Genomic DNA, 144179 nt, shown 5'->3' with positions numbered 1-144179 from the left:
TTTTTAGCAACAGCTGGCTCTCGAAAGTCTCGTCATACATTTTGCGTTATTTCTTACTCAATATGTCGACTGCTACGCTGAACACCATTTAAACTGAGGCACTGGATGGGAGTGCCATAGTGTTCCTCACGAATGCTTCATTTTCTGCATTTAGCTTTTTCAGTGAAGCAATGGAAGTACTATTTACCTCGACCGTAGAGCAAAGCTTCGTCGTTGCAGCCGTTGCCTGCTATTCGAGAGATTTAGTAGATCGTTCCGATGTCTCCGATACCAGCGATAACGGTACCCGATAACAATATGATGAATGCGCAAAGACGGCGGCAAAGTATCGGATATCGTTATCGGAGTGATCGGACCGATCTACAAAAATTCTTAATTGTCTAAACCGCGAAGGTGTGGAAGTCATCATGCATATCGCCAAAAGTCAATGCATATATTGCCAGACAATAGCAAAACATAGTTGTAACAGTAAGGCGATAATTAAATAATAAATAAGGTTTGGCTCGATAATCTTCTCCCTTTGGTTCTGAACAGGTCGAGGCTCGGGTGAGACGTTGGTGAGTAAAAAAATGTTTCCAGTATATAAATACAAGTAATAAAACAAAAAGAAGGACACTCATAACAACAATTAATTAGAACGTCGCTTAAAATAATGATATGTAAATGCACGTTTGCCATGTGTACCTTTATTGGTGCTATTCAAAAACGCACGGAGCACGAACCGACTGCACTTTTACTACGGTCTTCTCCAGATAGACGTCCACTGATGCCACGGGCAGCGAAGGGTAGAGTACTAAGTAAGCCGCGCTATGACCCCACTCACGAGTTTCCCTCTCGCCTCAAACCTAGAATATCAAGTCTACGTCAGCCACCATTATGTTTTATTTGTAAAAATATCTGCTTGAGATAAGATACGTCCTGCTGGGGCAAAAAAGGAAGAAGAAAGGAAGACTATTACCATTTTCCAAGTGCTCGCAAAAAGCTGACTCACAAAAAGGGTGACTGAGATGCAGATAACCCGGCTGGAATTCACAAGCAAAGTGGGCCAACCCTAGAAGTTGGACTACAAAAAAGTAGGTAGCTCTTAGAACAGGGTCAAATAATGTGAGAGATGCAGAAAAAAATACATCCTCTTTTATAAGAGAATATGATAAGTGTTCAGCAACGAACGAGGGTGCTTGTGGCAATAACACCTTCACATATTATCACATCTCTTTTAGTGGATTTTAGGGTAGACGAAGCGTTCTCTCGTGTTGGGACATTATGAAAATGGTCGTGGTCACTATAACCTTACCGCACTTACCGCCTAGAGCTTCTCCAAGAGGCGCACAATCACTTGGTCTCCTCGTCTCCCCGTCTTCGATCACAAAGAAAAAAAACAAAGCGACTAAAAAAGCGGAGATAGCTTGCCCCCCCCCCCCCCCTCTTTGTTTTGTTTTTGTAGAAATGTTTATTTTGATTTTTTTGAAATTGTTGTTGGGGTCAAAAAAATAGATTCAGGGGCTTGGTGTTGCAAAAAAAGGCTTTCCGGAACCGAAGAGTGCCAAGCCTCCCTTTGCGCTGGTCAATTCGCGTGACAGTGTCATTGCGCTCGACTTTACCAAAATTAAAAAAAAAATATATATATATATGTATATATATATCTTTAGAACCGGGGGGGTTCTGAAAAAAAAATGTAACCGATTACAAGGAATCCGTTACGTGAAAAATGTAAGTGAATTACCTTAAAGTTACTCCAAAAATATGTAATTATTCCGTTACTAAATTACTGATAAATACAAGGGATTACAAGAAATTTCGTTACTTGTAACGGATTACGTACAACTCTGGTTAGATCATGACTTTGGGGAGCCATTGGGCATCAAACTCACAGAAGCAACGGCCACACCACGTTAACCAACAATATTCCTTTGTTCTTGACAACTACATTCGAATACTAGCTGAATTCAAAGTATTGCCCTGTGATTGAATTCTACTTCTAATATGTTTTAGTATAATTCTCGTCTCGCAGAAAATAAAAATAAAAGAAGAGCGGTTTTTTTGTTTTTGTTTTTTTTCAGGACAATTGGAACAGATTATGTCAAATGGTCTTCGGGGAGATTACAATTTTCATGTTGTTTTTTAGAACAAGGGTTTTTAAATGGGAGTTTATGGACTCTCAATTTCTTCTTAGGGTCTCTGAAGCCTTGCACAATAGGTCAAGCCGACCACTAAAATGTTTTTTTTAATTATTATTGATACTGGCTGCCCCCAAAGCTGAATTGATGAAACCATATGCAGTGAGTGAGTGGACTTTATTATTTTCTACTCCAGGGCTGCAAATAGGGTTCACATTAATTTATTTTCCTTTATTCACCCTTTTGTCACTGCAATCGTTCAAACCCCCACCCCTCATCCCGTGGATGGTGTCACCCATCACTTCCGTCGATTCAGAAAGGATCCCTTAAACATGAGTGGTTACAAACACCTGCTTTAGAATTTGGTTTTCTTTTCTCATCTACATTTGAAGCACACAATATTTTATATCAATAAAGAACATGGAGATTTAAGGCGGCGTAAAGTTCACAATGAACTATACCAAATAGTCTAGGACGTTTCAGCGCGGGACGTTCTGGGAACTAGTGTTTGAGTGCACGCGTTCGCTTTGGTAATGTGGATATCGGTAAATGCTCAGTTGTTTCAGTGACTTGTAAAATGTGAACTTGCTTCGTGGATTCGTCTGCAAACCGAAAATCCGCAATATAAAAATTTGATAGGTTACTTCTCGCTTAGGCAATGTTGCTTCTAGCATCAGAAAATGTAATAATTTAAAAATAACATGATGTAAAGTGTGCCAATTCATTACTCTCGTCTTAAAACCAAAGCGTGTTTAAAAACTTTTTTACAAGCGCTATATCTCTCAAATATGCACATCTAGACCTCCGCGAAGTGGAACGTGCTGCTAAGTTGCGTAAAAATAAAGGAAAAAGACAATCCAGAAGAAATAGTTTGTCCGCTGTTGCCTTTATGTCACTCTCTTTTTATCCCTGAACAAAATTATTTTTGGCGTTTAATTAAATGAACAAATTTATTTCTATTTTGTGAATTTTTTTTTTAATTTGCGAAGTAAATGGTTTATATACAAACGCTTCCTTGGGAAGTTGAAATATTCGAAAATTTTGGTGTTTAATTTTCTATCAATTAACAAACCGACGCTGGCGAAATGTGGCCAACACAAGAAATAGAGCAACCTCGTTGCCTGCTTCAAGAAAATATAGCAAGTTTTATTTTATTTTTTTTAATACGGATACTTTTTTAACATAACGACCCGAACAGGGAGGTTTTATGATGCTAAATCATGGAGTATGAATATTTGAAGTTTTGGCTTCATCTACAACATTGTCGAACAGGTACACGAAAAAAGGGGGAAAGTGACAAAAATCATGTGCATGGGCAAGAGCCAAATATTTGCACAATACATTTCCGAACACACCTCGCCACCGGTCACTCTAAGCTTGTAATATTCAAACTCGTGAAATACATTTTTGATAGAAACATGGAGAGGCCGTAAGCACTTACACATTCGCGCGCCTTGCAAAATCGAAATTCCAGACGTACATACCTGAAATTGGGCACGCGAGCGTGGTATGCGAAGAAGGGTGTTTACGCTTTTGAAGAGCTCAAATCAGAGATGGCAGAATAAAACTAATAGTAAAAAACAGCGGCAGTGCATTTCCTACGCCCTATACCGTATGTTCGTCGTCTGCCCACTGGTTGATGAGCTTTTGCCCTACTGGGAATTGCTGATATGTTTCGTTAAAAGCATTAATTATCGCGATTACCTTGCTCATCGCCGGTCTCTTCTATTGGTTTTTATCCTTTATGTGTTCAGCAAGACATCCGGGATCGAGCTCGTATACCAGTGTGGAGACGACTAAAAGGCTGTTTTAGGACAAAGAAAATACTCGGCCCCCTATTTTTTCTTTATTTCTGATATTCTACTTTCTCGGAATAAGGATCTAACAAATTGTACAAAGCGTCCGACGAGAGTTCGTTAGGGTGCCCAAGTTCATCCATGTAAATTCGGAATTTGAATTAGACAGGGCGTGCCAAATCTGTTAGTCTTTATGGCGCTTCGTATACATGCTTGCAACGCAAAAAAAAAAATATATATAGATATATATATATATGCCGTCACTGATCACTTAGCTTAAAGGGGCAAGGAACCGAGAGAGGAACTGTTCCGTATAAGGCTAGAGCGATGATTCTACCCACTATTACTGAGTTTCAGGAGCTATAGAGTAAAGCGCCATATACGTTGGGTCTATCTTGCTGCTACCCGCTTGGATATTGATCCAAAGCATTGGTTCAAGAACACGTAGTCATTTATTGACTATCATCGTCATCCGCCAGGATCCCCATTACTATGTGCATACTTCTGCGCTAACTATTTATCAGTAGCGGAACGCAGCTCATGTGGTCTATTAGATTTGGTCGTTTCACGGTGGAAATGGCCAAGGATTATTTAACAGGCAGGCAATGTGGCCAAGCGATTGGTCCCACGAGTGTACCCGAAGAGTTAAACTATCTTGGTTACGGCAACCTGAGAACGAGCCAAATTTATCCCAAGAAATATTAAAACACTGAAGAAAACACAGGAACGTCACGTACTTACACGACTCTCTAAGGCTCCAGACTGCGCGGGTGCCTGGGCCCCCCAAAAATCTCGGGACCTCGTTCAAACAAAAAATGGCCGGGACGACAAGAAACAACGTTCATTATACAAGGGATATAAGATGAAAACCAGGGCACGCCCTACCCCCTTTCGATGCGCACTGCAACTCGTGGCATTGTAGATTGTAGATCTTTCTAAGCGACATTCAGACTGCCTTGATTACAGAATTTCCCCTACTGCTCGACTGAAATCGCGATGCTTATGGCCCCGTTTGCATTGCGAGCAGCGAAGAATCCACCAGAAGTGGTGATCGTCTGCCGGTGTTCCCGCCTTGCCGCCAGCCTCTCTCCTCAATCCGCGACACGCAGTTGCGCTCCCCATTGATCCTAATTTGCGCTGGAGGCGTCCACTATTAAATTTCAAACGCTTTTCACGCTTTGAGTTTCTCCCTCTCCCAACCCTAAGCTCTCGAGAAACACTTCGCGATGACATCGCCCCCTAGAAGTATGCCCTCACGTGATGTATCTTTTATTTCAAGGATAAACACGTGGCGTGCAAAGTTCCTCCTACAGATGTATTTCTAAATACACTGTATTACAGCATCCTCTATATGGAAGGCCGCAGGACGCACGACGGTTTCACTCGCGTGAGCCGCCATTTCCGCATGCTAACATATACAGTGTTTCATATGAAACCGCGGTGCAAGAGGCTGTGGTTCCATAGCGCCAAGCACGGAGTCTTAAAAATATTGTGGTTCAGTTCGCATATTTTAAAGCACGAATGGCTTCCTATGGGTACACTTTAATCCCACACATTTTTTTTGTCCGTTCGTCGATGCGTGGATTTTGCCGCAAAATGGCAGCGGAGAAATTGGCATCATGAGACGTCAAGGTATTCCGTGCTATGACAAGTCGACTCCGAGACCCTATGTTTCGTGACCACCGTGGAGTGACGTCAAATCAACTCGCCTTAAGTTCCCCGCTAACTTGAGCGGGAATATGTAGAGGACGTTTCCCTCTAAGATCATCGGAAAAAGTGACGTCACCCGACCAGACGCTGTGTGACGGTATGGTATCACGTGAGTACGACTAGACGCCGAGACATCTCGTAACGTTGGCTCCGCCTCATAAAGTCAAGTCACGAGATATCGGTCGTCAGTCCGGGTGAGATCATGGTTAGGGTAGCTTATATATTTCCTTTATATCTTTTGTAACACTTGTCCTCCTACTCCAACGGTTCCGCGTCGTCGACTCTTGCAGGTCTTTTATTTCCTTGAAAAGCAGGTATGGTACTAGTCCTCCCGTGACCTTGACGGCTCCTTCCGTCATGAAGCTGCTCTTCGAGGTGCACGTGTACGCAATTTTGTCGAATATTTCCTCTGGTCGCGCCATGAGACACGTCCCTTTCTGCCACCAGTCTTGGGGGATAGGAGGTGTAAAGGGTGGTGTCAGTAGGACCCGGCAGAATTGCATTGACGCGGATATCCTTGCTGGCTATCTCGAGAGCCATAGCCATGGTGAGGAAGATGATATGACGTTTGGACGCCGAGTAAGGTGGAAGCAAGGCGAAACCAAGTTTTGCGAGGCGGCTCGCGATGTTGATGATGACACCGTTCGTGACTTTGTTGGTCAACATTAAGTCCAGCGATGCTCGATCTGTCAGAAACGTAACCTTCGAGAGAAAACAAAATTCATTGCGGGTTAGTGTTTAAAGTTTATGATGGCGTCCTAAAAGAGCGTATAGTGGGTTATTAGCAGTGTTTTGCCAAATAATTAACAAGACTATCTAACTCTAGTTAAGTATTTGCCACAATTTAATATACACTGACAAATCACTACCGAGGCCACGATGGTGGTGAGATCCCAAAATGTTTTAACTAGTTTGAGGCAACTAGCATGAATACAACACAAGCTCAAAGGGCCGTCTCCACTCGAGTCTCAACGGGTTGGGAGCAGATTACTAGGAATGAAGAAACGATTTTTTTTTCAATATTTTTTATCTCTTCAGAACATTTGTGTCAGGGCCAATGGTTCGGAGCAGGTTGCTCTGCTCACATTGATTGCGTGTGGTGCCTGATCAGTTAAAAACACAATGGCACACTCCCTCCATGCTCCGTTTCACGTTACGCCCGGCCGTAGCTGACGTTAGGATAAAATGGAATCACTCACGCATCATCGAAATCTATCGCCTTGGCCCACGTCGTCTTTTTGCGTTTGCTATCAACGGCTAAAACCAATCACGCGCGGTGAATCCGTCGTGTTTCTGTGTGTGTGCTTTATTGATCTAGTTGGTTATTTCAAACTCTGGATTTACTCTATCGGGCTTTAGGGTTGACTGCAGTCGGACTTATTGAGAAACGGTGTACGGCAGTGACATAATGGAGAGTTTTCGGGAACCGTTTTTGCACATGCGATACGGTACGATGGGCCCTCCGGTAGTAACTACGCATGCGCTACCAAAAAAGAGTGGCCGATGCGCAGTTCCTACCAGAGGGCCCATCGTACCCTCTCGAGTGTATCAGACGACCTTGTCGTGTCTTTTTTTACGTTTTTTTTTTACTATGTCCATCACCAACTAGCCCAGTAATCCACTGTCGCAGAGTTGACTGAGACGCAGACGGATCGGGTTCCATTCGGCAAGTGAAGTGACTTTATTCAGGCCGCCGATAATATAGGCTAGCAACGGAGGAGCAAAAGAGTGAGGGGGAGCCACTTGCGACCTCTACATCCACTATCTTACATATAACGGTGAATTTTCACCTACTATATAACAAACAGAAGAAAACATGACCACTTATGTATGGCACAGGGTGATAAGATGTCTAACCTACTAAGTACCCCTTACTGTTATGTTGAAAAAAAATGGGACTTCTCAATGGATAGTGAGAGATTCCGTGAATTAAGTCGAGTATTTTTATATGACTCAGAGTTATTTAATGTTAGACAATTAGCATCAAAGCATTGTTTCATTTGTCTCTAAACGCCTTCTTAGACATAACAAATTCATTATACGTTACAGGACCAAATTTCCGCCATTTTTTGGTTCCGCGCTCTTGTAACGGAAGAGTGACACGCGAGTGTAGCGTCAGCATTAGGCTGAAACTCGTGCCCTCTCTGATTTAACACGAGTCCTTTTCAGAATATGGCGCAAATTTGCGCCCAATTTTCAGCCTGGGCTGGCCTCCTGAAAGCAATTTTAGGAATACCTAGCACTATGGCTTTGTGTAGGCCCATTTGTACAGCGGTGTTTGACTACGTTATGTTAGTTGCGATCCTAATCCACATATGAAGATTTTTTTTAGCTGTCGTTTAAACGGGCGTAATGAGAATAGTGTTGTGCCAAATACTCAACAAAAGTATTTAAGAAAATATATTAAATACACATCTGAAAATGATTTTAGAGTAGTATTCAAGTTACTTTTACAAGGAACTCTCTTAATTAGAGTACACATACTTTGAGAAAGTAATTGAATCACATTTGAAGATAATTGACAAGTTTTACAATCTGGTAATATAAGTATAAAAAGTCATAAAGGGGCGCTCTATTTTTTATTAATTTTCAGAAAATTACATTTTGCTCCGATCTTTATGGCATTCAAGTAGCGCCTTAGCTGCTGCAATTGAACGTTATTCTGAAATAATTCGGGATATGCAAAATAATGTGTGCCGAAATAGTTTAGGCCGTGATGGTAGGCTCGTCTCATGACGCTCCTGCAATAAGCTCGTAATATAGTATGGCACGATTCGGGAAACCTAACCTAACATGTAGTCCGGGATTGCATATCCATAAGAACCGAACTAGAAGTTGATCGGGCAGCCATACTTGTTGATGAGTATGCGAGTGAAGGACACACGTGCACGCTCAGGCGAACAAAGGACTCGAGCACAGCAGTCTTTGTCGCTGATTAACTAAGTCCGAATGCTTCGTCCCCCCAGTGAAAACCGAGAAGTACCAGATAGACCCACTAAATATGCTAAGGTTCAGAGTAAGGACACTTCAGTTATCTTGGTGCTTAAAATCACGGCTGCAAGTTATCTGAAGCTCTATCTGATATCTCAGGAAACGCTTTTCCGTCCTCCCGAAACGTTAAAACAGTTCGCGACAAAGCAGAACATTATCACCTGAGCTTCCTAACACCTCATCTAAAGCTGAGGAATCCGCGTCCTTGAATTGTGACGATCGAAAGTTGCGTCTGCTCTGCACTAAGCACCAAGATGGCGGCGCCCACCAACAGATCGGGGAACGGAGTGCCAATACTCTACGCGTTTCCACTTTACTGACTCTAGGACCACCTATACCTTCGAGCTGCCAAAAAAAATATAAGAAGGTCAAGAGGCAAACACAGGAAACACAGGAAAGCGTCCACAAAACTGCTCCTAAACCTCTTTCCACTGCCCTCTCTGCAACAGTTCTAACCATTGTTGACGCATTAAGGTTAAGATGATCGAAATGCCAGAATCAGAATCCTAGTTCATAAATGACCCCACTTGGCGGACAACTGGTTCCGAGGATTTGGAGGATGAAACAATGCGCGCATTCAGAAGGAAATGAAAGAAACGCCTTTAAACGAGCTTTGCGGAGAAAAAGTTAAACCACGTCAGGGATACAAAGCTTTGAGAAGGCCTAATCTAGGTCACTGCAGCTCAATAAAGCCGACAGCATCTAGCTTCTTTGTCTGAGGAAGTGCCTATGAACGGATGAAAACATGTTCGCCCATTTCCATACTGGACCCTGAAGCGGCGATTTCCAAAAATGGTTAATTTTCATCGTAGCGACTGTTGACACTTCGATCTTCTGCTGGCGGAACCAGTCTAGCTTTAGACAAAAGGTGGGGTGTGAGTGTGTAATCGCTTTAGTTTTACGCTGGAGCCTGACAATCCCTAGTTCCGTAGGTTGTTCCGGCGAACATTTTTTTTTTTGAGTTTGCCAAATGTATTCGAGATACTGAGTACACAGACAGTGAAAAAATTAATTAAGATAGTCTATAAAAATCTCTAGACAAAACGTATTCGCATGATACAAAAATCGTACCAAAATTATTTGAAATATAATACCTCGATTTGAGTATTTAAGATAGGCACAAGTCTGGATCACAATCACCCGCTTGGTTCTTGTTCAAACGTGGTGGATAGAGCACGCCCATATGCTGCAGCGTTAATTAATAAATAAATCGCAATTACGCAATTCAATACAAACACGCCTCCCCGGCTTTCTTGATAGTGAATAAGTCTATAGCGTTACTTTGGCCCCATTGGCCTTAATCTGGACTTCGGCAATTCTGGTGTGCTCGGCCATACTTTCGTTGTAGGTTCTCAGAACAGCGCTGCATGATTTCGGTGCACGCGCTCCGTTCCGTTTATAGACAATTGAAAATGGCAGAAAGCTTTCATGATAACCGATATCTGTCTTCAGCGAGAGGACACTTGATTCTGGCATCTTTCGTTTAGCTGGCATGGATGTTCCGAGTCTACGAAACTAAAAAACCGGCTTGGGGGTACAACTTGCCCACCGCAGACTTGTATATATATTAAGGAATGCGAACGTTTTTTATTATGATCATTATTCTGTCATGTGTGCCATTCATCACTGCATGCTAAATTGTCATGATTAAGTAGTGGTCCCACTTCTTCTAAGATCAAAAGTGTAATATATCTTTGTCAGTGCGTATGCTGGCCTTTCTTGTGAGTAAGGGCATGTGTTGCGTCTTTCACACTTCTTTCGGGGATGGCTTATTTCTGCTTTATTAGCACCATGTCTTTCTCTTGGTGGTTTCAATATTATATTTTACTATTCCTGCATTGGCTACCTATGTAGGATGGCAGAGCGTGAATACTTCGTTCAAAGGTTGACCTGCAAAATATTTTTCAAGAAGGGTGAAAATCCTCCACGCCAACCTTTTCATTTACCCTACTCCCACTCTTAATTTGACGGTGGGGGGACTCCTCTTGTTGCTGCGTCTTGTGGCTTATCCGTCCCCAAGATTCAGCAACAAAATCAGTTTCTCCGCCGTCAAGCTAGCTGTCGGAGAGCGGGAACGGGAAGGGTAGCGCGAAGAATTTTCCCCTTGGTTGAAAAATGTTTTGCAGCTCATCCTTTAAGTCCCAGTCGTCTTTTCGAAGAAGGATTTTACCAGAGGCTCTTTATTGACTCCATGAACAATTTATTATTAAAATCATAGAATTGGGAAGATACGAAAAAACTGTGGCATGCTAGAAAGCAATCATCGTGTCCAAGGTCACGTCGTCTTCTCCAAGTAGCTTTTAACCTACACGTTTCTCTTTGACTCCGTGCCCTATTTCTTCTCGAACCATATAATCGGTCAGATGAACAAAAATTGCACGACTGCTTCTTTAGATTTATATTTCCATAAACTAATTCGAACGAGTCTCCTATTTGCATGCGACAACTGCATTTGTTGCGTTCGCAGGTTTTATTGCACCATAAATCGCAACATCCTTCGAAGTTCGCCCCAAGGACGCTATTTCTGGTTCTTTCTTCGTCCAGCAGCCATAGTCAATGAAGACTAATGGGATCAGCACCGGCGTAACACAGAATATTTCATCCTTCTATTTGTTGCTTCGTGCCCAGAGCTGGCCTCCTCGGCAGTACCAATATAGCCCTCAGGAAAACGCATCAACTTGCGCTAGTTGTGGGTGACGATTTCTGAGAGCACAAAATGATTCGGTGGGCCAATGGAGCATTTTCTTATCACTTTAATGCGAGGCACGTCAACCACACTTAGCTAATACTGGCATCGTACTACTTTTTATGTACATCGTCTTCTTCAAGGGGTAGTGAAACTTTTTTTTTTAGATGTTGAGCTATATACAAATTTAAAAAAACTTACTCTCTATTATAAACCCATGTTCATTCGTTTGGTCGTCTCTACTCGTTTAATAGTCTAATAAATATAATTTCGGTTTTCCAGGGAGCTTCTCTTTGAGAAAGAAATGATAGTGTAATAAAAGTCATGCTTGGTGTACCAAAGGTATACTTTTTGTATAGGGCAGCCTACTGAGAGTATCTGCACAAAAGTGTACTTGTAGACAGTACTAAAAGTACTCTTAAATACAAATCTCATACACATACTTGGGCATACTTGAGCTGTATTGAGGATATACTGTAAATGTACATGAGAAAATGAGGATATACTTAAAGAATATATTTGATTATAATATAAATTAATTTAAGTGCTCTAAAATCGCAATTCAATGCCATCTAAAGTGTAAGTAATGTGTTCCAGTAAACTAAAGTAATTTACCTAACAATTTGTGAGGCTACACGCCGCTTTGTGCCTCGTGTATTTGTGTTGTTTTGTTTTATTGCATGTTCAGCGGGTGAGGGCAAACACAAAACAGAAAGGCAAGAACACGCCCACAGAAAAAGGTGATGAGCGTTGTGGCGCTGCACTTCTGATCTTATGGAATGACTTGCCAGTTTTACGATGTCAGTTGTTCCGCCATTGTGCAGGGGTTTCGACCTTTTGGTAATCGGCACGTGACTTTTGAAAGGGTATATTACGTGCTACGAGCTGGAAGAGCTTAGAGCAATAAACTGGTAGCTGTAAGTGACCCCCACCGGGTCATCGCCATGTTGCACATTTTTGACCACTCGACACGTGACATTTTAGTTTTATATCTCGATTTGAACACAAAACCACCCACAGATAATTGCTTATTGAACTTTAATAACAGTACCGATGATATAATTTATGTTTCGTTTGTTTAAAGTCAAAAATCTACTTTCACGACAAAAACTCGGGCAGCTTCGCAATGGTTCCGCTGAATGCCGTCAGCCAGGGTGCTGTATTCTTGGGTTTTTATCTGAGGTAGACACTGGTTTCTGGGGCTAACAGTTTTGAAAAATAGTTTATCATCAATCGCTATACGAATCTCGGCTCACCTTTCCGTAAAAGCCTCAGGATTTGGTACGGTCGCGTGTCTAGTGTTCAAAGTTGTATAACATGGCGGCAGCCCGGGTGGGGGGGGTCCCTTTTGCCTGGTGAACGGGATACCAGTTTATCGCTGTAAGCCCCTCTATCATTAAGTGCTTTCATATCGCCGCGAGCAGGTCCGAGGAAGCAACTCTCGGTTACGGATCTTCTATACTCGTTTGCACCACAACATCCGTAGTAAAAAGAGTCCGGCTACTTGCGGAGCATTACTAAGTTATAATAATAATAATAATAATAATAATAATAACAATAATTTTATTGCAAATGAACATAACGTATGTTAAGTCTGACCTGCCTAAGCCACATTGGGCTTGACTGGCAGCGTCTTTAAATCAGTGAAACCATGCCGTTTGCAAAAGGAAACATGTAAAATAAAATCCACACAAAAAATCAGAATAACCAAAGCAAACTAGTGAGCACTTTACGATCTAAAATTTCTCAGGGCTTTCTTGAGCTTGTATTTTGTTCTTAAATTTAGAATACTAGAAGGTAGTTTGTTCATAAATGCTGGTACATAGTAACTCCGAGCTCTTTTTCCAAATCTTGTCGAACATCGAGGTATCCGGTAACGCTCTTTGGGTCCAAGAATACGAGAAGGGACATATGGAACTTTAAATTGACTATCCCAAAAATGCCTATGAACAACAGTTTCCATCAAGAGCGAGTTAAAATCAGGCAAATTCAGTGCTTTAAACACATCACTGTCCTTATCAAGGCATAAATCATAGGAAATGTTCTTTAGCAAAGAACGCAGAATTGAATTCATTCTAATTTGCCAACGCAGAGCACAATGACCATACACGGTAATACCGTAAAGGAGCACACTGTAAACAAGAGCATGTACAACAATTTTTCGAACGGATAGTGGCATAAAATATCTCATGTTGTATAGCAAACAAGACATGCACGAATTTTCTTACACACATGAGCAAGATGAGTGTTCCAGGTTAGGTCACTGTCAAAGAATAGGCCAAGATATTTTATAAAAGTTATATGCTGTATAGGCTCACATGCACATGGTAGGCACCTGGACGTCTGTAATCGTAAAGAGCAGGTCATATTAACTTTTTTCAAAGGGTTGTGGAAACATATTAGAAACATAAATTTGCACCTTTATATGGAGGCTTAAGATATATGTTGGGGCATTTTAGATTAGATATGTGTCATCTTATCAAGACGTACACGTTTCAAACTCCGAAAACATCGCTTCTTCTTCTGACAACGAAATCTTGTAAAAACTACTACGCGCGGAGTGTGAAGAATGCTCAAAACCTGCTTTTGCCTGGGATGAAAACGGGTATAGAAAATTCTCGTTTATTCTTACTCTGGATGTAACTTTGATCATATCACCTATTTTCTTATCCTCGAAAGTCCCTGTTCAATATCGCCTCGCGAATGCTCGATGTTCCAACCTCTGGGCCGTATTTTTGAGATATCGACGCACACTAGATAACCAGCTTCGCGGGACCCTGTCGAGCCCCTCTTTATCTCTCGCTTGCTGTTACGCCACCAAATCGCCGCCCGCGTTTCTGTTGTCTCGACGCTCGTTTTTCTATTGTTGTTTTCTGGCGCAAATTCGCCGATGAAACCACTATTTTCAGTTTACATTTGTCGAGCCTTTTCTCATCCGTGTCAAGATAGAAGATAGAAGCATTACATTTTCCGCTGTATGTGTTTCCACGCCATCCGATAAGGTTATTATAGCCGTGTGTTACAGACCTCCCGACTGTGATTCGTTGTTTACTCTCATTCTTTATTCAGTGTTAGTCGAGATAAAAAGCCAGTTTCGACAGGGTGACTAATCGCTTTTCGGTATTTCAATTTTCCGCTAATCAATTGGAAAAGTCTCATCCGAGGGTCACGTATATCAACAAAATTCAGCCTAACGCAAATAGTTAACAAACCTTGTCTATGCTAACATTATAGATTTTGTTTTAACCACATCACCGGATCTCGTAAAGTAGATTCAGCTTGTGATCGGTTGAGCAATCATAAGATACTAAAGTTAAAGCTTGGGCGAGATGCTTCGACATACTTGAAAAGATGAAAACAGCAAAAAACGACCAACCGGATGAAGGAAGACACGGACAGATCCGTGCTCTGTCCGTGTATTCTTTCAATCGGTCCGTCGTTATTTGCGCTGTTTTCGTCTTTTTAAGTAGACCATAGGATAATTTACGTTGATATGTCACTCACTGTAATAGTAAAAAAAAATTCGCAAAATTATCCATGGTTATAATGCTGCCGATTATGAAGCAATAAACAACGAACTATTGACTTGTCATCACCTTATGGAACGGAATTCCCGATAAGATATGTAGAGGAAAACTGAAGGGTTTATGGTAATAAAACAAATAACCTGGTTGAAGAATGCGTCTCTAGTCTGCAAATCAAGACAAACTCCTTGGTATAACAAAGCACTCCGGCCATTACGAAAAAAGAAAAAGACGCCTCTTTGCCAAAGCGGAAAGAACGAACTTATCTGTCGTCTGGGAGTCCTATTGCACAGTACTCAGATACTATACAAGGTTCCTTAAATTATCTTAAACTTGATAATTCTCACGAGACCTTCCCACTATCTTACGTAATAACCCCGACAAATTCTGGAAGCTTATGTCGCTTAAAAAGGCAGTGCAAACATCAACCTAAAATATAGTGCCCGTGAACCTGTTTCAGAGAATCGGTGCCCTGAAGTGCTAAATGAATAGCTTTCTTCTGTATTTACAAATGAGTGCCCACATAATATTCCCACCATTCCTCAAGAGTGTTACAACCCCATGTCTAGCATAACTACTCACTTCCTCACCAGGACCGGATCATATTAACTCTTAGATTCTAAAGAATACAGCCATACTTTCCAATGGAACTGTAGATATCGTCTTTAACCACTCTCTTCAAGAAGATTTCGCACTTTCCGATTGGAAGAATGGGAGGGTCGTCGCAGTCTACAAACAGGGAACACGGTCCGCTGCTTCCAACTATGGCCCTAATCTCTAACTTGTATCGCATCCAAACTTCTCGAGCACCATCTTGTGCTCTCATATTACGACTCACCTATCCACAAACACTTTTTTAGAGTGCAGTTCTTAGCGCCATTTTCCGGGTTGACCGGCGTCGAAGTCGGCGTAACCGCGCGTTTCATTATGGGACGTTTTCATAATCACGTTACAGGTGGCGTTACGTGTGCCGTCGCGAGAGTAAAATTGGGTCTTGAACAGTGTCACGAGGGGGACGTGGGTCACGAGGTTGACGTGGGTCACGAGCGTACCCACGTGACGTCACGAGAGTAAATGTTTCCCGCTAAATTTGGTGAGAAAACTTTCCGCTAAATTTTGGCGGAAAATGTTTCCGCCAAATTTAGCGAAAAATTTACCCGTGTGACGTCAGGTGGGTACCCTCGTGACCCACGTGACTCAAATTTACCCTCGTGACGTCACATGTGACATCAGGTGTGACGTCATTTAGGAAACATCTCATAATGCAACGTGCGACTGCATTATGGGACGTCACGAAACCTCCACACCAATTCAGTTTCTCTGTTAAATTTAGCGGGAAAATTTTCGCTAAATATCTCGCTAAATTTAACGCGGACATTTTTGCTTAGTTTAGAGGGAAATTTAACGAAAATATCCCGTTAAACGGAAATTGAGTAGGAGAGGAGGAGGGGCGGGTACGGATGGGGAGCAGGGACATTCCCTCCCCTCCGCACCCTCCCCTCCTCTTTCTCAAGAGCTGCGCTCTAATTCGGCATTACAGAGAATTGTAAGCGTCGTTCATTTTTTTCTAGTGAACAGCACGGCTTCCGTAGGTGCTTCTCCTGCGAAAATCAGCTTTGTGACCTTGTGCATGAGCTACGGACTAAACTTGGATGCTGTGTACAAAGCGACGCTATGTTTCTTGGCATTTTAATGACATTTGACCGTGTTCCCCATCAACATATTTTTCTAAAATATCATCCCTGCAGTTAGATAACTTTATATTCTATTGAATAATAGTTTGCTTGCGTGCGGTGTGCAATACAGACTCATTCGCCACTCTATTGAAAAAGACTTTTTACCGGAATGTTATTTCCAAAAAAACTATTATTTTACTGGAGTATGGGACTCTTTCCACTTCCGGTAAAGCTGAAATTTACCGGAATGTCACCGGATTTTTTATCGGAATATCACCAGACTATTTTTAACGGAATGTCACGAGTATTTTACCGGAATTGCATTTCCAACATAAAATGTATTTTACTGGATTATGGGACTTTTTTCACGTCCTGTGAAGCCGCAATTCACCGAAACTTACCGTGTTTTTTTGTTTTTTTTCGGACGTCAACGGAAGGCATTTAGGAAGAAGCCTGTGAACCATGGGTGGCATATTTTTACCAGATGCTGGGTGATTCGGTATCAGTTAAAGCGGTTAGTCCACATAGACCTGAAGGTTCCATGTATTTATTTAACAGGGTCGATACCAGTGAAGCAATTTGCATGGCTGTAGACAAAAGCAATACGACCAAATAGAAAGAACCGAGTTCTTTGTCGCAAGATATCTTTCAAGGTACTCACAATGCCGCTGGGTAAGTTCCTAGACGTACGGTAGTTCAACTAATAAAACCGAGCAGGTGTACCACACTGGCAAACACACATACTGTCAGTTGAACGTTTAGCGAAAACCACGAACGCGCGGAGCGAACATCCGCCGCCGTTGAGAAATCACGGGCACAGCCACGATGTCGTCCCTGATGCCGTCGCCTTGGGTACATCAGGCCACTCTCAAAAAGGAGGGTATATATTCTTACACCCCTTGTCCCATATTCGACAGCAAAAAAATCTTCAGTTCGACGTGTGCAGCCGTGCTGACGTCGAACCGACGTTCCCAACTTTCACAGGCGGCTTGTGCGTGTTATTGAAAGAAAAAGTTATTGGGATTTTTCTAGAATTATGCGAGGCCTCAGTTGTTGTTTTTTTTCTGTAGTCTTTGACACGTACTTTTGCTGTCAAATGAGGTGTATTTCACAGTTCTCAAGCACCTCGTAAAAGTTGAGGCCGTCTGTTCCACGTCAGCGCGCTATAAGTCGAACTGAAGATTTGCGGTGTCGTATATGGGACAGGGGGTGTAAGAACATACCCTTTTTTTTCTAAGAGTGGGCGGACACATACACAATGTCAGTAGCACGCATAGCGAAAACTACGAACGCACGAAACGAACATCCGCGGCGGATGTTCGTTTCGTGCGTTCGTGGCATTAAGAAATCTTGGGCACAGTCTTTTTCGCTCACTGGATGCTTCTGAAGCCGGACGGACAAAGAGGTGTAAGAAACAGGGCACTGAAAAATATTTTCTTTTCATCTGCACACCCAGCTGCTCTGGAAGGTGCTCTGGCCGTTGCTTGTTGACTGACAAAGAAACCGGTTTTCTTCAAAAGAGTCAGCAAAACGACCCTCTTGCATTTTCCCCGCGAACCTAATGAGGGGAGAGAGGGTGCGTGGGGACTCGTCCTTGGCTCGTTTCGGCTTTCCCCTCCCTAGCGTCGGCTTCGAGTGAAGTTCTGGTAAGCAGGGAAGCGAGTCACCCGTTTCGTGTAAGATTTCTAGCAAAACCGGGTTGTCTAATAAACGAAAGTGTCTGTCGGTGACATTCCAGCGAAATCTGGAAACGCGATGCCAAAGAAATTCCAGTGAATATTGTTTGCCGGCAAATAAGCTAGCAAAGACTGGTAAACTGGTTTCGGATGAAAACGGGTGAAGCTGCCTACCTTTTTGGATCGTCAAAACAGTTCGGTGCATGCACTTCCTGAGGATTGCAACATCGTCCCTAGCTAAAACTTGCACTCACGAGAATGCCGCCCGAGTGGTTTTGTACCTCCTCTGGCCCAGACTTTTGCCTGTCGCAAATAGCAAGTTGCCGGTGATCGCTGCCCAGCTTTTTGAATCGTCAAAACAGTTCGCTGCACGCACTTCTTGCAGGATTGCCACGTCGTCTCGAGCTAAAACAGGCACTCACCAGAATGCCAGTACATCGACGGCCACCATCACAAAGTCAGTCCCCCTGCTCGTCTTGGCTTCCTTGCCTTTAGCCGCACCCCTTGCGTCGGCTTCCAGTGAAGTTCGGTGTCCGGCAAACGAGAGTGGCTTCGGGTAGGATTCCAGAGACCGGTAATCGGGTAAAACGTCCAGCAAAAGTGGCTGCCGGTAATATTTCCTCCAAAGACTGGTAAACTACGCTGGCTTCCGGTGAAAATGAGTGGAAATTAACCCGTTTCCACCGAATGTCACTTGAAGTTTTTGCCGGATTTTAACCCGAAAATGGCTCCGGTAAAACGTCCACCGAAATCTGTTAACTGAAAGTGGCGGCCGGTAATATTTTCACCAAAAAACTGGTAAACTACGCTGGTTTCTGGTGAAAATGAGTGGAAAGTAACACGTTTCCACCGAATGTCACTGGAAGTTTGTGCCGGATCTTTCAATAGGGCAACGTGAATGAGACCCAACAAACGTAACCTCAGGAGTACCAGAGGGATCCGTCCTTGGTCCGCTGCTTTGTCTTATTTTCAATGACGACCTTCTATTAGACATTCTTGTAAAATATGTGTATTTGAAAATGACTGTGTCATCTACAGCACCATATAATAGAAAACAGGTAATCTCAACCTTCAAAGTGATCTCACAAGCATTGACAACTGGTGCGAAAAATGGCTGTTGTCGCTTCAGAAATCGAAGTACAAACTAATCCAATGCAACAATAAAATCTATTTCCTTACCTGTCCATATACTATTGAAAAGCACGTGATTAAAGCTGTTAGAGTGTATAAATCCAGAGCTAAGGCTAACGCCTAACCTTTTATGGAAACCTCACATCGAAGCCATGGCCTCAGAAGCCTCTCGCATGCTCGGAATCATCAGACATAATCCAAGAAACGCGCAAGCTCATGTCGGAAAGATGGCTTACGAAACCTACGAAACACCTAAATTAGAATATGCTTCCGCCATCTGAAGCCCCCACAGTCAACCAATAACCAAGCCACCCGATTCGTCTTATCATCCTATGACTGCTACACTAGTAAGCCTTCTCTAAAAAGTCAACTTGGAGTTGCACCCCTTTAAGCGCGGAGCAAGCTTTCTCGCCAATGACTTCTTCATAAAATTTACTAGCATTGCCCAGAGCTAAAAAGCGCCCTCCTCTCACTCCTTTGCAGAATATAATTCAGCATGAGTAACTCCGGTCTAATTATTTAAATATCCGTTAAAACTATTGGATTCAACGAATCATCCATTCCTCATGCAATCGCTGAATGGAACTTGCTGCCATCCTCCATCGTTAGCCTCACTGATGCAGCGGAGCATCATAAGTCTTATACATGCCCCTTTTAATTGAGTACATGTGTACCTTCTGGTGTGTTTATTTTTGTAAATTTTCTTGTTGTTTCTTTGCGACTAATGTATTATTCGGCACCATTGCCCCCCCCCCCCCTCCCCCACTCCCCTTATTTAATGTCCTAACCGGACTTTTGAGGGTGGATATAAATTTATTAAATAAAACGAGATTGTCCGACTGATAAGGGGTCCCAAGTGGTCCTTTCGCTGTGAAACTAGCAGAAAGAAGCGGCGCCTGCACTTAAAGAGCTCAAACATTCACTGAATATGTGCCGAGTAGGGCAGTTTTACCATGTAAAATTTTAGGGCGCAGTTTTCTTTCAGTAAAAATCTAGAGCAAGGACTTGCCAAAGTTCGTTGCTCTCAATTTTGCAAATACTGAAGCTATTTATAGGAATGCCGCGAACTTTTTTTGAACCGAAGTTTCGATGATCGAATCAAGCAATTTGAAAGGTTCGAAAGATTTCGAATTTTCGAATTTTCTATATCGTAAAATTCGACAGAAGTCGAATTTTCGACCTTGTTAAGCTAAGAAGTTCAACGCTTTTCGAACCGTCGAACATATTACGCTAAAAACTTCGATCCTTTTCGAACTTTCGAACTTATCACGCTGCGAAATTCGATGCTTGTCGAACTTCCGAACTTGACTGACCAAAAAAATTCGAAGATTTTCGAACTTGTGATTTTCTATCCCTACTATGCCAAGGAATCGATAATTTCCAAACTATCGAACTTATTTATAAAGAGAAATCGAAAAGTTTCGACATTTCGAATTTCGAAAACTCAGAAGGTCGACGAACTTCGAACTTTTAGGGTAAAAGTTCGTCGTTCGTCGAACTTCGAAACACCGGCGGATGAATTCATTTGAATTCAAGTAGTAAGGTACATTCGTAATTTTGTTTTCTCGAACTTTTACATGCGGCGCTGCATTCTTTAAGAAAAACAATGCCGTTTATTTCAATGCTCTGGCATGCTTAGCTTTAAAGAAATAAATTCCCAAAGGGGCGAGGAAGGACGACGGGTTTTTGACGATTATCGTTTGTGCCATATTTCAAGCGCGCTGTAGCCGAAGCTATTTATGGTAGAGATGCTAAAGTTTTTTAAGAATGATCTATGTATAGCCTAGGTAAGTGTCCTCTTAAGATGTGATTATTGTTATTCAAGGTGAGTTTCGAAGAAATGTCCAAACATGCAATTATGCCCTAAACGTGGTAATTTTTTTCGCCTATATTGTTTGAGGTATGGCATTTAAATAAATACTACAGCCAGTACATATCATTGCCGTGTGTAGAATACAAAATGATGTATTTATTGTTTTTTCGTGTTAAGTAATAAATTAACTCATGGGAGAAGATTTCTAATATTGTTCAAGTTCAGCACGTCATTAAAAGAAATTTTTTTTTTTTTTGCTTCACGTTCCTTGGACGTGTTTCTTTTAGCCTGTACAGATTTTGGCAGGAGAAACTTGTTTTGAAGTTCTGAACCTCTGAATATGCAAGAATACAACACTTCCGCCAAATTCTTGATAGTTTTTTTTTTCCACCTTCTTATCCCTGCATTTATTAATATATTTTTTTATTGGCACAGCTATTTACGTCTAAGATACATAGCTTTGAACTTGCGAACCACTAAGCGCGTGACGAGTAGTGCCTTCTGACACCGAGTTTCTAACAATGACCATCTACGCGATCTTTTATGCAGTGAAGAGCGACGGTAGCTATACATACGCGTAAATAATTTCAGATTAAAATAAGCTCGGCCACGCCCTCTTTCCCCGTATTGTTTTCTTTAACAGTCCGAAATATCTGTAAGAGAAGGAAAGGGGGCTGAAGCCACCCTCCCCCCTTCTCCCCCCCCCCCCCCGCCCCCCCCCCGTTTTTTCCTTCTCCGACGCCACTTGTATGGTAGAACGCTCCTCGAACTCGAGTTGTGTCGGCTTCTGTGCTTTTTGCGAGGCGATTTCTCCCTCCCAGAAAATAAACCCCCAGGACAATTACAAACTTACTATATGCCGGCGTCAGTCGGGCGGCGTTTGATTGGATTACTGCCAGCGTGCAAGGGGTGGGGAGGTAGTTTGCCAAATCGCTTCAAAGTTTTTCTGAGCCTCTACCTTTTTCCCGCCCCTGGCCATTTCGAACTGGATGAGTATCGTAAAACAGTGTGTTCGCGTGGTCAGTACTGCGTGATGCACGCTAAAGACCTCCCTCCCCCCCCCCCCCCCCCCGGGCTGGCGGTCACAATTACTGATCTATGGTCACACGTCACTCTGCACTGGTAAATATTCCAGCACATCCGGGACGCTCGTCGTCTCATTTAATTGCCTCACCAACTTCGCAGTCTAGATAACACACCCTAACTTTTCTAAACTTGATTTCGTGAAAACCAGCGAGTCGTGAAAACGTTATTTGAAACTAAAACTGTGGAGGAACTTGAAAACCGGACTTCGAACTTTGAAAACTTGGACTTGAAAGAAATTCAAAATCTTCAGTTTTTTTTCCGAATTTAGCGTTAAAAGAGAATCGAAACCTTCGAACTTTTCGAACTTTATGCAGAGATAAGTTCGAAATCTTCGAATTGTTCGAATTTCATGTTTATAAAAATTCGAATCGTTCGAAGTTTTCGAATTTTATTTGCAAAAGATTTCGAAATTTCGACCTTTTCATACTTCAGATCCCAAGAAATTCAAATTTTTCGGATATCTCGAATTTCAAGTTGGAAAAGTTCGAAATCTTCGAACTGATCAAACCTCAAGTGAAAAAATATTCGAAATAATCGAACCCGAAATTTTAGAAACCGTGAAAGCTTCGAACTTTTCGATTTCGAGACTCCACTGGTATCGAAAGATGCGAATTTTTTTATTTCGAACCGCGGTCGGTACGAAAATATCGAAATTTTTCGAAATCGAACCTTAGTTCGCTTCCCAAATGTCGAAACCTTTTGATATCGAACCTAGGGTGGTTCGCGACATCCCTAGCTTATAATTAATGCAATTCAATGCAAAGGTGCAAGAGAGCTATTTTCGTCATCCCTAGCTATTTACTTGTGGCGCCATCTCCCAATAGACGCAGCGAGGGGACGACGCACACTGTTTATGTCTGCTCGCTTTGCTTATCGGGAGATGGCGCCACAAGGTATAGTGTCACTAACTCGGTCGTTCGCGAATACGGCCAAGCTTGACTTAGGCAAGTTTATTACTCCATTTTTTTTTAAGGGAAGAGAACTGGTGCCTTGAAATTTCACACGGTAAAATTGACCTGCTCATTGCACATTCAGCTGAAGTTGGAGTTTCAAAGTCACTGACGGCTCAAGAAACGTAGAACGTGGCGAGTCTTGAGCGCCTCATTATCACTCAGAGCCAATGAGGTTCCGTCATTTTCCGATGAGAACACCAAAGACCAATGACAAAGCAAGAAAGGCGATTACAATAGGCCATTTCCTGCGTTTCTCACGAAGCCAGTGTCTCTATGATCCACTTCGTGATCTCGAAAGAGATAAAATTGCTTCCCTATCATCTCTTCTTGGAATGAAAGCCTTGTCAGTTTTTGCTGTCGACTTTTCGCAGAAAGATATATCTTCAGAAAAAAAAGAAAAGAAAAGAAAAACAATGAGAGCGGCAAGACAGTATTTTTGATAGAGAAGATAGGGCATCAATCTGATGCTTACTCGGTGTACTAATCAAGTGTCGGTTCTACCTGGAATCGCACAGAGAACAGGGATCGCCACCAACAGAGGTAGAGTTTCCTCCAGTTATACTTGAAGGTCAGTTTTTTTGTTGCACCTTAAGCGCACTGAAGTAGTGGCGCAGTTTACGAACATTGCTTGATACAAATTTTAGCTCATCGACAGTCAACATGCTCACACACTGCTGTCTTGATCGCTTCGAAATGACAGTGCGGACAGGTTCGAGGGTGTTGTCCGTCTTGAATACGGTACCCTATTGGAAAAACGTACAAGAAACAAACCTGCCGCTTTTACAATTCTGGTATGACACCAACATAATTTCTTGGTATTATGTATGCAGCTAGTTTGGTTTGGCGTTCTGCATAACTGGAGATACCGGCACCGCTATGGCTCCGGGTCGGTCTATACTGGCAGCCAGTTTGCTTGCCGATATGATTCCGTGTGGCTGGTATGATTTTGCGTCCGATGACGTAGGCGACCGCCTTCTTTCCAACAAAACGCTTACACCACAGGACCACCGGTATAACTAAATCATACATGCAGAAAGACGACCGCCATCTTCCACCAAAAACGTCCATCGTTCACCACCGGTATCGTACATACACCATGTATGTCGAAAAAGAACATAAGCCGCGTTTACATGAATGCGACTTAGTCGCACTGAATCCAGTTGCCGCATTCAATATATGATCATGTAAACGGCATAATGCGCAAAGCGCATCGCATTTTGGAACGGGAAGGATAATCGCAAGGCGCTCGCTGCAGGAGCGAGTGAACAGCTGAGAACATGGCGGCGGCCAACCTCGTCAGCGGCGCGGAGAGCGGTCCCGCAATTTTTTTTCCCGAGAACAAACGCAAGCTTTTGTTGCGATCATAAGTAAGCGGAATATAGCGGAGCTGCTCGGTGAGGGCGGCCCCGTCCAAACCTTTGCGAAATACGACTTGCGCGTCCGAAGGGGTCACAATGGCTTCAGTGCAAGCACGAATGACACCCGAGAGCTCCGAGCACTGTAGAGCACTGCATGGTAGCGCAGAACGAGCAGCTCCTACTTCGGTGCCGTTCCTGGCTGCGCAAGAGCCTCTCGGACTCGGGGTCCGGTTGGTCCTGTCGCGATCGGCGAGGTCTGGCGCGGCGAAACGCGGAGGCTTCCTCAAAGCGTGGGCACACACGTCGCCTCTCGTTCAGAGTGAACCGGCGGCCCGGCCTGGAGTCCTAAACGCCTTGGTTTTGATGCTTCTTCCGTCTCGCAACTTCTTCCACAGCACCGAAGACAGCGGACACGATCTTTACTTTCACTGAATGCGTCGAAAGGACTCCACGTGCGATGCACCGGAAAACGTGGTGCGGCTGGTGCCGGAACGGACTGCGGAACTTCGAGCTTTGAGTTAACGTGCACGGCAAGAAACCGATCGTAACACCAAGCCGCGGATACCGCATCGCCGGTCGACAGCGGCAAACGGCCCGTTGCTCGTACTCGGCAAACTCGGCGTCTTTTCGTGGCCCCTCGCGTCCTCGCAACCAGCCACAAACTCACCAGCCCGCAACCGTAGCGACCGTAGCTGGCGTTGGAGAAAACCGAAACCGAAACCGAAACTTAAGGCTTCCGCCCAGTGGCTTCGGTGCTTCCGCTGCCGCGGCTTTTCTAAGTTCGCGGCTTCCACTTCCGGTCGTCGCGGAGATGGCGAACAATGGCGAAGATAGCGCGATGTGGTTCGTTGGCTCGTTTACGGTTACGGGACAGATGTTTTGCGGTCCGTTTCTGCTGCGTCTCTGGTTCTAAACTCGACGGCGCCTCTCATAGTTCAACCAGGTGTGGTCGGCCTGGGTCAGCGCGGTCGGCTCGCCTCGTCCGATCTCCGGACCGCCGCCGACTTCCGAGTTCTTTAGGCCTGGGATCCGAAGGCGTCTGTCTCCGTGAAACGGTAAGCGAATCTCGTCCCGTTTTCGTTCTACTTTTAAATTACGTTTGGTGCGCTACTGTGTAAGCATGCGTGCCAAGTGTTCGTGACAATTTTGAACTAGAATAATTGTGCTTCATTGCGGTTTGTCATTTACCGCAAATGTAAATCGAGCAATGAACGAGGAGTAAATCGAGCAATGAACGAGGAGCCATGCTTGAAAACGATGTATGTACGATGTTAACTTCTACCTGTGCGGCTTTAAAGAAAGTCAAGACTGGTTACGGTTGGATGCAAGGCTGGTCCCAATGCAATGTTAAGCACTTAGAGCGCCTTTCTGAACGGCATGTAAGCAATATAGCGATCAACGAGACGAGACGAGCGACGGCGAGAAGCTACGAGTGCCGGCGCCGAGCGACGAAGATTTCTCACTCCCGCTGCTTGCGCCGCTCGGTTCTTGGGCTTCTAGAAAACGTCGCTCATCGCCTTGGTCGCTCGCACCAATCGCTTTCCTAATGTGTGTGTCGTCGCGCGGCCGTGTTTATTCGAATATAAGTCGACCTTTTTTTTTCTTTTTTTTTTTTTCGGAAATTGTGACTAAAGAATTTCGACACCTGTATTCGCGACCAAATTTTGCGACCCTACCGGAGGCGTGAAGCTATCGAGTCACCGAGCCGGCGTTGCCGTAGAGCCGCGCCGCTTCTCGTTTCAAAAAGCTTTTGGTAACCGAAATGGCTCGCCGCCCGCGGTGGCCCGTGCCGCTCCTCGGGCGTCGGATGTCGACATCGCGCCTCTAGCGTTCCCCTTGCTGGGCAACGGGGAAGGAGAGGAACGCGATGCGCCACGCACTTTACCCTCCATCCTTGCAAACGCGCACGCAAAAAAAAAAAAAAAAAAAAAAAAAGTTACTTTTGTTAGTTGCCTGAGGCGGCTCGGCTCGCGTGTTGCTCATGGCGACACGGCGGCTTTGCTTGCGTCTTTGTAGTTTGTCTTCCGTCGCTTCGCACCTTCTTTCGTTTCCTGTCGTCATTTTACAACGGTGTCAGTGAAGTATTGCTGCGAATACGCGAGGATGTCTACCCAGCTGAAGAAGCTTCGGACGACGATGACATGTCCAGAAGTTCTGACGGTGATGAAGTTTTTGGCATCGCCCCGTGATTTAGCTGAGAGTGATGTAAATAAAGGTTTGTTTCTTTCTTTTGCCCAAAATTTCCCCTGTTCTTAAAAATAAAAAAAAAGTCGACCTATATTTGAATTACTTTTTTTTTTATTCTCTATGGACCCAGTAAATAGGGTTCGACCTATTTTCGAGTAAATACGGTAACTTTAATTTTTATTTTGGTTTACGTCGGACGCAACTCGAATGCTTGACAGTTACGTTGGGCGTAACTTTAATTTTTATTTCGGGTTCCGTCGGACGTAACGTTAGACACTCCGTTACACTTAAGGAAAATAGGGGCTGCTGGTTCATCATATAAACCAACCATTTGTGTTTAATTAAAATGCATCACTGGCCTCAAAAAAAAATGATACTGCTATCCTAGAGTTTATGCTATAGGAATGTAGCGCTTCAGATAAATTTGTTAATTTTTACTTTTAGTCCCTGCCCCCTCCAGATACCACATCTGGCCTAAAGCAGTGTTCCGGATCTCCTTCCAAGACCTCAGGCGGGTCGTCATTCAATCCATGAGTCGGCGGCGTCTCATGGGCGTGTTGCTGTTGCTTACTGGATGGTGCTACCGAGGGAAAAGTGGTCATGCTTGGGAAAGCCAAGTATGGCCGCCGTAAGTATACATATTGTCTTTACCTTTGCTGGAATCCACTTTTAAGAAATGCACAGTTCGCATGTGTGCATCTCTCAATGTTTCCACAGTCGGCTGTGTGTTTTTTTTTTTTGAGTGCTCCAACTCTGCTAGTGCTAGTTTCTCTAGATCATGCAAATGGGATGCAACACTAAACCACATATGCTCTCGCAACAAGCAGTGCTGTGCAGAAGCACAGTGGAATTTACTCTAGCTTTATAATGCAGCACAAAATAGTTGACTCCAAGTATAGCTACTTTTGTGACTCCGTTTAACCAAAAGCTCTGCCGAAACAAACTTGCCGCCTTATAGGTAGTGCAAAAGAACCTCGCGTGCCTAACCTGGAGAAGGGCATTTTTTTTATAGGTCAATTTTTTCTTAAACCAATACCTTCAGCCTCCTTGAAATGTTAACATCATGCGACACACGGAAGAACAGTAAACTCTTTAATGTTGGCGAACCTTTAATTTTCGCGGCCTTTAATTTTGCAGAATTCAGTGGCTGCGATTATGTGCTCTGTGACCGATTCGAGAAGAAATAGGGGCCACGAAGATAAGGGGGTTTTACTGTACATCGGAGGAAAGAGGAAGTCACTTTTGTTTGTATGCAAGAGTAAAACCAACAACAACAATCATGGTGTCGACACTTTGTGAGCCTATCTGTGTCTATTGAATGATATCAATTTTGTTTTAGTTCGTTAAACATTGTTGCCTGTACACTGTGGGATGTCGTCTTCAACACGAGCAGTGGTTTTCCCTGAAGTAGGCAGCATGGACGCGTGCCGCAGCGCAACATAGTTCATTTGCAGGTGGTACCGCAGGTTGAAGGATGGTTGGCACAATATGGGGGAATCACAATTCAATGTTCTACCTCGGGCGTAGACAAGATTTGCTCATTCTAAATCATTTTGTCTAAAAATCGGGGATTTGCGATGAATGTACCCGCATGGTTGGAAGGGCCAGACGAGCCTTGTGAGCGCTTTGTTTTCTAGCGTCTCAGTCCTGAACCCACTCACGCACCACATGTGTAGATGTTCCAATACATGGGACCACTTATTTGGAAAATGGTGAATGGCAACTGTTATCTTTATCAGACTTCTGTATTATGGTCAAAGCTGGACTGCATATTTGCAATACTTTTTCTCACTTAAAAATATGTCATACTAAAATATGTAGAATAGCCGATGACAAAAAGAGAATGGCTGGGCGTCCTCCAGCACGTGCTTGTGCTTTTTACCCCACTTTGGACAGATGTGCTCGCTCCAGGCTCATGAGGCACTGAAACTTCATCGAAGGTAGCAGACGGGCTGGTGGTGGAACAATGGAGACTTCTCCCTGCCTTCCTCATGCTGTCAGTGAGCGTGTACCTCTATACTCTAACTTAGCTTAACCTGCACAGAGCTGAGGAGAATAGGCTTGGCGAGTGCCCTTACTGCATATGAATTTGTACAGCTGAGGCACTTTCTGAATCAAGAACATTGTGTATCTTACCTTCAAAAACACATCATTTTGGGGGTGCAAGAGGAATTGTAAGGCATATCTTTGTTTGTATTGTCCTATTACGTATCGCAGGCACGTAGCCAGGGGGAGGCTTATGAGGCCCGGCCCCCCCCCCCCCCGATATCTTCCATTTTGCATGGGTCCTCCTCTCCCCCCTCCCCCTCATACAGCATTTTGTTATGAGTGGGCCCCCCCTGAAACAAAATCCTGGCTACGTGCCTGACGCATCGACTCCAACTTAATGCGGAGTCGACCCACCTTGTTGATAAATTTAATGCCTGCCAGGTAATTTGTTTTGCATTCAGTTAATATATCAGTATTCAGTTAGGTATCCCAAGTCATTAGTCGTTGAGATGCAGTCTCTCTGTAAGTCAGTCATGTTTAACATTCATAAAACTGCTTGTCAAATAATGGCACTGTCGAGGACATGTACTCGGCTCGAGCAATCGCTGTCCACAAGCTGGTTGTGTGGATCCAGGCAGCAAACATCCCGGTTGAAACGTCCTTCCTCGCAATGTAGCTCAAGACTAGGTCAGGGCCCCACTCACAAACGTCTATACTTTGCATCTCTTTAAGCTGGACCACTTTTTACACTACAAGCCATTGCAGCAAAAACAGTGTGACACATGATTATAAGCTCGACGTACCATGGCGTCCAACTTGAAGGTCACATGGCTTGCAGCTTCTGCCGTGGTTAACTTTAAACTGAGATAGTTTGGAATAATGCTCTCGGTTTTTAGTGTTGCCCGGCACGGTTAACAATTTGGTGATATAGTGCTGCATTGAAAAATCTGCATTCGTGACTGTATCACCTTATGAATGCATACTAGCTATTAAACTCTCCATTCTGCAGAGAAATGAAATGCACTTTGCTTCCAATTGCAGCTACTTCTGGAACTTCATGGTATGAAGCACCTTATGGCTGCAAGCTCTGACCGATCTTGTTCTCTGGTCTGCGCAGGCCCATTGCAGGGAGTCACTCCGAGAGCCTCACCAGAGGTTCCTGCCCGTGGTCGTTCTAAATTTTTTTCTTGTAGGTATGCATCCTTTCTGTCTTTCCCTAATGTACTCGGGCGTTTTCTTTTCATTGTCGCAGATTTGCCTCAAAATTGGTTCAGCACAGAAATGGATGCTGTACAACCGTATCCCGCATATTTTGTTCAAGATAACTTTTCTTTGCGAAAGCTAGATTTTTTTATAAAGGTTAGTTTTTTTTGTTTTTATTTACAAATTTATTTGAGTTTCCATGGGCAACACTAAGACGTTATGCCAAGGGCAAGGACAAGTTCGCTGCTCTAACTTGTTCTCAACTGATTGCAAGAAATTTTGTTAATGTTGTGAAACCTCTTTCCAGCACTTGCTTTGCAGCATGGAAACAAATTATACATGGGACATACTCTTTTTTAGACTGCTTGCTCATTCTGCAGGTCTGCCTTCTATAGATGTCGTGCTACTGGAGAGCAGGCGAATTCGATTGTTGGTTTTGCCATTGCTTTTTTTTAGCTGTTGTCTTAATAGTTCTTGTAAATTTAAAAATTTTCCTAAAAAGCAAGTCGGCAAGAATATCTAGTTTGACTAGTTAGCTGGAAATAATGATCTAGTACCCTTTAGTCAGTAAAATAGATAGTGTATGCCGCTGTTAGTGTCAAGTTGAGATGCACGCTTTTTAGGCATTTTGCGCAGAGTGGTACCCATTTTTATTGGTTAGCCTCTTGGTGCGCCAACTAAACTCTTTCTATCCAGACACCTGCCCTTTGCTTTTATTTGGCAGGCTCTGGCAATAAAATAATATAGTGTTATTCCTCGGTGGCTTAAAAACCTAAAGAAAGAAGTTTCTCCATGTTTAAACGCAAAGTTTTATAAAGGCAAAAATGAATTAAGCCAGTAGCAGACGACACATAGCCTCAACAGTGCTCCGCGCCAACAGCGTTGCGTCAAAATAGTGGTCGTCTCCTTTTTGCTGCCTTCTCTCTCCCTCCTTCGGCGCTCTCCTCCCTTTCCTCCTTTCCGCCACCTTTGTCACCACACCCACTGGCTAAACTCTCCCACTATACGGCTCTGCATTGCAATAGTAGTTTTTTTTATAGTCTTTAGAGTTAAATGTGAATATTTGACAGAAATCTCCCAGGTTGGGGTGAAAGAGGGTTAAATGAATGCATTTGATCATTCGCCTTAATTCAGTACCCATCATTTCAAGGCCTGTGTGGCCTTGTCCTGGGTTGTGTCTATGACTGTGGCTGTGAAGGAGCAGTTTTTTAATAGGTACAAGTACAAAGTATAAAAGCAAAAGGATCTATGTGCTGATCACGAAAGAATATGCTAGCCATTCTAATGTAGCTCTGCCAAGTACTTGATTGTGATTTGTTTTTATTTCCAGCTACTTGGTTGCCTCAAGATCTGGGGATCCTAGTGGCCACAAGCTTGGACTCAATCTTCTTCTGTGGTCCGGCCAGGACCATGGGGGAGGTAATCCCAGCAACAAGAGCATCACAGTATCTCCCTGCCTGTGACTTTCGATTAGCATCACGACAAGGGCGTGCTCATGCCACCAAGTGTTAGGTATGCTACTCGAAATAAGCATTCTTACCTATTCTTGAAGTGAAACAGCAAAAGCACTGCTAAGCCTAAAATGCAAAAAACATTCAAATCTCGGGTTGGATGGAGTTCCAATTACAAAAAGGCGTCTGCAGACATGATTCACATGTGAACTTAAAGCCCACGGATGTAGGTTCGACGGAGTCACAGAAATAACTTCCCGCAGATGGCTTCGCTAGTGCTATACCCAAACAAATTCTTAAAATAATCATTGTGTTACGTTGGTGTCATCAATCTTATGTACCTACCCCACCCAGCAGTCGGGAGATTTGAAATATAAAAAAATGGGAACTTGCACATTGTCAGCTCTGCAAAGATAATATATTGAACCGAGCATAGCACGTTCAACTTAAGAAAGCCATTCAGTGCAGGCCTAGTTTTAAGGTTCACATATTTGTTACTGCCCTTCATAATGAAGTAAAAACTGCTGAAGTTGTGGCCCACTACAGGCTTTCTATTAGTGTTAAAAAGTGTTATGGCAGTTTAAACAGCTTGCTCCAAATATTTTCTAGAAATGCATAGGTTTATGGAAATTATTATGTGGATGTTTGCAGACAGTCATGGTAAGACCAATCTTTAGTGCCAAGTGTTCCACTTATTCAGAGTTGGTTGAGTCTGTAAATATTGTAGGTCGCAAATTAAATTTTTATGGTATGCAATGGGCACAATCATACGTAATGACTAGCTCTACCTAGGGGAACTTTATACGTTTACTACGGCAAGATGGTTTCGCAAAACTAAGTATTTAGTTTATTCAACTCCTGCACTAACCTTATCTCTAGAAACTTTTTATATTCTTTACGATGCTGAGTTAGGATTCTGGAAGTAGTTTTTCTAGAACTACGCTAGACATTTCCAGTTGATAATTTTTCTCGCAAAGCATTCGAGAGAGCCAAACCCTATAATATACGGATGGAGTTCCAGAATGATGCGACTGGCAGTTTGAAACATTCGGCACTGTAACAGTAATAATGCCATGTCATTTGCCTATGTAATGCTCATTTTCGCAGATCAAACTGCTTTTTCCGTCTGCACTCATTTTCAGTGGACTCATTCAGCGAACTCGCACCCGAGACTGCAGCGCTGGGTTCTGCGAAGTAATTTGAATGAATATAGATGCAACAGGTTTCTTTGAGTGTGCGTCTAACACGTAATCTTCACATTGAATCTGCTACTGTATTTATGACCGTGTCCTTAAATGTATCCACATTCCAGCTTATTTTTATTTTGACGTTTGAGTTTTCTTCAGTACTTTTCTCAACATCTGTGCTTGTTGAGCCGTACTCAAGACCATACATCTTGTCTTTTCCTATTACATTAATATATAAAACTGTTGATGCCGAGTGAGAATTCAAGGTACCGAATCTGTCGTGCGAGTTAAATAAGAGCCAATAGAAAGCTCTACAAAGGAAATTTTGTTAAAGGAGGCTGTATAAGCATTAAAATAGCACATGCCATGCTAAAAAAAAAAAAATACAAATTCTTGTTAGGTATGCAAGGATGACACTGCTGTGCTGTTTCTGATGTGTCACAAAACAAAAATCAGTGCCATACAGTGTTCCTTATGGAAGTACAAACTGTCGAATTCAAAGCCCAGAAGTTTTATTCAAGAATGTTCCTCAATGCAAATGTATTTAGAGATCTGAGCCACTGACTCATACATGACTATGTGGCGAACATTCATTTTCATGTGCATTATAGTTTACAATGTCAAGTCTGCATTGATTTATTGCATTCATGCTGAAACTGGGAGGGGTTCTCTGGGTATGAATAAAGATATAAACATTTCTTAAAATCAAAACATTTGAGAACAGACTATACGGCTCTGCATTGCAGTAGTAGTTTTATTTGTAGTCTTTACAGTTGAATGTGAATATTTGACAGAAGTCTCTCAGGTTGGGGCGAAAGAGGGTTAAATGAATGCATTTGATCATTCGCCTTAATTCGGTGCCCATCATTTTAACGCCTACGTGGCCTTGTCCTGGGGGGTGACTGTGACTAAAATAAGAGGATCTATGTGCTGATCACGAAAGAATATGCTAGCCATTCTAATGTAGCTCTGCCAAGTACTTGATTGTGATTTGTTTTTATTTTCAGCTACTTGGGTGCCTCAAGATCTGGAGATCCTAGTGGCCACAAGCTTGGACTCAATCTTTTTCTGTGGTCTGGCCAGGACCATGGGGGAGATAATCCCAGCAACAAGAGCATCGCAGTATCTCCCTGCCTATGACTTTCGATCAGCGTCACGACAGGGGAGTCCTCGTGCCACCAGGTGTTAGGTATGCTACTTGAAATAAGCATTTTTCTTACCTATTACTAGAACAGCAAAAGCACTACTAAGCCTAAAATGCAAAAAAACATATTCAAATATTGGGTTGGATGGAGTTCCAATTACAAAAAGGAGTCTGCAGACATGATTAACATGTGAACTTAAAGCCCGCGGATGCAGGTTCGACAGTGTCACAGAAATAACTTCCCGCAGATCGCCTTGTTCGTGCTTTACCCAAACAAATTCTTAAAATAATCATTGTGTTTCGTTGGTGTCATCAATCTTATGTCCCTACCACACCCAGCAGTCGGGACATGTGAAATATAAAAAAAACAGGAACTTGCACGTTCAGCTTAAGAAAAAAATTCAGTGCAGGCCTATATTCATGGTTCACATATGTGTAATTGCTCTTCATAATGAAGTGAAAACTGCTTAAGTTGTGGCCCACTACAGGCTTTCTATTAGTGTTAAAAAGTGTGATAGAAAACATGATTGCGCTTGGAAGATGGGGACATAGGAAGGACAGACACAACAGAGCGCTAACATTCAACTGATTTAATTCAAGAACCTCAGCGTAGAGACGAACTTTGTCACCGCACCACATCTCAACCAATCCGTTCTGCCACGGACCGCAAGTATGCCAACTCCTTATCCGCCAAGTCAATTGACGCCATACTGACACAACTTGTGCCGGAACTATTTATAGTGTCAGCCTCCATAATCTCGCTAACAGTCCTATCTTTGTGCCTCTCAAGAACAGTAGACGAAGCAAATAATTGTTTGCAGCCTCAGTCATGACAGTGACACGACAGATCATCACTGCGAGTGCAAACCATTATTTGCTTTGTCTACTGTTCTTGCTAGGCACAAAGATATGACTGTTAGAGAGATTATGGAGGCTGATGCTATAAATAGTTCTGGCACGTGTTGTGTCAGTGTGGCGTCAATTGACTTGGCGGATAAGGAGTTGGCGTACTTGCGGTCCGTGGCAGGGCCACGGATTGGTTGAGATGTGGTGCGGTGACGCAGTGTGTTTTTACGCTGAGGTTCTTGAATTAAATCAGTTGAAAGTTAGCACTCGGTGGTGTCTGTCCTTCCTATGTCCCCGTCTTCAAAGCGCAATTATGTTTTCTAACGTACCGTACCAACTTGCCCAACAATCAGCACTCGTTAAAAAGTGCTATTGTGTTTTAAGCAGCTCGCACGAAATATTTTCTTGAAATACATAGGTTCATGAAAATTATTATGTAGATGTTGGCAGACAGTCATGGTGAGGCCAATCTTTAATGCCAAGTGGTCCACTTATTCAGAGTTAATTGAGTTTGTAAATATTGTAGGTCGCAAATTAAATTTTTATGGTATGCAATGGGCACAATCATCCGTAATGACTCGCTCTACCTAGGGGAACTTCATACGTTTACTACGGCAAGATGGTTTCGAAAAACAAAGTATTTAGTTTATTCAACTCCTGCACTAACCTTGTCTTTAGAAACTGTTTATATTCTTTGCGTCTGAGATAAGATTCTGGAAATAGTTTTTCTAGAACTACTCTAGATATTTCCAGTTCATCATTTTTCTCGCAAAGCATTCGAAAGAGCCAAACCCTGTAATGTATGGAGGGAATTCACAGAATGATGCGACTGACAGTTTGGAACATTCGGCACTGTAACAGTAATAATGACATGTCACTTATGTAATGCTCATTATCGCAGATCAAACTGCTTTTTCCGTCTACACTCATTTTCAGTAGACTCATCCAGCGAACTTCCACCTGAGACTGCAGCGCTGGGTTCTGCAAAGTAATTTGAATGAATAATGATGCAACAGGTTTCTTTGAGCGTGCGTCTAACACATATTCTTTATATTGAATCTGCTAACTGTATTCATGACCATGTCCATAATTGTATCCACATTCCAGCTTATTTTTATTTTGACATTTGAGTTTTCCTCAGTACTTTTCTCAACATCTGTGCTTGTTGAACCGTACTCAAGTCCATACATCTTGTCTTTCGCTATTACATTAATATATAAAACTGTTGATGCCGAGTGAGAATTCAAGGTACCGAATCTGTCGTGCGAGCTAAATAAGAACCAATAAAAAGCTATACAAAGGAAATTTTGTTAAAGGAGGCTGTATGGGCATTAGAATAGCACATGCCATGCTAAAAAAAAAAAAATACAAATTCTTGTTAGGTATGCAAGGATGACAGTGTTGTGCTGTTTCTGATGTGTCACAAAAAACAAAAAAAATCAGTGCCATACAGTGTTCCTTATGGAAGTACAAACTGTTGAATTCGAAGCCCAGAAGTTTTATTCAGGAATGTTCCTCAATACAAATGTATTTTGAGATCTGAGCCACTGACTGATACATGACTATGTGGCAAACATTCATTTTTATGTGCATTATAGTTTACTAGGTCTAGTCTGCATTGATTTATTGCATTCATGCTGAAACTGGGACGGGTTCTCTGGGTATGAATAAAGAGATAAACATTTCTTGATATCAAAACATTTGAGAACGGACAAAAGGAAGGATCTGAGAACGGTATCTTAGATTCTCTTCTTTTTCTTACAGTATATCTAATGTTCACTTTATTTCACCTGATGCATTTAGTTTTTAGCGCAGCTGTTAGCACCCGTTTCCGCGTTTCGCGGCGTCGCTGTCGGCGTAACCGTTTAACTAAACTTGGCAGGAAATTGAATTAATGTTGTGGTGATGTGACGTTAATATTTCCGCTAAGTCTAGCTGAGAAACTGAATGTTTTTATGGATGACGTGACACGGTCATGCGACGTAATTTTCCCCGCTACTTTTAGCGGAAAAACTGCATTTGTGTTGAGGTTATATGACATCAATTTCCGCGCTAAATTTATTGGGAAACTTAACCCGCTAAATTTAGTGGGGAAATTTCCCCCTAAATCGGAGGGAGCAGAAGAGGAGGAAGGGAGGGGAAGGAGGGGCATACCCTCCCATCTTCCTCTTCGAGAGCTGTACTGTATTTTCTCATTACAGAGAATTGTAAACGTCTCATATTTCATCTCATGTTTTTTCAACTTTTATATTGCAGGTGCGCTTGCAGCACAAATCTGGGTTGTGCTGATCCTCTACGCACAAGTTAGGAACTCCTGAGTGACAAGAGTGGGAGTTTGGTCTGACAGCTCAAGGGACACCATTGTTCAGTATTGAATTTTTAATTATCTTCTTTTGAGCAAAATTAAGCTTTGCTGCATGCAGTTCTTCTAAAAATAAATACCTGCAACCAAATTTACCAGGTCACGACATTTTGCCTCTGCTCTTAGTGCTCCTGGTGAGCCTCAGATAAGAGCTTACTGGTGTGCAAACATCATAATTGTTTGAAACCACTCACTGATGTAGAGACTCATTGACATCCGGCATTCCAATGAAACGCTGGATATCCACAAGTCTTTCTTGAACAATGCAAGCGAGAAAGGAAGCATACAATCATATTGTATTGGGGGACATTCTACAGAGTGTTTTTTTTGTATATTTTACAGATTTTTAAAAAAAAAAGCTGTAAAAGCTACATTTACGCAGTCTGTACATGTGAGTTATATGGCCAGGGCGGCATGGTATAAAAGGCTAATTTGTAATGATCAGTCGGCTTATTACAGAGATGTGCCAGACTTCTTTCAGAAAACTAGATGGAGGTTCATTCTCGTGTGGTTTTATCCCGCGAATCTGAATATCCCGTTCGTTTTCCACAAAGATATAACTAAACGTGAGAAAACACAAAAAAAACATCCTACCAATAGTGACATCGTAAGAAGACCTTTCAGCCGCCAAGTGTGTGTCGCTTAAGGGCCGCGCGTCCAGTCGCAAGTTTTCTAGGTATATTCTCCCGCATTGGCACCAGTCGTGACACATTTTTCTGCCCCTTTAAAAAATAGCATGTGCGTGCATAGCTTTCATAGGCGCTGAAGATGCGTGAACAAAGATTTTGAAAGCTGCTCTTGTGACGTCGCTCTCTAGGGAAGTGCTTTCAAAGCGCTTTAAAAATGACTCTATGCAGCCTCGATTAATTAAATTGGCAAATAATTTTGATATTTGAGATTCTGGAGGTCAAATGAAGAAGATTTAGAAGTGTTTTCTCAAATAGAAAACCGCTTCAGCCTCTCTCTAAGTATAGTATGTTCCTGAAATTTTTAATCAGTGAAAATAGACCCATGGTTCCAATTAGAAACTTCTAAGCATCATCAAAACACACTAAATCAATTTTCTTTGTGAAGATATAAGACAAGAGCAGCATTTTATGGTGTTCTAAAAAAATGGTCAATTTGGACGCGTTTCCAGACTTCGGTTTCTTACCAGAGCGCATCTTTGCACCTACGGTCCTGCTGCCCGGTGGCCGCAGTGCGAAGCCGCCCCCTCGCCTCCCTCGTAGGATGGAGGGAAGCAAGGCGCACGTGTGTTGCGCGTCTAAGCCCCTGGGGAACAGGACCGTGGGCGCAAAGATGAGCTCTGATAAGAAACTGAAACCTAGAAACTCGTCCAAATAAAGCATTTTTACAGAACGCGTAAAATGCTACCCCTGCATTATATCCTTCTAAAAAGAGTTGATTTTGTGGTTTTCAGTGACTCAGCAAGTTTCCAATAGAAACCATAGTTGCATTTTCACTAATTAAAAAGTTAATTAACAAATTGTATTTAATTATATGACTGATCGTTACGACTAGGTCCCTATACTACGTACGCCTGGCCATATAACTCGCCTGCACAAATCGCATTAATTTAGCTTTCACGACCTTTCTAAACATATATGTAAAGCTTAAAACTAAATTGCCGTGTACAACAGTGAAAAGGCGAAACCACCATGTTGGAGCCATATGGCTCCAACATGCCGGTATCGCCTTTTCGCTGGTATAGGATGTCCCATATTACGTTATCCATGTATGGTTCCGTCCGCCTACGTGGTTCCGCCATAATCCACTACGCCGGTATAGGACGTCCCATAATACGACACGCTTGTATGGTTCCGCCTACCTGTATCGTTCCGCCGTAATCCACTATACTGGAGCTGCCTTTTCGCTTGTATAGGATGTCCCATATTACGGTTACGCTTGTATGAACCTTTTCCAACATCTTTCCATCATCGATATTTTCCAACAGGGTAAGTTCCCGCAGGCATTTATTTGTTTGTTTTCTTCCGTGTGGTGAGGGGAGAACAGGAGTTGGAAGCGATTAAAGCTTAAATCTATCAGATCCACATGATTTTGCATCACGTAAGCTGTGCTTACGTGATGCAAAATTCATCACAAATGTTGAAGTTTCGCTTTCAGTCGTGAAGTCACTGTTTGAGGTACGCGGTGCTCCGGCTGATTCTATCTGCTTCTCAAACCAAAATTTAGAGCATGCTTTTCTCGCGAGCCGACATGGTGGCCTGTCACCTCGCTCCGTGCTTGGAACCAAAGATATTAGAGCGGCAGCTCGCATATCTTTGGTTCAGAGCAGTTGCTCAAAGAATTACATCCGCGATGGATGAATATATTTAGCGCTCTTTTTGATCTCGCAAATGAAAACAAGTTGAACATTATATGCGGTGGCGATTTTAATGTGAACATGTTAAGTAATACTTTTTTCAAAAAGAGAGTTGGAAAATTTAATACTTATAAATTATTGTCGTAGTGTAATTTACTCTCCAACCAGAGTTAATGTTACCTCAAAAACCTTGATTGATTGATTTATAACAAATTACGAGGAAAGTCGTATAAAATCTAAAATATTAAATTATGACCTGAGTCATGATTTATTATGAAAAATGTTATGACCAATTATTATTGACAAACATAAAAATCTTACGATTTTTATGTTTGTCCAAATGAATAACATAAAGGAGAAAGTTACAATTAACTTCTGCGCAAGTCCAGTGTGTTTCACCGGTTGGGTTGGAGAGGTTCATGGATTGTGTAGCAATAACAAATTGGGATGATATTTTCTCAAAGAGCGATCCCAATGAGGCGTACAATTTTTTTCTTGAGCGGTTTAACAACCTTTATATGAGTATTTTTCCTTACAAACTAATTAAAGTGGCGGAACGGAATCTGAAACCATGGATAACTGTCGATCTACTTGAAGATGTAAATGTTAAAAATGTGCTATATAAAAAATTCACGAAAACTAGAGATCCCAATTACCTTAGGACTTGTAAATCGTATCGTAATCTACTGACAATCGCCCTGAGAAAAGCAAGGGAGCGTTATCATTATGAGTCCTGTGGGCAACCTGGCGATTCCAAGCGGTTGGCCCAGGCTGCCCCTCCGACAATCATAAGTGGTCATCTTGACCACGAGGGGGCCAAGGGCAACTGGCCACGCGAGCGGCGCTCCGCCGCTGATAAAAGGCTTTCGCAGCGGATGCGCGGGGGCTGTTGGGATCGCGGCGCAGGCGATAGCGCTCATTAAATGTTTACGTGTTGTTGAACCGGTGTGCTGTGTCATTCTCCGAGACGGGTAGCAGCAAGGGAAATCCCACACTGGCGCCCAGACGTGATATGCTGCTCGTCTGGGAGAATGGCAGCAAACTGGGTTCGTTCTTACGTTTTACATGGTCAATTTTGCGTTCCTGAGTTTGCCCACAGTTGAGGGGGCGTTTCTTCGCAAGCCTAAGTTCATCGACCCGCGGAAGTCTCCACTACAACACGATGCCGTCTACAGAGGACGTCTTTGATGGTCTTCGGGGGGGCCTTCCTTCTGGGTCAGCAAGGGTCTCCTCAGATGAGCGAGCACGGGTCCGACGTCAGTACTTCAGGACAGTACCGATGCAGCCGTGGGGGTGGTCTGATGATGGGAGCTGCGTCGCCGCTGTCTGGCGCGAAAAAAACAACATGAGGCCATTGCGCGGTAGGAAAAAGTAGCCGCGCACACGTGTGTGGGCAACCTGGCGATTCCAAGCGGTTGGCCCAGGCTGCCCCTCCGACAATCATAGGTGGTCATCTTGACCCCGAGGGGGCTAAGGGCCACGCGAGCGGCGCTCCGCCGCTGATAAAAGGAGGTCGTAGCGGATGCGCGGGGGCTGTTGGGATCGCGGCGCAGGCGATAGCGCTCATTAATTGTTTACCTGTTGGTGAACCGGCGTGCTGTGTCATTCTCCGAGACGGGTAGCAGCAAGGGAAATCCCACAAATTCGGTAGGCCGTTCTGACCTTAAGTGAAACAACTTAAATTCAGTTATAGAGGGCGAAACGTCCCATCGTGTACAATACATTATTTCTGCAGTGGAGAAATTAACTGTCGTGTTGGCAAACGCCTTTATTGACAGGTTTGATGATTTACCTGAAATTAGCTGTAAAGACGCCACATGTGATAATATAACTTTTAAAACTAGGGATCCCATTTTTTTATTGCCAGTTACTGATACAGAGGTGTCTACTGTCTTTATGGAATTAAAAAATAGCCATAGTTGTGATGCCGATGGCATGCAGATTCGACCGCTGTGATATGTTTTACCGCTGTTGACTCCATTCCTTACTTATATTTTTAAGTAATGTTTTTCAACTGGGGTGTTTCCGCAAGTTGTGCAAAAAGCTAGAGTGTATGTACTTTATAAAAAGGGAGACAAGAACGACATAAATAATTATAGACCTATCTCTATCTTGCCGGTTTTTTCTAAGGGCTTAGAAAAGCCTTATATACATTCGGTTCTCTACTTTTTAAAATAAGTATCGCGTAATTACTAATGATCAATTATGGGTTCATGAAGCATTGTTCGACATATCTTGCATTACTAGAACAAATAGAATTTATTTTAGAGAGTTTTGAGGCAAACCACATGGCTTTAGCCGTATTTATTGATTTTACGAAGGTATTTCATTATCTAAACCATAACTTATTGCTAAAAAAGACTTTATCTTTATAAACTTCGGGGCCAAGCTCTTAAGTTGCTTCAGTCATATTTGAGTAATCGCAAGCAGTTCGTCTATTTAAATGGCTTTTGATCTAAACACAGTCTGCTTTCTCCGGTGTGCCACAGGGGAGTATGCTGGGACCTTTGCTTCTTAACATTTACATTAACAATATTGTTAACATGGATTCTATTGCCAAATTTGTTAAGTGCGCAGATGATACAACCCTTTTCTTTTCGGGTAAGACTAGTGGTGAACTTATCAACACCGCAAATGATACTTTAACAAGGCTGAAAAATTGGACATCACACAACGGACCTAACCTTAACAGTAGTAAAGCCAAAGCAATTCTCTTTTGAACCAAAACTAAAGGCGCTTTTACGACGAAATGTCTCGTAATAAATTAAAAAGTTACAGAGAGAGCGGAGAATTTCAAGAATATTTGCGTTATTTTTAACCAGTATTTGTCTTGGGACGACCATGTAAGCTATATACTTCCTAGATTGTCCATTGTCATTGAATTAGTCCCACGAAACTGTTTAGTTTACCAATCAATATTAAACTACTTACATATCAAACTCTATTTATATCCCACATAAACTACTGCTACATGGTACGGGGTGCAAACACCAGTTCAAATCCACAAAAAAATATATATATTACAAACACATTTGTCCACCTCAGAGCGAATGTTTCTCATATTTCAAGACACAGAGTTTGTTTGAAAACTATAATTTATTGCGTGTTGTTTATATGTATACATATAAACTTATGGTCCGCTTTAAGGCAGAAAAAAAAGAGAAACGTGGATGTTCTGGCCAAGCTTCCTGAACTAAGGGGACATGTTACCTCCTATCCAACTCGTTCGGCGGCACGTTGGGCTGTGCCTCTTTGCAATAACAACTATTCCATGCAGGCCCTAAAGTATATGCTACCTACTTTGCTAAATTTCCTTTTAAACAAAAACGTTGACATAATGTCCGTTACAATGCAAGATTTATTTGCTTATTTGAATTGAATATTTTGGTTTTCTGTGATAGGTTGTAATCTAGTTTTTGCTTACAATGTTGACATTTTGCTGTTGCTTTGTATCTTAATCTGTCATATGGAACCGTACGGAAGCAGGGGACCCCGTCAAGCTGTGAAACATCTTCTTTCCTCTGTTTCCACCATTCCTGTATTGAATGGGAAATAAACTTTGTTAATAATATTATTATTATTATTATTATTGTGCTATTGTCAGGCAAACGTTCCCTTCTTTCTTAAGCACGATTCACGTGGTTTGATTTTGCTTAACATTTCATAGCTGTAATGTTCAGTACCGCAGCTTCCTCCAAGTTCTTTGTCGCATGAGCGTCGTCGCATCTGCAAAATAGCACCTAAAATCGCACACTGTAAGTCAGGCATTAAGGGGTACACGCATTCACGCAAAAACCCTTCAAAAATCGGCAAAACGCTCCACTCTATTTACGAAAACCTAGCGCATTTATTGCACGCAAAAAGCAAAAATGGTATCGTTAAAAGCATAGTCATAATTTCTTTACCGCAAATAGCATTCTAGGGTTACCAAACCAAAAAAAAAAAAAAAAAAAGCTCGCAAATATATTTGAAAGTTTCGATTTTTTTGCGTTTTCCGGTTGATTTCTCGGGCTGAATAACACGAGAGCGGAGGACAATAGAGCGTCGACGGGAGAGCTCACGATAGCAGAGCGCCGGCTGCGACACCAGAGCGCACGACAGGAGAGCGCCGCGACATGAGAGCGCATGTCATTAGACCACACGTCAAGAGAGAGCATGTGCGCTCCTTGGAAATTATCTAATGGAAGTCAAGAAAATTAAAAACTAGTGTTAAAAACGCAGGAGAAAAACTCACTGGCGGAAATCTCTCTGGAGTGATAATCTCCGCACAGCCAGCTGATGAGCGGAAAGCTCACCATCCTTTGAGAGAAGCAGAGAAAGGCAAACTCATACAAAAATGGTGTATGGTCGTCTCGAAAACGACGCTTTAGTTGAAGGAGTATTAAGGGTCCCTATTTAAAAATATCGTTTGTATGATAAATATTTGTCCAATATACAGATAGGAATCATACACGACATATACTAACATATAAGAACCATATAAGAGCTATATCAAAACATATAAGAACCATGTAAGAAACTTGTGAGAAGTTTTTTATAATAATAATAATAATATATATTTTATTTTCCATTTACAATGGTGGAGGCCGAGAAAAAAAGCCGCACGAAACGGCTTGACGGCTTTATGAGTTGCTCATATGGTTCTTATATCTTCTTATATATATTATATATTTCTAATATAGCTTTTTATTGTTATTTTATGTTTATATATATATTTGTGTATTTTGTGTGTTCAGTGATGTTCCCCCCTCTGTTGAACATAAATACATGGTAGATACTATGTAGCGTTCAACAGTCAGCTTTTTTTTTTTAATTGCGCTGGCTAAAGAGATTTACCGAAAAACCCATACTGCCTTCTTTAGCAGACCATATAGATGGCTAAAGACGCCAAAGGAAAAGCCAGAGACAGCTATATCATGGTGGCTATAGAGAGCCAGCCATTCGAAAAGCTAAGGAGCGCTATGGCTGGACAGTGATAGGGCCACAGGCAAAGCTAAAGAGGCCTATAAAGAGGACCATAAAAAATGCTAAAGACAGCCATAGAAAATTTTCAGCTAATTGGGCCAAAAAGCTAAAGCCGACCATAGAAAAATGTTTTTATAGCCGACAATAGGACATTTTTGCATGGGAACGCCCAGCAGTCGAATGCGGTAGAACTCAAAGTGTTCATTCTATTCAATGTAGGTCGAAACATGGAGATGTTGACACAACTATGCAGTCAAGCTAATCGTAGATCGCAGTATCATAATGCAATCGGTCAAGATAGGTATTGCTTTATTGTTTATGTGCCGACTAGTTTTAAGACCAAATAACCGTCTGATTGAATTAGGTTTGCACTGAGTTGAGATGAAGCAGCCTTCTGCGTCAACTCAAGCTGGGCGAAGTGGCACAGGCGCGTTGAACTCACCGGTTTGCAGTAACATAATTTAAGATAAGTTATTTTGCTGATTTTATCTATCCTATCTTAATAGGTTACCGCGCAGTTGTCATCGCTTCTTTTTATAGAGATGCTCCTTTTTAAATTTGAACACTACTTTCGCTCTCCAGACAATTCTACTTGCCTTTTTGATCCCCCCCCCCCCAAAAAAAAAAAAAGACATACAAATTTGGTTTATATATGTATCGAAATGGGCCAAAAGTATATTTTTCTGGCGATGAGCTTTCTTTCAAGATTAATCCTTTTAGTTGTCTACTGAGGGTAAGGCTACATGAACCTACCGTGCGCGCAGGTGTTTCGTCATTATTGTGTTTCATTCTCCCAAACTTTGGGACAGCGTCGAAGTTGAAACACGCTAAAAATCAACCCGTTCGTTCCGCGGGGCTGCAGCTGTTGTTCAGCGCTCTCATGACGCGCGCAATGATGACCGCGTTCTCGTCTCGCCACGCTCACGTGTCGTGCGCTTCAAATTTCCTTGGTAAGGGTAGGCGAGGTTAGAGCTGTGTGTACAGAAAGTCTGGTGAATGGGAAGCGAGGGCAGAGCCACGGTGTGCACCACACGCAGAACGTGGGCTAGCATACTCTCTTGGCCAACCAGAAGCCTAAAAGAATCCCCTAGCGGTGGTACCGAGAAACTGTTTTGATCAAATGTATACGTTCGTACATGGTTTTAATAAATGTGTAAGAGTGAAGTGTAGTAACCCTTCGTGGTTGCAAAGAGGGTGCACGTGATATTTCGATCATGATAATGCAGAAAGGTGTAAGAAACGAATGCACCGCTCAACTCTGTTCTGCTCGGACAGAGTGTGACCGCTCGGACGGCAGATTTCTGGCCCTCGGCGTTTGGCGTACGGATTATGTCGATCGTTCCGCTAGTCGCACTCTTCCACCATGATTTTGGATGAACGTGATTGAAACATCACGTGCGCCATATTTTCAGTCATCGAGAGTTGCTCCGATGCACTTATCAAGGTTGTTTCTCGCGACCACCGCTAGGGTATTATTTCCGGCTTCTGGTTGGCCACAATCGAATTTCTGAAGACGCCCCGGAACACGCCCAACCCGCATTCGGCCAATGGAGCCTTGTCATTTGCCTAATATCTTTCCCAATGAGTCGCCAAACTCTCTCCTATATAAGGCTCTTGGTGAGGTTGCGACAAATTTTCCTCCCCGCCCCGCCCTCTTCCCCTCGCTCCTAGCGCGCGGTCCGCCTTATTTTTCATAACTCGCCCTACACGGCTGTGTTCGAAATCTTTCCAGTTACTGCGACAGGTCATGTCACATGACAATTCAGTGGAACAGCGCTGGACACGGGTAGATTTTAGGGCACCAAGGTATCAAACCATACCTCCAAGGGGAGGTTGAGTCAAATCCGCCATCTTCTTCCTAACCGGAGACTGAACGCAGGGAATAGATCAATAGAAGAGCGTGTCGGCACATCAGTTGCTATCGCTACTTAGCAAAGCGTTTATCGAGGGACTTATTGCGCTCTGCTGTTGCGGCGCTCTGCTGTCGTGCGCTCTTGTGTCGTGCGCTCTTAGTGGCTTTCTCAACCCGCAGTGTCATTCTCAGCGTTCGTGCGTACGAGGACTGACACGCGATCGCTTTCCAAAGCCGCGCTATGACGACTCGTTATAGACGTGCTCCAGGCGCGGTGTCGAGAGCGTCCGCTACACGCCGACTTCCTAAAGGTCCCCCCCCCCCCCCCCCCCCCCCCAGGCAAGTGTTCGGCTCCAAATCTCGCCTGTTCGACACAGGTTCAGGGACGCCGCCAATGATTTTTGGGGCAAGCAAAGAGGGTGCCCACGGAAATGCCATGGCGATGAGGGTTGTTTGCCCCAAACATCAACGGCGGCACCCATTCACGAGCTCTCCATTGGTTGAGAAGACTTCGTGGCAGCGCCTACTACCGTTACACCTCGCTCTGTGCGTTTGACATAGGGACGTCACCTTTTGCCTATTATAAGCTCCTTGGTTTGTTGTGTGGAAAACCTCGCTTTTGTGTTAAACCGAAATCGATCTATTATTTGTGCGTGCAACGCGCTGCGCCCAGTATTAACAAGTAAAGTGGCCGTGCAACATTACTGTTATAAAGCCCCTCACTTTATACATAAATACTGGCACTATATTTCGCTTAATAGTAGCGCTTGATTTGCACAAGCGCACGTGAAAATTAACTGGAAGATCACGCCACACACTCGCGCCATGCATCTTTTATAGTTCTGTATACTAGTATAAAAGAAACTATAACGCGAATAAGTGTTCTAGCAAGCAAAGACAATGATCCAGAAGCTTCTTCACCGAAGCGTAATATCAAATATAAACGTGAAATGTTTACTTACCTCCCTCGCACGACTTTGGGCTCGAGATAAACAATGCCTCGGCGAACATTCGAGAAGTGGCTCTACACTGTAAAAAAAAACCGTAAGTTAACAGCCTTTTTCAAAACTGGAAAGCGCCGTGAGAGGCGCGCACGGACAAAACGCCGTAGAGGCGACATGACGGCTCGAGTCCGTAAATGTACGGCTTCACATATTTCTTAGTTCAGGTCTGTGTTCCCTTTTCTTTGAAGTAAAAACACATAACACACGCCACGTTTGCTCTAGAGATAGTTTTCTTGTTGGCAGATGTCTCATGTTACGTGCCATTCGTGCCAATGCTAAAATCTCTTTCGAACGGCGGAGGGAGACCCACCCAAAGGCCGGCGCACTCAGCTCGCGGACGACGACAACCGAGCAAGGAGCGCCGTCCATCACGTGATGTTTACTTCCCGGTCTGTATGCTCGCTCGCGCGTGAACCACCACGGGCGGGAAGGGCGGCAACACTCTTCGTCGTCGCCGCGATCATCTTTCACCATTCAACCGGACTAAGAAGGTAAGCCAGCTCATTTTCGCATGCGCCTTGCGAGATAACCGGAGTGCAGAAGGAATCAAAGACGCTTTACTTAACGCAATGGCGCGGGCTGAGTCAGAAAACGCGCCATATTTTTTGCTTTAGCTTCCGGACTCAGTTGCGCGAGGGAAACCTATCCACGCATCAGACTCGACTTGATGGACGTGTGCAGGCGCAGGGCTCATCGCCATGACTGTTTGGTTTGCTCTGGGCTGAGTGGGCTCTCCCGAACTCCTTCTGTTCGTACCTTTTGCTTTCGGGCGCCGTCACCCTTTCGCTTTCGGGCGCGGTAAGAACCGGAGAAATCAGATTTTAACATGAAAGACTGAAGCGCGCTCATTGAATAATCATAATGAGCGCTGTCGCGTACTGAATTTAAGAGCATGTCGTGTTTTCTCTAGTGTATACACTGATGTTTAGGACAATTGCTGGATCGCGTACCCCCACTTGATCGCTGCAGCCCGAGTGCGGCCACCGGACAGCAATCTTGCATGTTGAGAAAGCGCGCTTTTGGAGCGTTGCTGAGGCTGGTGGCAGCGTGCTGAAGACACGGTTTCTACTCGTTCGTCGTCATTCACCGAAGAAGTTCTTTAAAACTATGTAAGATATGAGACTTGCGAATGAAAACACGTGACAATGTTTACGGAAGTGCAGTGCAGCAGAAAAAAGGCACAACTCGTCGAAAGCAAGTTTCGCCGGTCTCGCGGCATGTTCAAAGCTTCCTTGGCACCCCGAAGCGCTGCGTCTCTATGCCTTCGCACGCTTGGATGCCGGTCAAGAATCGACACCGTGTGAATGTGTTTTGCGAGTGCAAGGTGGCTGTAGCCGTATGTGCCTCTGGAGCAGCGGTTTACTTTACTCTGACGACTGTATTTGTAACTAAGTGGCGACGGAAGAAAGGGGGAAAGTACTTCTTTTTTTTTTTTTTTTTTTTGCTAGACGGTTCAGAGAATATTGCGCACAACAGCTCCTCATCAGTGATCAGCGGTGTCTCATTATCAACCTACTTAATTTCACTTGACGTTTGAGCACGGCTCGAATAATTGTGATTGGTCAACAGACTGCACACGACCATATGGACCGCGCTTCAAAGATCTCCATTCTCGCCGTCTTCTACTTTTGCCTTCGAAAACCCTCCTTGCTCTACAGCGTTGCTCTATTTGTGCTGCTATGTGATCTATTAGAGTAGATTTGGAACACAGCCATGGTTAATAGTGCATAAGAGCAACTGTACAGATTGCTTTCCCCCCTTTATTGATAGCAACTCGCCTGAACATCTGGATGCTCCAGAACTCTTTAGCCGATATAAGATGCAAAGGCATCTGTGCACGACACACCTTCAAAACATTTTCGCGGCACCAATTCTTGATCGGTATCCTAGCGTGCGAAGACACAGAGACTCAGCGCTTCGGCATGCCAAGGAAGCTTTGATCATGCCGCAAGACCGTCGAAACTTGCTTTCGACGAGTTGTGCCTTTCTCCTGCGGCACTGCGCTTCCGTAAAAATTCACACATGTTAATCGCTTATATTTGCCTACGTAAAAGCGACTATTAAAATATATGCTCAAGCAAAAAGTGGCCACTTTCCGAGAAGTGTGTCCAACCCTTAGTTTCCCTTTTGTAGTAGCTTCTCCTTGGCTGGAACGATTATTGATACCTTGCGTGTGGGGAAGAGCGGTGTCAATCATTCTTTCGGTGGCACCGATTACTTGAGAAACACTCGTATGAATGAATCTTCCTCCCATTATTTTCATTTTAGGGAAAAATGCTTGTTCTGACGTGTGGTTTATTCGCTATGTTTAAATAGTTTTGTTGCTTTGCAGTTGTCGAAGGTGGGACTGATTTAGTTATTGCATCAAGCTTTAAAGGCAATGAGGTCATTGCCAAAGTTCTGTGTTTTTGCTTTCTATCCCCATTTCCAACAGCATTCTTTTTGCTGTGAATAACTGTGTGTCATAATTGCAGTTATGATAGTTTTTATGACACTGTGAGGAACTGCGGGAATTCCTATAGTTCTTGCATCGCTTTTTACAATGTGATAAACCGTAATTTCTGCTCCAAAAGCTCAAATGTGGGGGACACGCTATCACAGCCGTGATGAAGCATTCACGCATCTTTTTGCTGCAGATTATACTTCTGAGCATCGCCAGCAGTGACGGGGCCCATATGCTGGACGAACTACAGGACGCCACGAAATTGATTGTTCTCGAGCCAACCACGGGAAAACAGTGGTTCCTGGGACCCATCTTGGTGGATTTCAAGTTGGGAGCATTAGGAGCCTGCCAGCACTGGTCTTCAGCTACGATGCCTCTACAGAAGCCGCTATCCAACGCCAGTCGTTCGAGGCACGCTACCACAGCCATGAAGGAACGCTCGGACATCTTTTTGCTGCAGGTTCGTTATTTGAATACTTCAACTTGCCGTCGTTCAAGCAACTATTGTCTGCTAGTGGTATCCTGCCCCGGTGCTTGGTTGTGCTGTTTTCGTTGCGTGTGGTCTTGGTTTCGGGACGTCATGTCCTTAAGTTTGCAGTGTGAAATAAGTTAAATGAAATATGTGCTACAAAAGCCATGTTTTTGCTGCAGAAGCTGTTACAAGCAGTTCTTTTGTAAGCTTCAGCACTGATGATTCCATTTTGTCTGTTAATGCATGAAAACATTAGCCACTTGTGCTTTCTTGCCTTTGAGACATGCTCAGATAATTATATGGTTTGAAGTTGAACTGGGGGGGGGGGGGGTGCGGGGGCTTCATTGTTTACTTTTAGAATGTAACACGCATCTCCAATGTTCAACTCAACGAGCTTCCCGCAGCGTCCATCTGCATCACACTAGGCAAGCCTTTGTGCATCTTTTGGCATGCAGGATACAACACTACTTTATTTCAATTGTACGCTACTGCATTACCGTAAAATACCAGGCAAGCGCCCACTCATAATTTAGAGATAATCGCGAAAAAAATGGGGGAATGGGCGCTTGCCTGGTCATCAAATTTACATATAAATGTACTGTGCATATTTTCTCAGATCTTAGAAATTTGGATATCGGCACTTCATGTGGAATGGGCGGATGCATGGTATTCTACGGTAGCTAAGAGTTGCACTTGGGGTGTCGTTCGGTACAATGAAAATAGTTTTTCTTCATATGTTCACAAATCTAGCGTGCCAAGGCACAGAGACTCAGCGCTTCGGCATGCCAAGGAAGCTTTGATCATGCCGCAAGACCGTCGAAACTTGCTTTCGACGAGTTGTGCTTTTTTCTCTCGGCACTGCGCTTCCGTAAAAACTCACACATGTTCTCATTAGCAAGTATCCGGCTTACGCAGGGTTTTAAAAAAATGTTTCTGGCGAATGACGACGAACAAGTAGAAAATGTGTCTTCAGCACGCTGCGGCCAGCCTCGGCAACGCTCCAAAAACACAATTTTTCGACGTGCAACATTGCCGTCTGGTGGCCGCACTCGCTGAGCGGGGATGCGCGATTGAACAATTGTCATAGAGATCAGTGAGTTTATGTGTAAAAAAGGTTCTTGTCTATGGCAGTTTGTTTTGAGGTGGGCCAATAATCTCCACTAGAGGGTTGGATGGCGCATTGAGCGAACAGGTATAAAGCTACCGGAAGTAAGCAGCTTGTCCCGGAAGTGAGCGCTTGACAGGCTTTCCCACTCTTACGAGCGGTGGTCGAAACAGTGTCCAAGGCGCTTGATTTGCTTTTGTTATAACAATAGAGCCTGCTTGTCGCGTTCATGCAGGCCCGAGATGTCTTCTTGGAAGCCATTTCATGTCTGAGAATTTCGAGATTCTAGTTGATTAAGTGTACACTCCCCAAGTTCAAGTGCCTCATTCTCAAGATTGATTCCTAAAAAGGATTATTAAAACCCACATAAAAATGCAAGAAAGCATGAATCAAAACATTCACTGAATCCATTATAAAACCCAGCAAACACTCGATTTCTGGGACAAGCATCGAACTTCCGATGGCTTCACTCGTGCCCGACTCCGAGCTAGGCTAAGCGCCTTCCAGGCCCCTATATTAGAGATCAGTGAGGTAGGCCTACCGCGCGAACGACGGTCGTGCGTGCATGACGTCGGTGGCACCACGGGTGGCACCACGGGTGGCACCACTGACGTCATAAGATGCTAGAGAGCCTCAAGTAAGATTGCATTCAACTTAAACCATGGAGTGTGTTTGCAATTTAATGGCAGCGTTAAAGATGGCGGATTATACAGTTTTCCGCGTGTAAAAAATGCTTAAACTATTGGAACAAAAATGGTGCCTATAGAAAAGTGTTATTTTATTCTTCACATAAAATCTTCAAGCATCTGTTTTTAACCGGATTTACGTTGAAAAACTACCCGTATTCCCGTAACCAACAGCAAAATTTTGCAATTTAATGGTGCCCATGAACACATGCCTTGATCTAGCAGTTGAACACACTTTTACTTGAGGCTCTTAATTAGATGCTGGCTGGAAGCAGATGACGACATGCCACCTGCTTCGGCCGCTATGATTCATTAAATACTTTCAGTAGATATGATGTATTACCGTTCGATAATAAATAGGACTAAGGTACACAAACCACTTCCGTCCCACGGTGAGCTTCCATAGACGAAAACAATTTTTTTCTTTCATAAAATTGAGGAACCCCAAGTTACTCGCTTATATTTGCCTATGTAAAAGCAACTATTAAAATATATGCTCAAGCAAAAAGTGGCCACTTTCCGAGAAGAGTGTCCAACCCTTAGTTTCCCTTTTGTAGTAGCTTCTCCTTGGCTGGAACGATTATTGATGCCTTGCGTGGGAGGAAGAGCGGAGTCAATCATTGGTTCGGTGGCACCGATTACTTGAGGAACACTCGTATGAATCTTCCTCCCATTACTTTCATTTTGGGGAAAAATGCTTGTTGTGACGTGTGGTTTATTCGCTATGCTTAAATAGTTTTGTTGCTTTGCAGTTGTCGAAGATGGGACTGATTTAGTTATTGCATCAAGCTTTAAAGGCAATGAGGTCATTGCCAAAGTTCTGTGTTTTTGCTTTCTATCCCCTGTGAATAATTGTGTATCATAATTGCAATTATAATAGTTTTTATGACACTGTGAGGAACTGCGGGAATTTCTATAGTACTTGCATCGCTTTTTACAATGTGATAAACCGGAATCGCCTGCTCCAAAAGCTCTGATGTGGGGGACACGCTACCACAGCCGTGATGAAGCGCTCACGCATCTTTTTGCTGCAGATTATACTTCTGAGCATCGCCAGCAGTGACGGGGCCCATATGCTGGACGAACCACAGGACGCCACGAAATTGATTGTTCTCGAGCCGACCACGGGAAAACAGTGGTTCCTGGGACCCATCTTGGTGTATTTCAAGTTGGGAGCATTAGGAGCCTGCCAGCACTGGTCTTCAGCTACGATGCCTCTACAGAAGCCGCTATCCCACGCCAGTCATTCGAGGCACGCTACCACAGCCATGAAGGAACGCTCGGACATCTTTTTGCTGCAGGTTCGTTATTTGAATACTTCAACTTGCCGTCGTTCAAGCAACTATTGTCTGCTAGTGGTATCCTGCCCCGGTGCTTGGTTGTGCTGTTTTCGTTGCGTGTGGTCTTGGTTTCGGGACGTCATGTCCTTAAGTTTGCAGTGTGAAATAAATTAAATGAAATATGTGCTACAAAAGCCATGTTTTTGCTGCAGAAGCTGCTATAAGCAGTTCTTTTCTAAGCTTCACCACTGATGATTACATTTTGTCTGTTAATGCATGGAAAAATTAGCCACTTGTGCTTTCTTGCCTTTGAAACATGCTCAGATAATTATATGGTTTGAAGTTGAACCGGGGGGGGGGGGGGCTTCATTGTTTACTTTTAGAATGTAACACGCATCTCCAATGTTCAACTCAAAGTGCTTCCCGCAGCGTCCATCTGCATCACACTGGGCAAGCCTTTGTGTATCTTTTGCCATGCAGGATACAACACTACTTTATTTCAATTGTAGGCTACTGTATTACTGTAAAATACCAGGCAAGCGCCCACTCAAAATTTAGAGATAATCGCGAAAAAATGGAGAATGTGCGCTTGCCTGGTCATCAATTTTACGTATAAATGTACTATGCATATTTTCTCGGATCTTAAAAATTTGGATATCGGCGCTTAATGTGGAATGGGCGGATGCATGGTATTCTGTGGTAGCTAAGAGTTGTACTTGGAGTGTCATTCGGTACAAGGAAAATAGTTTTTCTTCATATGTTCACAAATCTGGTTCCCTCCATTTTCAATTATATATAAGTGGCACAGATAAGAAAGATTGTAAATAATTTGATTCCCAAAAAAACAAAAAAAGACAAGTGACACATTATTTCTAAGCTCACAGTTCACCATTTGCATCTCTGGTTTATTTCTATGGTACATACTACACAACAAGGAATCACCCTGTGCCACCTACCTTATCTGAATGCCGAGGTTGCTTGCTTTTGTTTATTGGTTGAAGGTGATAAGTTCCTTTTTTAACTAAGGGATGGACCGGATGAGGAAGCAGTTGTGGTTTTCACGAGCCAAAATTTCACCAGCTTCCACATATCCTTGCGATTCTATCCTGATAGCCTGCAGTTATCTCATCTTATTGAACTCGGTCATGCAACCGCATCTGGTAACTGTACTGCCAAATGTTCACACGACACCGAGGGCTGGCTTTGATATAGGGCTTTGCTTGACCTGCATAGGCTACGCAAAAGTGGATCACATATTGTTCCCACCATACAATGCACCTGAAGGTGTCTCCTCTTGCAACGTTTTTTTTTTTTTTTTGCTCCTCTTCTCTGTTCAATACACAAACTGATATCCATGGGGGTAGGTGGTGCCATATGATTTAAGTTATCTTCTATGTTTTGTTTTATCTGTAATTCCTGGTAGCAACCTCCACTGAGAGATCCTTTTGTTTGCCGAGTCACTTCTATCCATACCTGTTTTTTATGTTTCCTTTGTGATGTATCAACAAGCCAGTCTACAATTTTAGTCGCCATGCATTTTTATCCTAATTATATTGACGAGTAGGATCACTTGGGCTCTGTTTTGGTTGTTGGAGTACCATAAAAGTCCACGCTATGTTTCATGGGAGTTACTTCAGCTCAAGTTCAAGTTCATTACCTTAAGGGCATTCTCGTGGAATGCATTGGGGGGGAACAAGAATTTGTAGTGGCAATAACAACATTCTAAATAGGTTAAGCATTAATTTCACGTACACACAAACAATTGTTTACGTGTGTGTGTAAAACAAAAGAACAGCTGTAGGTATTATTTTAGAAATCAAATGGTTCTAGATTTTTCAGGGATGGAAAAAATGAAATCTAAGTATGTCACCGAAGCCCATTACATGTTACTATAAAGCTGCCAAATTAGTTTATCAAAAAATGCATTAGTTTCACACAAAAAATTCTAATTAGTTGCGGGACCCTTGGGTCCACCTACTCAGCGAGCCAGGCCTTGGTGACGACATCTGCCTTGTCCCTTTAGTGTCTCTTGTCAGTCCCAAGCTGCGGGGCGGTGCCACTCGTAGATCTCTTGTATGCACTTTCAGGTATGGATCAGAAGGCGCCCAGGCGTCCCTCGCCTCAACTAAGCTCCTTTGTCCCACTTTTCCCTCCCAATTTTTGGGAAGTTGGAATATCTGGCACAGCTTGCTCCTTCGAATGCAACGTCACTTAGGTACAGAGCCTGAGTAACGGACAGGCGTGGCGTGGCGAACGCGGGTAGAGAACAACGAAAGAGAGATTGTTTAACATCTTAATCAGAGTCACATGGTTTATCGACGAGCTGCCGTCGCCACAGTAGGAGTTGTGTCAAGGTATCCTGGTCCCCAGATAAACATGATGAACATTAAAAAAAATAATTTTGTAATTATTGGAGTTTTAAATATTCTGAATTGTTTAGTGTATATGCAATAAGCTATCGTTCTGTCATGTAACAAATACTCTAACTTGCCTAATTTCTGTGTCCATGCCCCTTTCAAGTAGTTTCATTTGGGGTTTACAGCTTTCTTAAATCACACTGGCAGTGCACTTACGTGTAACTCATAGTTTGCAGATATCGGGAGGTTTAGTTTGTCATCGCATTCTATTCAGAACCTAACCACATCACGCATTTTTTTTTTCAGGTTCTGTAGTAGTTTATATGGATTTGATTGCTCTGGAAGTTATGATGATTGCCTTCCACAGGAAGGCTGGACGTGACCCACGAATTAATTCTCAGGAATAAAGGTATGCACGTGTTTTATTCCCTGCTGCATCTTGTGTGCACTTCCTCGAAATTTCTTACTAACACGGTGTTCAAGCACCTGTTTATCTCTGGGAGGTGCACTTTCTTAAATCACACTGGCACCTGCAGTGCACTTACGTGTAACTCATAGGTTGAATATCGGGAGGTTTAGTTTGTCATCGCATTCTATTCAGACCCTAACCACATTCCACATTTTTTTTCCAGGTTCTGTAGTTGTTCATATGGACTTGATTGCTGTGGAAGTTATGAAGATTGCCTTCCCCATGAAAGCTGGACATGACCCATGAATTAATTTTCAAGAATGAAGGTATGCACATGTTTTACTTCCTACTGCATCTTGTGTGCACTTCCTCGAAATTTCTTACTAACATGGTTTTCAAGCACCTGTTTATCTCTGGGACGTGCACTTGGCAGTAACATCTGAAATTAACTTACGACAGCAGGCTTGAAGAAACTCCGTGAATGCGGCAACTTTATCTTCGAAGGCATTTTTCAAACTTCCCTTGCTACAATGGTTTCGTAGCATAAGTCATAAGTTGGTTTCACTGTCTAACGTTTGCCAGAATTAAGCTGAGGTTCCTGCACTGCACTTATGTGCAGCGCTTAAAGTCTGGGTCGTCTCAGGGGGTCCCCCACTGATTTTAACGGATGGTCTGGGACCCTCCTCCACAGCCCCAGCATTTGTGAAATCAAAATCATATCTTGCAATAAAATAGCTTGTTTTCAGGAATGTGACATTTGGGGATTAGCAATTCGAGGGTTGCAGGTACGGTGGGGACAGAGTCAGCAGTGGGTGTTATTTTATGTGCATCTAATACATTCCGTCAAAACCCCCCCTCCCGCCCTCCTCCCTTCTTTTAGGGACCCCCCTCAACCTAAGGGAGACTTCAAGCTCTGCTTATGTGTAACTAATAGTTAGCAGGAAATGGGAGGTTCGTTCTGTCATCACATTCTGTTCAGAACCTAATCACATACCACATTTTTTGTTTTGTTTTCCAGGTTCTGTAGTTCTCCCTATGAGCTTGATTGTTCAGGAAGTTAGAGATTGCTTTCCATGTGAAAGCTGGAAAGCGAGCCCACTAATTATTTTAAGAATAGACGCATGAACATGTTTTACTTTGTACTGCATCTTATGTGCACTTGCTTGAAATTTCTTACTAACACGGTGTTTAATTATCTCTGGAAGGCACAGTTGGCAGTAACTTCTGAAATTAACTCGTGACAACAAACTTGAGGTATTTTATTGGATGTGGAAATTCTGTCTTCAAAGGAATTTTTCTAACCTCCCTTGTTGAGATGGTTTCGGATCATAAGTTACAAGTTGGTTTCACTGTAGTGCTCGCCATAGTTAAGATGAGGCTCCTGCAATGCGCTTAGATGTAACTCGTAGTTTGCTGAAATTGGGAGGTTTATTATGTCATCGCATTCTGTTCATAACCTAACACATTCCACATTTTTTGTTTTTGTTTTCCAGGTTCTGTAGTTCTCCATGTGGACTTGATTGCTCTGGAAGTTAGATTGCCTTCCAAATGAAAGCTGGACGTGGCCCACTAACTATTTCTCAAGAATAAAGGTATGAACATGTTTCACTTCATACTGCATCTTACGTGCACTTCCTCGAAATTGCTTACTAACACGTATTCTTGTGCGAATAGATGATTTTGAGTTAGAAGCGAACAGCGGTATTGGCCGAATATTTTCGATTTGAATATCGAATAGTTTTTCCATGCTTTTTACTATCACTGCATAATCCTTAGACGAAAACCCAGCTAAACTTGTGAACATTGTCCCACTTGTTTGTTTATACGCGAAGTTTAATCTATCTATATTTATGAACTGTGACTTCAGAAGTTCTGATGTCTTGGAATGGCAAGTAAACGAAGGATTTGACATAAAATGAATCCTATAGAAATGTCCAATTGAGTGAATTTACAAATCTTGCTATATAAAATAATCTTTCGTTAATTTGAGTTAAAAAATGAAAGCCGTTTACGACTCCCTGTAACACCGGATAAGAGCGCAGCTCTTGAGGAGGAAAATGGAAGGGTACTGAGGGATAGGTGACCCCCTGAGGTTGCGCGACCTCGTGGGGGCAGGTCACGGGACTTCAGGGGGGTGACCCTCATGAGGGTAACTCTCATAACCCTCATGACCCTTGTGAGGGTGATCCTCGTGAGAGTAACCCTTGTGACCCTCGTGAGGGTAACCCTTTCGAGGGTAACTAATTCTCGCAACCCTTGTGAGGGTAACGCTTGTGACCCTCGTGAGGATAACCCTCGTGACCCTAACCCTCGTAACCCTCACGAGGGTAACCTTCGTGACGTCATTATGGGAAACTTCCCATAATGCAAAGCGCGATTACGGCGACGCCGCTCAAGCCGGAAACGGGCGCCTAAGAGCTGTGCTCTAAAAGAATGAATCGCGCATGAGGAACGCAGGTTGTAAGGGCATCTCTGCCTAACATAGTATACTCTTGCATAACAGTCAGTTTAATTTTAAAACTTTTACTACAAAGTAGATATGCACATTCACAAAGTTTCCATTTATTTTCAAATACAGCCGGCACACGTGCACCACCCCGCGTTCAATGTATGCTTTTCTTCCAACCACGCAATTGCGATATTTCTATTTTCCCAAGTGTTTATCGTAGTGGGTTATCCTGTTGAGTGCGCTTCTTATTGAGCACCGTTGCACTGCGGAGAAGCAACACCCGCGGAGCTCGCTTCCGCAGGTATTGCTTCTCCGCAGTGCAACGGTGCTCGGTAAGAAGCGCACTCAACGAGACTAGCCCGCCGCACGCAACCAACACTTTAAAAAACACGAACAGCACAGTTCTTCTCAAAGCGAATATAGAATAGTGTATTATTTGAAACTACAGTCCGAAATTCCGAATACTCGCACAACCCCACTAACACGGTGTTTAATTATGTCTGGGAGGCACAGCTGGCAGTAACTTCTGAAATTAGCTCGTGACAACAAACTTGAAGTAACTTATTGAATGCGGAAATTCTGTCTTCAAAGGAATTTTTCTAACTTCCCTTGTTAAAATGGTTTCATACCACGAGTCACAAGTTGGTTTCACTGTTTAGTGCCCGCCAGAGTTCAGCTGAGGCTCCTTCAATGCCCTTACATGTAACTCATTGTTTGTGAAAATTGGGACGTTTATTCTGTCATCACATTCTGTTCATAACCTAACCATATTCCACATTTTTTGTTTTGTTTTCCAGGTTCTGTAATTCTTCCTATGGACTTGATTGCTCAGAAAATTAGAGATTGCCTTTCACAGGAAAGGTGGACATGGCCCACTAATTATTTCTTAAGAATAAAGGTATGAACATGTTTTACTTAATACTGTATCTTGTGTGCACTTCCTCGAAATTTCTAACACAGTGTTTAAGCAGCTGTTAATCTCTGGGATGCGCAGCTGGCATTAACTCCTGAAAGAACTTGGACCCGCAGCCTTGTCACATTCCCTGGCCATTAGATATTTAATTTGAATTGTTCCCGCGTCAAAAATTAGTTTACGTGTTGTCTGTAACTTGCAGCGGCAGAAAGCTGTAACTCTCAATCACTGAGCTGCACATCATGAGTGACGACGGGAATCGTTCCGACATTGAAAATTAGCTGGCGTGTTGTCCGCACATTGCAGCAATGGCCAGAGACTGTTAAAATGTTAGCTGCAGTGATTTAACAAAACCGATATCTCAGTGAACAATAAATAAGCAGTAAAATGCTATATTGTTCACTTAGACATCCATTTTGTTAAGTCACTGCAGCTAGCAGTTTCACAGGCTGTGGCCGACGCTGCAAGGTGTGGACAACACACCTGCTAATTTTGTATGCAGGAACGATTCCTGTTTTCGCACATCACGTACAGCTCGGTGATTGAGAATTACGTTTTTTTGCTGCTGCAAGTTACGGACAACACACCAGCTAATTTTCGATGCCGGAACAATTTCAGTCGTTGCACATCACGTGAAGCTCAGTTATTAACCGTTACGGTTTTTTGCCGTCGCAAGTTACGGACAACACGCCTGCTAATTTTCGATGCCGGAACAATTCCCGTATCTGTGGATCACGTACATGAGAGTTACGGTTTTCTGCCATGCTTCTACGGGTCAAGTTACGGGCAAAAACCGTAGGGCCTCATTACTGTCATGCACGTAATACCTACGTAATGCTGTGACCGTTATGCAAGACAACGGAAATTGTACCGGCATCAAAAATTTATTGGCAATTTCCGTAATTTGACGGGATTTTTTTTTACAGTGTAGTCTAATCGCTGCTACGACGATAACAGCTCAACTCTAACAATGGCTGGAGGTCATCTGGAGAGGTTGTGGCTGCGAGCTGATGGTATCCGCGATGCTTGTCCATTCTTTCATTTTTTTTGTGCGACTACCAGTGCGTGTACAAAAAACAAATCATGAGCCATTCCACTCTGTGAAGGTAGATGACCAGCGAAGCTGTTTACCACATGAAACAGACCTGTCAAAAAATTGTGATGAAAGGTACGAACACATTTATTTTCTTGATCGGTGGTCATCGATCAAGTGCAAGACCACCAACTCTTGCACCGCACGAGTCCGCTTTGCAGGATCCCGCACAATGCCGATGTTGGTCAAGTCATTGACGAACCACAGCCTATAACACACCCTAAAACTACACCCAAACTGTCTGTCCAAAAAGTCCCTCTTGAATTTAGCGTATGCTCCATTAAAGTTGTCCTATTTAGCAGCATGGTACCTGCGTCTTTGTAATGTGTTCTCCGCCCGGTGACTTTCCTCACCTTGTCTAGTTTGTCGCATGCGTTTCGCGTTTTGTGCACCATCTTCATTTGTGGTGTCTGCCACCCGCCGCGCCATATGCCCTAACGCTCAGAATGGTAGCTGCCAGAAACAGTTCAGCAAAAGTATGGTGGGACCGGTGAAACTTTCGAGCGGGAGGGAGCCGTTCTGCGATTCAGCCTACAGAAAGTTAGTGTGATATTTAAGGGGGTCGCAGCGCCACGTTGCAAACCCAAAGGCTGGCTAACACATTTGCGTTCGGCTATCATCGGGAGCGTTGTCCTTCATTGCACCCGAGTCCCAGAGTAGCCACAGACAGAGTAAAAACGACAGGGGCTCAGTGGCGTACACAAAGGGTGGGGGGGGGGGGGGGCATCTCTCCCCCCCCCCCCCCGTCCCTTCAAAATTTGGAGACTGGGGTAGGAGGAGGTGTTACACGAGATTAATGCTTAGACAAACTCGGTGGCGCCACTAGGGTCAGCGGCACCCCGGGCTATTGCCCGCCGCAACACTCCCGCCCGCCCCCCCCCCCCCTTTTTGTGACGCCACTGGACGAACCCATCCGAACAAAATAATAACGAAAAAGCAGCAGACGCTCAGCCTTATCCTTGCTTCTAAACAAAGTATTCCAACCTTTTTCATTGTTTTTCCTTTCGGACATGTTCTACGTTGATTGCCGCCGCCCCTCGTCCTTCTGTCACTCATGGTTAGGAAGTAGAAAGGTCTCATTAATTGAATTAAATGCAGCAATAATCAATTGACACAAAATGAAGTTTCTAGAGAAAGCAAATACCCTCCCTTACCCTCACCTCCTCACTTCTTCAATCTCTTTTGAAATATTGCGCCGCCGCCGTCACACTAGCACAGCGGTTCTGTGGTGGTTAACGACTACACACTAAAAATTTCAACACCCATGTTCGTGTTAAAAGGGTGTTTTTCCGAGCTCACACCCTTCCTACACCATTTTTACATGATTTTTGAATATTCAAGGGTGTACGGAAAGGCCTACACCCTTCGTACATCCTTTTTACACCCTACGGCTACCGAAATCGTGTTAAGAGGGTGTTGCGGTGGTACACCCATGATTTCCGAATCGTCGAACTCGGAAACCGCCGAATTGCAGACATCCGCGCCGACAGCAGAAGTCAAGAAGCAGCCTGCTCAATTTAGAGGATTTCGTGAAGTTCAAGTAAGCACAAAGGGCAGCTGACATCCAAGCCAAGCCAACGCTCAAGTTGTTTTCAAGCCAGATGAATGCCGGCGTTGTGTACAAGCTCCTTGGTAGTTTACGTGCAAGCGACCACGAAAATAGCATCGGTTACTCACGCACTTCTGCTCAGAATGGTGAGACCACATCGGTTCTATTATGATACATTCCGTCTCATCCTGAGAGGTACTAAAGCGAAGGCTAGACGTGCGAGACGGTTCGGGCTCACAGCTTTACTGTGAGCCTGTACTGCCTGTACCGTAAAGGTCGGTTCCGACACTTGCGTTTGAGTGTGTTTGTCTGCGTTGCGTTTAGAACCGAAAACGAGTCACCGGCACATCTGTGCTTCGTATGGAGCGTGGATTCCAATTCAAAGAATCATCTTGGCACGCGATATAAGCAGCAGGGATGTCCTGGTTTCTCGCAGCCGCAACGCAGTCAAACGCAACTGTTTGAACCAGGCTTTACGTGGTTGTCCTGTGCTTGTCCCTCGCGCTTTATTCTTTCGATTTTAAGTATTCATTTTCAACTCGCTCGCTTTTACCAGTACTAGTAGATACTCAGGCTGCACGAGGGTTCGTGCAGTGCGACCATCTAGCGATGCTATGAGCTTGTGCTCGAGCCTTGGCTTTAATGCATCTTAGTGGGGAAGGCAATCATCGGGGATATATGGCACACGATGATGCCAAGTCTGTTCACGGCGGACTCTCGTGCTGTTCTGATTGGAGGAGGAGGGGCTTTTAAAAAATTGGCAAATGGAACATGGTTAGCGACAGCGCAAATATATGTTGGAAAAAGTTGAGAACGTTGAAGTGCAGCAGCCTGAAACTTTGGAGTTAAGCAATTAGAGAATCATTTGAAGACATCTTTAGAGGTTCAGCCTTCTCTCCCCCCACACCAATATCGAAGGCTGCTAGGATATTGGTTCAGGCTAAGCCCTCTGTCTTTCAGTCAGCGAACCCGAGCCGTTCCACCTGACCTTGTTATTTCATAACAGATATGTTAGAAAATGGAATGCAGATTTTCTTTACACGGCCAAAACATAAAGTGTTATCAAATAATACCTGCCATATTCATATTCTACATTTACAGACCGGGGCTGCCCCGCCTGTGGAGGGTGAAGATGCGAGCAGCCTCGAAGCCCACCAACAGTGGCTGTGTGCTGAGAGTGAAAGCTGGTGCCTGACGAAGGCCAGATTGATCTTCGAAAAGATGCGACTGCCTGCAAATGGCTACATGCGTTGACATTGATGGGCATCTAGACTGCACAGAATGCTTATCCCTACCTGATGGATGCTAGGAGGGTATGCGTTCCATATTTTTTTACTGATCTCTACGACAATTGCTAAATTGCACTTCCCCGTTCCGTGATTGCGGCTGCCGGACGACCATCTTGGGACACGGAAAGTAACCTTTTGGAGCGTTGCAGGGGCTGGCCGGCAGCGTGCTAAAGACATGTTTTTTGCTCGTTTGTCGTCATTGGAAGCGTTAAAGTGGCCCTGCAATAACTTTTTGACTGGTTTTTAATTTGGACCGAACCTGAGCGCATTGAACGTAGTAATTTAAAGAACCTTTTCTTTTCTCAAATTTCGCTTTATTTTAAAAGTTATAGGCAAATTAGACTTACAAAAACAAGCAAAAAATAACATCCTTCATGACGTCGTAGGTCCTGGTTTGAGTGGCCGTGAAGTAGTGAGCTCATCGAGCGCTCACGGCTGCCGCACTCAGTGTCGACGGCTCGAGAGGGTGCCACTAAAGCACGTGTTGACTAGGCTGTATGAAGCGGGCGGCCAGGGCAGCTCGCATTGCATTTGCCGCTCGATTAAAGACTTATTCGGCATAACACTTCATTTGCCACAAACGACGGCAAACACGGGGTAAAGATCAGTTCAGAACGGGAGCCACTTCGCGCTGCCATACTGCCAAAGGGTCAAATCGCCAGCCAAGCCCGCGCCGAAAGCCTTGGGAACGCGCTTGGAACCGGTCGGATCCTTGAGCCGGTATACGACCGCAGCGCCACCGCGTACATCCGGGACCTTTCTAAGCCCATTGTTCGTCGGAGCCTCATCCCACTACGCCTTTCTAGTACAGTAAAACCTCGTTATAACAAAATGGGATATAACAAACTAATGGATATAACAAAGCAATCATAATTCCCCTTGCTTGCTAATAGTGGGAAGAAATGGACATTGGCTATAACAAACTAATGGTTATAACGAAATAATTACGACCGCTCCTTCAACTTTGTTATAACGAGGTTTTACTGTATGTGCCGTTTTTTTCACCGCCTGGTGGCGGGTTTGTCGACGGGTCTTTTCTTGTTTCCGTACTTTATAAACTGCATTTGTTTCTTTTCTGATCTAAAATACTGAACAAAAACTACTTTCATACATAATTGAAACGGTTCGCGACACTTATATTTTGTATCGACTAAAAAAAATGCTTTTAGCGGCTCTGACCAGTAGTAAGCCCAGGACCAAAGACGTCACATATTCCGCGCTTTCGGCAACGCGGGTCGCCCTCGTAGGTGGAGGAGGTTTCCGCGTCGTCCGGTTAAAATATGATGCACCGATATTTAGTTATTCTCTCCGTGCCCGCTGGCTTACCCGAACCCAAAGAGACGTGGAAACCGCAAAAGAGGTAGACGCTTAAGTATGATTGCAGCTCCCCTTTAAGTCCACACTCCTTTACTCCTACTCTGACGCTCCGAGTTTCATACTCCAGGCACAGCAACTAAACGGCGCATGGCGTACAGGAGCGCGACACACCGAATCTATTGACAAGCCGCACAAGCTCCTTCCCACCGCACGGTTATGACGAACCTGGCATCCCGTGGATACGGGTGGGAGAAGCCAAAATTATTTCGGTGGTAAATTAATTAAAGCCGGTGTAGAGCGGCAGGGTACAAAGTAAAAGAGACGGCGACGTTATGAAGTTTCTACGAACATTTAAGTATTTCTGAGAGGTTTGGAGACTCTCTTCGAGCACGTGCGGGGAAAGGCACCTTGGCTGATCTATTTATTGACCGTGCAAGCTGTTTATATTTGACCGTGCAAGCTGTTTTCAGGCGAGATGCACGAACAAACCTTTCCCGCAATGCTAACTGATGCTTCGGCTTTCCAATCTAAGTATCTTTATTCGCTGCAGCTTTACTAAGCAGTTTAAAAAGGGCAGCCGTCCCACTGTCTTCTCGGCAACTTTTCTCTCGCCGAGCTATCAGCATGCTCGTTCGATAGATCACTTTGTTCTCAGGCAAGGCACATGAACAAACCTTTTCCGGAATGCTAATTGCTGTCTTGGCTTTCAAATCAAATTGTTTTTACCTGCTGGATTAACCACTAATGGACTGAAAAGGAGCAGCTGTCCGGCTACGCCTTTTGTTTCAACAATCTCAACAATGGCACAGCCATCTTGTTTGTGGACGTGACATCACGGAGCGCAAAGAAGTCACTTGTGCTCCAAGAAATGCTCGGAGCACGAAGAGCACGCTCGAGTGTCAGTCTCCGGCGGCAATCCCCTCTGTTTAGTGAAACGAGCGCCAAACGCTCGCAATGTGTAAACAATAAAAATTTCCTTTGAAAACTCATAAAATTTTTTGCAACAGCGCGGCACCGCAAGAAAAAGGCACAACTTGTCGAACGTCGAGTCTCGCCGGTCTTGCGGCGTGATCAAAGCTTCCTTGGCCTGCCAAACTGCTGCGTCTCTGTGCCTTTTCATGCTTGGATACTTATCAAGAATCGATGCCATGGCAGAGCTTTGAAGGTATGTCGCACATAGGCGTCTTCTCTATCACCCAGCTGTTCCAGCGAGTTGCTATCAATAGGAAACGAAATAGGTGGTTGCTATTATGGATTAATCATGGCTATGTTCCAAATCTACTCAAATGGATCACATGACAGCACAAATAGAGCAATGCTGTGGAAGAAGGTAGGTTTTCGAAGGCAAAAGTATGAAGCGGCGATATCTGAAGTTTTTCAAACGTGGCCCGTCCATATAGTTGTGTGCAATCTGTCGCCGTCGCCATAGCCTCCTACCCCTCCTTTTCCGCCACTGGATCATGCCCGCTTCTGGACTGCAAGTGCCGCAAGTTACAAATACAGTCGTAAGAGCAAAGTAAAATGCTGCTCCAGAGGCACATGCATCTTCATGCTCTTTGCACTCACGAAACAAACCCACACGGCGTTTTCTTGATCGGTATTCAAGCGTGCGAAGACAAAGATGCAGCACTTTGGCATGCGAAAGAAGCTTTGATCATGCCGCCAGAACGGTAAGACTTGCGTTAGACGAGTTGCCCCTTTTTCTTGCGGTGCTGAGCTTTCGTAAAAATTTCCACGTGTTCTCAAACGCAATTCTCACCGTTCGGGGTTTTAACAAACTTCTTTGGTAAATGACAACGAACGAGCAGAAAACATGTCTTCAGCTTACTGCCGCCCAGCCTCCGCAACGCTCCAAAAGATTGACTGATAATCTTTGTCCCAAGGTGGCCATCCGGTGGCCGCACCTGAGCTGCAACGACCAAGCGGAGACACGCGATCCAGCAAATTGTCGTGGAGATCAATGGCATTGCTTGCACGGCTTACTATTAGTCTTCAAAGCAAACACAAGTGTCGCTGCGGTCGCCACGTCTTGATTGGGTGAGGTGTACTGTGACGTCTGGTGACGGACTCCGCTTCGCGTTCTGGCATCTAGCTGGCTTCCCTGCGCCCGTTTCCTCATGATCGGAGGTTTTGTGATCATGCTTACCTACTGTTCAGCGCTGCAATGCAATTTCCAAAAAGAAGCTGGTATCATATTCTACCACCCGAAAACTTCGAGATTAAAGAGAGCATGGACACTAAGACTAAGGATGGGAAAGGCACCGTCAACATCGGCCGTTGTGAGCTGTAAGCACGTTGAAAAGCGGGGCTTCGTTTACCCAGTGTACAAGGCGCTGGGTGAGACTTATGCCGACAGAATTTTCATAGCTTTTCCAACCGTGTTTGTCACGTTTACCCTTATAATTGGGTTATAAGTATGGAATGCTATCGGTGGAGGGAACTCCGTCGATGAACCCCCCCGCCCCCTCCACACGATATAAGGCGGTTGTGCAAGGGGTTGTGGAAGCGGCGGTGTAAGTGTTTCAGACACTGAAATTCTGTTCTTTGCAGATTCACGAGTTAAGCACGAGACACATGCGCGAAAAATCCATCCGATCCGACGTCCGATCCGACAGTACGACTGCCTGATCCGAAAAATTTGGTCGCTTCATGCGTCAGATCGGCGATCCGACATGCGTCAAACGCGCCAGATAGTTTCGCACGGCGGACGGATTGTCGGATGCGTCCAGCCAATGACAGCACAGCTAGCACGAACGTCATGATGACATACTTGGTCTGTCGGGACGAATAAGAAAACGGGACGGGCGACGGGAAGCCAGACGCGTAGATCCCGCTGATCCATTCGAGAAAGATGGCCCCGGCAAAGAATGCACGCGCTAACAAGAACGAGCTCCTAGCTTCGCTCGTGCGAGCTAAACCATCAATCTGGGACCAGAGATCTATGAACGCGGACCTCCACTGGAGTGCTTGGAAGTTGGATCTCCTGGGCGGAGCCGAACGGATTGTTGTGTCGCTTGCAAGGTCGGAAGCGTGTGCGTGTGTCTCAATTCGGAGCGGCGTTCGGACTGTCGGATCGGACGATTCTGCCGTCCATTTGTCTCGCGCTTTAGGAGAACATCAGACCCCGCTTTGCGGGCATACAAATGGCATTTAAGTCAAAGGCCTTTGGGCGGTCTCACTTGTAATTTTCTCCCGATGGCCCAGAATATATTTAACATGTTGCTCGAGCAGAGTGCAGCTTTTTCGCTGAGACGTTTTTGTTTAGAAACAAAGTTGGAAAAAACCTCTTAATTTATTCAAATCATCAGCAGCGTTGATTGTGCGAGATGTAAATATACTGCAATGCTCCTGCAAGTGTGGTGGCATTTCTTCCTTTTCATATACCATCTGTGATTCATGCACTGTCTGCCCTGGAAACCATGCTCGGAATGTTGGTTGAAGTTTCGCCTGCAGCTACAGACCGTACCTCAATAAGGCCGCATATAATAATTCGCATTTCCTACGTAAAATGCGCACAAAAAAAAAAAAAAAAAACGAAAGTAATATGCTGACAGCTAACGCCGTCTCGGCCTTTGTAGGGCGAGTGAGGGGGTATATTTTGTCCTGAGCAGGACGTCACCCCGGCTCGCTGTAAAAGGTCGCCTCCCAAACTTCTCGGTGCTAATACTCTCACCATACAATGCACCTGTTATTTGTTTGGCCCCTGGTCATGAAATCATTCTCAGTTTGCCATTCCATCTCACCGAGAGCCCGATTTTGGTCATTGAGGTCTCAGCCGGCTTGCACTGAAGAAGTATTAGCGAGTTCGTTTCACGGCACTCGCAGCGTGGAGCGGGTTCGTTTCAGCCGGCACTCCACAAGTGGTTGCACTCTCCGAGTTCGTTTCATTGCTGACACCCCACGCGTGCATGCACTCGCTGCACTGAGAAAATCGAGATTGCGCCAAAATGCAATCCCGTCGTGCCTCGCTCCGGCTAGGCCGGCAAGGTGCTGGAGCAGATGACGAAAGTTTGTCTGCTACGATGTGTCGCAGAACTGAAAGGAAAAAAAGTAGATTTTCTGATAGAAATTGCGTCCCGCGGGCAACGGAATCAAATGCGAGCTTGAACTGTGAGCGTCTCCTATTCATGAAGGAAGCAGTTGACAAACCGTGCTTTATTTGGAGGTTTTAAGTCGCTCTGTTGCCGTAAAAACGCTGAAATATACCAGTGTGTAAAGAAATGCTCAGAACAAATGCATCAGCGGCCCCCGAGGTGTTTATCACCAACTTGTGCGGGTGAAAAATTTAACATTTGTCGACAAAACTGCCCCAGCAGAAACTTTGACTGCCCAATAAGCATCAGAGAAAGCTAAATTTAGTGATTTTACCTGAGGCTTGGGCAACATCATCATGTTTAACATTTACCTACTTCAGCTAACTTGCCCCGTCATATTTTGTTCGAGAAAGCTCTCGTTCTCGACGCCCTCACCAAAGCTAATATCTGATCCACCTGTAATGACGGTCGAAATCGAAAAGTTTTGCTGGGTATTCCAGCAGACTAGTTTTAAGGCGTACCCTTTCAGTGGTCCACGCATAATGCCATGCTGAAATGGATCAAGCTTCTGCTCGGACAGCATCATCCATTTTCTTCTGTGTAAACGGTTATGAGAATTGAAAGATCGCAACCAGCTGCTTTGTAGACAGCTGGTTGCGGATATTTACGCCGTCTATAACTATCCCTATGACAGCCGAGTTGCTTCAAGTCATCGCAACTATAAACTACAGGCTGCAGCGACCAACGTTTGTAGATAAACGTTGGTAGCGACTGTACTCTCGCATTCCCACCCATCACTCCGAACAGCAAGGCGCCAGTTTCGGTTTGAGGTCGGTATTCTTTCTACAACATAGATGGCGGCAGCATCAGTCTTCCGCACTTGGTGCATTTGGCGAATTCGTTTGAGTCCAGTTCTCAGTGCAACACTCTGCGAGTGCGATGCATTCTGGGAGAGAACTCGAACGGTGCCAGTGCGTGTGAAACGAACTCGCTATAAAATACCGCTACCAGACGCATCGTCTGCTAACGTGAGGGAATAATAATGAGTTTGTTTGCTACTAGGTAGGTATCATTCTCTGACAGAAACAAAATGACGAACAGACTGGCAAGTCATCTGCGAACAGAGCCAAAAAGGGACAATCGTCTGCTATGAATTGTGTGCTGCGCAGATTGAGATCAAAAACTAATTGAAATATGGAACATCGGCAATTTTACGGGTGCAATTGTCCTGTGCCTCGTTTGGCTATGCTGATTTGTTTTCTGGCTGTGTGTAACTTGACACCCACTGGTGCTAAAACAAGAGCTTGGGACAAGCACCCACCTTACCACGATATCAATCTCACTATCCGAAAGAGTATTGGATTTAATTACTGAGTGCCTTTTCCATTGACAAGAAGGCCCCAACATTTTCTAAAAACTCCAGTAGGGTTTTGTTGTTGCATCTTTATACTCGCAACTCATTCACTTTGCCAATTTCGTTTTTCTAGCCTGGCTCAGCTGGCAAGCTGAGTGGCGAGTCTGAAACTGTACCAATATTGTTTCCGGTCAGACCGTCCATTATTATTTATTGTTCTTCCCTGCTATTGTGATATGTCTGCACTGTAGTCATGACAGGGGCTTGAATGGTGGCTCCTACTTTCTACACATGGGTCCTAGGAAACATTTTGTAAGTGATGAGGTGCCCACAATCATGGGCGTCAGCAAAGTGGCGGAAAAGGGGGGGGGGGATTATTCTGAAGGGGTGTAGCTTTCAAACCTATAACTTTGAAAGAAAACAAGGTTTGCCCCCCTCCCCCTCCTTTTCCTGCAAAACGTACTGCAGATGCCCATGCCCGCAATCTAGGCCAACGGTTCTGGAAAGAGGGTTTGTGGAACCTCTCCGTAAAGGCATTTTAGTTGTCCGCAAAACTCTGCCGGCAATAATTTTTTTTTTAAAATATGATTTGGGGCATTGAGTTGAGCCCAGTCCGGCCATGGCACATTCACAGCTCCGGGAGAAAAAGGAATCTACAGAAGAATACCTCCTTTCACTCTTCCCCCTTTTTATTCCTGGTAAACACGTTTGCAGTCCACCCCCCCCCCCCCCTTCCCCTTTTTTTACACTGCCTGGCGTCTCCCATCTCTTCTGCCAGTCCAAAAAGGGTTTGCTTGCCACGATTGGCGGTTTCCTTCTTTTCTCTGTAGCATCCTTTCTGCTAAAGTGGAAAGAGTGTAGACGGAGCTTCTTCCCCTCACCGTACCGTCTTAACCTGCAACATACTATACTCTCGGGAACAAGATAATAGCCTTGTATCTTTTCTGCCGCCACAAATGCTGTGCTTAGCATGTTTTTGGCAGAGCCTTTTGCTGCCACCACATGCCGCGCTATGGAGTGCCACGGTGTGTGCGTGCCACCTGTCGCATAAAGCAGTGCACTTTCAAGCTGCGTGGATGCAATGACGGCAGAAAAAACACCAGCAGAGCGGACAATACAGAGCATGTTATTAACAGCACTGGATAATTCCCAATAAATCACGATCTGGATCATTTTTGTAAAACCATTTATTTTTGCAAATCGGTCACAGAGGACATAATCGCGGCCACTAAATTTTGCGAATTCCAGACGCTTGCATTCAAACTCTTAAAGAGATTATAAAAGCAATTTCGAAATTTTATTTGACGTCTGAAATGGGCGTCGGGCTCATCTCAGACACTGTTGACCAAGTTCCAGCCCGAACAGAAGTTTGTGTGCCGCACCAATCAATTAAACAGTTGTGGTGATATTTGCGCGGGGACAATGCCTGAGACCCCCCCCCCCCCCCCCCCAAGACGGCGGCAGAAAGGTGAACTAAAGTGCGCCGTCAAAGCGTGACGCCAACGGGCTCCTCGTCAGGCGATTGCTTCAAACGGTTTAAACGAATGATGCGCTCTTGGTTTAGAATTCGGTAGTGAGATGTCATACAAAAAAGTAATTTGAACGTTGGATAATTTTTTAAAGTTGTAGTTCGGAATTAATAGGTTTCATAGCGTGTATAGGAATAGGTTCCGTAGCATGTGTAGTGTGTAGGATGACAAGGAAGAAGACTTGTGGAAATAAATGACAGCTGTATGCTGTGCTGGTTTTGAGACGGTGGTGTGTATGTTCCTTTTTGTTTCCGTGTCTCGAGAAAATTAAATTTTGACAGCAAATTTTGAACCCTGATAGTGCACACCTTTCTGATCCAAAACTGACTTCGAGACCCAGTAGGTTTCAAAGCCGGTTTCAAATAAGGAAACCAACGCTAAAGACAACTTCGAAACCTGGGATGTTTTGAAGTGATTTTTGGCGTTGGTTCCCGAAAAGATATGTCATCAGTTTGGTGGCCGGGAGCTAAAAGCATTTCATGCTTAAAATCATACTCATCTGTGCGGCCTTTATTATTCTCTGACTGAATCAATTCAGCTTTTATATGCAGGAGGGAACCATTTGGCTTTTTGAAGGCTTTACTGTGGTCATGGCGGCCTACTGGCTTTTCGGCTTCGCCCATGGCCAGAAGACGTACAATAGGAGCTGCCTTCTTGAGAGGCTTTGTCTTATTCTAATCTACTCACAGCTACGGCCAGTTGCAATCAAGGTGATTAATACAATCAAGAAAACACCTGTAGCCTGATTGCTGATCACATAGTGCAATCGCCAAAGTCTGTGAAACTCCTGCCAGGATTGTTCCGATTTTCGAAATCATTAAAGGTATTGTTTGTTTTTCTTGAGATGGCAGCTGCAAGTTGTGTGGCTCACATACCTAAGTATGCTTCAATTCATGACCAGCTTTATTCGTTTATATTCATCACATTTCTCTAGTCCTCCGTGTTGTTTCCCAGTCATCAAACTATTAGGCACCTGTATGGAGTAGTTACATTTTCTTTTTACGTTTTTATCAAAACGGTTCGTGTCACCCTGTCTGGAATTCATCACCCTTACTACGAAATGTCAAATTAATCTCACGTTGAGATACTTTTTAAAAGTGGAGATGACCGGCATTAAATGTTGTGTTTCTTTATCACTCCTGTTCATACTTTGTATATTACTTCAGTCAAAAGACACCACCAGTGTTCAATATGCCCCGTCCGAGCACAAGCTTTTCAGCCTGGATAAGGTGAGCGTGAGTGAGCACGTACTAAGCAGTACCGAAGGTAATGAGCGTGCACTGCTGCATTTTCAAAGTTTCATAAATTCTCTTTTTTAGAAAAAAATAAAAGCCAGGCATTGTTGTGGTATATTCATAACATTGTGGCTTTCTTGAAGAATGCGGGCATTCTGAAGGAGTTGCCGAAGGCTTGCCAGGGTGACAGCACGGTCGAAGGCGACAAGTGCGAGCTAGTGCACGCTCTATCGCAAGCTCTTGTTCTGCGAAAGCGCTTCTCAAAGTTGCTCTTGCATGCCTGTAGCCTTTGCTGCCCTACAGTGGTAATGGTAGGCAACTCCGGCTGACACAAGAAATCATCCCATCGCTGCCACACTCCGTTTCCCTTTAAAGGGCTGGTGAACCGAAATTTGGATTTCAGAAAACGATGAAGAAGCCGTAGGCGGGACGCTACAATCCCTAAAACACTACTCGTAGTCACAAGGCGATATCTCGAATGGACGGCCGTATTTTTGGAGAAAGAGGTTGAGATTGAACGAGGCCGATGAGGCGCGTGACGTCAAGATATCTCGTTTTCTCCTCTCTCTGCTTCGCCCCCTCAAGGCGGCGAGGCGGAGAAGACGCGAGGTCGTTCCCTTTCCTTCTCGGAGAAACAAGACAAACAAATCTGTCAAATGCGCCTCCTATTTTTAAAAATAAGGTCATCCATTCGAAATATCGCTGTATGAGTGATGTTTTGGTGTTTGTAGCATCTTGTTACACGCTTTTGCCGCCGTGTTTTATGGAATCCAGATTTCGGTTCAACATCCCTTTAAGTGCAAGTGAAACTGAAATGACAAGAATGAGCACGTTGTCCTGAACGACAGTTGCACTGCACAAGCGCGCATGCTTAGCAACATTCAAAGCATGGAGCTTGCTCTTAGAGCCTCTGCATCAGGCTTCCTGTTGCAGCTCGTGGTACCGAAGCAAGCTTTTGGGCAGACACTTTTTTATAAGCAGAAACTTCACCTGGCACCGCAGAGCTCCAACCGGTACTCGGAGTACTTAGTTGCGGTACTTTAGATAAAACAGAAGGGCAACAGGTGAAGTAGAAACTTCACCTGCACCCCAGTGCTCCGACCAGTACTCGGAGTACTTAGTTGCGGTATTTTAGATAAAACAGAAGGGCATTGAGCAGTGCAAACTACGATTATTGTCAGGTAAGAAGTATTCAGTTGCAGTAATTGTTTTGCTTTACATACAAAAAGGCTGGAGTATGCTTAAATGCTGGGCTAGCAACCGATTGCTACCAGGGGCCCTATGCTACACGACGGGACCAAGCGGAATCAAGGGACCGGGAGCCATCCAGCGACCTGGATGCAAAGATGGGTTCAGCTTCCACGGGATTGGTGCCACCTGGATCTTGTCCCAAAGGGCCAGCAGCAGCTGGATAGCCTCGCATTGCGATGCGGGGATGGGGATGCCGAGCGAGCTCGGGGCATGCCGCCCATTCAGTGTGAGGGCCAGGTGCTCCCACTGACTGGCTAGGTGCATGTTGATGAGTTCCTGGAAGGTGTTGTTTACACTTAGCAGCCGGAGCTTGGCGTTCGACGCGTACGGCGGCACCCCCAGTGCCAGCTAGTACCCCTTGCGAATAATCACGTCCATCTTGCCCTTACCTCTCGACAGCAGGTCAGGTTGAGATACGGATTTGCGCAGGCGATGTGGCTCACGACGAGTGGTTGGGTCAGCCGGATCGGGTCCGACTCCTCGAGCCCGTGTCTGTGACTCGTTATCCTTCTCACCATGCACATGACTTGCGTGGTTGTCTTGACGAGTCGGTCGACCGTGTACTTGGCTCCGCCGTCCCGCTGGAGGGGAAGGCCCCAGGATCCGAACCCGCTTCACCACCGGCACGGGGGTACCATCCTTTAACATGAGGCGGATGTCCGCCTTCTTCTTCTCCGGGAATTGGCTTGCCCGCGCGGAGGAGCAACCGCTGAAACTTATCGGGGGCGCGCTGGAGGCTGCCGGCCTCGAAGTAGTTCTGCACCGTCTCAATGACTTCTTCGAGGAAGTCTTGCCTCCCGCTGTCCGATCCCGACGTAGCCCAAATCGTCAGGTCGTCCACATAGAGTGGCATAGAGTGTATGCTTCACCCGGGGAATCCGTTCCAGTAGAGGAGGCGGCTTGCACATCGCCAGGTAACAAGGTGGGTGACAGGACCGAGCCTTGCCGGTTGCCCTTGCTCGGTATTGGGATGGTGCTTGTGCGGATGGACTCAATTCCGATGGTGGCCATCCAGTTGCTCAGGAAGTCCCGCACATAATCATACATCCGGGGCCCGCACCCAGTTGAGGCCAAGTTCTCGAACACCAGCGTGTGACTGACGTTGTCAAAGGCGCCCTTTATATCCAGGGCCAGGACTGCCCGCGTTGTCGTAAAGGAGATTCTGTCAAGGATATCCTCCTTGATCTGAAGCAGGACATCCTGCGTGGAGGTGTGACCAGAACCCGAAAGTGGTGTTCATGGTGGCATTGAGTTCAATACAGGATGGTCCCCTCAAATATCGCTGTAAACAGCTCATCAGGGCATGGGCATTTAAAAAACTGAAATGGAGTGTCCAGGTCTGTGACGCTCGGCGGTATACCTGATAACCTCTATTTCTTTTGGATCCTTTTCAAAAGAGTATATTTTCCACTTCGGGGCACTTTTCTTCTTTCTGGCACTCTGCAGGAACTGTTTCACCCTCACTTTCTTCTTTGCTTTCACAGCACTCATTTGATGTTAATGTGGAAGGGAATTGGCCGGATTCCACTCTTCGTTCCTACGTAAAATGTGCTGGCGTCCAATACTTGCCACAAAAAGGGTACTTAAGATTCCAAAAATGACTAAGAGTGTGTAAACATGATGCCAGCATTTCTTTTTTTTTTATTTATTTCCAATGAGCAACATTATATTATGCCAAAACTCTCCCTAAATGCACACTGCATTTCACAGCGCGCTAAACTCTGCCGGAAAAATCGGCGCCTGCACGCAAAGGGGCGTCGTTTCCTCAGCAGTGTATTTTACCTAGTGAAATTTTAAGGCGCTCCTTTTTTTTGCAGCTAGAACATCCTTAAAAATACTAAAAATGCGTTCGCCACGGACGACCGAGCCTTCCGCTGGCAAACGCTGTCGTTTGCGTACGATACGCCTTGAAATTTTCACCCCATGGTCGATCAGGCGCCGATTTTTCCGGTTGCTTTCCCATACCTTGAGCCACCCAGAAACACCGCGCGCACCCCGTAAATAATAATAAAAAAAAAAAAAAAGAATTGAACGGCATTGAGTGTTTTGTTTACTTACCGACTTTGTGCGTGGACCGCGCCACGTTGCGCTGCCTGATGCACCCGCGTTTTGGAACTAATTCAGTTGACAGTTCCCTCCGAAGATGAAGCCACTGAAGCCACGGCGGTAATCGTACTGGTAGGCTGTTCCCTTTCGAACGGGCGGAAGAAGACTACGAAGAATTCGGCAGCGAACGGGCGGAAACTCGATTACGTACAGCTTCAGTAGTCGACGCTTCGTTTTCTCGATTGCGTTCGCGGCGTTCACCGTGGACTCGCGCACTCGGCCGTAGCCACGCCGAACCAGCCGAACGGCCGAACCAGCTGGACGGCTGCCGGCGCGCGTACCGACAGCGTCGCCATAGCAACCACGCCGCGAGTGTGGTTGCCAGACAGAATTCACACGATTTTTTTTTCTCGTCACTCACGTTGAGTTACTAGAAGTTAGGCACGTATCATTATAATACATTATGCTGTAAAAAGCTATTAAGAGATATGTGTACCTACCTAAGACAAATGCAGAAAAAATATTATTGAAAAATAAAATTGGCGTAATATTTTCATATCTTGATTAAGACTAGCGTGGTCACTGGGCTAACCGATGTGCAAAATAGGAGGGCATATATACCGCTCGGGGCACTTGTTGGTTTGTATAAGTAGGTTGTATGTACTATTTGTTGTGTGTTGTGCAATTGATCAGTGCTTGTATGACCGTGTGTATGTACAGTGTTGTGTGTATGTCGATGTCGTGAGTGAATGTAACCGCGCGGTGGGCAGCCAAAAAAACTACAGCTCTCTTTTTTCAAATGTTTATCACTTTTTTTTTCGCCGCTAGATGGGGGTTGTCGCCGCCCAATTTGAAAAGTGTGGCGGTTGGTGATCTATAACTATTAGAGGGCTGGATGCCATTAGTCCATCCGTCGTGTTGATCGCTCCGAATTGTTCCGGTTGTTCGGTTCCGCTGGTAGCTGTGTCGCCGTGTTGTGCTGCCTGATTACAACAAAAAGAGGTTAGGCGGCTTCCCCAGCGTGTGTTCTAGGTGCTGAATGCCGCTGTTCACGCACAAACGTTCATGAGTGGATAACGCACGTAACAGAGGTGAGCACAGGCAATAGTTAATCGAGAGCCACACGGAGCGCGAGTGCGATACCTCCTAGCCGCTGTCGACAGAGCGTGTCGGAGCGATTCGTTGTCAACTTGTCCACGGCAAGTGGGCGTTTTGTTCAATAAAGCCAGCCTGTCAGTGTTTTGTAAAGCTATCCCTTCTTTATAAGCGTTTCTGATGCGATGAAAATGCGACCGGCATTGAGCAGGCCGAGCGAGACTTCGGCGACAGTCTCGGCTGTTCAGTCTCCAGCGGTTTCGGCCTTACTCGTATTATTTGCGGTGTTGGCGCTTGGACATAGAGATGTTTGGAAAGTTTTTTGCGCCTACAGATGACACCAAACGAGCGTGCGAGCCGTATGCTCTTGCTCCGGCGAGAAGCCGCGTACGGCTCGCCAGGCTCGTATCGCCTGTCGCATACTGGCCGCCATATTGTTTTTAGGGTGTTAGCAGTTAACACGATTTTCACCACCTCCGGCGGCTAACACCCTTACACGAATAAAGGCGTTAGCCAGAGGACGAGCCATTTACACGAATAAGGGTGTAAAAATTTTAAGTGTGTACCCTCTGGTTCTTTCCCCACGATGCAACCGCCGTGCCGAGAAGAAACCCCCCGCGCGCTCTCGGGATACCGCGCAACGCTCGTTGGGCGTACCCGGAGGCGCGTTCCACTAAACAACTCGGGTTCCTCCGAATTGTTTACTGCCTATCCGTCTGGCCATTGCCGAGAAGAAAGACGGCTCGGGACTGGCGGCAGACATGAACGCAACAGCATTCCTTGTGTAAACTCTTTTGTATTTGCCGAGTAGTTAAATAAAAGTTTTATTTTTAGTAGAACCACATAAGCTTCTATACTGATGATCCAGACAAACGAAATCTTTAGGTGTGTTCGGAGTCTCCTGTCTGTCCGTCCCCTTTTTTTTTCCCTGGCTTCAAGGTTACTATATCGATCCTTAACCAGCTCGCTTGCCTACTTCCTCTAAGTTGACAATATATTTCTTCTTGCTTCGACGATCTTAGGCAAATAGGTGCTATTCACGTGACGTCACTCGTTAGGTGGGCTGAGCCGCGGCCGCCATCTTAGGGGTTTCTTTCTCATCCCGCGCAGGCCGCATTGCGTGTCGCCTCTCGTCTGACCGTTTCTTCCGGCGTGGTTTAGCCGCATTTTCAAAGCTTAAAGGGTTTTTGGCGAGCGTGCCAAAGCCGCCGAATCAGAAACACGCAGCACGCGACAACTGCAAGATGGCGGCGGGACGGTAGCTCTCCCTGGCAAAATCGAATATGCACATTCATTGAATACAACCTACAAAGGAAACGAAATTTCTCCACGAGCTGGCGTCCACATAGGACGTCAGCTCATGGTAAAATTTTGTTTCCTTCGATTATATTTTTATCCAGGTAGCGTCGCCTTCTCAAACTTTCGCGTTCTATCGCAAACGCTAGCGTCACATTCTCAAGAAGTTTGAGCATTCTAGGATGCGTAGTTTATTTGTCCAGGCCGAAAACACGGTTCTCTTGTACTTTCTTTGTACTAAGGGACGCTAGTGAGCTCCTTCCTCGAAAACAACGCTTTAGTTGAATTTAATTAGGGTCCCAATTTAATTCATTTAATTTAATTAAGGGTCCCTATTTAAAAATCTGGTTTGTATGATAAATATTTGTCCAATATACAAATATGAATCATACAAGACATATAATAACATATAAGAACCATATAAGAACTAAATCAAAACATTTAAGAAGCATATAAGAAACTTGTCAGAGGTTTCTTATGAGTTTTTCATATGGTTCCTATATGTTCTTATATATATTATATATTTCTTATATAGCTTTTTGTAGTTCTTTTATGTTTTATATATATTGTGTGATTCATATGTGTTTATTGGACACAAGAGTTTTTGCATACAAATTGCTTTTTCACTAGTGGTGTCGTGTAGCACTAAGTCCTTCTCCTTTTTGGAGATTGTTCTTTCTATCCAAAAAGTGCTTACGCATCCCGTCTGACAGGTATAGTTTTCGGCCCGGGTGACATGACGTGATCACGATTAAGCTTTATGGGATATGTATATACTCACTTTTCTTTTTTTTTTCTTCCAGATTATCTACGTGGGTCTACTCGCCTTGATTGTATATAGTTTGATACTTGCAAAATACTTGCCGACTCAACCAGAAGCCAACACTGATTCCTTACTTTCGCATGCATTTTTGAATGGTAAGCAGGACGTCGTTTCAAGTTTCAAAAAATATTGCTAAACTTCATTACTAAAACTGTACGATATCGGTAATGCTACGCAAGACAGCGGAGAAGGTACATTTAAGTTTCGATTTAATAGTCTCTAAACAAATCAGTTTGCATAAGGCAGAAAGAAAAAAAAACACTCACAGACAGCAAAACCAAATGAAAATTACCGTGGCACACTAGTTTTCTTCCACCAGCATGGTGCCAAAAATTTACAAAGAATTCACCGTATCTCTGAGCGTTGTTAAACGTTACATTTGGTGTCACAGCGAACACTGTCCTTCTAGGTCTTAGAAAGTTTTAAGGCTCGACATTCGCCGAGCTCTCCCTGCAGCTTGCAGCAAAGGGCTCACGCGAGTGCTTTGCGCGAAAGTTTGCGCTCCAGATTTAACAGAGCGCAGGCCAAAGGTAGACGTACGAACAAGAATAAGGTAACTCTTCTCGATTTTTTACTTCTACCAAAAAGAGAGCCTGTTTTTTTTATTTCTTTTCTAGAGAGTAGCTGCGAACCCTTCTTACGAGAACAAAAATATAGGAAAAAAATCGTGTTTTTTTTAAATAAACGGTTCAGGTATATTTGGTTAAATACAAATTAGTTTAATTTAAATCAAATTAGAGGGGCGGTGCAACGATTTTCGCTTGGAATGTTTTCACTTAAGACTATCTTACAGGCAAGAGTGGGAGTCGAGGATACTCGCAGGCAACGCCCCCGACCAAGATACTTCTTTGTTGCGGTGGAATTTAGAGGACAGAAGCGAGCGCTTTCTTTCAATCTCTCCTTAGCAAAACTTCATGACATAGCTTAAAGGTCGCAGTATCTCCAGAATTGGTATTTGAAGGCGGCTCATAGATTGAACCCGAGCATTGCGTGAGCGCTCGATTTGGGTTCGTCATGATCAATAGCTCGACAAGCATTTGAGTATAGTAGCACCTGTCATTGTCCGCGTCCAGTCGCTGCATTGACAATAGCCGAACCACAACAACGCCTCGAACTCAACGTGTCTCTTGTGCCTTGCCCACCCCAGCACATGGCATGATCAACGTAGACGGCAAATATTCGGCTCCAGATCACGTGGTCGCTTTTTCTGGCTGCGGGTTAAGGGCGCGAACGCTGCTCGTTTTTCTTTAATTTTTCTGCTACTTCGATTGCGTGTGGTTAAAAACGAACGAGCGTTTTATAGGTCATTAACGTCAGGGAATTGTTCTAAGCAGTATTTGCGCAAAGCACAAAAATCTTTGCAACGCCCCTTTACGTTCGATTTAAATCGCCATACCTTGAGAAAAGCTTTTTTTTTTTTTATCACACTATGCTTTTTGAAATGACATTGATTGATCAATATGTCCGAGGACTGAAAAAACTACGGATTAAAAAATCACTTCTGAAGTAATTCTTTTTCGCCTTTTTAGTTCTCCAGAAGTGTGAATCTTGAAAAATTTTAACTTTTGAAGTACAATTTAATAAACGAAAACTAGTAATGTAAGCCCTACTTTCCTAGAACAAAGGCGAGTGATTATTTATGTAATAAAACTTTGTATTTGCTTTATCTCTCGCGCTGCAACTGCTTGCGGAAGAAAATTACTTTTCTTGATTTTTTTTTTCGTGTTCTGATTTTCTTTCATAGGCCATTGTGTGACTTACCAACGAAGTGGAAAGTATTCGCGGTGAAAAGCTCGCTAGGTGCGCTTCTGTTTTCCTCACTATGGGTAGTGCACGTGCTACACACGTGGTCATGTTTTAATTTTCATAGTTCATAGAAGCTTGACATTGCACGCGCTTGCACCAGCAGAGGAAGTTGAAGTATCCTCACTCTGGTTTGGAAAAAAAGTTAACCAGACGGCCATACCAAGACTTCTCGCCTCGAATAGAAAGAAAACTAGATAACAGAAAGAATAAAACAGAGAGGACGAAACACATACGAGTACATTCTTTCAACTTACAACAAAGTTTATCCCATGGGGTGCGAACGCATGTACCCCTGCGCAGACTTAGAGAAAGGGGGAAAGGGCAGAGGCAGAGGGGGGAAGTAAGAGGAAGGAAGGGAGGGGTGACGGAGGCGGCTGGGCGCGTCGACCCGTTGGGGTCGGGCCACTCACCGATGTCGTCTAATCACCCCGGACAGCCTCTTGGCTCAGATAATCTATCTCTCTATCAGAGAGGGCCCTCTCTTGGCGCGCGACCCCAACGGGTCGACGCGCCCAGCCGCCTCCGTCACCCCTCCCTTCCTTCCTCTTACTTCCCCCCTCTGCCTCCGCCCTTTCCCCCTTTCTCTAAGTCTGCGCAGGGGTACATGCGTTCGCACCCCATGGGATAAACTTTGTTGTAAGTTGAAAGAATGTACTCGTCTGTGTTTCGTCCTCTCTATGTTTTATACTTTCTGTTATCTAGTAAATTTTACCAACATGCTCGTTAGCAATATAAAAAAAACTCAACGCTCTGATTTGCCAGCCCCACGTTCTGATCGTATTCAGCCTTCTATATATCCTTTTTAGTTGATGATTATTTGATTTAAATACAACACAAATGCACAAAGTATGCATCAAGCAATAGACAAATGTAAAACAAAAACAAATTCGGATTATATTTGCGTCAAAATTTTGATTTAAAACATCGTAGGAAAGCCGGTGTTCCCCTTTGTTTTCATCTACCCTCTAATCTCAGCTCCCCAGGGTGGAGAACAAAAATCAAGATGGTTTAAATTGTGATTTAAGTCTTGATTTTCATTTTCCACCCTGGGGAGTAGAAATGACAGGCAGAATGAGAACATAGAAAAAAAAAAGAAGTAAAATTCCCTTTTCCTTGATAAGGGATCTTCAGGTCGGCTGAAATTTCTTTCCCTTTATTTCTTCTCTCAATTCCCTGTCGCATTTTCCCGTCTACCTGGTCTCAATGACTCGAGCTCTAGATCTGACCCCCACGTTTTCCCCCAAATTCCTGAGGCCTGTCCTCCCGTTCGTCGTACGTCCGTAAATTTCATAACATAATGTGGAGGGTAAATAAAATTCGCGTACCATTAAGCTATCACTCGACATGAGCACTTAACATCGCGATGTCACCGAATTTGGCCACATCGAATAGTGTCAGATCATCTGATATTCATTGTCCCACTAAATTTTATTGCACAAGCTTGACGTCACGTGTCGTCATGGCATCACCTGTTACCATGACTTCTAACTGTGGCGTCGATCTTTCTGTTAAATTTAGCGGGAAAATAATGAAATGTATATTCATATATGCCCCCCTCTCACCCGGATAACAATGTTTAATTTCGTCCCCAGAACACTAAACGGTCCTTGCTTTAAGAGGACATTATATAGTCTATATAGCCCCGGAAGTAAAAGTGGCTGATGATTTTACTCCTTTAACATACAATAGGCCTCCAACACTATTTCCTCTGAACCTCTTCCAGAACGAAAACTTTGGGTTCTAATGTCAACGTGCTTGACTTTAGCTTAAGCATATGAAATGAGTTAATTATTTTATGTGGTTATATCGGTCACTTTCATGCTTCCTTTTAGAACTCACTTATCTAAATGTTATGCAGTACTTTGTAGACAAATAAGATAAATGAAAAAGACACTTAAGACTGGTACCGTGTCGAAATGCGAAAGTATCGTATACGTAGCGTATTCCCCCGAGCTGCATGCCACGCTCAGCCCGTACTCTAAGAAAAAATGCAGAAAAAAGGTAGCAACGGCGCGTCTTCGTCCCTTCTACCGACGCACCCCCAAGGGAGGTGCGTCGGAGGAGGGAGGAACGAGACTTTTTTTTTTTTCTTCTGAAGGCAGACGGGAGAAAACGTTCGCCTTCCCGACTTTCGGTTTTGTTTCTCGAGCACGTCGCGCACATGTAATAAATGTTGTTGAGTTGAATGAGCTTAAGCGGCAGCGAGGGCCGCCTGTAATCCTGTCTTTTAGTCTGCGGGCATCTTCTAGCTCCGATTGCCACAGACCCTGGCTCCGGGTGAATATGAGACTTGAATATTTCGCTCTCGGCAAAAGGGTTTATTCACTCACTCATTGCCTTGGGAGGGGGGGGGTTTGGGATCGGGGGACGGTCATCAGCGAGGCCGGGGGAGAGTCCGCTGCCACAGCAGCTTCTCCGAGTCCCAGCGGTGGTCGTCCACACCGCGTCATGGGGACGTCGTCGTCCAGGGTCGCTGTCCGGTCCCTTTGTCGAGTCCGCCACTCGACGTAGTGCCCGCACTCTCCCAGCGCCTGCGTCCGCCTCCCGCCAAATCCCGCGCCAGCGTCTCCGTCTCCTGTCACCGCTGCACCTGTCTCCGTGCCCCGCCGTTCGAGAGCGCTCCGTCCAAGAGAGGCCTTCTTTTGTCCGGCTTCCCCTTTTCATGCCTTGGGTCCTTTCTTCTGGGAACCCAGTCCCGTGATGTCAGACGGCTTAGGGGAGTGGTCCAGCCGGACCTTGTGCGGCGCGAGGCCATGGCCGGTCCCCCGAGGCATGACGCATGTCGGAGGCATCGAGTGCGAGTTGCCGAAAATTGGGGTCCGGAGGTTCGGCGCGGAGGAGGGCAGCCAGATCTCCACACCTCCCTCCCCTCAAGGCTCGGACTCAGGGGGGGCCGAGGGTTGCGTGGTCCCCAGGACCTCAGGCAGGGAACTCGTTCCGCTGAGTGTCACCGATGATGGCGAGCACCCTCGATGATGATGATGGCATCAAACCAAGCAGGTCAGCGGTGAACGTCCATTCACTGGGAAGCTCGTGACCGACGGAGCACGGTCCACGAACTGGTCCGGAGCACCACAGCTCACAACACGGACGGGCACTCAGGCACACACAACACGCCGGCACTTAAAGTTCGCTTCCGTCCCCAATGTAACAGACAGCGAATCGCGCAAAAACGAATACCGGCACGCTATATCAAACAGCGCGACGAAACCAAAATCTTTCGATCGTTGGACTTGCCATGAAATAAAAACAACTCTTCATTTCAATACTAACAGGCAGGCAATCATCAACAACGTCAAGCTGCACGTTCAAGAGGTACGTAAGAGGAAATCTATTCCTAAACTAAAAAGCGTGAGCACTCATTGTACACTCAAATCGTACATACGCCCACTATAAAACATTTGCTCCTATCAAACTCAACCGCATTCTTTTAAAACAATAAGATATCTACCAGAGCATCAGAACCGCACACCTCTGCCAACATTATTAATCTCCAACACATTCGCGGACAACGTACAAAGCCTCAAGAGCTAACAATAACCTCAAGTAAAACAGAAACGGCCATAAATCTTGTCCCGTTCGCGAGGTGCGACTCGGAAAAAACACGCTGGCAACAGTAGCAATTACCGAAGACAGGCACCCATGCACTCGGCGTTCGCGACACCCTAGCTCCAAACACGCTACAGCCAAGCTACGCAGCACGCCTTCATCAGAAGAGGTAATCACCTTACTGAGAGGCCGCTGTTCCGTGGTACCGGCCACTTACGCCAGTACAAAGGGAACAGTACCTGGATCGTGCGAACAGCAGATCTCATTGGACAGCCTATTTACACGGCTATGTCCGTAACGTCTGGGCATGTACCAGACGTTACCGCTTCACCGCTCGGAGGTGATCACCCAACAGGAGCGACGAGCGCGTAACGGCGGTCCGCACCGAACCCCGCACGGGCTCGACAACCGCGACAAGCGCATCAACGCACGTTAGAGTTCTCCCCTGGCCAAACCCCGACACCCCATAACTGAAAAGTCTTCCAGCTGGTGTTAAAGCCGGCCGGGATCGAGCAATAAAAGTACGCCGTCAACGCGTCTCACGACTCTTCGACATTCTCGAATCGAGCAACGTGTCCGCATACAAACGCAGTGGATTACGCACACAGCTCGCCCCCAGCCAAATCAACACGCCGCATGACTGAAAAGTCTTCTTGCGACTTTGAGGACAGGCAGGGTTCGAACAATGTAAGTATCCCACACGCGCACCTCTCAACTTCCGCGCAGCGAGCGCGGTACCGAAATGCCAAATAATCTAACCGGCCGGTCTTGGAAATGGACGAGCTAATAAACTACATTTGCTCTGCATAAACAGTTTCCGCAGCGTCGAAGTGTCTACCGCATTTACCGCCGCATTCCAACACCCGCTACCCATTCATGTAAAGGCTGCAGTTTGTACAGCGACGGGCTGACCCAACGCACAACAGTTATAGGCCGCCGACGGCCATGCCGCTGCCATAATTTCTAGGCTTCCCGGGCACGTAGCCGCCGATGTGAACCGTACGTTTTCCCGGGCCAACCGCGCATCTGTACAGGATAAAACTATGAACAACTCGTCACATCATTGCATGACCGCCACTCCCCTCGTGCAGGTTTTCACTGCACGAGCCCAGCTCTTTCCCCACCTAGCTGTCTTTTCTCCCCTAAATTTATAATTTCACTCTAATCCAGGCCTCTGAACGACCAATTACGCTCTCTACGCCTTCGCTTCCCAACGCGAACCAGAGCACGGCTGAGAACCGTTTCCGGCGGCAGCGCAAAGCGCGCGCTGGCCGCCGCTCCTCCGGAAACGGAGAAAACGAAATTAAAGAGTAACTCCCACCGCGAGGCTCAACCTTCGATATGGCGGTGTGAGGATCCGGAACCTACTGTGCGCACAATCAAACGGGATCAACCTCACGACTCTACAACCAGAAACGCACGGGTCATGCCCATAGCGTCAGACTGGACTCCACGGAGCATTACACACACACAGCCACTGATTAAGTGGAAACAGAAACTCTGTGGTTATCGGGATTTCGATGTCCACGCATTAGACATCACGTATCCCGCACAATTTAGTGGGCTTAGCCCCTAAATGTAGCCTCTGACCACAAGATACTCGTTCAAAGCGATCTTGGTCGGAACCACAAGAGCGCATCCGAACCTTAAAACGCTGTCAACTAACGACGCTCAAAACCGCGCCGGCAGCTCAAGCAAGGCCAACTGGGAGCTAGCATGCGATCAAACCGAGACGCTAGTTTCCTCTCGGGCAAAATGCAATGCGGGAATAATTTCCAAACACAGTACATGCAACCGCCATCCGCAATGGGTGCGTTCTCCACCCGGAGCGATGCTTCTTTAACGCGTCCGATCCGTAACAAGCGTTACAAACCATTACATCGATACGCGAACAAAGGTGGATAGGCGCATCACATCCCCCAAACCGTGAGCTGGCATCTTTTCCAGCAAACGTGGACGGCCGGAGGCGTAGGTGGGGGGACGCCCGACGCTACAGGCCTCGAGGGCTGCGGTAATTTCGACGCTCAGAGCGCTCTTGCTCAGCAGGATCAACCTGCCAGCATCGAACGGTGCGCTGAACAGCAAATACTCATGGCACTTCTCGTAACGGGGGATAAGTCAATTCCTGACATGCTGCGAAAAAGGGTTAATCCCTAAAGACATCGGTCAAGGTCCGCGCCTCCTCGTCAGGCAGGCGATCATGTCAGGGCCCGCGTGCGGCGCGCCCGCAACGAAACTTTGTGCGGCGCTCCCGCAACAAAGGTGACCCCCAAAAAGAGCGGGCAGCAGTGCCCCAATTCAACCGGAAACAGGTTAGAAATCGGAATGCCTGCCTGATCAAAAATCAGGCCCCACGTTGCGGCGCCAGTTTATGCGGGCTTCTTCTAGCTCCGATTCCCACAGACCCTGGCTCCGGATGAATATGACACTTCAATACTTCGCTCTCGGCAAAAGGGTTTATTCACTCACTCATTGCCTTGGGGGGGTTTCGGGATCGGGGGACGGTCATCAGCGAGGCCGGGGGAGAGTCCGCTGCCTCAGCAGCTTCTCCGAGTCCCAGCGGTGGTCGTCCAAACCGCGTCATGGGGACGTCGTCGTCCAGGGTCGCTGTCCGGTCCGTTTGTCGAGTCCGCCCCTCGACGTAGTGCCCGCACTTTCCCAGCGCCTGCGTCCGTCTCCCGCCAAATCCCGCGCCAGCGTCTCCGTCTCCTGTCACCGCTGCACCTGTCTCCGTGCCCCGCCGTTCGAGAGCGCTCCGTCCAAGAGAGGCCTTCTTTTGTCCGGCTTCCCCTTTTCATGCCTTGGGTCCTTTCTTCTGGGAAGCCAGTCCCGTGATGTCAGACGGCTTAGGGGAGTGGTCCAGCCGGACCTTGTGCGGCGCGAGGCCATGGCCGGTCCCCCGAGGCATGACGCATGTCGGAGGTATCGAGTGCGAGTTGCCGGAAATTGGGGTCCGGAGGTTCGGCGCGGGGGAGGGCAGCCAGATCTTCACAAGTCCAAGCGTGCAAAACATTTTTGTTGCATTGAAGTTTTTACCACTAATTTTATCAAACGCGCAAACCAAGCCGTTAGGAACAGCTAAGTTCGGGTGCAGTGCCAGCAGCGCTACGTACACTGGGTAAGAAGGTGCTCTGCGGATTGCGGGACCCGCGCGGAACTACGATAGCGGAACTACGGTAGCGCAACCACGCAAAACTGCGTCGACGTTTTCGACGTTATGGAAACCGCAGAAACTTCGTTCAAGACAGGCAGGTTTTGCTGCCGGGTGCCTTCCGTGCTGAGTTCGGTTCGGTTTTCCGATACCGAGTGCCAACCGGCAATCAACGTGGTTCTGTATTGCTGCGTGTCAGCAACATAGCAGCAACATCGTGATGGCAGTGTTGTGGGTTGTGAACAGAAGGCTGGAATTATCGCCGATGTGACCGTGTCTTCGCTTATCAGTGGCATAACAACAAGATGAGATGACGTAAACTGTCGGGCATTGATGCCGCTGGTCAGGCCGTGATCGAAGGGGGCGGGGTGTCGCAGATAGACATTCCGCTTTACCTAAAGGGTTTTAGACCACTTGAGGGATTAGGTGCAGTCGATCGACGTGCGGATAGTCATGTTGGAACGCTGGTCTGAACTGTAAGCTCCAATGTGTCTGTCGGTTGTTTCCTGCCCGAGAGCGATTGCCCTCTGAGGGAAGGACTGAACAGTATAAAAATATGGCGGAAAGTACGTATATTTACAGTATGGAAGTTTAGCATTAAAAAAGAATAATAGGTAAAATCGAAAAAGAAAACTATCCTTTATTTTGCTTTTTAAATACACTATGGTTTCTGGAGAAACTGCCTTCCAAGTGGCACGCTGGGATGAGCGCTAGACGTTATCGAGCTCGCCACGGGGTACCTCCGTACACTTAACACCTGCCGCAAGTCGCGGCTTTGACTGCATTCAAGTTGATTGAAAAGCGATTTCTCTGCCCGTGAAGCATCACTTCCAGCTGAGTGAATATCAGCTGAACAGAGATTAATTCAAGACGGTAATTGCAGCCGTGCGCGTACAGCACAAATAGAAAAACAATTGAAAGACTGACTGCGACGTGCCGTGCGGGGAAACAAACTCATGGCTTGTAACCGCTTTGGTGAGCCTTCATTTATTGGCTTTCAAATAATTACGGCATGATCGAGTGTTTTCAAGTTATTAAGAAATTCATCCCCTGAGCCATTCAAAATACTCTCAGAGGTATGACATTGCTGAAAAAAATCAACATGCTGCGAATATTTTTTATTACGTAGGCAGTCACCAAGAAATTCCGTACGTACAAAACGACCAGTATAAACGACAGAAACGCAGAGCTCGGGTGTAGTGATCGGGTTAGCGTGCCGTTGTACTGATGTTTGTATGTGCCATGTATGCGTATACGCTCAATGTAAGTTCAGCTGATGCTTGAAGTATGCGTAATGTGCCTAAATGTGTGTATATTAGAGGTTCGCGAAGATCCCGAAGCGCAATGGTGGCATGATGAAAATGTTTTTGTAGAACATCAATTGGACGGAAGCTAGCTCCACCTAGCCTAGCTACTGCTTGACCCTGCCGTCTGGTGGCCAAGCGATTTAACCTTCTTTCACTCTACGCGATAAACGGCAGCTTCGAGTTTGTTTCTTTGAGAGCGGCTTTTGGTTTTGTGGTTTGGTTTGCCATTCCTTCGTGATGTGCGGTCGACGAAAGAATTGTGATTTGAGGAACAGAAAAGGTAAGACGCAAAGTGCGCAAAGTAACTGGGTATCGGCTGCCTCCGTTTAACATCGCAGTGGTGACGACGAGAAGACTAAGTAACTGCTTTTGAAACGCAAACTTCTGTACCTACGGGGGGAACCTGGCTTCAGAAATGAACACAGTTCGCGGAAAGCTTGTGTTACGCTTTTATTTGCTGCTTCTCTAGTCCTGTAGAAAAGACGTAGCGTCCTCGTTAAGCCTTATTGATCTCGACTTGCTCGATCCGGGGCCGCCATAATGAGATGCAGGCGACGGAGGAACTTTGCTTCCTGCTTCAGGGACGAAAGTTTCTCCCTTTCTAAAGGAACATGGGTTACAAGACCGCTCCTACCCTTAGGGAGGGCTATCGATTCCCTTTTTTTTTTTTTAAGAGTGCGGCCGTGCAACCTCTGCGGATGCCGCCCGGGCGGACATTGCTGCCGGCCACATTGCAGAGCCTGACCACTCTCTACCTCTTACCGACGGCCTGGCCTCTGCGCCATGGCAGTGGCGTGGTGTTCCCTGGAACTATGCCGCGCTCCAGCCAATGGGAGTTGATCCATCAATTCGCTGCTACAAACTACAGGCTTCGCTCCCTCGGACAGCGGAATTTAGGTGCCGTTTGGCGCGGCTTCAAAAGCTGATAACGCCGGTTCGCTCCACGGGACAGTTCATGCTTTCGCAATAAAATAGCAGTTCTCATTCGTAGGATTTCATTCCCGAACGGCGGTCTGTCCGAACTACCAGTACTGCATAGCAGGAGCTAGAGGAAGCAGAGCGCGTGGAGGAGTTTGAGCACGAGTTCCGCGTCAGCTTCCGGTTGGGGCAAGTGTTCTCACCAATTGAACGCGACATTTAGCCGAATGCTAACGTAGCACTTGTCCCCTATCTGTGACAGAGGCTCACTGCATAAAGATGACGTAGCCAATCAGCAAAACCGCCTTGCTCTTTTGAAATGTGTGGTAACAACACCGCGAGCGCGCTTTTTGTTTAAAGGGAAGGCGAATTGGTTTTGTATTTGAAAAATAAAACGCTCACAAATTTGGATTTGGCCCTGAAAATAACAAATATCGACACTATTATTCTTTTTTTTCTTTTAAGCTGGTGCACAGAAGTTATATAACATAATTTTAAGGTATCTCTGATGCCCCTCCTTCCCCCAGCGCAACGCCATATCGAGAGTTTTCGGAATCTCCCCTTTCGCGCACCTTCAGCGTGCCTAGCAAAGCTACACACGCGCACACTTTCACTTTTCAAAAAGGTAAAAAAAAAAGACGTCACAACTAGTGGCGTGCGCGGCGAATATACCTGGCAAGGTTGCAATTGCACGCGCTGCCCACACGTGGGACACGCGCTTGGCGGCCGAGACATCTGGGTGTGACGTAACGGCTGCCCAGAGGTTTTTTTTTTGTATTTTCTCTCGTTTTGTTACATCTTCCGGGAAGCGAACGTGATGTACAGATTGACGGGATAAAAATACTCTAGAATCCAGCTCTAATGTTTCTTATTAAAGAATCTCTTCACCTTCCCTTTTAGCGGAAAGTGCATTGTTTTGTGAAAGAGTGCCTAAATAGGACAGGCTTTTTGCTGTGCACGGCAAATAAGTGTGCAGGACTCTAAAGGAACGTAAACGTTTTGGCACACGAGTACGCTTTTAGTGACGACAGCAACCACGCAAAAAGCACGGTTTTTTCCTCGCCTCCGTGCTGTAATCTCCCCTTTCTTTTCTTCGCAAGGTTGGGAAGTGACAGCCAGTAGAGAGTGTGAGCGGCTACGCCTTGCCTTGAGTCAAAAGCACGCTCCAAAGTTTTGGCCATAAACGATAGCTGAGGATGTATTCTTCCGGCAAAAGAAAAATCGTTCAAAGGCGGACCTCAAACGGAGGGAAAACCTCCGCTACCGTCCAGTGAATGCTGTGGAAAGCCAGCGGCTGCTAGATATCGCTGACAGTGAGGAGCGTCCGGAAAACGCGTAGGACAGAGAAGAACCTCCACTATAGACCGTTTCGTTAGGGTCATAGCAGAGAGGGTAAAAGAGAAAAAAATGCACTCCCCCTCTCACCCCGTATGTCGTCCGCTCCGCCGAGTTGGCTGTAGCTAGCGTCCGGCTGGCGTGCAAACCCTGTTTAAAATCGCGTCATTTTGGAACTTTCAAGCACAGATGTGCAGATTTTGGTATGCCAGTTGTCGTGTAATACTATGCTAGATAAAAAGACTCACAGGGTCCAATTGCGCTGTTACCTGCGTGCAAATAAAAAAAAAAATAAAGAAAACTGTCAGATTGGCCGGTCTCTGGCGAAAAGTAAATCCGGTTGCTGTACCTTTTTTACTATACAAAAGTTCGTACTGGTGTAGGCCTTTAGCGACCATGAGTGGAAGCCTGAAATAATAAATAAAACGTGCTCTCCTGCCGCAATACAAGCAGTAGTTGAGGGTAGTACTGCCGGTTGACTGAACTGCTACTTAAGTAACGTAAAAAAGATATGCTAGTTAATCATTTAGCAAAATAGAACAACAGAGAGCTATGGGCTGATTTTGGAGTAGCCACAACTATTCTAAGAACGCGAACCACTTCACAACGGCAGCCACGAGCGAGAGTTCGATGTTCCGTACAGCCCGCCGATACAGCCCAAAGATGAAGAACGGCAACCTACCGGTTTGTCGTCTGCCAGCGGAGTCGGGCGCGTGCCCTCTCTCTCGTTTTACTCCGCCGAACCCGCTGAACTTCCCGGATGTGTGGAGAGGGCGCCGCGGTCGAACAAAATGGTGCCCCCCCAGAGAGCGCTAAATGGAATGGTCTATAGATGCGTTCTTTTGTTGCCTGCAGCTTGGTATGGCCTTTTTGTGACCCTTGCCGTAGTCTGGGCTATTGGGTGCCTCGTTTCCATTTCCTTCGCCTGGGGAGCCTTCACGGTGAGTGCTTATGTCTCCTACTTTCTGTGGGTCAATTTTCGCGGACGACCTGCAGTTTGGCCATCCGAAAATAATATTTTGAACTCTGAATGAATTTCAAGAAAATTTGAGAAAGACGTCTACATTTGGATATAAAGGTGATATCTTCCTTTTCATGTGAGTTCGGAAGACGCAAACAGTACGCTTTACGGTGACAGTCTTTATTGGCGGGGCTTCGCAGCGCCCCCACGGGTGTGTACCGTGTCTGAACGTCCTGATATATGACGTTCCACTGTCACGTGGAAGAATAGTGTCACGTCGAGTTACGTGACATTGTGAGGTCCTGATTCTACGTGACGTTACTTAACACCGTGATTATAGGTAAAAAAAATGAAAGACACTAAATTTAGCAGGAAGAATTACCGGCTAAATTTAGCGGAAAAAGTTTTTCGCTAAATTGAGCGGAGAATTTGTTTCGCTAGATTTAGCCGGAAATTTTCTCTGCTAAATTTAGCGGGGAATTTTTCTCCGCTAAAGTTAACGGGGAAGTTTTCTCGCTAAATTTAGGGGGAATTTTTCTCACTGAATTTAGGGGGGATTTTCTTGCCGCTAAATTTAGCAGGGAAATTTGGCGCTACTTTTAGCTGAGTGTTTTTTCCGTTACATTTAGCGGGGAATTTCGTCTGCTAAATTTAGCGCGGAAATTTACCCACTAAATTTAGCGGGGAAAGTTTTCCGTCAAATTTAGCGGGGAATGTTTTCCGCTAAATTTAGCGAGGAATGTTTTCCGCTAAATGTAGCGTGGCATTTTGTCTGCTAAATTTAACGTGGAAATTTTTCCGCTAAATTTAGCGGGGAATGTTTTCCGCTAAATTTAGCGGGGAATGTTTTCCGCTAAATCTAGCGGGAAAATATTTCCACTAAAGTTAGCGGGGAAATTTACCCATAATGCAAAGCGCGGTGGCGTCGAGTGACGTCCCTCGTGACCCCATGACGTCATTGTAGAAAACGCCCCATAATGCAACACGCTGTTACGCCAACGCCGACACGGACGTCGACGCCACTCCAGCCGGAAACGGGCGCCTAAGAGCTGCGCTCTAAAAGTTCTCCACTAAATGCTTCGTGAATTTCACCCCCGCGACACTGGATTTAGCGGGTTTATCCGCTAAATTTTAACAGTAAGATGGCAGTGTGCAGTGCGATTGTATGTATTCTGTGTGGAGAAGGTTGTGCAGCAGAACGTCCAGCGCCTCGGCTTTCGCCGCAGTTCATTCGCAGAACAAGGCAAATAAACTAATTTTTTTTAATCTTTTCTGAGGCGAGTGTGGGGTTCTGTGCTTCGGTGTGCCAACACACCGTGGCATGGCAGTATGGATTTTTTTTTTTTTGATAGCAAAGCAGTGAAGGCATGCGGATAAATATTACCGATTAAGCAGTCGTTTTCGGTTGTGGGTAATGTACATTCTGCATTTGCGCCAAATATTAGGTTCCTTTGCCGGCGCCGCGAGTGGAGTACGAAGAGAGCAAGCAAGTTGATGGTTATTACGATATGAGGGCCCGATCATTGTTGATTGGTGCCTTCAAAGAAACGTTGACTAAAGTTGACCTATACGCAATGAGATGACAGTTGACCTATACGCAATGAGATGACAGTTGACCTATACGCAATGAGATGACAGTCGACCTATACGCAATGAGATGACAGTTAACCTATACGCAATGAGGTGACAGGGCTCCGCCCTGTCAACTCATTGCGTCTACTGCCACATGGTTGACGTGCGGCTCCAGCAGTGAATCAAAGGGGAACTTCGCAGGAAAAGGTTCCAACTGCCGCGAATAAAGAACTTCGCAATTCCGTGGGTCCAAACAGAGGGAACTTCTGTGTTCAGCTCCATTTGATTACCTGCGACGTTTCCAAGTTCCCAAATGAATATTTTGAAAAGACTCGGAAGAAAGAGAGGGTGTAAGTATAAAGGCACGTAGAGAGCAGCGACGTCTTCGAAAACGCTGAGGTAATATGATTAACGAAATGAACGATAAATGTCCCGTTTTACAAATACGAGTTAAGGCATAAAATTGATAAGACTAACAACATACTGCTTGAACCCCCCCCCCCCCCCCCCCCCGACGACGCTGCTCTCTCACCCATAACCTGGCAGTTAAGTAGGCATCTCCGGTAAACGCTGTCTAATTTTTAATCCGCTACAGTTGCTGCGCCGTCGCTCATAGTGTTTTACTAAAGTTATGTATGTTTTTAGGGTGTTATGCAAATAAATCGGCAAAATTTGAGCAACGTTGTGCCATCAAATGTCGTGCGAAAGTTGGCGGAAGAGCTAGTACTTATAAAAATTTACGGAAGCCATATGAAAAATATATTTAATTCATGGCTCGTGTTTAGATGTCACAAACGTTTTTAAGGGCTAGAAAAAAAATAAAAGACGAACCTCGTGCCTGAAGACATTCTGCCTCAAAGACAGACGACAATGTGGAAGGCGCAAAACTCTAAATTTATATTGAGAATGCTCAGTAGTGAGATAGTAGTCAGGTCATTGATATCATTTTTAGGGGAAGTCCCAATAGTCGAGAAGATACGTATAAGGAGAATTAAACTACCGCATAAAATGGAGCGGAGCTCGCACATTCTAGGCGACTGGTGGATGCTGAAACAATCCGACTTGTTCTTCATCCGAACCCAGGACCTCTCCAGGTATAGATGAGCGTATACCAACTGAACCAACTAAGAGCTAGTAGTCAACAGAGCAGACGGATGTTTAAATTTGCCACCAATGTTTAGTTCATTTGGTGCAGCGCTCCGGTAGATGGGGTAGGCCCCATGGATCGAATTCCAAACTGCATGAATTTGTTTAGCTTCCACCAGTCACCTAGGGCGCCTGAGTTGTGCTCAATTTCAAGTGGAAGTAAACTTATTCTTACGAAGTTACTCGAATGATATGAGGTTTTGCTGGCTCAGTTGAGTTCCACAATCACTAGCGGCCTAATGACAGTTGGCGCCTTCCGTCTACTCCGGCCGATCGCGATTGAGTGAACTATCGTTGACTCGGTGACAGTTGGGAGATCTCGTGTAACATACATATTACTTATGCGATTTGAATCATGCACGAGATTTATAACACACAAAAAAAATTGAACCGCCCCTTTCATTTCTTACACTGCCCCCAAAACTTAATATTAGTCGAACAATCGCCCACAGAGCAGGCAACACCGCTGGGGAGCTCCAACTAGTGAAACTGCTTCATGTCGGCTTTCAGTTTCGGCGGTTGCTTGAATAAAATCAGCAGCGAGCGGTTATTTAGCACACATGATTATTACCTTGATTTTATCATAGTGAGCCAACAAAATAAAATTGCAAAGAGATAATACTTAAACCCGGCACAAAGAGCAGAAAGACAAAAGGCGCTTAGAAAAAAGCGCTGGCGCAATGTGTGTGGGTATTTGGTGCCTTCGTGTCACTAACGTTTTTACAAGCGATCTTTCGCCTTACTTTGGCGGCGCGTTTTAGAGTTTATGAGAGTGTCATAGACGGCACCACTCGCCCAATGCGTCTCAAAGATAGCGCAACAAGCGCATCTAAATATAGAGTGCTTATCGTTAAATATCAAACAGAGTAGCACTGGCATCAGCTTGTGCCTGTAAAACTGTAGATCGCTCGCGGAGAGCACAAAGAGAAATTACAGTGGTGACGATACAGAAAAGTAGAGCTGCTGCCATTCGATCCTGACAGAAAAAGACAAAAGTAAGAAGCTTGGAACCGTTCGACTCCGAAGCAGACCGGGAGCGCGTAGAGCGATACTTCCGTGCTATCAAAGTAAAGGAAGAAAAACTGTGAGCCGTTCTACTCAGCTGCTTTGTTCCCACCATGTATACGATGATAAAAAGCTACACTACTCGTGTGAGTTCTCTTCGGTACATTGAAGCCTTGCTGCAACTATGGCACTGGCAAATCCTGAGTGTTACGACGTCCTCTACGTAGCTCTCCGACCCTGCCCGTGGTTGCTAGGGCGTGGCTGGATGAAAGGCCTAGCTATCAAACTATCAAAATGAGGAAGAGGTCAACGCGGAGGCATCAGTCCAGGACCTAGTTTTCCAGTGTTCCAGCGTTTTCAATAAAATCCCAGAAGCTTTTAGGGGCTTTGCTGCCAAGATTGTTCTGAAGGGTAATTACGCGAAAGCGAACTTTTTCAGGCCTTAGTCAGTACTGTTCCCGATACTCGACTGAGGGAACGAGGAGTTGCAGCGAATGGAACTGGCGAGTCCTCTCTGGGAGTAGGCCGTGCCGGTTAAGAAATAGAACGTACAAATGCGCACTTCCCAAAACATTAAAGGCACTGTTACCACTCCCTTAGAAAAATGTCTATATTTAAAATATACCTTTAATGTATTTAAAACAACTATTTTTTCGTATTTTTCTGATCGCATTTTAAACGCATCTTTTGAACTTTGTTTAAAACCTGTGACCCGGACGCCCTAAAAGTATTGCAAAAATATATTTTAATCTTGCACAAATGCATCCTAATATGTCTCAAGAAAACACTTGAAGTGTGTTCCAAAGTGTACTAAAAATATGTTTCTCACTTGCATTATAATGCATATAGCCAGTACAATTTTCATATGTTCTATATATTTCTTAAATATTGCTAGTGAATATTCATCTCCGACCTGTAAACTACAAGCCATCCAGTTCAGCAAATGCACAAAATAGTGCTCACTTATTGGAACTAAACCAGAGACCCCTCCCAGGCTGTTAGTCACCCAAAATAGATCTGTAAAACGCATTCAGGTTCACACACATTGCAATAAGAAAATGGTTCATTTTGTACTACCGTTACAATGGCCAACTCCCTCTTTTCTTTTTATACAAAACCTAGGCTTTGCAAAAAAAAGCACAACACTATTTCCATAGCAATACAGAATTCACTTTTAAGTTTTGTGCGGAACAAAAGGCAATCAATCGCACGTGTATACACGTGCGACGAAAAAAGAACGAAAGAAAAACAACGGAAGAAACAGAACTTGTGGCTGATGGCCTTAGGGGTAGGGAGGAAAAAATAGTTTCCCCTTGTACAACTTATGGGACTCACGCACATCTAAACCAATATTAAAACGGGCACAAATAATAAAAAACGTTAAAAAAAATACTTGCTGTGTGCTGTCCAAGAAGAGCTGGTGTCCGTCTGAATAGGTCGGTGGCCAATGCTTGGAAATCTTACCCGTTGAAGGCGGCTTAGCGTCCGGCACTGGCAATGGCCGCAAAACAAAGGTTGTAGGCCTCGGCACTGAGTGTTTCGCCTTGCATTGTCGCCTGGTCGTCATCCGATCATCTCGCGAAGGCCTGCAGATTCGTGAAGGCGTTCGGAACGCCTCCGTACCGCCAGAAGGCACCGCGAAGTTCCACGAGAAATGCCGCGATGGTTGGCCAGGCGGGCGGGAAGATGGGTGCCATGTTGATTTCGCAGTCGCATCATCATGGGAATCAGCTCCTCGGCACTCGAAAAGGTACGCAAACGGCCGAGAAAAGTACCGTGCGCCTTACTCGCACATCCATAATGACTTCCAAGAACATTTCGGCGATGACTAGGCTCTTTTCCTGCTGAAATACTCGGGTACAGCTTGCCGCCAGTGGCAGGCAGATGGGGAGGCACTCACTTGATCGAATGACATTTTAGCGAACGCCCACGTTTAACCGAATGGCACTTTGGCGAATGGTTCGACGCCGCGAAGCGGTGTTTTCGAAAGGGCCAAAGGCGCTCACATTTTTGTAATGAGCCGCCGCAGACTGTCGCCGCGAAGCGGCGTAAGCGCAGCGCGGCGGTTGGGTTAACGCGCGCCCCGTTATTCGCTAAAACGTCGATTCCCTCAAATGCCGCTGTTCGCTAAAACGTCATTCGCTCATGTGATATGGACCCCGGGCAAATGGCAACCATGTTGAATCCGGCTTCACTTCACGATAAAAACGTGCACCTCAGAGCTTGAAAAACTTCGCGATCATTCCAAAAACGTATCGTATGCTTTTCTTGGATAGCCATGGAGCCCTCCTGGCAATTTTCAACGAGGATTCAGATATTTTCCGGCTAAAAAACGTAGAAACTCACGGAGCGAATGGTACAGCTGCTACCGGTAGGCCTCCTCTACAGTGGTGCCACCCTTTAAGAAGATGTGTGGATTTTTTTTTCTTTCAGTGACGGGGGTTTGACAATATAATTTGTACATAAAAAAATCTCCTTGGTCAAACTTTGCCTCGTTTTTACAAGTCAGGTTTAGTGAAAGCCTACCTCGTTTATAATTTGTCTTTTTTTGGCACCTGGGAAACGACAGTAAACGTTTATTTACATTATTGCTATTTATGTATTGTTATTGCTCTGGTTTGCGCTTCAAACATCCTGCGCATGTTCAACATATTAAATGCATGTTGTAGACGCGTTTATTTTAACCTTATAAATATATTTTTCAATGAACTCTCTCTGTATTTAATAGTATTTGTAGTATTGAGGCATATTTGAAGTGTGTTTATTTATATTTACGAATGAATTTCCATAACAGAATTTTAACTAAAATTTCTAAATATATGCTTAATGCTAAATGTAACATTTATTAATTACATAAAAATAATTGGAATACATTTTAAATGTACTAACATAATCTTCTTTTATATAAGTATATTTGAAATGCACTGGGAAAATATTTTAACGCACATACGTTTAATGTAGTTTCAGAAATACGTTTTAATACTAAATAAGAAACTAGGAAATTTATTTTTAGAGCACATTTAGTGTAAATACGTTTGAAATTCATTAGGCATATTTTAAACCAAATATTTTTCGCTAAGGGCCGTAACTGTGCCTGAGAAGTACCCCATACATCGCGTGGAAGAGATGTCTGCCAAGTTCTGTTAAGGGAATAAGCTCAGCAAACTTGACTTGAAAGATGCATACCTACAACTTGTGCTGGACGAAGCATATTCGGAATTGGTGACCATAGACACTCACTAATGTCTGTATCAGTACAATCGCTTGCCATTTGGAGGAGCATCTGGGCCGTCTGTTACCAACGCGGGGTGCACAACGTGTTACAGAGCCTCACGCATATCATCTTATATTTCTACGATATTTTTGTGACTGGCCAGAACGACCAAGACCATCTAAAGAATCTGGGCCAAGTGCTCAGTCGTCTGAAGCAATCCGAGCTGAAGCTAATCAAGGGTTACTTCTTGGCTCCCCATGTTAAACAAAGGGTCACGTCATCACATCTGTAGGGTTCCAGCCAAAGACCGAGAAGATTAAAGCTGTCCTCAAACCACCAAGATCTACGAATGTTAAGACGTCGAAGAACTATCTGGGACCAGTCAAATTAATTTATCCTCGGTTTCTGCCAAACTTGTCCAACGTGCTACCGCCACTGCGCTAGCACTTGCAACAAATACTTCATGGTCCTTAGATTTTGAGCAAGAAATTATTGTTTTCTAAGCAAGGTGTTGCTGGTGTTTAGCAATACTGGCTCATTATGATAAACAAAAACTGTGGTTGCTGATTCGCAATGTTTCGCCATACGGAGATAGGGCTGCCCTGGCCCACCGAGAAGACTCGGGGACTAAACGGTCGATGCGTTTGGTTCTCGAAGTCTTCTTTTGGGTGAGTATACCTACAGTAAGCTCAATAAAGAAGCCCTGGCCCTTATCTTCGGCGTGATCAAGTTTCTGCACCATACCCCTAGGAACAAGACTTTGAAGCTGTCGCAGATCACAAGTGTTTGCTGGGATTGCTTGATGCGGACAAGCCGGTGCCTGAAACATGTTATCTGTGTGTCCTACGCTGGGCTTTGTGATACTTTCGGCATACAGGTACAAGTTGATGTCCAGGCCTAGAACCACCATTGCGAACTCTGATGCCCTGAGTCTGTTACCGCTGTGTGTCTCTCTTTGGGCATCCCATCAAGCGGACAGCAGAAGTGCTTTTGCTCAAAGGTGCATATCCCCGGGTGCTGCTTGCATCCATTGTGGCCAATGGCATTTCAAAGGATTCACCGTTGACGAAGCTTCGAGGATACTTCTGGTCGAGAGCTGAGTTGCATGACTCGAAGCTCAGAGTTGAAGCTATAGGCAGCTCGTACAACCCAACTGAGAGAGCAAGAAAACGGCATACTGTGTGGGGCAAGAGTCGACATCTGTCGGTCCTTACAACCAGATGCACTGCGCCTCCTGCGCGAAGGTCATAGTGGAAATTTATTTTTAAATGAAGGCCGCGTACGGAGATATATCTCATTGGCATCCTTACAAGAGGGCATTATGGCTACGGTGCAGGGATATCACTTACGCTTCAAAATTGACGAGCTGCAGGACATCACCAATTATGCCGTGGCCGTCCCCAGCGAGATCTTGATCTTGCATTTATATTGATTTCGCAGGACCACTGCAGAGCCTGTACCTGCTCATCGCGTTGGGCACTTACTCGAAGTGAATCAAGGCTATATTTCTGACAACGCTGTCTGCAGAAAGCACGATTACTTTTCGGCGGGTGTTACTTGTTTACCACGGGCTGCCTGATTTCATCGTAAGCGACAACGGGCCGAAATTTGTTAGCTGCGACTTTAAGAACTTTCATTGACAGAATGGCATAAGACAGATTGAAATAACTATATCACTATGCAGCAAATAAATCAGCAGAGCGTGCGGCTCAAACAATCAAGTATAAGCTAATGAGAGCAGCTGATGGGACATTCAAGTGTCAACAAGCCCGCTTTGCCTTGAATTACAGAACAACTCCCCATGATTAACAGTGTGTAGACCAGAGGAGCTGCTCGTGGGCAGCAAATTGAAGACTGCGTTGACTTTGCTGCATCCAGCCCTGAGGTCAACCATGTCGGAAAGGCAGTTGACGGAAAATATAAAAATATGGCCCATGACAGGGGTGCTCGATTGGCACAATATGCCCATCGCCGAAATGCGTTTCATGAGCTTAACTTTCTACAGCGAACACCATGGATGCCAGCAACTGTGACCGGCATACCATGTGATCACATCACTTATGCTGCACTGCCAGATGACCGGTGTTGAAAACGCCGCTAAGGACACCTGCATCCTGTTCATGCTCAAGCCGCTTTGTCATGGGACCACCAGGGGCACGTAACCGAGCGGGGCTCAATTACTCTGCCACCAGGTGCATAGCCAGCGAAAGAGGCCACTTCTTTTGCTAACGTAACGCCATCTCAGTCCTTGTCCCCGCAGATGCGACTGTGGATGCCTTTGTCGAAGTTGTGCATCATAGTGTTGAATGTCGGGAGGGAGAAGCTTCCACTACAGTAACACCACAGCTAAGAAAGAGCAGTCAGATAAGAGAAATAGTTGTGCATAATTCGCCTTGAAAAGGGACTTCCGCCGCTTAGTAAGATGGGAGAGTGTGATATAATGTCGGAGATGGCATCACTTGCTATATCAGTCTCAAAGATAGCGCCAATAGAGCCTTCCAACTTAAAGCACCCTCGATCATCTGCAACGGTGCGCACCGTGGCACCGAGGTGCACCGGTGGGCACCGTACGTCCTCAACCAATGGACAGCAACTCTCCCGGTGCGGCCTTTCGTTGCCCCAGCGCCCACCAAGAAAATCGACGGTTCGTCGGGTTTGAGTGCCATCAGGCATTCCGGCCGAGAGCTGGAATCGAGGAGATGGAGGGAATAGCAGACCCACAGTCTATCGAGATGGCGACATTGCGAAAACGAATGCGTCCCGCAGCGCCACTCGATCCACTCCTCAGCTCTTCTGACAGTGAGGACGACGAGCTTCTCACCATTGCCGTGATTGCAGGTGATTGCTGCGGTGGCAAGGAGCGCCCGAAAGTTATGAACTTCGTGGAAAGCGTTTTCACGCGTTGGGATGACACCTAAGATACAGCTATTATCTGGTACTGTTTCTTGATAGTCCACAATGTTCATTTGTGTGGGATCACTAAATCCGCGAGCAAAACAAAAATAAATTGACAGCAGACGGGAACCGCGCGCGGAAATACGCAAAAAAAAACTAACAAAACGCGAGGTGACGCATGGTTGCGGTCGTCGCGTTGCACCGGCGCGGCGCAGCTTGTCCTCGACGTTGCACGGACTTCGCGCTACACGACCGAGGAGCGTTGTACACTGTCCTGGTTTTAGGACAATTCCGGTGCTAGTAAATCGAAGATGCTATGGTTTAGCGTCGAATATTAAACAGTAGTACTGTACATATTTGAAAATCTGTGCTCCTGTAGAACGCCATCTGTAAACACGAGGATATATATTACAATTTTGTTAGCGAGAGGTCACACCAAAAATTTATTGAAACACAAGAAGCTGCTACTGTGTTTGCGAGCAGTGTTGGTACTTACATACGACGGGAAATATACAAAATGATGTTTGAACCTACTTTCGCGTGGCAGAAGTAAATTGCGATGCAATCAGCACTCGGTGCATGCACAAATAGCAACTCTATTAGTTCATATTATTATGTTTAGGCCTATTGCAATAGTTCAGTGGTATTTGTTTATTCAAGCAGATAGTATGAGCTTTTAACTCTTAGATCTATACGCCATTTCAAATTAGAGCCCTGCGTAGATAAATCGCAGCCTGCGGGACCGGATTATTCGGCATGAGGCTAACGCATCAGCACAACAGTCAAAAGCACTTTTAACAGCCGTGGAGTTTTTGGTTGAAGCGAATGCGCCAGCTCTTGCACTGCCTGAACTACTTCAACGTCTTCAGGAGAACTAAACCTAATGTATTCTTGATGAAACGTTTCGCCTTTGCATAGTGACAACACACTTTTTGTTTGTCTTCGCTGTGGCCTGATTTGTTGTTTCTTCTTTGTAGGGTCAACGCCGTTACATTTTGCCTCACTTGGTGTTTAAAGGCATCCTCCACGGAATCGAAGGCGCCATTTTTGTCTTCATCATTGTAATTGCAGCATCCGATGTGAGTCCTTGTTTCGGGTCTGTGATGTCTCTGGATGTATTAGGATGCAAGAACTTACGCAACTATAGCTTCTTGGCATCAGAGGTTCAGCTTATCAACAAATTATACATTTCCAGATATTAGCAAACAAACTCCAAGTGGCGCAGTGTCCTTCTCAGTCTTGGGATGCTCCCAAGGCGTACTGCCCGATGGTGAACCTTGTCACCATAATCTGAACCTCTCGGGGGCACCAGCCACAGCTCTGGCGACTTCGCACCGCAGATTGAAGACGCTAGATATCAAAATTGGCTGCGTGCTTCGTCATTCTATTGAATCCACCCGAAGTAGGAGTATCCCCCCCTCCCCGATAACTTTATCGGGGGGGGGGGGGGGGGGGTGATACTCCTACTTTAAGTGGTGAATAAGGCAGGATGAACCTTAGTCATTCAGAGCCAGGGGTGGATCGTGCTCTTTGTCCACGTGGTGCCTAGGGCAGGGTTTTCAATAGAAATCCATTCCATCACACTCTTGTCTTTTTGTGGCACTGAGCCTGCTCCATTTCAACACCCCTTGGATAGATAGTCTTTGTGCTAAATTTTCTAGGTCACCAAGAGATAGGAAGCGAGCTTTCTTGTCCTTTCCACTCCTCGTTTCCTGCACTTCTACGCCACCTGTGCCTGCTCCGTCATTTTTTGTCTTTCCACCCCTCTCTGCTCCGTGCGCTTTCTCAGACCACCGGCTTCTGCTCTTCCCGTCCCCGCATGCTCGTTTCGTAGCTTGGTCACCAGCGCACTCAGCTTCCACAGCGGAGACCAGGGTTGAATCCCTGGCACAGGCTGCCACTGATTTTTTTTTTTTTTTTTATTGTTTAGCGGTTAAGTACTGACCGACCTACCCATTTAGTGCTTACGCGGCTCCCGAGGTTTATAGGTCTGTAAATCTACCGCTTTGATATCGGTTTTAAAAATGTTTACTTAAAAAAAAACCGTTAAAATGAACACACGGTGGCAGCATAAGAGCAAGTGGCTGGCTTCGTGGCTTTCACGTTAGCGACAGTATCCATGTGTCTGTGTGTGTGTGTTTTTTTTTTTTTTATTCTTTCATTCATTTTATTTATTTCCCCTTAACGGGATTCTGAACCTAAATTTGGATTTCGCAAAATAAGGCCGCAGAAGAATTCAACGGGACACTACGAACTCCAAAACTTCACTCGTACATCGATACCTCAAACGGATGGCCATATTTTTGAAAAAGAAGGGCGGGAGCAAGGGAGTATAGTGATTACACGATTATTTTCAAACAGTTAAGAACGAGGGGATTCGGCTCGCTTCTCTCTTCCTCGCTTCTCTCCTCCTCGCTTCGGTTCACCTGCTCGAGGGGACGAAGCAAAGAGGAGAGGGAATGGGAATTGCGACGTCACATGTCTCGTCGGCCTGGTCGGCCATGTTCAATCGCGAGTGCTTCTTTTCCAAAAATACGGCCATCCGTTTGGGATATCGCTGAATGAATGACGTGTCGGGTTTAGCAGCATCCCGTCTATCGCTCCAGTCTTGTTTTGTGAGCTACAAATTTCGGTTCAGCATCGCTTTTAATTTTTTTAAGGGCATTATACTGTGTGTGTGTGTGTTTTTTTTTTTTAAGCCTAACAGTTTTGTATTAAAATCTCCGTGAAAGCCACACTTTGCGGTATGTGCAGGTGAGTCAATAGGCCAGGTGGACACCATTTATGGGCTAATCGTAACGATCATTCGGCTAATTAAGTAAAATTTGTTAATTACCTTTTTAGTCGGAGCAAAGAGACGAATTGTTATAATCAGAAACTTGCTGAGTGTCATTGAAAAACACACAAAAAATATTTTTTGAGGGATATAAGGCAGGGGCAGTGTTCTATGGCGTTCCCAAAAAACGCTCCATTTGGATGTGTTTCTAGGTTTTGGTTCCTTACGGTAGCTCATGTCTGCGCCGCGATCCTGCTGCCATGAGATTCATTAGAATAGATCTAGAACATGGCCATGGTTAATAGTGCACAGCTGCAACCATACACATCCCCCTTCCCAATATTCTCTTTATTGATAACGATTCTCGCCGGAACTGCTGGACGATCCAGGACTCTGTGGCCGAAATATAATGCAAAGACATCTACGCGCGACACACCCTCAAACCTTTGCCGCGTCGAAAATTCTTCATCGATATCCAAGCGTGAGAAGGCACAGAGACGCAGCACTCGGCGTTCCAAGGAAGCTTTCATCACGCCGCGAGACCACCGAAACTTGCTTTCGACGAGTTCTGCCCTTACACACGACTTCACGCCCATTCCACTCGCTGAACACATCCACACGGCGTCAATTCTTGATCGGTATCCAGGCGTGTGAACGCACATAGACGCAGCACTTCGGCATGCCTAGGGAGCTTTGATCACGCCGTGATACCGGAGAAATTTGCTTTCGACGAGTTATGGCTCTTGCCTGCGGCACTGCGCGTTCGTAAAGATTTCCTTGTGTTTTCAACAGCAAGTCTCACTGTTTGTACAGGGTTTAAAAAAAAAAAAACTCTCTTCAGCGAATGACAACTAACGAGTAAAAAACGAGTCTTCAGCACGCTACCACGAGCCTCTGCAACGCTAGCTAAAACGCAATTTCGCCGCATGCAAGATGGCCGTCCTGTGGCCGCGCTTGCCGAGAGGCAATGCGCGATCCAGCAATTGGCATAGAGATCAGTGGCAGACGGCATTTAAGCTGCGGAAGAACACTGCGGCGCAGCGATACGATGTGCGTGCTGAGGCCATTCCCGCGTGCTTTTCAATGGGCGGAACGCGAACAAAATGAGTTCAAAATAAGGACTTAGGCGCGAAACACATGTACGACGAAACCGTCCGATCCGACGTGCGGACTGCCGGAATGACCTTGGGGGGCGAGGGGGTTCCGTAGCATCGGAGCGCGTTGAAAACCCTCGGCTCCGACCGTCGTATTGCGCGGTCGGACGTCGGATCGGACGGTTTGGTCGTACGTGTGTTTCGCGCTTTAACGCAGAAGGCTGGTTTTCTCCAGCCCTTCATAATTTGACCAGCCTTACACGAAAAGCATGTTTTTTTACCAACCCGCAACGTTTTTTTTTTTTTTGTTTTTGTTCTTTTTGTTTTTTTTTTGTGATTGGAGTTTAAATTATTATACTGCCCGCCCTACTTCTCTTCATCCTACGAGGTAGGCGAGGGGGTGGGTGGCTTCGCGCCGCGACCACCGGGGAGCAGGACCGCGGCGTGAAGAAGCGCTCCGATCAGAAAACGAAACCTAGAAACGCGTTTAAACTGATCGTTTTTTGACAACGCCGTAAAATGCTGCCCTGTCTTATACCTTTCTAAGTGTTGATTTAGTGGTTTCGATGACGCTTAGCAAGTTTCTAAATGGAACCATATGCATATTCTCACTAATTGAAACGTTCATTAACCCAATTTACTTAATTAATCGACTGATCGCTATAATCCACCGGACCGTATAATTCACCGGGGCGAACCGGATCAGTGTAGCTTACACGGCGTTTTTTAAACAAATCTGAAAAGCTTAACACAACACCCTGTATAAGGGTAGATATTTTTATATTACACAAGAAAACTATATTTACACACAAAAAAAACAAATACTTTCAGAACAAGTATTTAAAATGTAAAAAAAAACGAATATTAAAAAAAGTGATTTTGTGCGTGATTAAAAAAGTGAAAGCCGTTTACAAATCCCTGTAACGCCGAATTGGAGTGCAGCTCTTGAGGAGGAGGAGGGGAGGGTAGACCCCTCCTCCTTCTCCTCCCCTCATTCTTTAATATGCCCCGGGGGGGGGGGTCACGTGACCACGGGGGGGTGTCACGTGACTTCGGGCGGGGAGGGGAGTCACGTGACCTTGGGGAGGCGTGACCTGGGGGTCACGTGACCTTGGGTGTCACGTGGGGGTCACCTCAAGGTCACGTGACCCCCAAGGTGACCCCCACGTGACCTCAGGGGGTCACGTGACCTAGAGGGGTCACGTAACCTCGGGGGGTCACGTGACCTTGGGGAAGAGACCACGTGACCTCGGGGGTCACGTGACCTTAGAGGGATCACGTGACCTGGGGGTCACGTGGGGGTCACCTTGGGGTCACGTGACCTTGAGTTGACCTTGGAAGGGGTCACGTGAGATTGGAGGTCACGTGACCGGGAGGGGTCACGTGACCTTGGGGAGGAGACCACGTGACCTCGGGGTTCACGTGACCTCAGAGGGGACACGTGACCTTGGGATGACCTTGGTTACGCCGACGGCGACGCCGACGCCGCTCAAGCCGGGAACGGGCCCCTAAGAGCTGCGCTCTAAAACAAAACAGAAATCTCCGTGACGTCACGTGACCCCGGTGACGTCACGTAACCCCCGCGACGTCACGTGACTTCGGTGATGTCACGTGACCCCTGTGAGGTTACGTGACCCTTGTGAGTTGACCTGACCCCACTGTTACGGCGACGCGACGCCGCTCGGAGGGACAAGTAGCACGCAGGATGAGGAGGTGAGGAGGAGGGAGGAGGGGTACACCCTCCCCTCAGTACCCTTACCTCCTCCTCCTCCTCCTTATGAGCCGCGCTCTAGTTCGGTGTTACAGGGGGTTGTAAGCGATTTTCTTTGTTGCGATAATTAGTAATTTTCCAATTACTTTTCCATTAGAGCAATTTCTACTCTACTGAAATTACTTTTGAGGTCAATACTCAGTAACTTAACCTAATAACTTTTTTTTAGTAACTTGTACATGTCTGGTCTCTGCTAAAGTTTCGTGAAGTTTCAATGACAGTTTGGTTTCGCTCCCACTTTACCATTTGAGAACGCGGACTGACGGTTATGCTTTGACCTAATGTCCGGCCAGCTCGATACATATGCCGTGAGGGCGGTATTTATGTACCGGTCACCTTTTGAAGATATATAGTTTGTTGGATTAAAATCGAACATTTTGTATATTTCCTATACAATTTTTCACTCGTACGATGTTCTCTAACCGCAAGCTTTTATAATGGTATCCTTTCTCAATGTTTTAAACAAAATCAAATCTGGTATTTTGTTTTGGCACTACATGTACAGACGTGAATAAAAGTGAAGTTTCACTACGCCTTCTAGAAGCACAAACTTCATCTGCTTGTACATCCCAAAGTTAAAACGTCCAATAAATTATTGACATGCCCTTTCAACTTCTCTATAGAGGGTGTGTCCGAATGCTATTAAGGCATAAAAAGAGCCTACAAATGAGCAATGAATGAAGTGCGATTAAACATTTTACAAATGTGTTTTTATCGGGTACACTTATTATACCCAAATTTTATGAGCGGGGGTTTCTTGAAAACATATGAAATCCAAAGGACTCCTGTTATTCTTATTCGCAGAGAGGAAAACAGAGACAAACTATCTGGTTGACGTTGTTACTCATGAATTGCGCAACATGGAAAAAAAAGTTTCAAAACGTTCTTAAGTGGAACGCCCAAAAACAGATCCAGCAGCTCCGAGTGTGTTTTGTGCCATCTGTCAGTCAGCGTCAACCAGACGGTTAGTTTCGTTTTTTTTTTTTTTTTTTTTTTTTTTTGCATATAAATAGCACATTTACATCTTTCTAATTTTTTTTTATTTTTTTTTTTACTGAAATTCACATTAACGAGTCTTTACTATGGCACATGCGTTCCTAAAGACATACTTGTGGAAAGTGTGATGGGCTCCGTTCATCAGCCTAGTTATGAATTGTTGTTTTACGCCTGACTGTGCTTGGCAAAACCCGGCGGAACTTATAAGGTTCAAGATAAATCACCGACCACTGATGTTAATACCTAAAACGCTGAGAGGAAATCGAATTCGCGTCAAATGTGGCCCGTTTCGTTCTCTTGTCGACACGCCATGTATGCTAATTCTGAACGACATTTCCCGTCATAAAGCAGAAACCGATTTGCTTCATAGCCGCGTTCTTTGTGTTACACCGGCGTAGCGTTCGTCCCTTCCCCAGAAGTAGCAACATAAAATCTCTCACCCCAAAATGTCATGAAAGCAAGAAGCACCTTCTCATTGCACAGTTGTTGATTACTTGGCAAGACAATTTGATTACCCTGTGGCCATAAAAATAGAGAATCTGAATTCCAATATATTAAAGCACCGCCTAAATACGCCTTGACTTGCTTTGCAGAATTCACAGTGGCTATTTGGACTCGCTGGTGCATTCGCCTTTTCATTGGCTCTTGGGGTAAGTGCTGTCTCTCATTTGTTTTTCGATAAAAATTGTTAAACAGGAAGCAAGTTTTAGTTGGAGAGTGTTGTAACGATGAGAGCAAGCAGTTGTCCGCCATTTTGATAATCGGATGCTAAATGTGTAAGACAAACAATAGGGTGTGTCTTTTGGACGCCCAAACTCTACCACGCGTTCCTTGTCTATTCTCGAGCTATGGCAGTGCGTGCACGAGCGAAGCGCGTGACACGCGGAAGCTTTATCGAAGGTCGGAAGCTCGTGCTGGGGCTGGTGTGACTGACACTCCTCCATGCCGCTCTTACCTTGTCAGAGACTGTGGTGTTATCACAGAAGAAGTGAGGTTTAGTGGGGCACAAACGCACATCCTTCGATATTAGTGTATATCGATGTTGTTACACGGAAGTTCCTCTAAGCTGCCTGTTAGGTGAAAAAACTAACAAATCGTAACTTTTATCTCCCAAGTTCAATAATGCATTGAACGCAGCATTTAGACAGTTGTTGAAATAGTCGTTCCGGGAAGTGAAGAACAGATTGCTCATTGTTTGCCCGCAATAATTCGCGGGGAAATTGGTGTCACGTAACTTGACGTCAGGTAGCGTCAAGACATGGTATTACGCGACACCACGAATTGATATCTTGACGTCACGTAGCGGGGCCACGTCGCGTGAGGTGAGATCACATGACGTCAATTTCTCCGCTCAATCTCCGAAGAAATTGAAGTATCGTGACCTAACCTCGTGTAACATAACTACATGACGTGGCAGGCACCTTGCCAGGTCGTAGTGTCACATGGCGTGAAATGTTTTCCTAAATATTTTGAGAAATTGAAGTCATACGCGTAACAAAGTCAAGCGACTTCGCCACGTGAAGTGACGTCAGGTTGTCACGTAATATCATGACGTTACACGATGTCAATTTCCCCGCTAAATTTACTGTAAAAACGCACGGACGGACGGGCGAACTAATGTCTAGGAGTAGGGGCTGCCGTTGAAAAGAATTCAACATTTGAGAAGGTTAAAGAACCCAGGAACATCGGATTTCGCCTGTCACGATGGACCTTTTCCGAGAAGCGTTCTGCGCACACGCCAGCGCCCGATGCTAAGCGGCGGAAGTCGGCACGAAATATCGAGGAAATTCGGAAAGAGTATGTGGATCAGCGAGTAGAACACGTGATTGAAGCATGTATATCATTACCTTAAACAAAAAAAGAAAGTGGACGGACAGAAAACATGACGTTTGGGTGAACGCCACAAATACTCCTGTTTAAAGTCGCGTTGGGCACGCGCCACAACTCAGAGAGCGAAGAAACTGGTAGCGTAGATCCCATTATCAATTGGTAGCGCAGGTGGGTCAGTTCTTAAATTTTTAGTTCGTGCAGCCATCGGTATGTGGAAAAGGTTCATTGTAGTAACTCTGGTGCACGCCGGCACTCCTTACGTGCTTCACGATTTTTTTTAATTGACTAATTTAGTGGTTTTCATGACGTTCTGCAAGTTTATAATTTCCACTATAGGCTCATTTTTACTAATTGAAATATAGTTCAAACATTTAAGTTTATTATTTTCCTTATCGTGAATATTAGATCCCCGTATTAAGTCCCCTTGACCGTATTACTGGCCTGCATAGACCGCGCTAGTGTACCATCAACTGATTTTTTTCTTAAATAAATATGTTGAAAGTAAAATTAACAATTCGTATATCTTATGAAAATATTCCGAGGATGCGTAAGCACTTCTTACGAGTTGTGAATGCAAAAGCATGAATGCCATTCTTCCGCTCCCTTACTTAGTCCGCGGCGTACTGGCGTGGACGGCCACGTTTCGCTACTGCCGATGTTGCGGCCGCCGACGATATAGATGCCTCAGGCGCCGCCATGTTCCTCGGCGCCGAGAAGAGCAAAAGCGGCTACAGCCAACGCCACCGGCCTCCCCCCCCCCCCCCCCCCCCCCCTCTCCGGCAACGCCGGACACGAGAGCGGCCTCCGAGCGCGCGCTTGGGGGGGGGGGGGGGGGGGGGGGGGCGGTCAGCTAATTTATTTTATGACAATATTTTACAATTTAGCCGTCCATCCCACTCTTCCATTATTGTCACCGACAAAATAAGAAGGGCAGACCGCATTTATTCCGAACGCCCGGCCTCCTGCGCGCGCCTCATTCTTTTCGCCGTGATTCTGGTGCGCTCGCGCGCACGAAGTGCATGAGACGACGAAGCATTGTCCGTCATCTTTTCATCAACTACAGTGTACTAGAATACTGTACATCAATGCCATTCTTAAAGTCAGTAATGACCAAGCCTTCATAGTGTGTGCAGATGCCATTGATTCAACGGTTGCTCAAGTCGGAAACCTAACATTCCAGTTACTGTACACATGGATTAACTTAAATTTCCTGCATATTAACACATCTGAAACTAAGCCAGTCTTTTAATACCCAAAATTAAATTTAGAATGTCTGCTGCAACCTTGTAAAAGGGCCGTTTTTGTTTGAAACATTAGGAAATTGAAAAGAAATATTTGTACAGCATTGAATGGTGATGAATTGAAGGATATAGCAAAATATATCACAAGTGCAACAAATTTAACTTTAAGCAGAAAGTTCTTTCTAAAAGACCACGAGCCTGGAAGGCCCCTTCGTGCGGTCAATAATGAGAGTTGTTTCAAAGTTTCTACAACGAGGGTTTAGTTATGCAAGTTTAGGGAAGTCGCCATACCTTAGTAATTCAAATTAATCCATTGGCATTTTGTGGACTCATCATGGGATGCGTTGTGCGGTGTTAACGATGGATAGTAAGGACTTGTACTATTCCTTGGAAAAAGACACGGTTAAGGCAGATAGTGAGGGAGTCATTGGAGCTGAATCTCGTTAAGTTTCATTCGAGCTCAGGTATATCGGTTGAACGCTTCTTAACAATCCTTGAGTATTATTTGAAATCATTGGCAGTGGAGTACGAAGGAAGAAAGTATAACAAAAAGAAGGTGTTTGTATAGGGTCATCAGTCGCACCGATCTTATTAGAAATTTACCTAATGTCATTGAATCGTGTAGTGCACGATAATTTACAGGCGTTGTCAGCGAGTATGACAATAGTGAGAAGATATGTAGATGAGAAGCTGGTGTGGTACATTTATGGAAAGTCTATCAGAAACCATAGAAGATGTGATTGCGTCAACGGCTCCAGAATAATTGAAGTTTACAGTGAAATCACCGGAGAAAGATCCTCTATAGTTTCCACATTTTTTTGTATTCACGGGAATCAATGGTTAGGTTAGGAATATGAAAAAGGAAAATCGAAAAAGCGGTTTTGCCAATATCAGTTGTCATTCGATGACCGTAAAGGCTAGGGTTGTAAAGCCATTGTTCAGAAACACTTTAGAAAGGTCGTGTGGCCATCATATCCCTGAATCGGTAGAAAGGCAGTGGAAGAAGATTATTGGTGTTGATATGATGACAGTTTTATCGAACGGCATTACGAATTGTTTTTCAGAGGCAGGAGAGAAAGGAAACAGAAATTAAGGAACAGTTTTACTGTAATCTTATATTTTTATGAGATTTCTCACAACTTGAAGGCACGTGCGATGCAGTTTGGCGTGGACAGGGTCTTTAGTTCAGTTTTGAGGTTAAGCTAATTGACGACATTTCAAACAGTAATAAGTGAGTGCAAAAAAAGCCCGTCGGGAAAAATCGCTATGTTGCGAGAATGCTGTTGTGCATGAAACACCATTGGAGTGTGGGTTTAAGTGCGTAGGACAGACGTCACGCTGCATCAGTGACAGATTAAACGAACTAAAACGAAATGTGAAGAACAATGCAAAATATTCAAAAAAATAGCGAAACATATCCATGAATGTTACAACTGTACGGAGCTCTGGGCGGAGACTGAAAGTATACGCGAAAAGAGAAACGATGTAACTCGCTCTTAGCCCTTTTCCTTATTCCTTTCCAAGGCTCAGCCACCATGTTTTACAACACAGGCGTCTGCCTTTTTCCGCGGCTGGAATGTTCTTTTCAGCGCGTGTCTCGCGCATCGAGTCTTCTTTTTTATTATTATTTTATTAACCAATCTGCGGGTGTTTGCGTCCCCACGGTGGAAAGCGAACACCCAGGAGGTGAATCCAACTCTGGCGTATAGTTCGAATTTTAGGGTCACGATACACAGGTTCTCCAAAAAAGAATTTATTAAAATCATATTAGTTTTATTATTTCACTGACCTGATAGGGCCAATACGGAGCTTTTTTTTTTTACAGATATACTTCTTTGTGGTGGTGCTGTCCTACTACAAGCAACTGGGACTTCCAAAGCAAACGGTGACACCTCCGGCTCCACCCCAAGTGCAACAGACTACTCCAGCTCCAGTGATAGCGTTGCGCGAACAAAAGACTGTCGTGTATACCCTTAAGGTACAGGAGACTATGGCCGTTCATTGCGTATGACCGTTATACAGTGTTGGCGGTAAAGCGTTACGAGTAACGGCGTTACCGGTAACGCGTTACTTTTTTTGTTAACGTAGTAACGTACTCGTTACTTTTCCAAAGAAGTAACGGGTAACGCACTTACGTTACTTTTTTTGAGTAACATGTAACGAAATTACAATACGTTACTTTACTTCCAAAAACTTTAAAAAATTAAATTTTAATTGTTTTGTGTGTTTTTAAGTGCTCAGTCATAAATTCCTTAGTCAAAAAATGCCGCTGCCTTCCACTTTTCTCTGACGTCGGTGCTCGTCAGATTTGACGGCACACGCCACCTGCCACTGGTTTTCTCCCGCGGCTCGTTGACCTCGCTACCGCCGTCGCCTCGGCTGGAAGGCCAAAAAGGTCCGGCTTCGGGTGGATTTGGGAGATTCCTGCGTCGAAGCCTGCGTTTCGCTTCCCGCTGGGAAATAGAATGACACCTTCGTGTCATTCCCTTTCCCGTTTTCCATGTTATAAATCAGCTTCATATATACTTACGCGTTTCTTCCTGTAACTATTCGGGTGAAACTTTAAGAGAGGGTGATTAAGTTTCCGCATGGACATATTTTAGCTATGGCGCTTACGCACATATCAAGCGTCGAAACAGCAAATTTTTTAGTTTGTGAATAAAAAGTAACGCAACAGTAACGTGCGTTACTTTTTATCAATAATGGTAACGGTAACGGGTTCCTTTCATTTTGAGGTAACGTAGGTCGGTAACGCGTTACATTTATTTGCAAGTAACGAGTAACGTATTTAGTTACTTTTTTTCGGTAACGCATACAACACTGCCGTTATATAATATTTCTGGCGCTCTAGAATGGACTTTGGGTTCACAATGGGTCTCTTTGCTTACAGCGCGTAAAGGCAAGCTAGTTTTCTTTGAAACAATTGATTTTTCTTTTTTGGGGGGGGTTTGCCACACTGCGGTTTGTGGCGTGATGTTTTGGACATACCCATCTTATCTTGGATCTTTGCATCGAGTTAAGCGTAGCGTCTACATGGTCAAAAATGCGCACGAATAGAAAGGAACAGTGAAGAGGGAAAAGAGAAGAGACAAACGCAAACTCACAGCTCACACCTCCGTGTGCTCGGGTGCCTCTGTGTGAGTATGGCCTCGGCTCGAGCTGATACCGCGGGCTGTTCATTTTTCTTCCTTCAATACATCGAGTTGTGAGTTTGCGCTTGTCTCTTCTCTCTTCCCTTTTCACTGTTCCTTGCTATTTGTGCGCAATTTTAACCATGTTCAATCATTACCAACTCGCCCAACTAACCACCTTACTTAGTGGCTACTGTTGGCGAATTGCTCGAGTGTTAAGGGGGTCCTGCAAGGACTTTTTTACTGGTTTTTAATTTGCACAGAACCTGAGTGCACTGAAGGTAGTAACTTAATGAAATTTTTCTTTTCTCGAGTTTCGCTTTATTTCAAAAAGTTATGAAAAAATAAAAAAACGAAAAGAAGCAAAAAGTAACCTCCTTCATGACGACCTTGGTCGATTGAGTGGCCGTGAATTAGAGGAGGGGCAATGAGCTCAGCAAGCGCTCACGGCTGCCGCACTCCGTGTCGACGGCTCGAGAGGCTCCACTAAAGCATGTTCTGGATAGGCTGTATGAAACGGGCATCCAGGGCGGCTCGCATTGTATTTGCTGCGCGATTAAACACTAATTTGGCAGGACACTTCGTTGACCACAAACGACAGAAAACACGGGGAAAAGATCAACTCAGAACGGGATATACTCCGCGCTGTCATTTCGCCAAACGGCCAAACCGCAAGCCAAACCTGCCCGCTAAAGGCCTTCGGAATGCTCCGAATGGGTCGGATCCTCGAGCCGTATACGACCGCAGCGCTGCCGCGTATATCCGGGACCTTTCTACGCTCTCCGCCCATCGGTGCCTGAACCCACTACCCCTTCCTAGTATGTGCCGCCTTTTCCACCACTTGATGGCGGGTATGTCAACGGATCATTTCTTGTTGCCGTGCTTTATAAACTTCATTTGTTCCTTTTCTGATCTAAACTACTGAACAAACACTGCTTTCATAAATATTTGAAACGGTTCGCGCCACTCATATTTTGTATTTCGACTAAAAAGAAGCTTTTCGCGCCTCTGACCAGTAGTAAGCTCAGCACCAAATACTTCACATATTGCGCGCTTTTGGCACCGCGGGTCGCCCCCGTAGATGGGGGAGGCTTTCGCGTCGTCCTGTTAAATATGACGCACCGATATTTAGTTACTCTCTCCGTGCCTGCTGGCTTGCCCGAACACCAAATGTTGTAAAAACCGTACAAAAAAAAAAAAAAAGAAAACGGCAGACGTTTAAATATGATCGCAGGGCCCTTTCAGGCTGATTCACATAGTTCTGACTGCTTCCGACTGAAGAAGGTTAACGAATGGCTGCGGCGCAGTTGCTTGTAATAAAATGAAGTTTGTTAACCAGACGTCATACTTATTGTGAAGTGTTAGGCCTGCGTCAGGATGTAGGTTTATCATCGTGACCTAGGTACAGCCTAAGAGTTCGGCCACATTACGTTGTTAGATTTGGTGAAGCACTTGCTTGTCATACACCGTAATAAAACCCTGGTAGCGGTGACAGTACACTGCAAACGAAAATTAGCCCGGATGGGAGTCTTAAAGAATAAGATGCCGATTAAACTCCCAAGCCTAAAGCATTCCCTCCCGCACATGGTAGTATAAAAACTAGAAACCACCACTTTACTCTGGTCGCTAAGGGACGGGGTATAAAAGCGACATCACCTGCTTTTACTCCCATTTTCAACTGGAGTTCTTGTATGACAACACTCTGCAAGACGAAATGGAAGTTGAAAATACTCCCATCCGTCCACCCGTCTGCGGTAGATCGGCCGCCATTGACGCAGCCGGCGTTTCCCTCGTCCCGCTCAGTCCTGGCTCTGGCACCAACGGGAAATTTCCCGTCGTGGGAGAGGTCATTATAATAAGTCCAAAGCGTTTTGGAGCTGGTTTTTGTCCAAAATCCCGACGCCAGCGAACACCAAATATTACACAAGTGAAAAACCAATCACAAAATACGAACTTTTCGCTCAATCTGGCGAATACCCAAAAGTTGAGGGTACTATGGTGAAGCAGAAGACAATCCAGCTCTTTTCGGGCAGCCTCAAGTGTAGTGCAACCATTGTGTGTTGTTTAAAGGCCCTTTCACACGATGCATTTTTCTGGCGCATCTTGACTCGCGAAACGAGTTTCGTGAAATGGATTCGCCGTCTGAACAGGACTTAAAAATGCGCGTGTGCAGCTCCCTGGATTTTCACGAAAAGCGCAGCCAACGGCCTCTCGAGAAAGCTTTCACGTGATCTCAAAAGGATACGCGAGCCGTTGGCGGGGCTCAGTGGCGGATTAAGGGTGGGGGGGGGGGGGGGGGGGCGGGAGGGGGGGGGGGGCGGTCTGTCCGGATGTTCTGACCCCCTCTTGATATGCGCATGTGTAAATATTTAGGGCGGGAAAACAAAGGGGAGGAAAAAAGTAAATAAACACGGCGCGATCCACGGATGCATACGTAGGTTTGTTTTCTTGGTATATACGAGTTCGGGTGCGCACAGGTCGGCGGCGCGTGGCACCTTCAGTGGCGCGTGGCAGCTTTCTCAATTTTTGTGCACTCGTAGCGACGATCGCGAAGATTGCACGTCGCCGTCAAAAATGCTCTATTGGCGTCGTCAACGAGCCCGGAAACGATGCCCGACGGCGGTGACTACCCAGAAGCCCACGCGGGAGCGCCCCATTCGGCAATTCGGGGCAGCTGGGGCCAGGGTGCTCGAGGCGCTCATTTCTGCGATCTGAACCTGCAATTCTTGCCGCGTGTCGTCTGCCGCCACGTTTTCCCGTGCTGGTGTGCATTTTTAACGTTCGTGCGCTCGACTGGGCGATTGTGCGCGTGGACGTGGACTGCTCCGAGGATGTGCTACCGCCGTTAGGCCTATCTGTCTAACCAGCTCCGGCCCATAGGCCTAACAGCCGGTGGTGGTGGTGGTGCGCCGGTTAAAGCGGGAAGCTCCATGACGCGCCAAAGGTAGGGTTAATTAGAATTAAGTATGACCTAATGTGTGTGCTATATATTATTGTGTGCTAGTCGTACGGATTGGCCACCGCTCCGATCGAAACAAGCGCCATCGAATGTACGGGGACGGTGGACTCAGTGAAAAATTTGAACCATTAGCCGGCCAGAAATTTTCATCTGGAGTGTCTTGGCTAGGTAAACGATGGTAGCGGTACGCGATGAAAGTGGAACTGAATTTTTGCATTGTTTGTAAAGGTTCTGTGAAGTGCGCTACAATTTCAAACGCGTACGTCGCGTAATTAGGTTTCGTCCGCTCAATTCGGTGTCAGTTTCTTGAGTCGGCGTGGTGAAAATCTACTATAATAATAAGACTGGCCATCTGTCAGAAAGAGGTCGCTGTGGAATATCTATTTCATCGAAGTATTCCGGCGGAATCACCAGAGTCGCTTGGCACGACTCCGGCAAATCTGCCAAGCAACTAGTTTCGACAAACGCGATAGTGTGATTTGTGTTTTGTCAGATTTGTGTGAGATTTTGAAGAAAATAAATGCTGGTCTGCATTCCTTATCCCCCAACATTTGTTTGTTTTCGGTCTGCTAACCACTGCCCCAAATCATTGTTTCGAAGTGTGTCCAAACCATGAGAACGAAAAGGTACCGGCTGGGAATCCGACGTACGGTACGTGTAAAGACGACGCGGATGCCACGAAAACACACATGCTCAAGGTGGCAACTCGTCGGGGCGCGCTGGCTGGCCGCGCTTGTAGAGCAGACAGAGGCGTAGCCAGGTCGCGTTCAAGGGTCGAAACACCCCCGAAATTGCATGGTTTTCCTATTTCCTCCCTTTCCCTTTTCCATTGCCAGCTTTTTTCATTCTTTTTTTTTTTTTTTGTATTGTGAAGGCATGAAAAGTCCTATGTGCTCCCCTTTCAGTTCGACAACCCACTACGGCGAGGGGCCAGAACATTCCAAAGCAAAACGAAGATGACAACACTGTTTGTGGACTGCGTGAGCGTGAGAAATACAAGTACGGCTCCGGCTTTCCGAAAAGCTCTTGCCAAACTCGACAGTGCTCTTAGCACGACCAACTCGTCGTGGTTTTTAGCAAGCTAACGGCCGTATTCTTAAACGGGCCTCGACTCGACACTCCACCTCGACTCACTGGAGTGGAGGAAAGCAGCTCGCCTCCACTCGAGGAGCCATCGGGCTTCACAGACGCGCCTCGGCGTTACCTCGGCTGAGGAGCTCCTCGAGAACTCTTCCTCCACTCGAGGAAACTCGAGGAGACGTGAAAGGCGTCTGGTTACGAGGTTGTAGTAAAAAACGAAGTTGAAAACAATATTGTGGTGTGAATTATGAACATATTAGTTCATTTTATTGGAAGGGACACATTTTACTAACATTGAATTGGGAGTCTGCAAGATTTCTGCTTCGCAGCGCGCATGTTTTATGTGTTGCGGCCGTTTTTCAAACTAACAGCCACAAGCGTTCTGCAGTCTGGCAACGGTGGCGGCCGCTCTCCAGCTTTTGCGTCGTAGAGGCAGCTGTAGCTCGCTACCGTCGTTCGTCTCTGCGTCTCGCCCGTTCCTCGCCGTCTCACCTCGTCTCACCGCTTATCTGCTTCGCTGTCACCGCCTAGAACGAGCATTTTCACCCTTCCTCTTTCTTCAGAGTCCTACTAGAGTGCATTGCCCTACAACGATGTCGTTCAACGATGGTGACAAGAAGCGGCGAGTGGTTCCACGAAGGAGGGGAGCTTCGTCGTTCTACTAACAACTCCCCGAAAGAAGCTAAAATTGACGCGTAGAAGAGTCTGCACCAAATATAAGCGCCAGCCGCATGTCCGCCCACAAGTGTTGGGACAACGGTAAACCCAAGTGGAAGAAAACAGACTCCGAGAAGAATCAGGGCATCCACGCAACAGGTGTGTAAGCAATTTCTATATTCGGGCAGAATAACGCAACGGGTTCGCAAAATCACATGACAGGACGTGTGTACTAAATAACTCTGCAAGGGACTTTGCTGTGGCCGCCTGCAGCTAGTCAAGCACGTTACTGTCGAGGCCGTAGGTGGGCAGTCACGGTGAATTGTCGCTATCTTTGGTGATTCTTGTGCCGACATCGACAACTTACTTTGCGTGTTGTGCTACATTCAAGCGAAAATTACGCTGCGAACATTCTGGTTGCGCCACACTACCTTAGCCTCCGGCCCCTTTCTTTAGATTAGAGAGGCAACATGGACGTATAAAGAAAAACGCGACGCACGAAACTGACACTAGTGCACGTAGAAGTTACGCTAAGTAGGAGTTTCGACTATGTCAATTAGACCTAGCACCTCATCTCCTTGTGTGCTAACCTTTTAAAGAAAAAAAAATATTGTGCAGGTTTAATTGACTACCAGCTCTCATTTCTTAACTGTAACCTCCGAAGAAATGCCATTATGTGAACATGAGACGTGCTGGAGTCCAGTTGTTGACAGGTGCCTTTTTTCAGGTGTCCATGTTAGTGTGCAACCATTGTCATTTATTTGCGAGGTTAACCAGCGCATTGTACTCGCATGATTAAGCTGGCACAAATTTATAATGGGTAGAAGTATACATTATTGATTTGAAAAGTTGTGCGTCTACAATATGACTGTTGTCGATGATCACATTAAGCTACTCCAGTATTTTCCATGCATATCAAGAAACAGCACAGGTATGACATCACTTGTTTCGCATTTATGTCTTGCAGTTAACTGTTTAACAACAAATTGTACCGCATAAGTTGTAGTATGATTCGTTTTTCTTTCTGCGTTGTGCCGTGTACATCTCAACTCATGGATGCTGTCACAGGATATTCTTCGGCCTTTCATTGCAGGAGGGGGCACTGGTGTCGCACCCGCTGAACAATGAGCCCGTCCCTCCATCTTGTGGGGGCACTGGTGCCCCACATGGCAATGCGGCTGCCAAGCCCGTACAACAGTGGCAGCGCCCGCGCTGGTTGGCCGGTGCTCTCAATGCTGCCAGCCGCCATTCCTGAAGCCACAGTGAACAAGCATGACGACTGACATGATGCCTGGTAAAAGTTTTCGATTGAATTTGTTACGTACCCATGATGGTTAGTTGCTACTTGATCACACAGCTTCCAATGTTTATTTATAAAAAAATCTGTCTATGCTCTTCCGTTTATTATTTCGATTTTGGCATACTGTCTCGTAGGAACGCTAAAAACTGTGACAATCAGCCACATTTTCATGAATGCGACTTGTTAGGGGTGCCACGTAGGAACACAGTAAATCCCTTGGGTCTGGATAATGACATGTTTATTGGCAAATACACCACATGTGTGCCTCAGGGCCAACAAGGTCTGAGATAACAGCGCTGTTTTTATGGCGGTATCACCATTTGGAGTCTGCCCTGCCGCTACTGACAGTATCACAGAAAGGAAAGGGTCAGAACAAGAAAATAAACCTTTCATGTTTACCAGCAGTTGGCATTTAACATTTCTGTAATGAGGTCGTTGTGCAGTTCCTACCAGTTCTCCGGTGTCTTCACCGAGCCTGTAACACTCAGCGTCAATGTGTTGTGCTTGCCTAGATTCACCTGCCTCACCGCTGCTGGACTGGGATGGCATCATGGAGGTTGCGGTTGCTGCGCCACCAACCAAGCCCCCACCTTCTCTACCTCCTCAGCCGCCACGTGTGGTTGTCCGAGTGAAGACAACTAAAGGCTGCACCAACTGAAGGAGCTGCACCTGCTGCAGGTGGAGCTACGTCAGTGTCAGGTTGCCTATTAACAGATGCAGGCCCAGGTTTTCCATCAGCAGCAGCGTAACAAGCTGGTTCAAGCTTGAGCTGCTTCAGCTCAACAAACTAATCACTCTGCAACAACTGCTTGTTCTCGGGGCCCAGCCACAACAGTAAGCTGATTTATTCGATTTGTTTCAGCTTCCTCTTTAGTAATTACAACGTTTTACATTCTCTTTTGTGTTTAAGAATGCTTTATTAAAGTCTGTAACTCAGACCTGAAGTTGTTACAAGTATTGACTGTATCTCGTTCGTTAAAGCCTAGCATTTTTTTAACTTGTTTCTCGATTCGCTATTTGTAGAGAACATTTTATGCAAAAGGGAAGTTACGTCAGCTTTAAATCTATTCTTTTAAAACTTAAAAAGTAACCGAGTATTTTTTTTCTTACTAATTGCATTGTTTGTATGTTTAGACAACGGGAAATTAGTCAGCCCGAGTGAGCAACTTATCTCCACTGTAGACGAGATATTCAGAAAGTGTCGTACCACAGCTATCCTGGGGTCTTTAACTTAAATCACAGTAATGATACACAACCGCATGCTGTTACAGTGTTCATCCACATCGATACAGGCAGAGGCAGAGATTGAACTCAAGATTCCTATGTTCAGCTGTGCGAGCTTTCACTCCACGCGCTCGAAGCTGTGATCCATTAATGCAGTCGACCACCGATCCTCTTGATGGAAATTAGGAATCTGTTTGAATGTGCAGCCAGGTGTTTCCTAAACATTGCCACAGTTATTTATGTAATGTCTCTTTTATTATTGTGTAGTCTATGTGCATCCTCGCTCATTAAATGCTGTTGTCGCAGAGTTTTGCCATAGTTTTCATTGAGTTAAGACGTCTCATTTCCTGTCCAGGGGTTTGTGCCTCGCAATCCTCTATGAAGTTGCACCTCCTACCAGAGTAAAGTCGACACCACAATGACGAGGCTTGCCCACTGCCTTTTCATTGCGGAGGTGGCGCCGTGTCGCAGAGCTTTTGGTTGCTTGTCCAAAGATCCCCAGGTGGTCAAAGTTAATCCTCAGTTCTCTGCTGGGGCGCGCCAGATGCCTGTCGTTGGTTTGGCATGTAAAACCCCCAAATTTGACTTCACTGCCTTTTCACTGCACACTACTACCGTGCCGACGTAGTAATTGGGCCCAAGTTTGCAGCTGACCACAGAGTGATACAGTAATTGAGCAGCGGTTCCAGCTAAACCCTGGTACGGTGCTCACCTCATTCATGCTCGTATTCAGTAATACGTAGTGTGATGCCATCAGTTTGAGTGCATGGGCCTTGCATGCTTGTGTAAGTAACTGTTAGGTAGGACACCCTTGACTGCCTAACATCCAAAGGTGTCCTCACAAGGAATTGCTGCACTATTGTAATATTTATTCTAACCGAAAACTCTTCGTGTGGGGTCACAGCTGCAAGACATCATTTCAGACATTCTCATGTATAAGTTTATTTCGAACAAATGTGCACTGAACAACTCGCTGAAAAGTCTCGAGTCTGAACACGGCAAAATTTTGAGTTATTTTAATGTAATTACCTGAAGCTTCTCACTTTCTTTGTATCCTGCTACCCCCTGCTTTGTGTGATGACAAATATTGAATTGTTCTCGTCAAAATGTTTCCACAACAAAGAGGGCAAGTTGGTCTTGCTTCTTTTGGAAGATTGATAAAACAGCAACCACCAGCATAGTTTCAAACACTGTCGTCCAGCGGGAACCTGAGTAGAACAAAGACATTGCAACAATCTGTGGTGACCAACTAGCTGAGAAACCGGCGGATTTGTTTCGGTTCAAATTAGAAAGTGTGTGGCCATAGTATAAGGTTGATTTGTTTTTGGCCCGATTGCATTTTGAGCTTTAACATGGCCAGTGACCTGATTCTTCGGTGACCTAAGCTAAAAAGGACATGCTCTGCATTCAGTTCCTACTAGAAACACCACACAACGATTTGAGCCCACACCCATGCCCCGTTGAATGTGTCCACGGGGTCTGGAGTCGATGGGAGATGAGACTGCCTCCAGCATCGTCAGTGGGGGGGGGGGGGGGGGGGGGGGGGGGGTGGGAATGGTTGAGCGGGAAGTGGCTCGTTCTGCAGGTGGGCCAAGTTTTGCAGTGCAAGTCCACCAGTGATGATCACAGCTGACCATTCAGGCTTGTGCTGCTAGCACATGTCGAGGCATGGAAAGTGCCTAGGCCCGTTGCACTGAGTTCCTAGTCCAGAAGTGGGCCTTTTGGTACCGACATAAGACAAAAATGAAGAACAATACAGCACAATTATTGTTTGAATAGAAAATGTGGGACTAGTTTGTGGAGTAGTGTATGCCCGATTAATGCTCAGACTACTGTTTTTCATAGAAAGTGCTGTGTATGATAACACTCTTCTTCAGATGTACACACATAGCTTTTTGTCGTGAGTGGATAATATCCCTTCGCGCACATCTTAAGCTTCGGAAAGTCTCTTGTAGATGGCTGCAGGCATCAGTCCGGTTCGGGTGGTATGCTGTACGATATGGACTTTGGTACTAGTTGTATTTTCAGTACACTCTGCTGCTTGCCGAAGGATGTCAACCTGCGAATGGAGTGGTATCGGCGTATGTTTCCTACATTATTGTATATTTCTGTAGACTCGTAAGCCGCGGTCTCATTTAAGCAACAAATGCCAAGAACCAACAACCAACCAAACTCAATGAACAACAAATGTTATTGAGCAGTGGGTGTTCGCCGTGCAGTTTGGTTTACACGACACAAGCACATGCAGACACAAAAACTGTTTACGTATGGGACTGTTGTAGTTAACAATTGCACAGACAACTCAGTGAATGCCACCAAATGAATGCTTTCATGTGTATGTAGAAAGTAAACATATCGCTCATCATTTTTAATTTTAATTTAATTTTATTTTAAGTTTTCGTGTCAGAATCTGACGATCAAAAAGGTTCATCTAGGATGAGACTGTGTTGCAACACACATCGTCTCATTCCACATTCACTGGAAATGTGCTTTGGTAAATGATCATTTTTGCAAGGAGGGTGCGCTCGGGCCTCTACTATCATTGTGCTCGGTAACCCGATCGGGAGTTCGTTTTATTTTAACGTATTTCTGTGCTCTCACAAGAGTCTGCAACCATTTAATGACTTTTTTTTTCTTCATAAGAACGGGAGTACGTTCACGCTCGGTCGTGCAAACTGTCGCCGGATGCAGATTTGTTTTAAAATTCTGATTGATATCGTTACGTCAGAGTTTAGACTTACGATATCGCATCTCAGCGTACAGTTTGATTAATTAAGCTTGGCACTCCTAACGCAAACAAAAGGGGTGAACTTACCTGCACGTTGATGGAGGAGTATTCATTTCTGTTTCGAGAACACTTCCACATCGGGACCGCCGGGTCCTCTTATCAATGCACCCAGTCGCCCCTGGAAACTTCATTTCGCAGCAGCCCCGCACGAACGCATTGAAGTTCGCTGCGCCCTACGGGAGCTTCACCGAGCGGGTGAAAATGGTCCGTGCGAGGAGCCGCGAAACTCGCTCCGCAATCCGGCACACAGTCGGCTGCGGCATGTTCACATGGTTCTCGTAACAACTTGGAACGTCCTGGTACCATAAAAGCTCAAAACAACGAGGAGCTGCAGCATCGTTGAGCGCGGCAGGCCCCGAGTACTCGCGCTCCTGGCAGAGACAGCAGAGTGCTCGCCGGTCGCCTTCGTGAAGCGGCACCGCACAGGAAATCCGCGGTCACTGAAGTGTTCCAGCGGGTTCAGGCGTTCTCTGAAACTTCGTCTCGTCACACGTCTCGATTCGTTGTCGCCTACGTCGTCGTAGAGGATCTCTTCTGCGCTTAAAACGAAGTGCACGAACTCCGCGAACGACTCGCCGGCCGCCATGACACCCCAAACTCAAGTCGAGGAGCGGCTCAAGGAAGCGCCGGACCTACCTTGAGATTCTCGAGGAAAGAGTAGAGTATTTCCTCGGTTCGAGGAGCGTTTGGAGTGGAGGTCGGTTTATAAAGCGCAAAACCGGCCTCGAGGGGAGTTTCGAGTGGAGTTTGAGTCGAGGCCTGTTTATGAATTCGGCTGTGAGATTCTCGAGGAAAGAGTTGAGTATTTCCTCGGTTCGAGGAGCGTTTGGAGTGGAGGTCGGTTTATGAAGCGCAAAACCGGCCTCGAGGGGAGTTTCGAGTGGAGTTTGAGTCGAGGCCCGTTTATGAATTCGGCTGTTAGTCTTTCTTCAAACAGGCAGGTGCGAATGACTCCGCTCCTGACGTCGCATAAGCCGCGAAATCCTGACCTCGAAGGACGCTGGCCTCGCCTCGGAGAATGCAGGCGGCTTGACTAAAGTTCCCCTACTCTTTGAGTCTCAAGCACTCCACGCCAATATCAGGGTAGCGAAACAAAATTTCAAAATAGCAATACTCTGACTTTGCAAACCCTACAATGAAGAGCAAACAGGACTACAAAATGACAAACAGCTTAGCTTTGACGAAAATAATCCCTGGAGAACGGGAACCAGAGGGACAAAGGACAAACACAGTTTAGCTTTCTTTCTTTCTTTTTTTTTTTACGCCCCGTCTTTTATTTGCTTTTGGGGGTTACTCGCCTGTACTCGTTTAGTTTCAGTAATGCACTTACCAAAATGTAAAAAAGAAAGAAATCGGGAGAGAAAAGCGGCAGCATATGCACCATGGAAGCAACTTTGGAATGCTCATAATTCACTTGGTTTCAAAGCGTACCCAGTTTACTTCTTTAATCGCTGCAGTAGATGATGTTTATAATCTTCGGTTTAACACGTGAATCGTGAAAGTTAATTTACGTATATGGACTCTCAAAAATTAGTTCAATAGCCAAAGCTGTCGCTTGACGCTTTTTTTTTCAAAAATAATTATTGACCTACAACTCCAGGCGTGTCATCAATGTATCCAACAGAGTCGGCAAATTCACATCAGGCAGCATCGTCCGCCCTGGCCGAGAGCGATGTCATGGCCAACAACGTAGGTTTCCATGTCGCAATCCTCGGTTTTAGGCAAATCACCAGCCTGTGCGGAGCATTTATACATTAGGCAAACTGTTATGTTGGGGCGTCTCGGCCCGGTATATTGTCGCGAAGTTTTGCCCGCGCGAGTATTTAGTCTAGCTTCACTTTATGTTTTTGCCTTCTCCGAGATTTCGTTCCGTCTACACGGGACGGCTCATGGATTCCACCGGAGTCGGGGGGCCCCAACTGGGGGCGAACGTGAACGCTGTAACGCTACACTTAGTTTATAGAACCCCGCGTTGGAAACGTTCTGTCTTGTGTATGTTTGCGTTTGGGATCTCTACTTCGGAGGTGCTTTTGCCCTGTGTATGAATAACTTCCCTGTCTACGTACGTATGTGCTTTCTATTGTTTATGACTGCCCTTGTGAGCTTCGTTTGGAGTGTGTTCTGTCTCGTATATGCGCTTGTTTTTGGAATATTCGTATTTGCTTTAGGTTCCGAGCCTTTGATTGGCTCTAAGAAAACCCCTCTTGATTGGTCATTCCCAATCTTTCTGATTGGTGGACTGGAGGACCCCAGAATGCTGGTAAACTGAATATAAGCGGCCACCGAGGGGCTGTAAGGGTCTTGGCCCCCGGATACCAAGCCGTGAACATCTCCCTGCCTCTGGAAAGCCAACCTGCACGTCCGACCTCCCCTTCGGCTGTGGAGCCGTCCGCCCGCTAGCTCGCAAACTTGGTCCCCCTTACGGCTGTGGAGGAGTTCGGCTCGCCCGCCTTTGTGTGGAACTGTGTTTGTCGAGTTTGGCTGTGGTCGGGGCCCCCGCTGAGGGTGTGTGTGGTCAGGGAGGACGGCAGGGAAAGTTTCCAGAGGTTGGGATTGTTCCCCCCAACATTTAATGACGAATTGGCCATATCTGTTGTAAAGATTTTATATCCTATCACTTAAATAAAAAGTTGTATTTGTTAATATCAGCATCTTTCATCAACGGAGAAGAAGACACCTATTATTTTTTTCGTTACAATATAGAGGGAAACCAGTTCAGTCGCTGGCTGAGTATGAACTGCTTTATTCCCACGATCTTCGTACGGCCCAGCCTGCTCGCGTTGGGGCGGCTCGGGTAACCCGATCTCCGGATGCCGCGGCGGCGGGATGGCGGCACTACGTGATCGCCCGAGTGGCGCCGTAGAGAGTTCCACAAAGCGGTGGAATGTTGCTTGTATTATACATAACACTAACTGTTTGAGGAAGTTCTGGTTTGGACACGTATGTGAAGGGACCGCACCGCTTAGCGCGTCTCAGCGGTAGAGACAATTTGCCTTGGTCCCCAAGTCTTGTATTCTAATGTCAGCCGCCTGCTGCAAATCCTGGCCACCATGCCCGTTAACACCGCTGAGGCAGAACGGTCGGTCTCGAGACTCCAAAGACTGAAGCCAGACCTGAGAGCTTCAACGTCCCAGGAGCGCTTGCTCCTGGGACGTTGAAGCTCTCCAAGCTGAAGGCGGAGCTTCTTAGCTCAGACCAGAAGCTCCGCCTTCAGCGCGAGCTCGCTGGCTTCCGCTGTGCTTTGTTTGCGCGCGCCTGCGCGTTCACACTTGTGTCAGCAAGGGAAGAAAGTTCGCGCCGAAGGCGGAGGTTCTAGTCTCGACTAAGGGTGAATAGACCGATCTCACCAGCTAGTTCGAGTACGCCACCGTTGCCGCCATGCATCGTGGGAGCTGTAGCCTTTCTGCACGTACGACAACCCCGCCGGAGGTCTGCATGAGCAGAGCACGAGGCGGCATGAGCTGTCTCGTGAACTGGCGTCTGCATCCTATGAACTACAGTTATGGCGGCGTCACGCATGCGTGGAACGCTTAGTGAGATCGGTCTAGCAACGGAGTATAGGGGTTGCGCTTCTGAGCATTCACGGGAACATCCAGGACAGCCCCGAAAGGGTCCTCTCACTTCTTTCTATCAACCGACGGCGGCTTCCACTAAATGTTTAGACCAAACAAAACGATAGAAACTGGTACTTTTCTCTGCCACTTTCTCGTAAAATAACAACGAAGAACGGAAAAAACCCGAAACGTGACCACAACACGATCATTTCTGAAAAATGTGCGCAGGAACAATGAGCGTGACGCTTCACTTGATCGTTGCACTGGTCGGTGCGCATTGGAGTTATGTGTAATCGTATTCTAAACTTCGCTATTCTTAGGCACTCTTACGTAGTCCTCAGTCATTGAATACCCAAATGTTCCGCAGAGAAGTGAACGCACCGGAATATTTTGTAAGCCTGTCTGGACTTTTTTGCTCAAAGCGCGTTATTATATTTTATGATTGCGTGTTTTCGTTGTTCCACAGCAAAGTTACCCTCTTTAAAGATCGGACGGACGAGATAAAAAAAGGTTGAATTCTTGTCTTCTGAGAAACCGAATAATAGTAACTAAAATTGTGTTCGCGCAATTTCTTTTCCTCTTTCTTGATTTCTTTTTTTTTTTTTTACTTTTGAATGGTTTGAGCAAAGGAAAGGATTCCCTGAAAACATTTCCTGGCTACGGCACTGGCAGACTGCTTTCTAACTGTCCTCGTACCGGATAGCCGTACAGTGCTCAAAACGGACAACGAGCTGGCGTGTTATCTCCGATGGGTGGAAAACGCACCAATCTCGCCGTGCCCTTTTACTTCGATATGGCGTAAAATGTGTGTGAAATATCGACAGGTAAACTGACAAAATTTAGGCACATAAACAAATTCAATCATACTGTGAATTAAAGTCGCCCACCTTTATATTTAATCACGTGCAAAAATAATTATGTTCAAAAATATGGCATCATTTGCAACAAAAAAAAAAACGATTTTGTATCAAAACGAGAGGCAGCATTACCTCCAATCCACCTTTTAAATTAAATTTTTGATGATTTTAGGGGTTTTAAGTATTATTTTGTATCCGATAAAGCGATTTCATCTTTTTCGGTTTTGAACCCGAAACCGAAACAGGGTGCCTAGGGCAGGTGGCGCTAGTTGCCGCCCAAAATCTTTTGAATGGGCGCAAGGAATGGGCGTCCATAACTTTGCGCTCGCCGCCGCTCGGAGTTGGGTGTTGTTAACTTGTCGTTCCGGCGTTCGCCGCTCATTTTTTACTTTTAACAACCTCAATAATAGGTGTTTCTTACTTGTACATTGTTCAAGAGTGTCAAACGGTATGTCGGAGACGCCGCGTCTAGTCATTGACCGTTGGCTGGCAGCGAGAGGGCTACGAAAACTTCAAACGGCCGGTGAGCCCAACTCTCTTTCTTTGTTCAGAGCGAAGTGTTCCACTGTTGCCGTAAGCTTGCTAAAGTATGCTCTAACCTATAGCCTCTTTCCTTGGCAAATCGCGAGCGCTTGTTTCGCACTCGGACTCGTCTTCGTGGTTGTGCGACGGCACCGCGTTGCATCGGATCGCCTACCTTCGATGCTCGTAACGGTGCTTGTAACAGTACCGCATCCCTCAGATGTCCACGTAACTTTCTATTGCGAAGTGGCACTGGCACATTCAGTTTCGTGAATGCCACAACATCGCCAAAACAAATGTTGAAACTGAAATGTTGCGAGTGATTTCCGATTAAACTCCTCCGAAAAAGGCAGAGAACTTCTGTGGCTCGCTCGACGCGCTCCGCCACTTTCCCACGGATCGGTTGGAGCTTGAGTTTTATGGTGAATTCCGCTCGCAGATCTCGAGCGCTCCGAAAGCGTTCCATTTGGAGCGCGCATATTCCGCTCGCAGATCTGGCTCGAGTTGGTCTTCTTCTCGTGGAAATGGAGCGTGCTGGTTAAGTTACGGTGTTTGTGGAGAATAACATAGAAGACGAAAACAGGACGACACGTTTCTCCAAAAGAAACGTGTCGTCCTGTTTTCGTCCTCTATGTTATTCTCCACAAACACCTTGGTCTTCTTCCTCCCGTAGATCTCTGGCAGCGCCCGCTTCACGGAGCGCCCCAAACCCCGCCGACCTTGCTCTGCGGGATTTCACAGATTTTTACGGAAATGGACAGAGCGGCCCACAAGATTTCCTTCTAAATCGGCAGTGCGCATGCGCAGCGAGGTTGAAGAGGTCGGCGCCGGCGGGCCTGTCGGACCACGGTCGGGCCGTCGAGTTGGATCTGCTCGGGAGCGTCGTTTGTTTACGCGGGATTGTGATGGCTCGAACGCTTCTACCTCACGTAGGCCAGGGATACAAAGCCGGGACTGTGGAGCATGGTAAATCGTAAGCGCTGACATCTGTGATTGTGAGAGGAAAAACAAGAAAAAGAACGACAGAAAAGGCGGAGGCAGAGGCAAGGTTGGGCCTGTTCATTCTGCAGCCAATGATTGTTTGCCGTTCTACACTGCATTCCGCCAGCGTTTTCCCGTGCAATAAAGCAAGAAGGAATCAGGCAACGACCGTGCAAGTGATGGTTTGTTACCTCTGTGTTTATTAAAATCGTACCAGAAATCTGAACTCCACCGCTGGCAATCGCTGTCGGTGCCCCGTCGCTTCGACACGGCCGAAAGGTATGTGACGGTGCCGAACGCGGATGTCTTCGTTATTTGTAACATGGGCGCCGTTGTACGTATAATTTCGCCCAGCCTGTGTCGCGTGTTATTTCTGTAGCAAAGCAGTGACAGTTGTCACTGGTTGTCGGAAAGATCAATCGGCTGAAGTGTTGGTGGGCTTTTAATGTTCGAGCAGCGGCCATTTTGAACGGCGGAGGGGGAAGCGGTGGGGAGGGATGTGGGGGAGGTCGCTCCAAAAATGCAAGTTCATATTCCCCTCGTTGAATCGGAGCGGGTCCAACGGAGCAGAATTTTACCTCTCTTGCGGATTTTGAAAAGCGCTCCGGGTCTACGAGTGGAATTCACCATTAGTAGATTCTTTTCAAATGCTCTCTACTTCTACGGGCGCGCGCTTCAGAGTATGCATTGAAGTAGCAGCGCGAGCTCCCGCTACGAATAGCGTGGTCTGAAAACGCGGCCGTTCGCCGAGCGCTCTACCGGCTCCAGATTTACCAGCGGCACAAGACTCTGCCTGGCCAGCGCGTGCTATCAGCCAAGGGAAGGGGCTACTAGTATGCTTGTGACCTGGAGCGGTTTGCTGGATAGCGACGTTGTGTTTGTCTTTTACCTGTCTCGGGTTTCAGTATGTCGAATGCGCCAAGCCACTTTCTGAGAGAGGAAGAGACGAGTGCGCGACGACGTCAGAACGTTGAGCTCTGTTTGGATTGATTAGTGGGTAGACCTAAAGCCAGGTACAGTCGGGGACAAAACTCCCCAGGACGCGCGAGCTGCGACTGAAACGCAGTGTTCTGTCATCTGCCGGCGGGTCGCCTGGTTTCGAGATCACGCAAAAGCGCATGCGCGTCCTACTGTGCCTGCAAGCGTGTGTGTTTTTCCGCTTTTCTGCGGCGCGGTGCCTAACTCGGAATCGGGCGCGTGGTACCACCTCGGAGATAGCGCTTGCTGTTGACAAGCGTCTGCTACACATTCCGAAACTGGAGATACCGCCTGCGGAATGGACCTTTTCCACATATTGACGGTGCCAGGCGGTGGCTGCACGAACTAAAAATCGAGGAAGTGACCTACCTGCGCTACCAATCGATACCGGGAGCTACGCTACCAGTTTCTTCGCTATCCGAGCTGCGTCGCGTGCCCAACGCGAGCTTAAAGATGGGCATCCGTGGCGTCCACCCAATCTTTGTGTTTTTCCTTCCGTCCACTTTCTTTTTTTTGTGTAACCCAATTATATATATTCTGCAATTACCTGTTCTACTCGCTTATCCACAGGCTCATTCCGAATTTCCTCGATTTTTCGTTCCGGCTTCCGCCGCTTGGCATCGGGCGCTCGCGCGTGCGCAGTACGCTTCTCAGATAAGGTTCATTGCGCCGCATTTTGCCATGTCAGCGCATTTTGCTTTGTAACCAGCTGATCTTATCGCTCAGTTGAGCAGCCGGGACTCCTTGCTTCATTGGTGCCATGTCAATAAGCGCTATCTCCGAGGCGGTACCATGCGCCCGATTCTGTGTTAGGCGCCGCAACGCAGAAAAGCGGGGAAACTCACATGCTTGCACGCAGAGTAGGACGCGTATGCGCTTTTGTGTGATCTCGAAACCAGGTGACCTGCCGGTAGATGGAAGAGCGATGCGTTTCAGTTGGAGCTTGCGCGTCCTGGGGACTTTTGTCCCCGACTGTACCCTGCACTGCATGTGTCAAACACATTCTGATGCAAGAGCAAAACGCCCGACGCATTCTAACTGGTTCGACAAATGCAATGAAGACAAAAGCAGCTAGGCTTAGATCTACCCACTAATCATTCAAACGAAAGCTCAGTATTCTGATGTCCCCACGCTCTCTCATTTCCTCCTCTCGCTCAGTCTCCTGCATAGCATTGTTACCTTCGAATCCCGTTTATATCGTCCAAGTTTGCCACGTTTACATAAATGTGACTTGAGTGCGCAAACTTTAATTATTCTCAGAATTAAGCCGATACGACAGCATTCACCTTAAAGGGATACTGAACCGAAATTTGGATTTCGCAAAGTAAGGCTGCAGAAGTGTTAAACGAGACGCTACAAACTCCAAAACATCACTCCTACATCGATATCTCAAACGGATGGCCGTACTTTTCGAAAAGAAGGGCGCGATCAAGGGAGTTCTTTGACGTAACTGTCCTCCAGGAGAATTTAAAAACGAGGAGAAGCGGCCTCGCTTCTCTCCTCCTCGCTTCGGTTCGCCAGCTTGAAGCAACACCTCCTAGAAGACAAGGCCGTAGCGATCTACTCGTAACGTCGCGAGGGAAGGCCATCGGGGACGCGCGGCGAAGCGAAGGCAACGCGCGTTGATCGATCGTCGTAACGTGCTTTTAGTCACATAAGCGTGTCTTACTAGCTAAATTGAAAGCTGCAGATAGCAACGGGTCTCGAAAACATTTCATTACTCGGGCAAAATATTACACCGCTAAGTGATCGATATGAAATGGTACGAGGAAGGCGTATAAGAGAAAACATTGATTCACGCAATTATTGCTGCAGGAATGCATATTTTACACAGAAATACTTTGACAAAAATGGAAAGGCACGCAGTGATTGGACACGGCAAAGCAGGTCACATTGCAAAATCGGGTAGACGTAGTCAACGCGGACACGGCTAGAGGAATGTCACTTACGATCACGTAAGCGATGTTATCGCGTGCCGTCACAGAATTCTTGCATCATACCCCGGCCACATGGCAAAAGTAATGTAATTTAGATTGAATGAAAATATGGGGCCGACAAATAAGCTTGCGACGCTCATACAATCACTCAAAACAGCGATCTGATTAAATCCCGTATTATTTAATCAAAATATATTAACTTTTCCGTGTGGCAGGAGTACTAAACTTACTATTTAAAGTCAACTAATTATATTCTCCCTATGGGCTCAAGATGCCTGAGAACAAAATATAACCTATTCTGTATACAATAATTCTATTACCTTAATACACTTCAGATTCTAGTATGAACGCGGTAAAGGCAACAAAATAACATTAGTGTAAATAAACACATCAGCACAAACAACGCACTTTCAATATTCGCACAAACTTCTTATTTACCTTCCAGTAAAAACTAGAATATTACTACGCATAATTATAAATGCTGACGTATTAGCAAACGGATAATGACGAACAAAACTCCATTCTATCACGATAAAAAAAAAATCGACTGCAGCACTCTACTTGCGTCTTGCATGACCAAGAAAGCCCGTAAATAAGTTGTTCCTCACCCGTCGATCGTATCCATACGTCCCATACGATCCATCACGAAAAAATGTTAACACGAACTTCAAGAAGTCTCTCGATCTCTGTCGAGAGAGTTCATCGGCCAGTGTCATCGTTGACTAGTTGCCACACACGTCAGTCAAACCGTAGCAGGACTTGTTTCGCAAATCCACGTAAATGCTGTAGTATCAAGCGAACACACGCACACACACAAAAAAATCTACCCCAGACTGCGGTGACGACAAAAAAAAAACGATGGGTAGGACAAAACCACACACACACACCCACGCGCGAGAGCAGCACCAGCAGTGTGGGACGAGAGGCTTAACATTGTCGACCCATCTCTTCCTCGTGTGCGCTCCCTCCCAGCAGCGATGAATGGATTTTTTTTCGGTTCCTTTCGCTTCTGAAATGTTTCAGCGTACCTTCGCATGCAGTCAGCAGCTCGCACGCAAAGTAAATTTACCAGAATCAGAGCCCGTACAAGGGAAGATGTCGCATCGGAAATTCGGAGCCGGTTTATTCGAAAAGTGTGGGGAGCTGCGGGACTGCGCTTAGTCCCGCGGTTACGAGGATAATCAAAAATATAAATTTGGTATTTCAACCTTGGTAACGCGTTGTATATTACGTTTATATTATATATATAATAAATTGTACAAGACTGCGCTTTTAAAACGTGTGTTAATCTCGGCGTCGACAGCGCATTTTCTCACGTAGTTGCGCCATGGCCTTCCTTCCTCCGCCATTGTGACGTGGCACTCGGAACGCTACGGCCTTCTTTTCTGGGAGGTGTTGCTTGAAGGGACATAGCGAGAAAGAGAGAGAATGGGAATCATGACGTGCCCTGTCTCGTCGGCCTTGTCTGCCGGGCTCAATCGCGCACTTCTTTTACAAAAAATACGGCGATCCGTTAGATATATCGCCGTATGAATGATATTTGTTGGTTTCGCAGCTTCCTGCCTATCCGCCCGGCCTTGTTTAGTGAGCTCGAAATTTCGGTTCAGTATCCCTTTAAAGGGGCCCTGCAATCATATTTAAGCGTTCACCTTTCTTGCGGTTTCCACGTCTCTTAGGGTTCGGGCAAGCCAGCGGGTATGGAGAGAGTAACTGAATATCAGTGCGTCATATTTTAACCGGACGACGCGGAAACCTCCTCTACCTACCGGGGCGCCCCGCCGTGCCGAAAGCGCGCGATATGTGACGTCGGTGGTCCTGGGCTTACTACTGGTCAGAGCCGCTAAAAGCTTCGTTTAGTCGAAATACAAAATATAAGTGGCGAGAACCGGCTTAATTATTTATGAAAGTAGTTTTTGTTCTGTATTTTAGATCAGAAAAGAAACAAATGCAGTTTATAAAGTCCGGAAACCAGAAATTACAAGTCGACGTACCCTCCACCAAGCGGTAAAAAAGGCGGTGCATACTAGGAATAAATAGTGGGATCAGGCTCCGACGAGTGGCGAGTGTAGAAAGGTCCCGGATGTACGCGGCGGCGCTGCGGTCGTTTACTGACTCGAGGATCCGACCGGTTCCGAGCGTTGCGATGCCTTTGGCGCATGTTTGGCTTGCTGTTTGGCCGTTTTGCGGTATGGCAGCGCGAAGTGGCTCCCTTTCTGAACTGATCTTTACCCCGTGTTTGCTGTCGTTTGTGGCCAATAAAGTGTCCTGCCCAATTAGTGTTTAATCACGCAGCAAATGCAATGCGCGCCGCCCTGGCTGCCCGGTTCATACAGCCTATCCAGAACATGCTTTAGTGGCACCCTCTCGAGCCCTCGATACAGAGTGCGGCAGCCTTGAGCGCTCGCTGAGCTCACTACCCCTCCTCTAGTTCACAGCCACTAAAGCGGCCAAAGGCGTCGTAAAGGAAGTTATTTTTTGCTTGTTTTTGTAATTTTAATTTGCCTATAACTTTTAAAATAAAGCGAAATTCTAGGAAAAAAAGTTTCATTAAGGTACTACGTTTAGTGCGCTCAGGTTCGGTGCAAATTAAAAACCAGTAAAAAAAGTCATTGCAGGGCTCCTTTAATGCTCATCAAGTCCTATGCTAAGATGGCACCATGTTGTGTCTCATCTCAAAGTTAAACCAGCATTTCCAACTCAAGCCGAACATTGTAATCGCATTTTCTGTCTGGTGTTTCGCATGCGGTGGCCTTTCTGATAGCATAAAGATTTTAACCACTGTCTTTAATGCTCTGCAAGAAGTTACAGGATGCAAGAAAGCGCTGAGAGTTCTGGGCCTTGCCACTCTAGAACCGAGGGAACAGTACTGCACACGCCATGGTGAGCAAGATCGTTTCCAATCGCTTTCAAGACACCACAGCTGCTTCTATCATGGTTGGACCACAAGGACGAGAGGTTCCAGTGCAACGAGGAGCAGCACTGAGATAGGAACTACTTTTTCTGCGTTAGCAGCACTTTGAGCTCGCGACGCCGTTCCTGCTTACAACTTAAGGCCCCTTCACACAGTTGCTTTCGGAGCGACCACTATGCTTACGAACGAATGCAACCGCTGCGACTTCAACGACAACGGTGCGCGACGTGTACACACACATGCAACCGCATACAACCAGACGGATCAACAGCCAATAAGAAATGAGCTTCAGCTCTTTCTCCTAGCCAATAGTAAGCAACCCAATTACGCTTACAAACATGGCGGACGGTTTCGTTCCCGACGCGAGGTCCTCACCGGAGCAGCCGGAGGTTTCGGCTACGGCGTACAGCCACGAAGATTTGCTGTACGCCTACAATAGCTGCGTAAGGGCTTATGTTGCCCGTGCAGGCAGCAGCACTGACTGGGCACTAGTCGCGTGGTCATCGGCTGCGATGTTGCTCTTGATCCGCCAGACGCCTCCGCCGAGAATGGGTTCGGTTCATCCTTCGTTCGCGAGAGGACCTCGGCGAGTACCACCACCTCGTCCGGGATATGCGGCTGGACGACGGACGAGATTTCTTCATGTACTTCAGGTTGACGCGGCAAAGGTGTGTACTGTACCTCACTCTTTCCAATGCTAAATGCATATCAAATAGCTCGAAGGCCCGCCAACGTGTAGGAGGCGCTTGTTTAGGGCACGTAGAGTCTGATTACCTCGCTCGCTAGCTGCCATTGGAACTGCCGAGTCCTCGTAAAATCACGCGCGGAGATAACATCAAATAAGAACGAGGCAAAGAGCGTCATTTTTATGGTGCGCGCATTTTTAAAAGTTCACTTTAGAGCCCGAACCGAAGCAGCTAGAACTGGAAACGGCCTGTAAACGGTTTCCTCTGCAGGTTTGAACACCTGCTGTCCCTGGTTGGGCAACTGCTGCTGGAGCAAGCCACCTTCTGGAGAACGCCGATCGCTCCAGCAGAGAGGCTGTCCTTGACAATCAGGTGAGTTGAATAACTTCATTCTTTTCTGCTCTTTTTCAAACAGATGGGTCACTCACCATTTAATGTGTACTCAGTTTTAAGTTTGTTTTCATTTGACCAGTCGCCTCTAAAAGTTGAGGTGATCATGTCTTACTGTCTTTGAATCTCTTTCCCTCATTTTACTATTTTAGGTACCTTGCTCACGGAGCATCTCAGGCAATATGCGCGACCAGTTACTGGATCGGCCGGTCGACGACCTCCGGGATAATCAGGGACACGTGACTGGTTCTCCACAAGGTGCTAGACCCACTCTACCGCCCTGTGAGTAGACATTTTCAAGAAAATGTTAATCCTTATGTGACGTCATGACAAGCACTTTTCGCATGGAATACAGATCTCTAATACCATCTTCGATCAGCACATACCGAAATTGCTCTGAAACCGAGACAGTCCACAGCGCTCGGTCGTGCAGCGCGTAGTCGGTGCAACATTGAGGACAAACTGCGCCGTACCGGTCCACCGCGGCGAGCACCACTATGCGTCGCTTCGCTTTTTGTTTGTTTTTCTTGTGTACGTCTGCAGGCAGTGCCTGTCTGCTGTCAATTTCTCCTTGCTTTTTACTCGTGGCTTTAGCATTTTTACACAAATGGGCATTGTGGACGTGATTGTCTATAGGGTCATGAAACAAGTAACAATTCCAGAGGTATATTTTGCCCGTTATTCTTGGTAAGAGTACCACCAGACAATAGCCATACCTCGGTATTATCGTAATGCTTCACAAGGCTTTCCACGAAGTTCGTAACTTTCAGGCGCTCCATGCCACTGCAGCAGTCACCGGTGATCGCAGAGATGGTAAGAAGCTCGTTGTCTTTACTGTCAGAAAGGTTGGGAAATTCATAGAGTACCGCTGTTAGGTGTGTTCGCTTTCACAAAATCGCCATCTGGTATTCCCGCCATCTCCTTGTTTCCCGGTCCTGGCTGCAAAGCCTGATGGGACTGCACCTCGGTGCACTGTTGATTTTTTTGGAGCGTTTTGGGGCAACAAAAAGCCGCACCGGGAGGGTGCGCTCCGTTGATCGAGTATGTCCGGTGCGCACCGGTGCACTTGATCGAATACAAGGCGCACCTCAGCGCCCCGGTGCACACCGGTGCGGATGATCGAGGAAGCTCTGAGCGTTTGAATTATCTGGCTGGTAAATTAATGAACCCACTAAATTCAGGTTTCTTCTAAGCCTATCCTTCCGAATCATCAGTTGCTACACCCTTTCTTCTTTGCTCGTGTGAAACAGTTCAGTTGTTACTGAATTCTGGCTATAATGAGCGTTGTGTGCTAGGGTGGTATTTAAATAAAATTACCCAAGAGCATCTTTTGACTGGCTTTGCAGGCCCCCAACACTGCCCAGTGGGAGCGGCTCCCAGCGGAGTTCGGCAGGCTGTGGAACTTCCCGAACTGTGTCGGAGCCCTGGATGGCAAGCACGTGGCCGTCCAAGCTCCACCTGGTAAAGGCTCCGACATATTCAACTACAAGGGGATCCACAGCATTGTCCTCCTCGCAAACTGCGCCGCCAGCTACAAGTTCACGCTGGTGGACGTTGGGCAGCCAGGGCGGTTTAGTGATGGGGGCATCTTTCGAGACTCCGAAATTGGACAGTCTCTGCTGTCGGGAAGACTTGGTCTCCCGCCAGCTGGGCGGCTACCCCATACATCAGCCAAGCTGCTTTTTGTCTTAGTGGCAGATGAGGCGTTCCCCCTGCTGACTAACCTCGTGCGCCCTTACCCCAGGAAGGACTTGGAGCTAATGCAGAAAGTGTTCAACTACAGGCTATCCAGAGCCAGGATGATAATTGAGAACACTTTCGGCATCCTGGTGGCAAGTTGGCGCATTTTCAGACAAACAATCCAGGCGTCTGAGGAAACTGGCGGCCATTGTCTGGGCGTGCGTCAACCTGCATAATTACCTGAGGGTGTGTGTCGAGAGCGAGCAGGGGGAGCGTCGCTACTGCCCCGTCGGTTACGCAGACCAGGAAGCTGCATCTGGCGCTGTAACCGGCGGTCAGTGGAGAAGTGGTGCTGCTGGCAGTACACCGCTGTCGGATGTAGGCCGTGTCAGCTCAAACAACGCCTCCGACACTAACAAAGCAGTGAGGGAGAAGTTCATGAGATACTTCTGTTCCTCGCAGGGCGAGGTACCATGGCAGTACAATGTAGTGTTCAAGGGTTCTGCTCCTGAAAGCTGAGTTCTTTTTGTGCAAGCGTATGTCAGCTTCTGAATTGTTTTCTTTATTGTGTTCTTTACTATCTAAATGGGCAACTTCGCTTCATCTTTTTTTTTTTAAACATTGCAGTTCTCTTCAGCATCACCCAGGAAGACTGCACGTCGAATATTACGACATAGTTGCGTCTTGATGTTTCCTAAATGGTCCGGCAAACTTTGCAACACGCCAAGTTGCCGAAATCGGCCGATTTGAGCGAGCAAATTGAGGTGCAACCAACAGAGCAGTCATGGAAGGCTACTGCGTGGGCATAGCCAACATTGAGCTAAATGTCATCACATTTTCCCCCTTTTGCTTGTTTTACTTCTCTGTACGAATGTAACAGGTCACGTCAGCAACGTTTCCTCTCGGCGCTCAGCGGTGTCCGCGTGATTGGAGCAACACGCCTGCGCAGCGCGCTTCTTGGGAGCCGTACGGTTGCCCTGCCGTTATTACCGTCGTCCTCTCACCGTTTGTGATTATTGTCTCTCGAGGTTTCGTCTAGACTTCGGACATTACGTGCGCAGACTTATGCTGCAGTTGTGCAGACGTCGTCGAATGTCGTAGACACCAAAACGTGGTGAAGATTGCGGTGCAGACTACGCTTGCGCCTGGCACACGCCCGCCCCAATCCCGCCTGTTGTTGCGTAGAGAATCATGTGACATCTCGTACCACGTTATAGCCATGATCTTGGCGGCCAGAGGCCAATGTTGCCAGACGGAGCAGAATTTTCGTTTTAGATTTCTGCTCGTGTTTAACATAATGAAAAATATATATTCCATTTTTCTGGACACAAATAACCTAGTCTTTTCCTACGACACTTAATGCGAAATCACTCATTAATCCGAAATATATGAAATTGAGCGGAGTTGCCCTTTAATTAAACTGGTCTGGTCATTGTTGACTACAAAGAAATGAAGATAGTTAAGTGATCCAATCTGCCTTTCTACCCAAGCCTTGTCAGGTGGAAGGAAGTGGAAACCAAATGAGTAAATGTTCCTCTAACAGGTAAACTGCACGGAAAAAATATGCTATCTTCATTACTCTGCGGTGTGTATATATTTAACCTTCCTTCACCATGTCACCATTCTCCCCTGCGGGTCTGGAATGCATCTCCTACTCTGCTTTAGACCATGTTTTTTTTTTTTTTGCCTCATGACCGTTTCGGTTTTGAATGAAATATATTCTTCCTTAATTTTCCATACTTTCTTGTCTCTTGCCATTTAAACTAACTTTTTTAGAGCAACTGAGGGCTGTGACAAGTGTTACTGTTGTTGCCGCATCCAATTTTATTGCAATCTTATTTTAACTGTATTGCTGTTCTTATGTTGCTCGGCATTTTAGTCATGTAACATGTTGCTGGCGTATTTTTTTTAGCATGGCAAATGTGCTCTGCGTGTTGCTCTGAACTGTACAGGGGGTGAGGGCCCCTGTCATGCAGCACTGTCTCTTGCCCCTGCCTCCCTACCCAGTAATGCCGATGAAAATTCAAGTAAATAATGAATGAATGAATGCAGAGGGGAGTACTGGACTGGATGTTTATTCGTCATGATCATTTAACATTTTCATGTAACACAGCCAACTCAAGTGTGTGTGCAACAAATATTGTTCACAAAAATCTAAGAAGGAATATAAAAAGGATACCGAAGGCAAGTATGAGAATAAAAGAAAATTAAACCCTGCAGTGTGTGCAGGAAGTACATTGCTCATAGAAATATCAAAAGCACTATAAAAAGGCTGTCGAAAATAGGTATGACAAAAAGCAAAATAACCCCCAACCCCCCTCCCTCCCCTTGTCCTTTCTCCCTCCCTCCCCCCCTCCCCCCCCTCCCCCCCAAACACAACTTCCAGTCTCCAAGTTTCCTCGAGGATCAGTATAGAAAACAAAGAAATGCAAAGTTCTTTAGAAAGGTAACAAAGTGTGACGAGTTCAGGAAGTAGATGACTCTCTTGGGTAGTGTTACAAATGGGGACTGTTCTTGGAAAATAGCAAACTTGCCAGCCTACCTCTGTTTGAACTAATTGTGCTGTGCCAGAGCTTGTACTCCATTTCACCTTATAACTGACTGCAGTGGATGCTACGAGCCCTTGCAGCCAATCCAGTGCTGTGAATGCTTCACCTGGCTACAGAGCCCACACATCGCTGCACCTTTCCCAAAGGTCACGCATTACATTGGATTGCCTCCCATGGCGCATAGCATTTGCTTCAGTACACCATAAGGGGAAACCGAGTTTAGCCGGTCATCTGGCGTCCTAGCTGTAGATGAGAAATTTAGTCAGTGAAGTGCCACTGGTTGCAGGGCCTAAAGAACATCACAAAGTAGTGATGGACAATTCCTATTCGGAAGTTGAAGAACTACTCACTCTCTTAGCTCTGCAGTGCAATTCGTATAAAAGCGAGCTAACTTTAAACTTTGCTTCATTCCAGAGGCAGGCTGGCAAGTTTGTTATCTCGTTTCCTACGTGAGTCCCATAAATCCTAAAAGGATCGTTACTGTCCTGTTTTTTGGCCCGACTCGCCATTTGCCTTGTCGACTCGTCGACTCTGCGACGAAGAGACCCCTCTTCCTCCTGGGAGTTTGCCCGCCCCACCTTTCTTGCCCGCTTCTTGGCCGGCGGCTGATCAGCTGCCTAAGCAGGCGATGCGTGCTGCTGCACTGGAGCATGCTGTGAAGCTGGTGGCCGAGCTGGCACCAGCTGCACAGGGGTGGGCAGCTCGCGGTTTTGCTCCGGCTGCAGCAGCACCTCGCAGGTCTCTGAGTGTTCGAAGTCCTCCAGCATGGAGTCCTAGGAAAAGAATTTGTTCGGCATATTTCATTTTTAAGTATTTTAATGTAATTTATTTATAGCTAGTTCAAAATATCTAATTATGACAGCTGCGAGGCAAAGTTACGGCTAGTTTCTTCAACATTATCAATACCGGAGAAAGCAGTTGCAACACCAGCACACACAGCAATCTAGTCAAATGGGGGGGGGGGGGGGGGGGGGGGTGTAAGTAGAAGAGAGGACACTTGGTCCGCAAGCACTATACTCATTTCCGCCTCAAGAAGAAAGAAGTTTTGCGCATTGTTCATACGTCGGACAAACAAGTTCTCATAAAATTTGATTGTCAGAGGCAAAAGTGATGCCTTTGATGTTCGAAACATGTACGTCCTGATAAAATAGCATATATCTAATCTAGAATGCACCTACATATCCCTTACTTCCCTACATAAAAGGGGAAATTTGCAACGCTCTGCAAGGAGCGAAGCGTTTTTTTGCTACAGTTCTTCATGTGAAAACGGGTACAGTACATACTAAATGTATAGCTTAATGCTTTAAGAATGTGCATCATAAATTATGTGTCTGACAGACAGAATCATGTTTTTATTTTAACATAACAGATATAAAGTTAAAATATGAAATGCCTACTCGGAGCCCGTATTGGACTAGCTGGCGGTTTCACTTACAAAAGCCGTGGTTCAAGCATTTGAAATTACGATTGACAATATCAGTAACAAAATGAATCAGCGTTGCCAATAATGTCCGTGAAAAGTTAGAAGGAACAAATAGCCGATACTTTATACTAGTTTGCCTCCCATGTGAGTGGCTGCATCCGGAACGACCGAAACAACAAACCCATTGGGTGTTAAGGAAAGCACAACCGTGCGCCCTGTGTTCTGGTTGTGATTCCTCCAATCCAGTGACGGACATGGTACCAACGAACATGGAAATAGTGAAAGGTTGTCCTTTTTCACGTGAAGTACTCTCCTTATTCGTGGGACCAGGGTTGTGTTACAATGGTAAAATAGCATGTCCCATACTCCGTTCAGCCCTCAGCTGAGACTGTAGAGGGAGCTACTTGCCCGCCGGACCAATTAGCCACCTCCCTTCCGTCACCTCACCCCGCTCTACACGTGGGTGTGGGCGGGAGCGTGATCACATGGCGAAAGGCACCTATGACAGGTTCAACGAAGACATAGCTTCCACTGCATGCAGTCTCAGCTTAGGGGTGAACGGAGTATACTCTAAAAAAATGTTTGTGCGTCTACTTTCACGCACAACACTCGGAGAGCCAATCAGCGCCACTTACAGAGCCAGCTCAGCGAATGACAATTCCGAAACATATGTTTAGACCGAAAAACGCAGTCTGAGTTGTAACATTAAGCAACGCAAAACGTCATGCTTGCATTGCTTAATGTCACAACTCGGACTGCGTTTTTTCGTCTAAACATATGCTTCGGCATTGTCATTCCCTGAGGTGCCTCCGTAAGTTGCGGTGATTTGCTCTCCGAGTGTTGTGCGGGAAAGCAGACTCACGGGCTTTTTTTAGAGTGGGGTTCTTTAAAAGAGGCCGCGGCAGAAAGCAGTGTTTTACTCAATCTTCTGCCGTGGAATTTTAGTCTAC

At 45.6% G+C, this 144179-nt stretch overlaps 1 protein-coding gene across 1 annotated transcript; it reads left to right on the top strand.

Annotated features, from left to right (window-relative positions):
* Positions 1 to 23819: 23819 nt before the first annotated feature.
* On the top strand, positions 23820 to 113633 carry LOC115325200. Its single transcript, XM_029985878.2, has 6 exons — positions 23820 to 23897; positions 79036 to 79150; positions 91977 to 92062; positions 102892 to 102993; positions 109145 to 109201; positions 113448 to 113633. Exons 1-6 carry the CDS (start codon positions 23820 to 23822, stop codon positions 113631 to 113633), a joined length of 624 nt encoding a protein of 207 aa, XP_029841738.2.
* Positions 113634 to 144179: the final 30546 nt, after the last annotated feature.

The sequence above is a fragment of the Ixodes scapularis genome, unplaced genomic scaffold (genome assembly GCF_016920785.2).
Source record: "Ixodes scapularis isolate PalLabHiFi unplaced genomic scaffold, ASM1692078v2 PGA_scaffold4__175_contigs__length_147842914, whole genome shotgun sequence".
Taxonomy (NCBI): Eukaryota; Metazoa; Arthropoda; class Arachnida; order Ixodida; family Ixodidae; genus Ixodes; species Ixodes scapularis.
Note: the sequence above shows the minus strand (reverse complement) of the source record. Positions and strands in the feature narration are given on the sequence as shown.

Bases quoted from the DNA above. Each gene is read 5' to 3' on its own strand.
- LOC115325200 (XM_029985878.2), top strand. From the start codon at position 23,820: ATGCTCACACACTGCTGTCTTGATCGCTTCGAAATGACAGTGCGGACA. The intron at 102,994-109,144 runs GTGAGTCCTTGT...CTTGCTTTGCAG, and splicing joins TTGTAATTGCAGCATCCGAT to AATTCACAGTGGCTATTTGG. The intron at 109,202-113,447 runs GTAAGTGCTGTC...TTTTTTTTACAG, and splicing joins CCTTTTCATTGGCTCTTGGG to ATATACTTCTTTGTGGTGGT.